Source organism: Kogia breviceps, chromosome 2 (assembly GCF_026419965.1).
Source record: "Kogia breviceps isolate mKogBre1 chromosome 2, mKogBre1 haplotype 1, whole genome shotgun sequence".
NCBI classification, from domain to species: domain Eukaryota; kingdom Metazoa; phylum Chordata; class Mammalia; order Artiodactyla; family Physeteridae; genus Kogia; species Kogia breviceps.
This window is the reverse complement of record NC_081311.1, coordinates 90489803-90607293: the sequence shown is the minus strand read 5'-3', so window position 1 is coordinate 90607293 and position 117491 is coordinate 90489803. Positions and strand designations below refer to the sequence as shown.

The 117491-nt window shown below is 38.2% G+C and overlaps 1 protein-coding gene across 1 annotated transcript; it reads right to left on the bottom strand.

Annotated features, from left to right (window-relative positions):
• Positions 1-14462: 14462 nt before the first annotated feature.
• On the bottom strand, positions 14463-108156 carry MAP3K2 (mitogen-activated protein kinase kinase kinase 2). The gene is made up of 17 exons (XM_059052616.2): positions 107687-108156; positions 51852-51920; positions 47211-47329; positions 46498-46538; positions 44920-45019; positions 39739-39852; positions 39480-39567; positions 35758-35888; positions 34821-34900; positions 33466-33533; positions 33197-33289; positions 32274-32480; positions 30700-30848; positions 30180-30311; positions 25705-25834; positions 21194-21371; positions 14463-17911 (listed from the first exon to the last, which is right to left on the bottom strand). Exons 2-17 carry the CDS (start codon positions 51856-51858, stop codon positions 17686-17688), a joined length of 1863 nt encoding a protein of 620 aa, XP_058908599.1. The 5' UTR covers positions 51859-51920; positions 107687-108156; the 3' UTR covers positions 14463-17685.
• Positions 108157-117491: the final 9335 nt, after the last annotated feature.

The following is a 117491-nucleotide window of genomic DNA, read 5'->3' as shown; positions in this document are numbered from 1 at the left end:
TATTTGAGAAAAAGGTCATGAAAGTGAGAGAATGTCCTGTGTAAATACCAGGAAGGAGCAGTGTGGGTCTAGGGGCCGGCCGACACAGGTTTGGCGTTTAAGGGGAGCTGAGAGGGGGAGCAGTATGGCTGTAAGAGGTTGGAGACGGTACAGAACGTAGAGAGCAGTGATTCTCAAAATGGGGTCCCCTGGCTGCATCGACATCATATGGAAACTAGTTAAAACTGATCAGAAAAGCACAAACGCAAAATATCTAAGTCATAAAATTTTGCAGGCAGGTGCAACCATCCTGCCCTCCAGAAGACTGTGATGCTCAACTTTGAGAACAACTAATGTATAGCTGTGTAGGTCATTGAAAAAACTTTGGATTTTATCATGAAATGAGAAGCTACTGGAGAGGTTTGAGCAGAGAAATGACAACCTGATTTTGTATTAAAGGATCACTCTGCACTAGCTGCTGTGTTGAAGATGGACTTTACAAGGTCAAGGGCAGCTATTGCAGCACTCCAGTTGAGAAATAACTGGCTTTATTAGGGTGGTGGGGTAAAGGTGATGAACAGTGGTTCCATTCTGAATATATTTTGAAGATAGCACAGGATTTGCTGACTGACTAGATATGGAAGGTGAGAGGAATAAAGGAAAACCAGCGTTTTTTATCTGAGCAATTGCAAAAATGATGTACCTCAGGGAAGGTACAGGTTTTTGTTTTTGTTTTTGTTTTTAATAAGGGGGACTGAGCAGCACCCAGCCTGCTGCTGGTGAGAGCCAGGACCCCCACTCAAAGTCTCTGTTAAGGGGTGCTACTGTGAGGTTGGGTAGTGGTCCTCACTCGGGGTTCGTCATCCTGCACGATTTCACCGTTGGCCAAGATCCATACCGTCCTTCCAGGAAGTATGGGTCCCTGCTGCACTGCACCTTTCCCCAGACCTCGAAACACTCGAAAGAAACAATCTGTGTGGGCGGCTCCTGGAACTCAGCAGCGTCCTCTCCTCGGAAAGTACAGATTTGAACACTGGTTTTGGATGTATTGAATACGAGTGGCTATATTAGCCTGCTCGTGTGCCATAACAAAACACCACAGACTATGTGACTTGAACAATAAAACTTATTTTCTCACAATTCTGGAGGCTGGAAGTCCACGTTGAAGGTCCTGCTCTCTTCCTGGCTCACAGACGGCCACCTTCTTGCTATGTCCTCACATGGGGACTGAGGGAAGGGCAAGCTCTCTGGTGTCTTTTCTTCACATAAGGGCACCAGCTTTGTCAAACTAGGGCCCCACCCTTATGACCTCATTTAACTTTTATCACCCCCTCACAAGCTCTGTCTTCAAATACAGTCACATTGGGGGTTAAGACTTCAATGTATGAATTTGGGGAAGGATGCAATTCATAGAAGTAGCCTATTACACGATCAAAGGAAGTGTCAAGCAGGCAGTTGGATGGAAGTTTGAAGTTCAGGGACCTAGAAATATAAGCTTGGGGATTGCCATTATATCTATGGTATTGAATCTATAGAACTGATTGAGGTTACCTAGGGAATGAATGTAGGTAGAGAGAACGTCTGGGAACATTTCACAGTGAAGAGGCTGGAAGATGGAGAATTGGGCAACACCAGTTGAAGAACAGTCAGTGAGATAGGAAAATCAGGAATCCTGGAAGTCCTTTCATTCATTTCATTTCAAGGTGGAGGAAGTGATCTACTGTGTTAGATGCTGCTGATCAGCTGAACAAATTGAAGACCAAGACTCAGCCACAAAATTTGCAATGTAGAGATCAGTTCTCAGCTAAATGGCCTTCAGTAAATTGAAGCTTTGTTCCCTGCTCTAAATGAATTTCACTTCCTCAAGTAATGGAGGAACCACACCGTTAAAACTGACTTTTGCATTTTTATATTTTCCCTCTGATTAAAGTAATGCATGCTGTGTGAAAATCTCGGAAAACAGAGAAAAGCATGGTGAAGCTTATTTAAATCATACATAACACTACCCCTAGCTATCTATATTTTGGTTTATTTTCTTCCAGGCTTTTTTCCTGTGAGAAGGTATTTTTAATACCAAGAAGATGTTAACTGGACATATAATTTTATATCCTCCTAACATAAGCTTTGTTCACCTCTCACTAAAATGAATGTTTAAGGACTACTTAATTTTCTGTTGTATGGTAATATCATTATTTACTCAAACCCTAATTTGGGGGCATTGGAATAGTTCCAGGTTATCCCATTGTAAATAGCTCTGCAATGAGTATCATTGGCAATTAATCTCTAACTGCATCTTGAATTTTTTTAAGGCAAATTCTGAGAAATAAAAATAATGGCCTTGGGAATTCCCTGGCTTTCTGGTGGTTAGGAATCTATGCTTCCACGGAGCACGGGGTTGATCCCTGGTTGGGAATTAAGTTTCTGCAAGCCACATGGCACAGCCAAAAAAAAAGGAGAGAGAGAAAAGAAATAATGGCCTTAAACATATGGCTTTTGATTAAGCGCTAACTGCCAAACCTGGTTAATTTTACTGAAGGATGTGATGAGGAAGAATGACTAATCTGACCTTTTCATAATTAAGAAGATATTTTGTGAACTGATACTTGACAAGAATACTCAATGGGGAAAGGTTAGTCTCGTTAATAAATTTTGTTGGGAAAACTGGATAACCACATGCTGAAAAATGAAATTGAACCCCTATCTTATACCACTCCAAAAAATTAACTCAAAATGGATTAAAGACTTAAATAAAAGACATGAAACCATATAACTCTTAGAAGAAAAACAAGGAAAAGCTCCTTGACATGGTCTTGGCAACATTTTGGATGACACCAAAAGCACAAGAAACAAAGGCAAAAATAAATAGGTGGGACTATAACATAGTAAAAATCTGTGCAGAAAAAGGACAACAAAATGAAATGGCAACCTACAGAATGGGAGAAATATTTGTAAACCATATATCTGATAAGGGGTTAATATCCAAAATATCTAAAGAACTCATACAACCCAATACAAAAAAAAATTTCAATTTAAAAATGGGCAGAGGAACTGTAAAGGCCTTTTTTTCAAAGAAGACCTAAAAATGGCCAACAGATACATGAAAAGATGTTCAACATCATCACTAATCATCAAGGAAATGCAAATCAAAAACCTCAGTGAGATATCACCTCACACAGGTCAGAATGGCTTATCAAGAAGACAAAGTGTAAAAAATGCTGGCAAAGATGTGGAGGAAAGGGATTCCTTGTGTCCCTCAATAACAAAAAAAACAAACAACCCGATCATAAAATGGGCAGAAGACCTAAGTAGACACATTTCTAAAGAAGACATACAGATGGCCAATAGGCACATGAATAATGCTCAACATCGCTAACTATTAGAGAAATACAAATCAAAACTACAATGAGGTACCACCTCACACCACGCAGAATGGCCATCACTAAAAAGTCTACAAATAACATACCTGGTTGATCATGCCAGTAGCACATGCTTGTCTCAAAGATTAAACCATGCCTGTCTAAGTATGCATGGCTGGTACAGTGAAACTGTGAATGGCTCGTTAAATCAGTTACGCTTCCTTTGGTCACTCGCTCCTCTCCAACAGTAATTTACTGGCACAAAACCAGAAATATAGATCAATGGAACAAGTTTATACAGAGATAAACCCATGCACCTATGGTCACCCAATGTATGACAAAGGAGGCAAGAAAATACAATGGAGAAAAGACAGTCTCTTCAATAAGTGGTGCTGGGAAAACTGGACAGCTACATATAGAGGAATGAAATTAGAACAATACCTAACAACATACACAAAAATAAACTCAAAATGGATTAAAGATCTAAATGTAAGACCGGATACTATAAAACTCTTAGAGGAAAACATAGGCAGAACACTTTCTGACATAAATTGCAGCAAGATCTTTTTGGATCCACCTCCTAGAGTAATGAAAATAGAAAACAAAAATAAACAAATGGGACCTAATTAAACTTAAAAGCCTTTGCACAGCAAAGGAAACCATAAGCAAAATGAAAAGACAACCCATAGAATGGGAGAAAATATTTGCAAATGAAATAAGCCAACAAGGGATTAATCTCCAAAATATACAAACAGCTCTTGCAGCTCAATATCAAAAAAACCCAAATAACCCAATCAAAAAATGGGCAAAAGATCTAAATAGACATTTCTTCAAAGAAGATCTACAGATGGCTGAGAGGCACATGAAAATATGCTCAACACCGCTAATTACTAGAGAAATGCAAATTAAAACTACAATGGGGTATCACCTCACACCAGTCAGAATGGCCATCATCAAAAAATCTACAAACAATAAATGCTGGAGAGGGTGTGGAGAAAATGGAACCCTCTTACACTGTTGGTGGGAATGTATATTTGTACAACCACTATGGAGAATAGTATGGAGGTTCCTTAAAAACTGAAAACAGAGCTACCATATCATCCAGCAATCCCACTCCTGAGCACATATTCGGAGAAAACCATAATTCAAAAAGATACATGCACCCCAACATTCATTGCAGCACTATTTACCATAACCAAGACATGAAAGCAACCTAAATGTCCATCAAGAGAGGAATGGATAAAGAAGATGTGGTACATATATACAATGGAATATTACTCAGCCATAAAAAGAAACAAAATAATGCTATTTGCAACAACATGGATGGACCCAGAGATTGTCATACTGAGTGAAATGTCAGACAGAGAAAAACAAATGTCATATGATATTGCTTATATTTGGAATCTAAAAAAGGGTACAAATGAACTTATTTACAAAAAAGATATAGAGTTGCAAATGTAAAAAAACAAACTTATGGTTACCGGGGGGAAAGGGGCGGGGGGGAGGGATAAATGGGAGATTGGGATTGACACATACACACTACTATATGTAAAACAGATAACTAACAAGGACCTACTGTCTAGCACAGGGAACTCTACTCAGTACTCTGTAATGACCTATATGGGAAAAGAATCTAAAAAAGTGGGTATATGTATAACTGATTCACTTTGTTGTACAGCAGAAACAAACACAACGTCATAAAGCAACTACACTTCAATAAATTTTTTTTAGAAGTCTACAAATAACAAATGCTGGAGAGGGTGTGGAGAAAAGGGAACCCTCCTACACTGCTGGTGGGAATGTAAATTGATACAGTCACTATGGAGAACAGTATGGAGGTTCCTCAAAAAATTAAAAGTAGAACAACCATATGATCCAGCAATCCCACTTCTGGGTATATATCCAAAGGAAATAAAAACAGGGTCTCAAGGAGACGTCTGCACTCCCATGTTTATTGAAGCATTATTCACTATAGCCCAGGTATGGAAACAACCTCAGTGTCTGTCAATGGATGAATGGATAAAGAATATTTGGTTTGAATATACAATGGAATATTATGCGGCAATGAGAAAGAAGGAAATTCTGCCATTTGTGACAAATACTGTATGATATTACTCATATGCAGAATCTAAAAAACTCTGAACTCATAGAAACAGAGAGTAGAGTAGTGGTTACCAGGGGTTGGGGGTGGGAAGAAATGGGGAGATGTTGATCAAAGAGTAAAACTTCCAGTTAGAAGATGAGTAAGTTCTGGGGATCTAGTGTACAGGATGGTGATTACAGTTAATAACACTGTATTAAATACTTGAAAGACAGGGACTTCCCTGATGGTCCAGAGGTTAAGACTTCACCTTCCAATGCAGGGGGTGAGATGGGTTGGATCCCTGGTCAGGGAGCTAAGATCCCACATGCCTCAGGGCCAAAAAACCAAAAACATATAACAGAAGCAATATTGTAACAAATTCAATAAAGACTTTAAAAATGGTCCACATTAAAAAAAACAACAACCTGTAATAAATAAATACTTGAAAGTTGCTAAGAGACTAGATCTTAATCTTCTCATCACAAAAAGAGGAAATGGTAATTATGTGGTGGATAATGCTAAGGTGGTTATCGTATTGCAATATGTAAGTGTATCAAGTCAACACTTTGTACATCTGAAATTTACATGCAATGTTTTATGTCGATTATATCTCAATAAAGCCGGGAGGGTGGAAAGTATTTTGTACAAAACAAAAACACCCACATTTATCATAAAAGTTTTAAAATTACAGATAAGTAAAAGTAATAACCATCACAAGTGACATATATATTCTCTCGATATTTTTTTCTAGCTATTTTTAAACAAAAAGTGGGATCAAACTATACATCTTGTGTAACTTGCTTTCTTTCAGTCGATAATACATGATGAAGAGTTCCACTGTACAGATATACTACAATTTATTTGCTCAATTCCTGCTATGGTTCATTTTATGTGTCAATTGTCTAGGGTATGGTATCCAGTTGTTTGGCCAAACACAGTCTAGATGTTGCTATTAAGGTCTTTTTTTTTTTTTTTAGATGTAGTGAACATTTGCAATTAGGAGACTTAACTAAAGCAGAATTCCCTCAATAATGTGGGCAGGTCCCATCCAACCAGTTGAAGGCCTTAAGAGCAAAGAGAAGTTTCTGAAGGAAAAAGGAATTGTGCCTCCAGACTGTGACCCGGAGGTTCTGCCTCTCTGAGAACCTAGGCTAGTACAGATTTTGGTAAAGGGAAGTGCTGTAATAAATACCCCAAAATGTGGACGTGTCTTTGAAATCAAGTAATGGGTAGAGGCTAGAATTTTGCAATGTATCATAGAGGAAGCCTATAGTGCCTTGAAGAGATGGGTGGTAGAAACATGGACATTAAAGGTGATTGTGCTGACTGCTCAGATGGAAATGAGCATTATGTTATTGGAAACTAGAGGAAAGATGATTCTTGTTATAACGTGGCAGAGAATTTGGCTGAAGTGCTTCTGTTGGGTGGAAAGGAGAACTTGTAAGTGATGAACTTGGATAAGATTTGGATAAGCTGAGAAGATTTGTAAGCAAAGGTTGAAGGTGTGGCCTGGTTTCTCCTTGCTGCTAAGTTTAAATGTGAGACGAAAGTGATAAATTGAAGAAGGAATTGTTAAGCAAAAAGGAGCCAGAATTTGAAGATTTGGAAAGTTCTCAGCCTATCCATTTGGCAAATAACTAGAAGGGATGCTCTGAAGAAAACACCAAGGGTGTGGCTGGACAACCATTTGCTGAAGAGATTAAGCTTGTGACTTGTGGATCCAATCAACTATCAGCAGAAACCCTGACCACTTGGAAGGGGACAGAGATGGGACAAAATGAAGAAAGGCTGGTAGACATCGGGTATTCTACAGGCAGAAAAAGGACAGATAAAGCTTTTCGGCTGCAAATGTGTTATCCTTAAATAAAAGGGAAGAACGATTTGAGGGCAGTTCAGATGCCAGCGGGGCTGCTGTTGCCACCACAGGCCCAGAAGAGACAGGCCAGGGTGCAGGTCCGCTGACTCTGGGCCACCTTCTTGGTTCTGAGGGGGCAGTGCAACTACCCCAGTAGGTTCCTTAAGACAGGGCATGGAGCCAGTGAGGATTCTTCTCAAGTCTTAAAATCTAATGAAATGTGCCCTGCTAGGTTTCAGACCTGCTTGGGACTTGTGTCCCTTTTTTCCTTCTGACAATCTCCCTTCTGGAATGAAAGTTTCTATCCTCTCTCTGCCTGCCCCACCACTGTGCTTTGGAAGCAGATAACCAGTCTGGTTTCACAGGTTCACAGATGGAAAGGAATTTTGCTCCAGCATGAATCATACCTCTTACCCATAACTGATTTGGATAATTTAGATGATGATATCTGAGTTGATGTGGTTTAGATGAGATACTGGACTTAGAGTTGATGCTGGAACGATTAAGACTTTGGGGGAAGTTGGGCTGGGGTGGAAGTATTCGGTACCTGGGAAAAATATGAATTTTCAGAGGCCACAGGGCAGACTGTAATGGGTTTGTGTTACCCACAAAAAGGTATTTTGAAGTCCTAATCTCCAGTAGCTCAGAATGTGGCCTTATTGGGAAATATAGTCTTTACAGAGGTAATCAAGTTACAATAAGGTCAGTAGGGTGGGCCCTCATCCAATATGACGGGTGTCTTTATTTAAAAAAAGGGAAACACACAGAGGGAGACCACCACATGAACACAGGAGGTAGAGATGGGAGTTACAGCCACATGCAAGGAATGCCTGGGGCTACCAGAAGCTAGGAAGAGGCAAGGAAGGACTCCCCTACAGGTTTCAGAGGGAGCACGGCCCTGCTGGCACCTTAATTTTGGTCTTACAGCTTCTAGAGCTGAGGCAATAAATTTCTGTTACAAGCCACCCAGTTGTAGTACTTTGTTGGACATGTAGACCTCAATTTTGGGCTTTTATGGATATATATTTTAGCACATCTGCAATCATATTCCTACATACAAAACTGCTGTGTCAGAGGATATACAAGATTGAGACTGTTGACTTGCATTGCTAAGTTGCCCTCTGCAGCGTTCCCCAACCTTTTTGGCACCAGGGACAATTTTTCCACGGACAGGGGAGTGGGGCGGGGGGGCATGGTTCAGGTGGTAATGCGAGCGATGGGGAGCGACGGGGAGCTATGCAGAGCCACCCACCGATGAAGCTTCGCTCGCTCACCCGCTGCTCACCTCCTGCCGTGCGGCCCAGTTTCTAACAGGCCGCGAACTGGTACCGGTCTGCAGCCCAGGGGTTGGGGACCCCTGCTCTATATGCGGCATTAACTTAAATGATCTCCAAAACTCCAAAACTGTGGGAGCATCCATTCCTTACCCTCTGACAATAGACTTTCTGTTTTTAATCACCGTTGATCTCTGATGTGGGTAATCAAAATGTCCAGAGAAATACGCCAGAGTATGTTGGGTAGAACATTATAAACTTGTATCCTGGCAAGATTTAGTTGCAGCGTTTCTATGTTGGTCTGTTACTGGTCTCCTAGAAAGTGATCAGCTCAGGCAAAGGAAAGACAACCGTGAGCGCAATGTGTCCAAGAACAGATCTGGACAAAGCAGTCACAGTGGAAATAAATATCAGCTTTATTAACACTCAAAGTGCCATTCATTTATATTCATTCCATAGTCCAGAAGGTTACTTAGAGTAAGCCTTTGCACCACAATCTTTCAAAAAAATGAACATGTAAGAAAAAGAAATTTTCATTGTGCTAATTATTGCAGGCCTTCATGCACGATAAATCTAAACAAAGATGGGTGCCAACAATATACAAATTTCCATATAAACAAAGTCATTGATCACTAACAAAATATAAACGTGGTTTCTTTCACATTAGATTTTTTAAAAAAGGCTATTTACCAGCAAGAAAAAACAAGTACATAAAATCTGTAAAACTCAGAAATTTTATACATTTTTACAAGCACAATTTTGAATGAACACAAAGTCAAAATGTGCATGAAATGTGGCACACACCACACTGTATCTGGCTTCTGGTAGGTTTTTCTAATCGTATCGGCTCCTTGTAACATAATCAGCTTAGTGACGTTCAACTTCAACAGTGGACTTTATTCCTAACGTAAGTAAAGTTTTACAAGGTACCGCATATTAAAAACAAGGTTTTCCTTAAGCACAACAACATTGTCAGATTGGAACTGTAATTCCCAATTCTTTTTCTGCCAGTTACTTAAAATACACAGTACGGTATAAAGACACAATGTATGTTTGGACATTTCTAAACCAATTTATAGTCAATTACAGAGAATCAGAATTTGTCAATATATTGTTTTATGAATGAGGTCTGACCTTGCCCAGTAAGAAAAAAACTGAAAGTTGAAATCTTTGGGGTAGAATAAAGGAAATATTCAAAAACAACAGTAGGACAGGCCAACAGCAACTGGAGATATAAAAACCTTGACATCTCTTCAAAATAATTTAGTTTCTCACATTTTTTCATAGTGCTGAGAATTCAAAGACTTTTAGTGGACAGTGTTTTTGCTACTGCTTAAAACCTATTTTTTTCTCTTAATTTGCATTTCATAGAATTCTCAGAGAGAATTCAATGTTGTTCTTTGCAAGAGTATTTTAATTGATAGATATCTAAGTAAATCTGCATCCAGTTGTGGAAATACAAATACATTTTGAATGGTTAAAAACAAAATTAAAAAAATATTTTTGATCAGCCAGCTGAAAATATATTCATATAGTAAATAATCTCTCAGAAAGCTTTATATATATTTAATTATTCTAACTGAACAGTACCCTTATAAAACAAGTTCATAAAAATGTAGAAATGAAAATAAGAAATTACTGGGATATATACATGTACCTACAGACAGAAAAAGACATCTCCACACACACATCCCCTGATACACAGAGTTACAAGCATACTTTCCACTTAGTCATGGATTTTAGAATACATATAAAATCAGAAAGTGATGTTGAACTCCTGAGTTCTTCAACAAAGATAGAACCATAGATAAGTATACTTTGTAAAAGCAAGAAAGTCCATTTAAGTCAGTAATAGCAGTGCAGTTACTGACGGCTACATCTTGAAAGAAGTTTAAACGTAGAGACACAGACAGTAGTTCAATGCACGCATTCATGATGCTCATACACCCATCAACAATTATTGGTCAGAGTAGTAAATCAGTGTACAAATTAAACATTTCCAAAAATGTGCAAAAAAGTCAACCTTGATAGGAAAAGAACACCTTTGTACATAATTATAAACTGCCCAGCATTCAACTGAGATTAAAAACGTTTACAGAGAGAAACTAATGGATTAAATATAGAGAATTTAATGGCTACATTTAAAAATGTACATCAGGTCAAAGGGTAAATTTACAATGATAATCATAGTTTGCAACAATTAAAAGTTTATTCTCAAATTTATCCAAGTTTACTTTTATTTACAATGATATTTGAATAAAAAGAACCATGTGAAATGTAAGAGATGTCAGACATTAAAAGTATTTTTGGTATTAACTCTTTTATGTTTCAGAATGCAGGGTAGCAAATTTTAAAACCAACAGCAATAGAAAAAATGTAAACCTTTTACTTACTAATTAAGATTGTATTAAAAACAATTGTTTGTTTTTAAAGAAGTATTCTTATCCTTAGACACTGTACTTTCACTTGAACAGGGTATATTGCAAGGGTTTGGCCCACTTTTTTTTTTTTGCCCATAAACCTTTCCAGCTCAAATGTTTCCACTAGTTCTCTCTTCTTATTCCAGGTGGAAAAAAGTCTTTGGAAAAAATGAGAACATGACAAATCCATTTTGGAGCCTAAGTATCTAATAGAGTTAGGATGTAATTTTGTTACTTATCTCTCCCCTCCAAGTAATGCTAATGCTAAAGTCACCAATTGTTAGTTACATAAGTAAGTGAACACAAAAGTGCTTTTTAGTATAGTCACAAACTTTACTGTTCTCAACTGGCATTAAGGGACTCAGAAATCCTACCTGGGGACAAATTCTGCATGTATGCTGGAGAGCAGACTCGTCCTTACATTCCGAAGTGTCTATGGCACAAAAAGTCCATAACCTACTTTTCTTCACAGCTTTCCTGAAATGCCCCTCAAGTCAAACACAAGTTCATAAGTGTTAAGACATTAGGAAGAAAGTACGCCACCAACCTGAGGCATCATATGTCAATGTATGGTCAAGTGATATTAACAAGATTGGCACGTGTACAAACTCAAGCTCATAATGTCTATATAGTTCCATAATAGTTGAAGTAAATTCCTGCATGTCTAAATGCAAACACTGAGCACCTGTCTTTAACTTGAAGGATAGACTGAGATCCAAATTCTACTAGTATCTGTTTTATCATTTTTATACTACTAGCTTACAGGTGGGCAGAAGTAACAGTGCTAATCATTTTGGCTGTGTGTGCAGAGAATATAAAAGCTTTGGTTTAAAGTGATTCTGATAATACAGATTGTAATACAAACAAGAAGTCATCAGGCATAGGGAATAATAGTACTCACTGATTTAATGCCTTTGCTGTTATTAACAAAAATATCATTACTGTCAATTAAACTGCACAATTATGAAAAATATGAATTACATAAGAGACTGTATACAGGCAACAGGTAAAATTTATTCTTTTCTTTACGATAGCTACGACTCCTCCCTCAACCTCCTGAAACGAAACCATGTCTGCTCTCACTATAACCTAGAGAAGGTTCTCTAGACACCCCTGAGAGCTCACTACCATCTACAGCTCTGAAAGGTGAGTACAGAGAGATGGCTGGCCCTGATACTTTCACACCTATTATGGCATCCTGTCCAGACTGTGGCAGAAGTTAAAGCAAAGCTAAAGACGACTATGAAGTAGGAACAGTGGCTTCACAGCACACCTTCCCTAGCCAACCAAAAAAAGAGGTAAAATTTCCTTTTGAACACTTGGTAAGCTAAGGAAGCTTGTTTTGGGCAGAATTTCTATTCCAAAGAGCTCATGAAGAACTATGCAAAACCAATTACTTTCTACTTAAGAATTATATGTAAGCTATTATACACACATACAAATTCAATTTTAATCTACTTTTAGCAACCAAGAGCTTGGCAATTTACAATAAATACCTTTATTAAACAACCGTTTGTACTAGCTACTTGTGGAAAATGTGCTGGCATTCCATCATCAGTAGGTCACACACATTTGAGCTGTTCTTCCAAGAACAGAGACTAATCTAACTGGACATTTACACCTTTCCTTCCTTCCCACCCCTGCACCAACTCCAAACACACACACACACACACACACACACACACACACACACACGCGTGCGCACACACACACACACTTCACAGAAAAGTAAGGTGGAGTTTTAGTCTAAATGTTAGTTAGAAAATAAGGATTAGAATTTGCTATCCCTGGATTTCTTGCTCATTACCCTAGGTCTCATTGCCTTTACATCTGTAAACCACTTAAATGACCTGTTTAGGACAAAAACCACCTTTCTAGTTCTGCTTTGAAAATCATAACTGAACCACGACACACAAAGAATTTGGACAGTGCCAGTGTGATTGAAAATCAAGTAATCAACCTGGAAAACAATTCACTATGTCTCTTTAGCATTAGAATTCCTCTTTCTATCCTTATTTTAGGAATTTGTGTCTAGTAAAACTGCAATGTGTCTATCACAGAACAATGCTAATGTTTCTCTTCTAACATATATTTTTTTTTAAAGAGGTAGAAAAGGGTAGGAGGAAGAAGCAGGCGTTAAGAAACGTTTAAGGGCCAATACACAGTCTAAGGCCAAATCAACTCTTGAAGCCTACTGATTTTGGAAAAACCTTCATTTCGGTGGGTAACTTGAATTATTATTGATATAAAACAAAATTAAGGCATACAGAGAAAAAGGCACTACGAAAAATTAACAAATTGCTTTCCATTGACATTTTAACCAATGTTAAAATTCAAATAAATATGAACAGTGCATTTGTAACTAAGGCCAAACTTCATATACAACAATAAGATCTCAAGAAATTTTCCTGATCTTAGTATAAATAACACTGTTGACAGAATTCAATTTCTATCAAATGTTTTGGGTATTTTAACAATTTATACCAAAAGAAAATATTTTTTTCTTTAAAGGAAAAAGTACTATGTAATGGAATAAATGCCCCCATCACTGGAACTGTTTGAGCAGAGGCTGGGTTTTGTAAGAGGGAGTCCTGAGAGAAAGGCTGCTTGACCTACACGGATCCCTCCAATTTGGGGAAACTTTTAATTGCTGTTGTTAATGACATTTTAGTTTATAATAGCCAGTGGTTACCCAAAATTGCTTTCCCTCACTTCATAAGAAATAACATTTTAAAACATCATTGCTGAACTTTCAGATTCAGGATATGCCATAAAAATAAGTAACTGCCCATTTTTCCTCCTAGACTGTGACCTCCTTAAGGACAAGTTAATTTAGTACCCGACATAATAAGCCACAATACTGAATAAGCAAATGAAAAGGATTCACCATATTTAAAACAAAATCAATAGATTCCTATACTTGGTTGACACCAGGTGATTTTATATCATGCTATTGGTCCCAAATGAAATCAGTGACAAAGAATTCTGCTGTGGGCCAATGAGTTTGCACCTGGCGAACATCTTGGCTTTTGCACCCAAGCTTAGTTATCCTATAAACTATTCAGATTTGATTTTCTCAATGATTTCATGTACCTCATAACAACTCCATCTCAGAAATACGACACACCAGACCTGACATATATAAGAGCTGAAGTAGCAAAGAAAGCTACTCTAAAGAGATAGTTTCCTCTTTTTAATGTAGCTTCAACTGGGAATAAGATAAAGACTCCTTCAAGTGAAAGCCAATTCAATTTACTATGAAATAAAATTTTTCTTTTATAGTTCAGCCTGAGCATTAACATTTCAATCTCTTATATAAATTATGTGAGGTTGACTGTGCCTTTGAAAACTTTCTAAGGCAGTAGACTTTAACCATTTTTCAGGTTAGAAACATGTTTTGTAAATGAGGAAAATTAAAGATAGTCATACTGAAAATTTCAAAGTCTGTATATTTTTAAATACATTGTAAAGAATTATCATCAAAACTTCCATTAGTCATTATGATATTTTTCAACCCTTTTATTCAATACACTATGTTTGCAATGTAAAAGATCTTATATTTGGTCCAAGCCAAAATCATGCCATTTTGAATCTCTCAAGGCCCAAGTAGAAAGATATTTCCTGAAAAGCACATATAAGACTGCTAGTGAATCTTCTCCAGCACCAAGAAGTCTGCCACTATCAAAGCAGAATGCATTTTAAAGGCACAAAGTTAGCAGTATGGTCATTTTCCAGCCTCAGCAAAGAAACATTACAGTATAGAAGAATCAGTTGTGCATTTAAAAAACAAAATACATTTAGAGTCATCTTAAAAAGTTCAAATTTCATTTGTTGACCCATACCATTATTAGAAAAAATTGGAGTGTTATTTTAACTGCCCCTGATAGAGGTGGTTCCTTTGAAAATTTTCTTTTTTAAATTTAATTTTGGTCTTTCATACCTCACCCCACTTTAAGCTTTTTTGTTCTAGTAGTTTTTATATATATTAACTTTTACTGTGGTTTTTGGTACCTTTACAACTTGTCTGAAATAAATTCACATCACATTTTTATATAACTCTGTAAACTATTAGTCTATTCTTAAGTCTTTACATAAAGAACAATACTTTTCCATAGCTAGTAATATTTTTCTTATAAAACAAAGGTCTTGTGCAGCAGTGTTAAAGTAGTAGTTTCTTTTCAGGTAATTTTATTTTCTATAGCATTTCAAAAAGAAAAAGAGACTGAAAGAAAAGCAAACAATTTTGCTTTGGGTTTCACAGTCTCCCAAGATTTCTCTTTAAAGAGCATCTGTCTCATATTTTGCACTGCTGATTACCCTGACAGACCAAAAATGAGCCAAAAGGAAATCACAACCACACAATACAAAGAAACAAAGGAAAAGCCCACTGGTCCAGATACCATGATCTTGCTCAAGTAGAAGAGATGGCTTCACTCATAAAAGATAAAGAAATTATAATAGATCCACATCCTTGGGGACTATGTTTATAGCACAAGATTTGGCAGTTGATTTCCCAGGGGGAGTAGGCCAGTAATTCCCGTTCTTCCTTGCAAGCTGCTTCCTTTCATTATAAGGTATGCGAGAAGCTTTAACAACTGTATTTGTGCTTTGACTTCTTCTCAGACTAGCTAATGGAATTTCAAATATTCCTACAGGGAAGGCCAGATAGGACCTCGTTACAGTAAAGCAGGATCTACTTAACTTCAGAAACAAAGTATTTTAAAAGAGTTCCTAAATGAGCATACCTTTCAGCAGAAAACAAAATACCTGAGAGTCCCTTATGAATCCCATGAAAGGCATCACAGTTAGGGCCTCCAAGAAGAATACTATTTTCTAGAGCTTTAAAAATAAAGTACTTAGCATTTGCTTTAATACGTTGAAAAAAATTGCAAGTGGCCAAATTACCGATATCATTCATGTTTTTCAGTAGCACAAGTCCATTAGAGATAGTGGGAGTTTCCCAGCTGTCTCTTTCCGCTTAATGTCGTTGCTCTTATACTAGAAATACCTGGCAGTTTTTAACCTTCCTATAAAGTAGCTAATACTTTGTTTTAATATGCCTTTCTTTTCCCACAATTATGAACTGACTTTTGAGGAAAGAATACACACAGATGACTGAGTGTATTCAATAGGCTCCGTGTTTAAGTTCATTTTGTGTCTAGAATGGAAGTTACTGATTTGGGTGCAAGATGCAGCTGGAAGGGAAAGGATTGTTACTGGCTGTTTGTTGAGACCTTTCACCCTCGACTTGAAGTAGTGGTATCTTCTCTTGTAAAACCCTCATTATGCATTACATCACTCTCTGAAACTTACTTTTTGCAAGGAACCTGCTTTGTAAATGGCCATTTTCATTTATAACTGGGGCTGGTATGTATATCAGGGTTTCTCAACTTCTGCACTTTTAACATTTGGGGCAGGATAATTCTTTGTTGGGGGGCTGGACGTGCTGTTCTTGTATACTTTAGTTTGTCTAGCAGCATCCCTGGCCTCTAACCACTAGATGCCTCTAGCATTCTCCTGGTTGTGACAACCAAAAATGTTTCCAGGCATTGCCAAATGCCAAGCAAAACTATCCTCACCCCAGCTATGAAAACCACTGTTTTACATGCTGTTTTTTGAGGTGCTTTAGTAGTCTGTGATCCAAAGAACAAGAACAAGGGTTTCATGTCATGACACTAGCTTTTAACACATGGATACTGCAGGTTAAACTCTTACTTCCTAAACAATGTTATCTACGGGGAATCAGGAGCTAGAAACAGGGAAGATATAGTATACAAGATTTTGATTATTTCTCCTTCCCTTGATTTTTGGGACTTTCCCCCTCAGTTAAAGAACATAGTTTAAAATACACTAAACAACACTTAGCTCTTCTTTTCATTATTTCTGCTGACCAGCAAATGTGGTCTCTTCTACTGCTTACACATTTAATTAGAGCAATCTCCTTTTGTCTTTTAATTTGGATTTGCTTACTGACTTCCCATATCTGTTTTAAAATAAAACAATATCTTTTCTTTTTTTAAGCAGAAAGCTATCCCTCAAGGTTTATAGATTCCAGTAACATGGATCTATTATAGTGTATTTGCTTATTATACTGGTTAGGATTAACAAACAAACATACCTCCTAGAGATTCATATTTTCTATCAAGAGTCCTACTGAGCGAAAAGCTTGGTAGACAGAGGTTAGGATCTAAAGAATACAGATACAAGAAGGAACCTATATTCTTTAAGCTGAGTACCTATCCTAAACTCAAGTTTAGGGCTTAACCCCACAAACAAGAATCTATTTTAAATACTATCACTAAAAACTACAAATTATACATTATTTTCTTCTCCTTGTTTTCCATGTCTCCCCATCACTGCCAATCTGTCAGTGACACAGGGAAAGACTCTACAATCTTTAGGTATTCCAAATGATCTTTTTGTACTAAAAAGAGTGACTATGTACTAAAGTGCTTTATGTCTCTGAACCACATCAGTACATTATAAAAATTTTAAAAAAAAGTTTCAAGTTCTTGTAAGGGAAAAAAAGATTAAATATAAAAACTTTAGGATACTATTATTATTAATCAAATTTAACCAAGAATCAAGAGAAACACTTTCCCTCTTGTCTTTTTTTTCTCCCCCATCTCTCTTTTTTATAAAAAAGAAAAGTGCAGTCAGAGAGAAGGTGAACGAATAGATGGGAGCTGGGTAGAGGCACAGGAGAGGTTACTGGCTGCTAGTGATAGTGCACAAACATGTGCCTTAAAAGTTCATCAGCAGAAGGTCTCAGTTTGGCCTCTACAAAGATCCGTTTGAGGAAATCTCGAGTATGGTCTGAGACATGGGGTGGCAGCTTAGGGTTCGTTGGCTGAGTGGCGATTTTAAAGATGGCAGCCATTGCTTCAAATTCTGCCCAAGGAGGCTTTTCCGTTAGCATTTCCACCACAGTACAGCCCACGCTCCTAAGAAAAAATAAAAGAAAGAACTTACACAAACAACATCATCATGAAGTCAGTTAACTAACTGCAAAACGACAAACAGGCGTGAAGTCCATATACATTTAAATACGACTTGGTTTCAAATGTAAAGTTTCATTAAAAGGCTGTAAAAATTGAGGTCGGCGCTCGGCCTCCCGCACGGAGCCTCTGGGGTCGGGGTCGGAGTCGGGGTCGGGGCCGGGCAGGCGGTTCCACACGCCTCGGCAGCGGCTTCCTCTCCTCACTTCCGAGTTGCCGAGGCGCCGCCGCCGCCGCCGCAACCCGGGCAGCCCCGCGGGGTCCCAGGGCCGCCGCAAAGCGCCAAAAAGACGCAGGGGTGCGCGTAGCTTCAGCGGGCCCGGACTGCAGCGTGGCCAGCACCCGACAGCGGGGACACCTGCCCCAGGCCCCGCGCCTCCTCCCGGTACTGGACGAGAATCCCTCCGCTCCTATAGACTGGCGGACACTGAGGGCGCAAATGAAGACAACCTGAGAGAAGGGTTTGGGGCAGGAATGACGCGATTAAGATCGACTGACACAGGACTTCCCTGGTGGCGCAGTGGTTAAGAAACTGCCTGCCAATGCAGGGAACACGGGTTGGAGCCCTGGTCTGGGAAGATCCCACATATGCCAGGGAGCAACTAAGCCCATGCGCCACAACTACTGAGGCTGTGCTCTAGAGCCCACGAGCCACAACTATTGAAGCCCGCGCACCGCAAATAAGAGTAGCCCCGGCTTGCCGCAACTAGAGAAAGCCTGTGCGCAGCAACGAAGACCCAAGGCAGCCAAAATTAAATGAAATAATTTTTTTTAAAAAAAGATCAACTGACACGGAGACCTGACAGAAAGGGCTGAAGAAACAGGGTTTTCTGAATTTGAGGAGACATCTCTAAGTGAATTTATGTATTCTTAAGGAAAAATACATCCATACTTGATGTGGTATCATTCCCAAACCTGAAAAATGAGGAAAGTCTGTTTTAGCAAGTGCCCTCACTGGAGGCATTTGGTTTTTTTTTTTTTTGCGGTACGCGGGCCTCTCACTGCTGTGGCCTCTCCCGTTGCGGAGCACAGGCTCCGGACGCGCAGGCTCAGCGGCCATGGCTCACGGGCCCAGCAGCTACGCGTCATGTGGGATCTTCCCGGACTGAGGCACGAACCCCTGATCCCTGCATCGGCAGGCGGACTCTCAACCACTGTGCCACCAGGGAAGCCCAGGAAAGTCTGTTTTAAAGATAAATATGCCTGCAGACACTACTGGACGTCCCAACAGGGATTTGTCAAGGGCAGAGGGCAGTTAGAGGGGAAGCATTTTCTGTATGCAGTCTTGAAGAAAAATTTATGTTTGGATTCTAGACTTCAGTGAATTCTGACAGTTGTAGAAACAGATGGGAAACACTCAAATATTCCTCTTGTTGCACCAAAAAGTTAATTTGTGGTACATGAAATGAATATTGTTTTATAATAACTGTTATTAGTGAAATACTTTCTAGTGCATTTTATTGACTCTTCTTAGTTTAACAAACAGTTTAAACACCTATGCAAACTTAAAATGTGCTTTTCTTTCTGAAAGCTGGTATTGTTTTGAAAGAGCTTTCTAAATGTAAAGTAGTGAGAATTCCAATTTGGGTAAAATGTTTGCATAACTTCCAATATTTGATGTTTGTTAAACTCAACTCTGGGCAATCAAAAATGAATAAAAAATAATGAGGAAATGAATAGATGCTTCCCTCCTTTTCCCAGGATAAGGGGAAAGAAACTTATCATATTTCTTTTTTTTAAACTTCTTCTTTTGAATTGCTTTGAAGGCATGGTTTTTATTGCTTATTACTTTAGGCTTGTAGTTCTCAATCCTGACAATACTTCAAAAATCTTTGCCTGAGCCCCTCTTGAGAGATTCTCATATAACTGTTCTGATATGGGCTTTGGGTATAGCTAGTTTTTAAGCACCAATCCTCCTCCTTCCCTCCATTCCTCAAATGTGTGGATAGGTTTGAGAACCACTAGAGTAACGGTGGTTTTTCCTGTTGAAAGGAGATAAACAATTTGAGCTTGCTTTTTATATTGCTCTGTTGATGGCTTTGTTACAACTAAATTACTGTTATTACTATTTCATTGTTAAATAAAGTAAGCAGGGCTTCCCTCATGGTGCAGTGGTTAAGAATCCACCTGCCCATGCAGGGTACACGGGTTCAAGCCCTGGTCCAGGAAGATCCCACGTGCTACGGAGCAACTAAGCCCATGTGCCACAACTTCTGAGCCCACACACCACAACTACTGAAGCCCATGCATGGAGAGCCCATGCTCCACAACAAGAGAAGCCACCACAATGAGAAGCCTGCACACCACAACAAAGAGTTGCCCCAGCTCACTGCAACTAGAGAGAGCCCGCACACAGTAATGAAGACCCAACACAGCCAAAAATAAATAAATTTAAAAAAATAATAAAGTAAGCAGCCTGTGTTTGAGCTTAAAAAAAGAAAACCTGTAGTTTAAACATAAAAATCAATGAAAATAAACTAAAATTTAAGCTCTCAAATTTGTTAGGCAAAGAATATTATTCATTTTATAATTTTTGCTTTATATAATTCTCTAACCTGACATTGAATATAATTGTTTTTTTGTCTTTATCTTACAAAGAATACAAATGCTAGAAATTCTTTGTCTTTAGGTGCCTAAAATGCATATCTATCAAAATAATTTCTCTGGGCTTCCCTGGTGGCGCAGTGGTTGGCAATCTGCCTGCCATGCATGGGACATGGGTTCGAGCCCTGGTCTGGGAAGATCCCACATGCCATGGAGCAACTGGGCCTGTGTGCCAGAGCTGCTGAGCCCGTATGCCACAACTACTGAAGTGCAGGTGCCTAGAGCCCATGTTCCACAACGAGAGAAGCCACCGCAATGAGAAGCCCGTGCACTGCAACAAAGAGCAGCCCCCACTCGCCACAGCTAGAGAAAGCCCACGCACAGCAACGAAGATCCAACACAACCAAAAATAAATAAATTAATTAAATAAATAAATAAAAATAAAAATAAGTTGTCCTCTGTTTAAAAAAAAAGAGATCCCTCCTAAAGAATGGAAGATGGTTCAAAATCTCTATTTAGTCACTTAAGCCTCAAACACACATAATTAAAATGATATTAATCCTTGTAACCCTGACATCCTATTTCAAAAGTACAAAAAATAAATTTACCTCAGTAAATTCCATCCTGAGTGGAAATATGTTAAGAAGGCATGTGCTTTCGGTCCAATCCCCCATCAAAACCTACCAGATATCTGCTTTTCTGCCATAGCCTTCTCCACTAATCACTTCAGGGCTCATCCAGTATGGTGTGCCTGTGACAGACTTCATTCCTGTCCCCGAAAGACAGATGGTTTGAAGCCGTTTGCTGGCCCCAAAATCTCCTAGTTTGACGTTGCCTGTTGAATCTCGCAGAATATTTGCGCCTAAAATAAGAAATATCCTCATTTCATTATTTTTATTGGCAATTTGGAATACAAAATAAAAGAACGGCAAAAAATTACTTAGCAGACTCCTCAATCTGTCTCCAAAATCAGGCTGCTCTTCACCTTCCAAGCAGTACCTGGCATAATGCCAGTAATACAGTCAGTGTGCATTAAAAATTTATTACATGAACACTGAATATTTAGAGTCACCTGTGTGATTCAAGACCTAAGAAGGTTCTCCCACTGAAAAAGACTGGTGCAAGTGGGAGGTGAGGATGAAAAAGAAGTGAAAGGGGGAAAGGACTAAGAATGTAAAGTTCAGAGAAGGATGAAGAAAGCAGTAGCAGGCTCTTGGCCCCAATTTCTCTGTCATAAAGTAAGAAGTTCATGTCTATAGATTATTTCCCTGAGGACCTAGCATCTCCTCAGGAACCTCTTAAGGGACCTTTATAATCAAAATTTTTTCATCCTTCATTCTCAATTTCTGTACAGTATATTTTAAATCTAATCTAAGCAAGCTTTGAGGTTTCTGTTTTAAAATTTCATTTACTTCTATAATAAACTTAATTGTATTTATTATAAACTGACCTTGATAGCCTGGCTGAGGTGGTGTTTGCAGAGTCCTCCCCTGTAAAGTTACTCTTTCCCCTTTTCCATACTTAGCTCTTTGGAAGAAGTTCACTATGTGTAAAGGAGTGAGAAGTTATGCTCCAGGCTTAGTAGTTCCATATACTGGGAATAATTCTGCATGGGAGATTTGTCTCTTCTCTCCCATTTATTTATTCAACCATCCATTTCTATCAGTCTGAACACATGGATATTTATTTTATACTTTGGGTTATAATCCAATGACTTTTTGCTCAAGTTGTTCCAGCTTTGGCCATTGGGAGCTCTCTCTATTGGCTCCTGTGTCCTTCTGCTATACCTCAATCATTGTGTTCTTGCTTGATCTGGTTTCTGGACTGTTTGTTTGTTTCTTAGTATGTTACGTTCTGGTACTAGAAGATGCTCCAGGCTCACCTTGTGTATCTCCTATACCACTTCTAGAATCAGCCATTTCTCCAAGGAGCACTAGTCCCTTTTACTGAAGAATGGTATCAGAAACCAAGATCTAGGAGCTAGGTTCATTTATTTTTATTCTCTATTTTCCCCCCTTTATCATTCTTTAAACTCAATCTTTTTTCTGGGATTGTAAGTCTAGCTTCTTCATACATAAATTATTTCTATTCTTATTTTTAGCTTTTTCTATAAACTACCTGTTTTTAAATGAGTGACTTATTTTATTAGCTTATCTAATCTTAGCTTCTAAATTTTACCTCAATTATTTTTAAGTCTTCCTAACCTTAATCATATTTTATATTAAAAAAAAGATTCCCTATTTGTCTTTTTGTTTGTTTGTTTTAATGGACTCTAAGAAGGAGAGTGAATAGTGGAGAAAATCTGTATTATTGACTGGAGAGACTGCAGACTGTCCATCCCCACCGTGAACTTCTGTACCTGTGTTTCTGTTCTCCCAGCAAATTTCCCAGTCTAGTCAATTAAGGCTTTCCAAAGCCTCTCTCCGGGGAGGGTTAAGGATACATTCTCTGCATGCCATAAGCCTAAGTATGCCATGGTACCAGTGATTCTCTAAGACAGCACTGCCTTTTTAACATCTCCCGCTGTCCAATTCTTAAAGAAGGACTCTGTCAAAAAAAGCCACTGTGTCTAAAATATTTAACCTGGGGAAGGACAGGAAACAAGCCAGTTTTTACTGGTTACCAGCTGGGAAGGAACAGTCCCAGGCAGGTCACAGACAGATAGAGCTATCTCCGGGGAGTAATCACCAATATTGAACCAACGGCCATCCATACAAAGGGCTGAGGAGAAAATGCATAGCCAGGTTCCCAATACAGTTATCTAATTTTTTAAAAATACACTCAGTGTTTTCTTCAGTTTTTCTTTAAAAAAAGAAATTAGAATCCACATAAGGTCCTTACATTGAGAATCACTAATACATCTTTTAAGTCTTTCCTAAAGTTCCCTCCAACCTTTTTTTTTCCTTTGCAGTTTATGAAGAGTCTAAGCTGTCTGCCTATAGCTTTCTTACTGTCTAGATTTTGCTGAGTCCATCCCAAGGAGTCATTTAACATGTTCACCTGTTCTATATATATATTCTATAGTTCTCCAATTTGGTAGCTGAATCTAGAGGCTTGATCAGATTCAGGTTCAAAAAAAATTTTTTTTGGCAAAACTACTTTGTAGATAATGATATAGTCTATAAATAGGAAGTATGTAATGACAGACTGTCTGTGTGAAGTGATGTTAACAGCTATTAATGTTTAGTGCTTATGTCTACTAATCTGTTAGTCATTGTAAAATGGTACTATTCTATCATTCCTGCTTTTTGTTAGCCAAAATATTTTTATAAAGGTAAGTTTCCTTTCATCCACTATTTAGACCTCAGTACAGTTCATAAAAGAAAGGTCCAAAAAAGAAACCCTATTATGAAATAATGAGTTGGTTCCCTAGCAACAATGATCAATTAATTTTTACCCTAGGTTTCATTATGAACTCATGAGTCTAAACTTAAAAGTAATCAACTAGCTTTCCTTTGCCCTCGCCGTTTAAAAACTGCTCATTATAAAAATTTAGGAAATACATAAAAAGTAAAAAGTATGAAGGAGAAAAACAACTATCACTCATTCTGCCACTTAGAAATAACCACTGTTAATCATGTAGAGATTGTTCGTCTAGGTCATACTTTAATTTTACAAACTTGAGATCATACTGCTTTATCCAATTTTATACCTTACATTTTTCTTATCAATATATTTCCCCTATAATGTTTTTAAATCAGCTTGTTTCCAACCTCCTCATTTTACTGGCAAGGATAGAGGAGGATCCGCTTGGGGGGTAGCTCCCCTCGGTTCCTTTACCTTATCTTATTATCAGGGGTAAAGAGAAACTGGCTTGAATAGAGATTATTCCTAAGAGAATAATTCATAATCAAATCATTTTCCTATGTGTGTTTTTTTTTTGATGGAAGTATACTTGACCTACAACACTATGTTAGTTGCAGGGTGTACAACATTGTGATTCAATATTTCCATACATTATAAAATGGTCACGACTTTATGCGGTTCTTTAAGCTTTCGGGTTTTGAACTTGATAGCTGAGGTCTGCCTAAGCTGAATAGACCCTGAGGTGAAAGACAGGCTCCTGTTTCTTTCAGATCATGAGCCATGCTGTCATCCTCTAAGACTCACTAGTAAGGTCCATTCTTTACATGTGATCTGGCTCAGGCATTCTGCAGCAGATCCTACTCTATGACCAGACACTGGTTAGGAATGTTCTCTTTAGCCTGAATATGGCTGTATTCAGGGTGTGACATACCACAGAAAGGAAGCTCATAAGAGCCCCTAGGGGCTCATAAGAGCCCCTAGAAAGACCAATGAAAAAACAAATTTCAATTTATTATTCATAAATGTGTGTTGTGTATTTGTTCATTATTCTCGTCAAATGATTGAATAAAGTGATCTTTATATTCGGGTCACAACCTGGTTTTTACAGAATGAAGCCTCTCAGTGTGCTTTGCAGTACAGAGTTTTATGACTCTCAAACTTACATACCTCCACCACTACTGTGTCTCATTTCATGCAGTTACCTTATGTAAGTGATCCATGAAAACAGTTGAGTTTTTGAGTTTTAAAAAGTGAGCTTAACTGAGTTGCAGTTTATCAAAGCTCAGTCTTGGTCTCTCTTCTCATTCTCTCCCTTAGGTAATGATCCGTAATCATTATGTCCATTATGTCCAATGGAATGGTAATGTCCATTACCTCAGCTTTAAATATGATCTCAGCATAAAGTACATCATCACCATAACTAACTTTTGAGTGCTTTCTAGGTACCAAGAACGGTTTTAAGCATGTTATATGCATTAACTCATTTAATCCTTCTAAGAATCCTGTGAGCTGTTCACTATTATCACCCTCCTTAAAAATGAGGAACTGAGGCATAGAGAGATTGTCTCATCTAAGGTCACACAACTGGTGATGGATAAAGCCTGAATCTGAATCAGGTCAAATTCAGAGCCCCTATTCTTAACCGCTATGTTCGAATGCCTGTGCACTATGTGTGAAAACATGTCTCACTTTCATGCTCATTTGAACTTTACTGATTCTGTGAGCCCCAACAGGGGAGCTTCCCTCTTGTGGCGACCTGAACAACACAACTAGCTGGAACTGTCTTCCCATGGTATTTTAAAGGTACATGCATTAAATGTTGAATTTCTTAACCACAGCACATGTTTCGTTAAAAGAACTGTGTACTTAAAAAATATCTCATTACTTACCTTTTATATCTCTATGAACAATCATATTACTGTGCAAATAATGGACTCCCTCCAGAATCTGACGGGTGTATTTCCTAGTCACATTCTCAGTAAGAGCTCCATATGCTTTTAGTTGGTCCTTAATTGAACCCTAGGATAAAAGAAAACAAAAGAAAACTATAGTATGGTTTGAAATGAAAACTACTAGTAAATCTTTATTTTTAAAGATGTGTACATGTATATTTATCTATTATTCTTATCAACTGAATAAAGCGATCTTTATTTTATTTTTAACATCTTTATTGGAGTATAACTGCTTTACAATATTTTATTTATTTTTAATTGAGGTTTAGTTGACATACAATGTCATGTTAGTCTCAGGTGTATAACATAGTGATTCAACATTTAAATGCATTACAAAATGATCACCACGATGAGTCTGGTAACCATCTATCTCTGTACAAAGTTATTACAGTATTATTGACTATATTCCTTATGCTGTATATTACATTCCCATGATTTATTTATCTTAAAACTAGACATTTTAATTTGCAGAATCCTAGTTCATGATTGGGAGGCTTTAATTGGAGATCACGGGAATTCTCAGGAAGGACATTATATGCCATTAACTTAATATAAAACTCTACTATATTCCCTGATTAGAATTGTGGAAGGAAGCCTTTAAAACTATTCTTTGACTGATACCCTTGTTTCTATGACTATGCTGGTTCTATCTCCTGTTCCTTGCAACTGTATTTTTTAAAATTCTCCAGTACTTTTATCTTGCATTGTTTTTGCCCTGAGTACATTTTTGATTTTCCTACTTGCTCTTCTATATACGTCCTACTTTAATTTTATTTATTTTGTTCTTACTCTGTTTTTAAAACACAGTTTTATTGATACCTGCAAATTTACTTCTCAGGAGAAAGAATGGGTATAATTAGAAGATCAGAACACATGTGAGATTTTAAAGTTTTTCTTTTATATACTCACCATTTTAGTTCAAAACATCAGAAAAATATATTATAAAGGAATTTCTAATTTTCTTACATGTTTTAGGCAGGATGAGGTGGCATCTCTGAGAATAGGGAATCAAACTGAAGTGAGACATAGGCACTTGAATTTTGAAAAAGCTTCCCTGCTGATTCCAATGTGCAAATTTGATAAATAATCACAACTTTAAAAGATGGAAATAAAATGCTTCCTGAGGGACAAAATCTTTTAGAGAGAACATATCCAAATGTTCCTGTCTTTCCTTGAATTTTGGTAAACTGTGTACTTTGTCATATAAAAATAGATCCTTGGATCTTACAGGTTTAGCCATTTGCTGTTTCCACTATTCATGAGCAATCCCTGAAGGGACAGCAAGATGCAATTCTGCTGACCCCAACTTGCAAACACGTGTGGAAAGCCTTAGGCAGTGAGTGAACCCAGACAACCAGTCATACCTATAACTCTATGCGGCTTGTTCTTCAGTCAACTTATTATGTCTCTACTTGTAGTAATGAACAAAATAATACAGCTAGAACTGAGCTTTCCAAACCATAAGCCCCCAGATACTTGTAGGCTACCAATGAGTGTCAGACTTACAGATCCTCTAGGCCCTCAGGCAGCTGGGACAGTGGCCCATGGTGCTAATAGCTCCATCAGTGAGTCTGTTTACTGCTGTGTAACATGAAAATATTATCTTCTTCAGTGTGAACAACTGGAATGGGCTGGAAAGCACTGTGTCAGATAAAAACAGTGTGTGTGTGTGTGTGTGTGTGTGTGTGTGTGTAAGAGTAACAGACAGAAGTCAACTGCTAGGCCAGGTATTGGAAATAAAAGCAAGTTATGGTTCCGGTGTGAAAGTAGTTCTAGATAGACTAAGGAATGGAATGTTATGTTGGGAAAAACTGAAGAATGGAATGACAATTTTGGCAAAGCTTGAATCTAGGGCATAAAGGGGTCCATTATACCAAATTTAATGGAAGAAATTATATAGCATCATTTACAGACTTGGAGATTCAGGAAAGTCTAGGAACACCTATGTCCATCCCATATATGAAATGGGCTTGCCATACACATAATTCATTTAGGTTGTCAGTGAACTATCATTAATTTAGTAACATGCTTTTCAAATTAAAGGAGTGATAACCTAGACTTTAAAAAGACAGGTGCCTTTACAAAATCTAATGAGGAACATGATCTAATGCCTCTTCCTGAATAGTCCTAGTTTGGTCTTAAAATTGCTAAATATAAAAAGATTACCCATATCTCTATTTGTGATGTAAACTGGTTTTAACCAATGAGCCATTTTAATTAATTTTATCTTCAACAATCTGGGTCTCTATTCACATTTATTCATAGTTATTTCCTTATTTTTAATTTAAATATTTGTTGCACAAACAGTAATGGGAATCTGAATAAAAGTCAATCATCACAATCCCAACGTAATACATTTTCATTTTTCTAATGTTTTGTCCAAATACAGATACTTTTAAAATATCATTACCAATATTAAAAAAGCATTTTATATTCTTTTTCTCTAAGTACTTCCTCCAACTTTGCTACATGGGCTTCACAATTTTAATTTTTAATATATACTCTCTTGGACAATGCCATCATAACTTACTTCCACTAGGGGAATTGATATTTCCACTTTTTCCATCACAGATAGTACTAAAATAAACGTTCACAGCTTTCTCCTTCTTTTGGATTACTTCTGTAGACTAAATTTTAAAAAACAATTTACACTGCCAACATAATCTTTGAAAATAAAAAAGTAGCAATGACGAATAATAACAGTGGTGTCCCTATAAACAATTATTCATGAAGATAAAAATCAAAGTAAAATTTACTGTTGCTGTTGTAAGACCGAGGATGGTTTAAGACCATTACAATCGGCCTGTATTCGCAGGCCTCACATCTGGGGATTCAACCAACTGCTGATTGAAAATATTTGGAAAAAAAAATTCCAGAAAGTTCCAAAAAGCAAAACTTGAATTTGCTGCACTGGCAACTATTTACATATCATTTACATTGTAGTTGTAACTATTTACATAGCATTTACAGTGTATTAGTTATTCTAAGTAATTAAGAGATGACAAAGTATGTGGGAGGATATGCATAGCTTATATGCAAATACTATACCATTATATAAAGGACTTGAGCATCTTTGGATTTTGATAGCTGTGGGAGGTCCTGGAACCAATTCCCTGGGGATACCGAGGGACAACTGTACTATGAAATATTGATCCACAGTTTTATTGATCCACAAGATTAAACTGCAACCTGTACACTCTACATATAATTCTAGTGAGCTATTTCCTTAAAGACCCATAAATCAAGCCTTTTTCTAATATATACTACTTATTATGAGAATGAATGTATTTTTAAGTGAGTAAATATACCACCATCTTGAAAATCATTAGTATTAGAATGTACTCTACAAACACTAAAAAAAAATGAAGAAGGAATGACAGAGTTTTTTGCAAATCACATTTTTCACCTCCCAATGAAATTACTGACTCAGGCAATGACTATCAATCTGTGTTAAAAACATTAGGTGGATGGTTGAAAAGGAACTGGATATTCCTATGTGCCACTGCTGTAAGCCCAGATTACTTTCTGGTCTTCAGGAAAAAACAAAACTTTACAATGGAAGAATCAGGATGTCAATCACCCTAGTCAAGCAGTCAATCTTAGCATCACTACCAGTAGAACAACCAGAAATTGTACGTCTCCTAATGGAATGCACAGCATCATTTAGGATGCGTGCGAATAAACGCTGAATTTGAATATAATTTAGATTTTAGATCTAACTTGGGAGTTTACAGGAAACACGGGGATAAACAAACAAACTAAACACCAACACGAGGATGCAAGGGGAGAAATCTATGAGATGAGACTGTCAACAGAACAACTAGTTTGGTCTCTTTCTTTTTTTTTTCTTAACGTCTTTATTGGAGTATAATTGCTTTACAATGGTGTGCTAGTTTCTGCTTTATAACAAAGTGAATCAGCTACACCTATATGTATATCTCCATATCTCCTCCCTCTTGCGTCTTCCTCCCACCCTCTCTATCCCACCCCTCTAGGTGGTCACAAAGCACCAATAGCTTGGTCTCTTTGTTGAGTCTGTCACCTAAAACTGTTCTAAATTAAAAGAGGAATAAGAGACATAGTAGCCAAATGTAATGTGTGGTCCTGGACTGAGTCTTGTTTTGGATAAACCAGTTATTGCAGGTTATTTTTAGGGCATTTAGGGATATCTGAGTATAGACTGCTATGATGTCTGCAACCTATTTTAGTATGCTTCAGTATTTTTAAAAATGAGTTAAAAAATATATAGATAGATGAAGAAGACAGAAAATAAAATTGTATTACCCAGTTCTCATTTAAAACTCTTCCAAAATGTCCTTAACATTTTATAATCAAAGTTTTGTTGTTTTTCTTTATTCTCAACTAAGACTTTAAATAGAATATCTCTATTTTCAAAGGATGTACTAACTTACCCCTGGCATATATTCCATAAATATGGAAAGTGTTTTTTCTTGGGGATCCCTCAAACAGCCATAATACTGAACAATTCGCTCATGCAGCAAGTTTTTCAACAACTGAATTTCACATTCAAGTGCATTTACTTCCTGAAAGACAGAACTCACTGTTAAGTCTTTACAGCATTGCTAGTAAGAACAAAAAAATTCTAACTTCATGGACCATCAACCATCAAGGTGATTTCACTCTGAAATTTTCACTTCCCAAGGAATAAACATTTTAAAGTCTCTAAACAATAATAACTTTTGTAACAATCCTTGATGGTATGCTAAAGCAACACTAAATCACATTAGGAATATAACTGAGTACTAAAAGAGAAAAATCCATAGTACAAAGTAAACAAACGTATCTAGTTATCTATTTTTTTTGCAAATAATTTGTATTGAGGAAAAACAAAAAATTCTATTATGTGTTATATTTATTTTAGTAAAAATGCTTCTTATAATGTGACAAAGTAGCTTATGCAGTGATTCTTACCTTGCTGGTCTCAGGGCTATCTGGGTCAAACTGAACTTGCTTAACAGCCAATTCTCTTCCTGTATCAACATCATAACAGAGGTAGACCCTGCCAAAAGCTCCCTGGCCAAGTAGTTTGCCCAATCTCCAGTTGGTTGGAGCGCGAGGTGCTAAAAAAGAACATTTTCTTAAAATGGAATAGCCCAATGGCACACAATGGTTAAGGACTACTGCATTAGTGATATCCTTAATTGAATATGCTTGGATATTAAGGGAAAATCATGTTCATCCAAATTCATAATGATCATCATCTTTGAAAACTATAAGAATTCTAAACCCAAACAAGGTTCAGATCCCTATGACTAATTTTTTCCAATGAGATTTTTTTTCACCTGATTATAAACGTAATAGCATCATTCACTCAATTTAAGATGCCACTGATTACGTAAGATGCACTACTTCTAATCTTTATTGCAGTAATACCTGTAATTAGTTTTTCAGCTGCCTACAATGTAGAAAGCTGGAAAGACCATCCCTCTCATTCTAACAAGAGGAAATCTTGAAAGCAGCCAGCGGGGGAAAAAGCACACTATATACAGAGGAACAAAGATAAGAAATATAGCAGACTTCTCCTCAGAAAGTATACAAACCAGAAGACAATGGAGAAATAACTCTAAAGTGCTGAAAGAAAAAAAACTGCCCAGAACTCTATACCTAGAAAAATATATCTTTCAAAAATAAATGAGAAATATGAGTTTTTCAAACAAACAAAAGCTGAAAGAATTTATTACCAGTAGACTCGTACTACAAGAAAAGGTTTAAAACAATTCTTTGGGCAAAAGGAATTTGATACCTGACAGACTCTTGGATCTACATAAAGATCTACAGAAACAAACTGGAGGTATATTTAAAAGACATTCTTCTCCAATTTTTCATCACTTTAAAATACAGTTGTCTAAGGCAAAAATAGCAGCAACGTAGTGAGAGTCACAGATGTGAAAGTAAAATATGACAACACTAGCACAAAATGGAGGAATTCAGTGTATAAAAATATTGCTGCAATAAATACCTTTGAGCATGAATCTTTTATACGTTGCTTACATGATACAGTTCAAAAACTTCACAATCCGGCCTTAGTTACCGTTCTAATTCTACTTCCACTGTTTCAAGTAAGATACCCTCTACTTCAGCCAAAAATGAACTATTCCCCATTTTCAGAATATATGATGGCCTCTTGCACATGCCACCTCCTTAACTGGTGAATTCCTATGCACATCATTCTCCCCATTAGATTACATCTTAGAGGCCAAATTTGAAATCTCAGAGCTAAGCACTCAATAAGGATATGTGGAATGAATGAATGAATGACTAATTGGTAACAATTTTCCTAATAAAAGCAAATGACAGAATCATTTAAAGTAATAGCAGTAAAACCATGCTTATACCTGACATTACAACCACCTTTAGAAATACCATTTTTACCTGAGATTCTGGTCTCACCATGAAGAATGGCTTGGTATTTACTCTTTTTTAATACTATAAAATTTTGCAAAGGCTGTGCTACACATTTCACTATGCCAATTTCTATTACTCACAGCGGCTGGGTGGGCTGATGTCCATTACAGTCAAAGTAGGATTGTCTATGTCACTTCCCCTTCTTCTTATTCGACTCTCATCATACTCTGGGGTAAAGATACTGCTTCCACTACTAGTGCTTAAGGAGTGGTCTGTAGGACTGAAACTCACAGGAGACCGGAAGCTGGTCCCCTGGGTCCTTCTAGCTCTTGGAAAAGTTTTACGACCTACAAAGTGAAAACAGAATTACCTTGCAACTTTTATTAATATATTATAATTAAAAGTATTTAAAATTTGTAACATAAGGAACAGAAATTTGTTCTGTGACTAGGCTAAGAAACTAAAACAGCAATTATTTGATTATATGTTTTAAACTTAAGAATAGTATTTTTTAAGAGTGCAAAGAAATATCTTTGTTAACACTGAAGCATGAAGTAAAAAATAAAAATACAAAGAAGAGAAAAGTGAAAGCAGAAATGAAAAGTGGGGAAAACAGAAACAGAATCTGAATATAAATTCAAATAACCTCTTATGTTAACACACACACATTCATAAAAGCATAGAACTCCCTCAGTTTTGTATAAAAAGGAGAAAAAATATATTTTATTCTCATTTCCAATAATGGTTTAAAATACAAAATAAAAATTGGAAAGTTTATAGGCAGCAATTTTTTTTTCCTTAAAAGGACAATGCAAATATGCATTTCAACATCAAGGAATAATTTTCTAATTAATACCATTTTTAACTACTACATTTTTTTTCTAAGGGAAAGATAAGTATTATGAGGTAAGTTGGCATAAAGCTAAGATGTTATTGTAGTTTTAATTATGATCCAATATCTTTTAAAAAAGTTTTAAGCAGAAAACTAAGTGATATAGGAACAAGTTTATTTTTATTGTTTCTGAGATTTTTAACAAACTGTTCTTTGATCTAATAAACTTACCATCATTATAGTCTTGATGATGATATGAAACATGATACCTTCTTGGATATGTTCCTCCTTTTCCAAATTTCTCAAAGATAGGGTTATCATAGTCTATTAAGACACACAAGAAAGTTGTATACAAGTTATACAAAAGTCAAATATTTCCAATGATAAAAAACACATTTACTCATTTTTATTTGATGTTTTAAAAAAGTTCCCTCACCCTCCCAGCCAAAAGATTATTCAATGACATAACATTTAAACATTTAGAATGTGAACAGTCTAACCTGAAAATTCCTGATGATTATCTGGGTAGCTCTGGGCCCTAGGCATTCGTGATTTTGGATAGTTCTCTCTAAAAGTAGAAAAAGTCTTGTTATTTTAAGACAAAATATTTAAGACATTTAAAAAAATCTTTATGCAATACCAATATCTATCTGTATGTATGTGTATATATACACACACATATATAAAATAACATATTTCATATATACATACATATATATACACACACACATATATATACACATATATATGCTCTCTCTGAAACATTAACTGAGAAAGGGGGAACTTCTTTTCAAACACTTATTTAGTACATGCACTGCAAAAAGCCTGGCTTTTAAAATTAACCCACAGAGTACAGTGGTAAGAATGATACATTTTGGAATTACAGATGCATGGAAACACCTGTGTTTCAATCCTACCTCTGCCACTTAAACTAGCTATTGCAACCTTAGCAAATCACCTTTCTGAGACTATTTCCGCATTTATAACAAGGAGATAATATCGTCTAACTCATCAATTTTATACTTATCTACCTTAGACAGTGTCTTTCAAATATTAAGTACTCAATATATAGCTTTCACAAAACAATTTCCCTGAATTTCTTAAATGTTTTAAATATCTATCTTGAGATAGACATGGGCACAGACAAAGGTTTCATGTATGTGGGTAACAAAAAACTAAATGTAAAGTTCCATACAATATTAGTTATATTTTCCAAATTTGCTTTCATAAACCAATTCCAGAGGAGATTAAATAGGTCATGACCTTAATAAAGATACTGACTTTGCATGCTACAGGTGAACACTGTCCGACTGAGACCGAGAGAGAGGGAGCACTTGTAACCAAAAATTCACAGATGCAACTTGCCCCGGCTTATATTCCTGAACAGTTGTCTCACAAAAGTATTTAAACTTTAATTGACCAAAATACTGAGACATAATTACCAAGAATATATGCTATTTATAATTTGGTGCCAGAATGAACATAATCCTGAACAGGTGCAACAACTCAAGAATCTCCAAAACAAAACCTATTATGAAAAATTTGACAGCAGTTTCACCAACACAGGTTTAAAAGTAAACGTACATAAATTCTAAGTTTGCCTTTAGTTTCAAACACAATTTAGCAAGCAGGAAACTCAAAATATTATAATCAGATATCATTTTAACTACAAAAGATACTGAGCCCATGAAGTTAAGAAATTTGTCCAAACTGAAAAAATCAATTTGCCGTAAGTATAGATGAGTATCAACTACATTCCTCTGAATGCAGCACAAAAGAGTTGATATTCTGACATGTTATATATATGCATATTTACCCACACATATTAAAAAACAAAAACTACAATCAACATTACCCATCCAGAGGGCTATCAAGTGATGGACAACTTCCTGAGCCAGAATTTTCAGGGCTGCTTAAAGATAATGGGTCCAGCATCTAGAAAAATAAATGGGTCCACCTTGAGTCTGCATGATATAACCAGAAGTTACTGTTTTTTGAAACAGCTTTATTGAGATATAATTCATGTATCAAAAATTTCACCCATTTAAAGCATACAGTGCAGTTCAGTGGTCAGTCATCCCCAGAGTTATTCATTTTTAAATGTTTTAAAAGTAGTTGTCCTTGTAGGTAGGCTACAACTTCAAAATTTCCTAACAGAAAAATAGGAATTTTCTATTTCTTTCTCTCTGGATTATTATATAAATAATTAAAAGCTAAAACACTTCACATAATTTTGTTTACTGAAAACTGAACAAAGGCACCACCCAAATTGAAACAAATGACACCATGACTGCTACATTATTAGAAAATGTAAACTCCTGTAATAAAATAAGCAGCCAATGTAATGTTAAGAAAACAACAGTAAATCCATGAAAATACTTCAATACCACAAAACTTTAAAAAACATTTAAAAATGTTTTAGAAAGTAGACAAACCTCAGCTTCACAAAGTTAAATATTTATAGTTTTACTGTGTCTTTCAAATGTTAATTAAAAAAAAAATCCAAATGTTAATCCCAGGATTATAAACAAATGCATTCATTCACTTATGGACGAGCAACTTAAGAAAATCAGCCTTATTCCACCTTTCTTTATACATGAATGCACACAGACACACGTAAATTAGTGGGGTTTTTCCTATATTTCTGCTATTTTGTTCGCTTATAAAGAAAGATATGGGATTGGAGAAGAGGTAAAACAAATACCCCCTTCTCCATATACCTGCCAGACCACACTATTCCCTGACAAAATCCCTTTAAATGAAATTAAAAACCACATCCAAATTTTGCTTACTTGGTCCATGCTCTCTGGAATGAACTCTCCTTCACTGTTGATACTGGTAAATGACCCATTCCTGGCAACCTGGTGTAATTCATCTGGAATGTATCCAGGGGGAGGGGAGCTTCTATCTCTACTAGTGGGACCTCAAAGGAGAAAAATTATATGATTTTATAAATTCCAGCAGGGAACCAATTCTCATTTTAATTAAATATACACTCAAAATTTCTGGACTATAATACGAATGCTTTTAGCAACTGAAATCTAGTTTTTATTAAAGCTTATCAGAGCACTCATGTCTGTAAAACTTCAAATGTTTTTATTCCTTTCTAAACTCCCACCTACTATAATTATTAACCTTATTGTAATATTCACTTACATTTATTAGGTGGTATGTTCTTCTGACTGCTGACAACTGCATTATGAGTATTGTATCGATAATACAATAAAGATTTTTAGATAAATGCCACTGCTTCTGCACTTCCAAAGGTCACTTGTACCCTGGTATATGTTACCCTTTAATGTAATTTATGGAAGGTATCATGATGTAGTGGAAAGAATATGGGCTTTACAGCCCAACCTCAATTTAAATCTCAGTTCCAGTTATTTACCAGCTCTGCTGGTAAATAACTTTCTTTGGGAAAGTTATCCAATCGCCATGAACCTGTTTCCTCATCTGTAAACATGGGACTAAAGCTCTCCTTTGCAAGGGTGTCTTGATGGCAAAATTATTCATAATGAACATATGCTGTGCACATCTGTCTACATGATGTTCTTTCCATTGCCGCTCTTTAATCTTTAGAAACCTAAAGTGAGGTTACTTCTTAGTCATTTAGTCAACATTAGAATGTTTCCAATTTGGAATCCTGGAATTTATTCTTGGGTACTTAAAATTAGGCTTTTGGTTGCAAGACATATTCCTGGAATTTAAATTTCTTCATAGTTTAGAAAATTAGAGAATCTAATATAGTTCACCTTATTATGCTATGTTTATTAACACAGTTTCTCAGCTTTCCTCCTTATTTTTTGAAATTAAACTATAAAAAAGATATGATGAAATCATGTGAGCATTTGAGTTCTGGTCAGATTTAAAGCAAAAAAGGCTTTGGCCTCATGTAAAGGGGTCACTGTAAATACGTGTCGGCATTTGTTAGTGAAGAGATAGGGAGAAAGAGAACAAAATGATTATCAAGAGATACGCATGAAAAAGATAATTTTTCTACACGGGACTCCAAAATTATTAGGAACTACTGAGCCAGTGGTTGATTTGGGATTTGTAACAACTATGATCACAATGTCCCTAATATTTTTATTTCTTCCATATGCCCCTATTTATAAACGAAGATAAATATACTCATTATTCAAAGCAGAGAGGGAAGGAAAAAAGCTTAGAAAATGTCTTCTTCTTACATAATAACCCATTGTTTTGAACCTTTGTTATTAATAGGTATGCCAATGCACTGCTGGTCAAAACCTCCACACCAGCATATACTCCCATCCCAAAGGAAGTTCCTCCTCTATCTTTTGTAAAAATAATTGAAGGAGATAATGATCAATAAATAAGGAAAAAAGGTAATGGTCATATCTATCAAAGCCATTTCAAGTTTAAAGAGGTGCCCAGAAAAGACTAGTAAATTTTATACTTTACAATTTCCAGTTTCTTCTTATGCTGGCACTGAAGTCAAACAAGAATATTTATTAGTAGAATAAGAGTGAGACATTCAGTATAGTTTTAAATCAAAATGAATTTAAAATGTTAATTTAATTAATGTATTTAGCTTGTTCTGTCTAATGCAACTAAGATGAATTAGCAAGTTTTTACTTTAAAATGATAGGTACTATAATGATAAGAAAAAGGATAAAGAAAGAAATATATGATTAATAATAGTCATGCTTTCTAGTTTGAAAAGCAAAATGTAGCTTAAAAGTGGTCTCTCAGGGACATCCCTGGTGGTGCAGTGGTTAAGAATCCGTCTGCCAATGCAGGGGACACAGGTTCGAGCCTGGGTCTGGGAAGATCCCACATGCCACAGAGCAACTAAGCCTGGGTGCCACAACTACTGGGCCTGCACTCTAGAGCCCATGCACCACAACTACTGAGCCCTTTCGCCACAACTACTGAAGCCCGTGCACCTAGAGCCCGTGCTCTGCAACAAGAGAAGCCACCACGATGAGAAGCCCAGGCACTGCAAGGAAGAGAAGCCCCGCTCACCACAAGTAGAGAAAAGCCCGTGCACAGCAACGAAGACCCAATGCAGCCAAATAAAAATAAATTAATAAATAAATTTATTTAAAAGAAAAAAAAGTGTTCTCTCAGTTGACTGCTACAACAATCCCATGATTTAAAGATGAGGACAATGTTATTGGTCTCAGGTTAATTATAGAGATGGAATTTGAAATTCAGGTAACCCTAATGTTCTTTCATCAAAAACTTAAATTATAGGGCTTCCCTGGTGGCGCAGTGGTTGGGAGTCCGCCTGCCGCTGCAGGGGGCGCGGGGGCGCGGGGGCGCGGGTTCGTGCCCCGGTCTGGGAGGATCCCACATGCCGCGGAGCGGCTGGGCCCGTGAGCCATGGCCGCTGAGCCTGCGCGTCCGGAGCTTGTGCTCCGCAGCGGGAGAGGCCACAGCAGTGAGAGGCCCGCATACCGCAAAAAAAAACCCCAAAAAACTTAAATTATATCAAAATACATCCAAATGAAGACAAGGAATTTTTATTTTACTTGTATATTATCTCTGCTGCTCATACTTCCAATACTTCTGAAACCCAAAGTAAGACAAAAGACAGACACTTAGAAGGAAGTAGTCATAAAAAAGCTTTTGGGTACCAAAACAGAAGATGAATAACAAGATTTTTTGGTTGGTTCACATGCTAATTTAATCTTTTCTTTCATTACTAACAATCCTCTTCTATCACCAGTCTTACATTCCCTTCCTGCTTCCTCCCTATTCATCTGTTTTATGTCTCCTACTTCCCCCTTTAAATCCATCCCTCACATATGTTTTCATGCTATCTTTAATACCCATATTCACTGCCCTGTTAAAAAGATTTATAACAGTGTTTTTCAAGCAATGAAATGTTTTCATCATATAAAAATGTAGATTATCAATGTTTTATACAAATTGAAGAAGATACACAGAACTGGGGAGTTCAGAGCACCTCTGCCCAGCTTATGCCTCTCTAATAGGCCTCCTTTAAAAAAAAAAAAAAAAAAAAAGGCACACAGGATCCGTTTTTCTTTTTACCATAAACTTAAATATAAGTGTATTTTAATGACTAATAAAGTAATTATAAAACATAATTAATCTGGAAATTCTTAGCAATCTTTATTTTGGTAGCTTCCTTGGCAATAACTAAAACTTAAGAGAAAGGTTTATGAACTTAGTCCATCCATTAATTTTAATACGTTAGAATTACTTCTTTTAATTTTTTTCCCTTCAGCTTATTTGTACAATTTAAATGCTTTTGAGGTTTTCTTTTAACTTGTTAAACATCAAAATACCCTGGGTATATAAAGAAAGGAAATATTTAAACTGGAGACTGCTAATCGTGTAATACTTGACATTAACTTTTCAAGGGACATCAGATACCAGAACATAGTTTACTGAACTAAATTACCAAGCGTACAGAGATAGGCTGCTATTTATCAGGATTATGTTTAGGTGCTGCCCTACCTTAAAGGATGGAGATGAAACCAAAAAATTACCCATTTCATGATTTCGACACTAGCTTTCTTACCTACTATAGAAAGTCTTTTTTTCCTCTCTGCTCCAAATACTGTGTTATCCAAATCTTCTAGTGATGGCAATGGCTCTAAATTGGTAGCCTACGAAGAAAAAAAGAAGATTCATGCTATTCTTCCCCTTTAGGGCTTTAATCAGAATCCTTTCCCCTACCAAATATAACCCAGGCATTCTATGTAACTATGTTTCATATATTGACTTTTACAAGCATAAATCCTATAATCCTCACTGAAAAAAAAAATCGCAATTCATACCTGTGTACTTCCGTTTATTACAAGTAATATTTTGAGGCTCTTCATATGAATACTACGATCCAGCAGTTCCACAGCTTTGTCCAAGTCATCTTGGGTGGTTAATGGAATCACCAACTAAACAAAAAGGAACATAGGAACATAGCCATCTCACCAGGTCAAGTCCTCCCAGGAGCATCTCCATTACTATGGAATTATAAATCTCAAAATGCCTTGCTCTTTGATTTGTCAGTATAATGAAATTCTGAGTGAATACATGTATCTAGATTGTTTTGCTCTTCCCATCCTACCATTGCTAAAATAATAAAATGAATATGGATTAATAAAATTTTTTGCCTTACTGAACTTTAAATTCTTCTAGAAAACACATTTAAAGATTAAATATCAATTTTCTAGGATATTTCCATAATATTATTAAACTTAAGTAATAATATCTTCACCTCAAAACAGCATTAAGGAACATACACAAAAACTATGTAAAATAAAAGTACTATCTACATTGATGAAAGTTTTACTTTTTTATAGCAACCACAGATTCTCGTCCTCACCCGGTATGCTTACCAACATACAAAATACGATGAGCATCAGTGAGGGATGCCATGGAGGGGTGCCACCAGTAATGTACCTGCAATCTACAGCCTACCTGGCGCTCTTATCTCTGACTTGACCACTACAGTCTAAAACAAGTAAGCTAAATGGGTGAGCCATCCTACAGTAACCCCTGAATGTTGAAATCTGCTTTCATTAGTCCTCTCATGGATCAGATGTTATAAGGGATAAAAGCACCTGAACAGCCTGTGAGGAAAAAGCATGATTCATACTACTTAAAAAATACTTCTTTTTTAAAAAATGTAAACTTAGTAGCTTAAGATGACTTTGTCAATAATCGTCAAAGTACATTCCACTTCATTGAAAGGACAGAATAAAAACAAGTGAACATATTCCACACTTCTGAGCCGGCACTAACTAACACAGTATATAAGCCAATCAAACGTAAAGGCCTAGTTAGTTATAAGGGTCCTCTACAGTACAAATACCTTGTGGGTAAGGACTCCCCCCTAAGCCAGTAATGAACACAGAGCACATCAAAAACCAAATACTTGGTAAATATTGTTTAATAAATATCATAGGGTAAAAGCTTCATCTGCACCCAAACCCACTGGCTGACATGGTGTGCATTCATTCTCTGTAGATTTCTTTTTGAAAACTATTCCTTGTTTTAAGAAAGGCTGCCAGACACAAATACAAAGCAGAACTAATGTGAATTACATCATACAATCTGCTTACATTTACTTACTCTGTACTTGAAATTATATTCCCAATTTCTGTTCATATAGCTAGTTTTATACTGTCACAATTTAGCTACTATCAGGCCTTTTTTTCCTCTGTGAGAATTTTTTTCTAATAAAAAGAATATTAACTGTTTAGTATCACAGAACAAGTCTGATCTACTTAATTAAATTCCTTTCATTTTCCTATCAATCATGAACCATATTGGTACACCTTGTTCCCATCTTTAATAGTTTTTAAATTATATTTTAAGCACTAGAAAACATTTTAAAGCAATGAAGAGGATTGTTTTGCCAACTTTTCATTTAGGGGGATTTACTTTAACTACACATTATTTATAATTGGATTGTTTACTTCTCCAAGATACTGCTGCTTTGAAAGGAAAAGTCACTAATTTAAATCACAGTAACAAAGTATGAACATAAATGATTCCGCTCTTCTTTAGCTTACAAAAGTGAAATCTGGACATTCTGGAGTACCTGGAGTGGCAGCCTGTCTATATCGCTGATGTAATCCCTCATATGTGCTGAGATCACTTATTACAAATTTTAAAAAAAGGACTAAGAGTCATGAACAAGTCCCACCCTACCTAAATTATACTAAATAAGTCACCCAATATTTCCCTGCTTGGTGAATTCATTTTGGCCTCATTCATAAAATCTATTTGCCTCTGGCTTATTACTGATAAATCCAGTTGTATGTTAATAAAAATCATTTCTGGAAAGGAAACTAAAAATTAAGTCCAAAACCCCATTAAATAGAACCTAAATTTGAAATAAGTTAATTATCTTCCTAACTTGACATAGTGAAACATGAAAACTGTCCATAAAAAGGCTTGTCCTCCTCTACCCATCTAAAATGGGAAAGGTCTTAGAAAACCCACTTACTTTTGCCTGCACACCCCCATTCATCTCCTGTGACAATACACACACACCCAACACTTTATTAGATAAAGAGTAGCCTAACTCACAGATCCAACCAATCCCAGCTTAAATGTGCTTGTTTCAGTTCTGGCAAACCAGAAGTTTATAGTCTTTTAGAACAGAGGATTTTCTATTACATGAGAAAAAAATATTTATAGAACTGGAAAAACAAGAAGTCTAAATGAGTTTTTAGTTCATCTACATACAAGTTCACGAAACTAATACCCCTTGTTAAGTCTTTCCCTAGTGCCCCCAATGTCCAAGGACATGCCCTGGGCTTGTCATGATGTGAATCAAAACATGGTTAACTCACAGAATCACAGATTCTCACAGAAACTCAGAGTTGTAAGACAATTTTAAACAATATAATGTTACCCCAATGCCTCCTCCACCACATTTCTGCCAAGAGGCCACCCAGCGTAATGGCAAAACCACTCTCAGAAATCCTTTAGAAAGCATGAGAAAAAGAAACTGAAGTGGAGACATTTTCCAATTTTTAGACAATGGGAGAGGGTTCCTAAAACTACAGATCAGTTAGCTTGATGTCAATCCTCAAGAAAACCTTAGAAAAAATTATATGCAGGCACCCCTTGTTTTAGTGTGCTTCACTTTACTGCACTTCACAGATACCATGTTTTTTTATACAAATTGAAGGTCTGTGGCACCCCTGCCACAAGCCTACTGGCACCATTTCTCCAACAGCATTTACTCCCCTTATGTCTCTGTGTCACATTTTGGTAATTCTTCCAAATATTTCAAACTTTTTCATTATTATTATAATTGTTATGGTGATCTATGATCAGTGATCTTTGATGTTACTATTACAAAAAGATTACAGTTTGCTGAAGGCTAAGATGATGGTTAGACTTTTTTAGCAATTAAAAGTATTTTTAAGTAAGAATTTTTTTTTAGACATAATGCTATTGCACATTTAAGAGACTATATTATAATGTAAGCATAACTTTTATATGCACTGGGAAACCAAGCAATTCATGTGACTAGTTGTATTGCATAGTCACTTTATTGTAGTGGTCTGGAACTGAACCTGCAGTATCTCCAAGGTATACCTATAAACAAATTGGGAGAACTCAGAAAGAAACAGCAATTTTAGGAGCTCAGACAGGTACAATATGAACAAATCATGTCAAACTAACTTCATTTTTCTTGATAGAACTACTAAGCTCACAGATCAAGACAATATTGTAGTCAATGTATCTTGGCATTTAAAAGTTTTCCATGATACAATTTTAGACCAAACAAAACCAAAACAAGATATAACTGGGTTCCTTAGAATCATACCATGAGATAAAGATTCGAGTATGTTTATAAAAGATACTAGGAAACAGTGATAGGGGAATGGGGAAGACAGGGAAGAGAAGGAGCCCCATGAAGGGTATACTATCCAGCTAGTTACCACCGTGCATAAGTGGGGCCCATCCATCCCCACCTCCCACCACATCCTTGAGCCTCATATCGCCAATCCCAATTCCCCACTGCCATATGTACTTCAGCTTACAACCTACAGCCATACCTCTGAAAAGCCCTCAGAGTCTCAGGGGCTGGCAGATGGAAATCAGGCCAGCACAAACAGAAATAAGTATCAAGATAGGGCCAGGCAACAAGAGGTGTTCATGGCTAACTGAAAACCCAAAAAAGTATTTGAAAAATAACATTTTAAGTATTACTACAGTATAATACTCATCACTTTGTTCAGAAATATTATTTGGATGTGGATTTTTACTTTATCAAAATATTTTCCACTTTCAGCTATAAGTGGTTTCTTTAGACAAGCTACATTAGCATGTTCTTTTGCTTTAAAATAATAATAATTCATTTGAAAATCTAATATTTCAAATATTTTTATTAGCACAATGCTTTAACATTTGCAAAGTACTTTCACATTTTCTCAAATTAATTTTTACTGAACTTTCCACTGTCACTCCATTCCCACTGACACTTTTTCTATTCCTGACACACAAGTCTTTTCCATCTTAGGATCTCTGTATGCACTGCTCTCAAGCTGTTCTCTCTGTCAGGAATGTTGTTCCCCTCAAACTCTTTGCAGGGTTGGCTTTTCATACTTCAAATCTCAACAATTAAATATTACCACCTCATTCAGCTCTTCCTTAGTACTACCTAAATAGGACACCTACTGCCCTTGCCTTTATCCTTTATCATAACATTTTATGCATTTCCTTCAAAGAACTTCACATATCTAAACAATTCAATTATTAACTGTCTGCTTCTACCACAAGTCTATAAACTCCATGAGGGGCTGTAATTCATAAATCATAGCCATCATGCCTGGCAAATTCAACAGTATTTTTTGACAGGGAAAAAAACCAAATTAACCAATTAACTGAATTGTCCCTAAAATTTTTTAAATCTCAAGATCTTGATCTGAGATCATAGGACTTGAAAGAAACCTCAGAGATTTGCAATCCAAATTTTACAGAAGGTTCAAAAGGGACTCCCCAGAACACAGAGCTCCTGAATGTCATAGTGAGCCCTTGAGATTACACATACTGACTCCCAAACATAAACATGATGATCTAATCACGTCCTTACAAACATGAAAGTAATCCTTTTAAGCTTTAACTAAACTGTCCAACTACCAAAGCTCTGTTGACTCTGTAGACAAGTATACTGTATGAAAAGAAGAGAGATTTCATCAATAAAGAACAAAGAGTAAAAATAAAACACAAATATGCAGCAAACCTCTAACTAATACATATATTTCCTCCTTTAATAGATTCTCAATTATTTGCACAGTAGCACCTTTCAATATCTTCTACAATGAAAAAACACATTTTAATAAGTTAAAATTTACTTCTGTTATCTTATTCCTCTCTAAAATACCATATCCTTATCAAGCCCCAAATAAAAGCACAACCATCCTAAAACAATCTCTTAAATAAACACACAGTTTTCCAAAATAAGAACTATTGAAAGTTAAACTTTACATGTTTACCTCATTATTGGTATAATGTAGGTCCATAGACTGTCCAAAGGCAATTTTAGCTTTAGACCTCAGATCTTCCAGTTTAACTGGTCTGGGAAACTGAAGGATTCTATATAGACAGAATTTTTATATATTTTATTTTCTTAGGCATAAACAACTTACTTGCAACAGTTATTGCTTGGATAGAGAAATATAAAATTAAGTTAAAATGTAAACATTCACTTAAACACTACAATGGCACATTTTTGATCAAGTGTACCATATTTCAACACAAAGTTCAAGAACTCTGAAGTTTGTTCTATCTTAATAAAAATTATAAAAAGGAAATTCTCTAAATGTTCTGCACTTTATAATTTGTGCTGCAAGTGTTATATGAACATAAAAGAGCAATGTAAAATGTTCATTGAGGAAAGTGAGTAAACTTAACTATGTGACATCCATACGAAGAAATGCACTGAAACTGTTAGAAAGAATAAAGCTGTTCTCCAGGGATCCAAATTTTGATTCCTGTACCTTTATCAACTCAACATTTCTGAGCACATATATATATCGTGTAAGCATATCTCCCCCAGATAAATATCTTTAAAGAGTTAAAATTTTTAAATTCTAGAATTTTCTTCATATTTCACAAAGGATTGACTTGTATTGCCCCTGGGGACCATGCACCTAAACTTGGAGACTACTCTACTAGACTGTAGGTTTTGTAACAGGAGGGATCATGTCTATTTCACTTACTTTATTCCCTTCATAGCCTAGCATATAGTAAGTACTCAATAAATAGTGCTCAATGAATTTTTTTTTAAAAAATTGAGAAAATATCCATAAAGAATTGTATATAGGAAAAAAGTAGATTGGACAATACATGCATGATATATCTGGTATGTCCCCCCCCACTTTTTTTTAAACATCTCCGTGTAAAACATTTTTACATCTTCAGGTTGTATGATTTATGAGCCTTTTAAAATTCTTAAAATGGATAGATCTTTCATTAAATTAATTTAATGAGACACTAATAATAGAAATAAAATCCCATCTTCTCTAACTCCTATTAGGTCTTGTTTAGCAATTCTGTTGTCAACCACCACTACTACGACTTCCACCATTCCACTGAGATAAAGATACCCAGTTGAAGGCTAGGCTTCCACCTCCGCTAAGTAATTTGTAGTCACCATTCCAAATCACTTTCCTCAATGTTATTAATTAAATACAGGTCATATGATTAAAGTCCACACACCTAAATTCTATATAGTATCTGAAGGGATGATACAATTATAATAAGAAGAAATATATTTAATTTCCAGAGTAAAAATTTTAAAAAATGGTAATATTTAAAACTGCATTATGCAATGACCTTATTTATTTCCTAGTACTGCAAAGTAAAAATATTAATCATTTCTGACATTTAGCCTGAATTTTGACAGGTTCTATCTTAAGTCCAAGTACACATTACAGTTACCAAGGACTATTCCATTCTCAATTTGTAAGCTATGAACCTTCATTAAAATCTAAAAACAACCTCTAAAGGTCTTAACTAGGACATGCATTTGATTATATAAATAAACCGACATATAATGTTTCCTTCCTTACCTTTTTTCTCCTCTGTGTTCAAATTTGACTCGGACATCATTCTGTAATGAAATAATAAATCATTTCAGAGATCAGATAAAATTTCCAGAATTTCTAAATCATTTTTTTCTTAGTCACTCATTTAAAATAGAGCAGAGGGGGAAGGAGGTTTCATTTTCAGTGTCAACTCCAATCAATTGATAATGTCTACCAAAGAGCTGAGCTGAGAATTAGGTTGCTGAATCTGGGCTCAGCAGGGAAGAGCACCAAGATCTATAAGTGATGGCATCATGGGTCTGCGACATTTGCTAATTCTGTTACAGTGCAATATAGAATACTATATTTACACTTTTTATATTAGACATCCCAAACAAATTTTATCTTATACTCCAATAAAAATTAATTTAAAAAAGAATCAAAGTGATATTCAACTGTAAATATACAGAATAAGAGACTATTTTAAATAAAAACCATTTGCTTGTGTTACGTGCCTTAAGAATTGGATGAAATATCAACTCTAGAGAGAAGTTACCACATTAAATGAAACTACCATTTAAAAAAACAAAACAAAACAGACACCCTATGGAAAAATGTATGACAAACAACAAAATACCTGATTCGAAAGTGTAAAAGTTAATCACTTTAAACAAACCCTATATACGATTGGGATATTCAAAGAAAGTAATTCACAGAATAACAATATATATTCATTAAAATATTATTGAGACAAATACCTGCTTTTTTGGTGATAAGGATTTTCCTTTTCTGGTTTCCTGTAAGGATAATGCTGGTCGACTGGCCTTATGAAGAACAGCCAAATCTTGCATGATTGAGTTCAAAGCTTGCTGATCATCTACATATTTTTATAATAACATATTGTAATTTCAATATATATTTATCATAGACACCAACACAAAATTTATAGTAAAATTAATGCAAACTACATTAATTTAATGCAAAAAATGCATCTAGAACATTTTTAATGCCTACATTCCTGCTATTTTGGTAAAATTAAAATTTAGTTATTTAAAAACTGAAGACAAGTAACATTAAAACTGCACTAGAGGGCTTCCCTGGTGGCGCAGTGGTTGAGAATCCGCCTGCCGATGCAGGAGACACGGGTTCGTGCCCTGGTCCGGGAAGATCCCACATGCCGCGGAGCAACTAAGCCCGTGAGCCATGGCCGTTAGGCCTGCGTGTCTGGAGCCTGTGCTCCGCAACGGGAGAGGCCACAACAGTGAGAGGCCCGCATACCGCAAAAAAAAAAAAAAAAACTGCACTAGACTCAAGCACCTGCATCATACTTGCATAGGTGTTCACACAAGACATTCATAAGTCAAGTAAAGTCATTCTGATGCTTCTAATGATGTAACATCCTAGCATATGGGTCAAAACAGCCCTGTTATGACAAATTCTTTTCTTTGACTCCTAAACAAAACATCAACAAGACATCTAAAATCAGAAACAAAGAAACGCTTTATCGGTGGATGAAGACCTATAGATACTTGGAAGTGTTTTTTTTTTAACTTCTTTAACTTCTTCACCATTACGTTCAACAAGACTACATTTAACAGACAAACTATTTAATGGTCTCAGCCACTAACAACTTAAAAAGTATCAATGCTAGAAAAAAGTAATGAATCCATAAAACTGAATGAAAGGATCATGAACCATGAACTTTTAATCTCTTCCAAACACATCAAAGATTTCTTTCTAAGACTATAAGCATGAGCCTCCTAGTAATGTCAATTATATGATCTCTGGAAAACTTCAGAGACAATTTAATTGATTTTCACTAGTAAATCAACTCTACTAATGATAATCAACAACTGGTAAATAAAGGAACTGAGGGACTTTACAGCTTACATTTTAAAATGTAACCATTTTGGTGAAGAATAATTTATGTTCCAGAGCAGTAGTAATTAAAACATGCTTTATCTTGTAAAGGGAGATGATTAAAAAGAATGTGGCAAGTCAATGGCTTCATCAGTCTTTCAAACACACAAATAGCTGACTTCTCTAACGTGTTAATTTTTTATAACACTCAGTATATTCTGTTCTACAGTGAAAAAACTTGCATATTAAAATTAAAATAATGGCTCCAGAGGTTTTGTTAATAAATTCCAGGTCTGGAGAAAATTTTAATCCTTCACAAAGTATTCTTTGTAAAATAAAATTTCTACATAATATTAGCTTAGCCAAACAGTAACTGAGCCAAATGGGTATAATGTAATCACAACATGTGTACTGTATATGGGTCCAAGCCAGATTATGTCATTTATTGATAAAAATAAATCCTCCCTTAGGAAAGAATAAGCTGAAAATGATCTGAACTGGAATAAAATTATCTAATGTAACCTTCTTAAGAAAAGTAAGACCCTTAATCCTATACCGGGGAAAGGAAAACTCTTAAACACACCTATGTTTTAATTATTTTCTTCATTAAACACTTGAATTTAGGCATTTTCACAATATTTAATGTTTAACATTACATGTTTAATATTATAACACCAAAATAAATAAATGCCTGGGAAGGCTTTGGCTTCAATCTCTTACCACATTTACATATACTAACTTCCTTGTTTAAAAAAATGAATACCGTTTTCTATAGTATATGTAAAAAAGTAAAGAGAGCCATTTGAATAAAAGTAACTTCTTAAGGAGATGACATACAACTGAAGGGTTACTTAATTGAATTCCTTCTTTTTCTGGAATGAAGGAGAATCAGATGGTAAATAAGTACCCAGTAGGTGACTTACTTTTGATAAGATGTAAGCTAACAAATCCCCAAAGGATCAAGCAAAGTGGTGAACATACACTACAAGCACTGTTCTAACTATTCCTAGACTGTTTTACTCTATTAAGAATCTCTATGGTGGTTACAGGTACTAGGAAAATTAGACAGGTTATAAACGTCATAGGATCATGAGTTAATCCAAATGGCAGAGAGGATGCTTGAAGGATCCCAGAGCCTGACCAACAGTCACACAGGAGAAGCAGTGTAATTCCGACACACGGTGAAAGGACAGTGAGTTGAGCAGAAAACCAGAAAATACTTGGGAAATAATTTCAAATAAAAAATTTATCAGAAATGTTTAATTTGATATCTTATATTCTTATTTTACTTTAAAAGTAGAGGAGAAAATCTTCAATCAAAAATTCAAATATCTGTGACACACTTTAAATATTCATAGTTTCTTGTGACTAGCTTTGTACATGTTTTTAAGCAATGACTGTTCTTTGCATACAGTTAAGTATCATTTGAGAAGTATGGTGTAAATCAATTTAATATAAAGTTCAGACTGCAAGTGAGAGCAACAAAAACGAAAAGTTGGTATGAATTCAGTAAAAGGATATCCAATTTGGAATTGGAGGTGAAGGGGACAAAAGTGGAGAATTTGGACCACATGATGGCACTGCACTCATGGTTAAAAAAGAAGAAAGTAGGGCTTCCCTGGTGGCGCAGTGGTTGAGAATCCGCCTGCCGATGCAGGGGACACGGGTTCGTGCCCCGGTCTAGGAAGATCCCACATGCCGCGGAGCGGCTGGGCCCGTGAGCCATGGCCGCTGAGCCTGAGCGTCCGGAGCCTGTGCTCCATAACGGGAGAGGCCACAACAGTGAGGCCCGCATACCACAAAAAAAAAAAAAAAAAAAAAAAGAAGAAAGTAGGGTTCCCCTGCTGGCACAGTGGTTAAGAATCCGCCTGCCAATGCAGGGGACACAGGTTCAAGCCCTGGTCCGGAAAGATCCCACATGCCACAGAGCAACTAAGCCCATGTGCCACAACTACTGAACCTGCGCTCTAGAGCTGGCGAGTCACAACTACTGAGCCCATGCGCCTAGAGCCCATGCTCCACAATGAGAGAAGCTACCACAATGAGAAGCCTGCACACCACAACAGAGAGTAGCCCCCACTCGCCGCAACTAGAGAAAGCCTGCGTGCAGCAATGAAGACCCAATGCAGCCAAAAATAAAAAAATTTAAATAAATAATTAAAAGAGACAGTAGAAGAGAAATTTAGAAAGTAGGAAGGTGGAGGTTTTACACACTTGCTACGAGTAGACACACTGAAAGTGTGCTAGCCCTTCCACTAAAGAACACGGACAAATTAAAGCTCCTTGGCCTAAATGCCATGTATATACATATACAAGTGACTAATATATTTTTTTAAATTTACTTATTTATTTTTGGCTGCATTGGGTCTTCGTTGCTGCACACAGGCTTTCTCTAGTTGCAGTGAGCAGGGGCTACTCTTCGTTGTGGTGCACAGACTTCTCATTGTGGTGGCTTCTCTTGTTACAGAGCATGGGCTCTAGGCACATGGGCTCCAGTAGTTGTGGCTTGTGGGCTCTAGAAGGCAGGCTCAGTAGCTGTGGCGCACGGGCTTAGTTGCTCTGCAGCACGTGGGATCTTCCCGGCCCAGGGCTTGAACCTGTGTCCCCTGCATTGGCAGGTGGATTCTTAACCACTGAGCCACCAGGGAAGCCCCAGCAGACAGATTCTTAACCACTGCACCAACCAGGGAAATCCAAGTGACTAATATTGATACATTTGTTAAGCAAGTGGTAGGAAAAGTGTGACAAAGACAAACATTGGCAAATACATGTCAGCACTAAGATATCATTATAAGATACTGGTCTACGTTTAAAACCTTAGCTTCCAACTACCCAGTCCATTTTTCCCCATTTAAGATAGGACAGGCCAGTTGCTCCATTTCTTTCTAGTATTTCACTGTCCAATCCCTGCCTCACATTGGAACGCCAAGGAGAAAAGAGAAGAAAAGAAAGAAAAGAGAGTAAAGAAGAAAACAAAATGATATATAAACTGAACACCCACAATCCATTCCCATACTTTAGCCTCTCTTTCCATTAACATTATGACACCATAGGAAATTCACAAGAGTTGTAAAACATATCCTCTTTGAGCACCAATGATTTACTGCTCTATTCTTTTATAAAATTTTATGATTTATTATTTTTATGCAGCTATTTTCTTTAGCCTATCTATATTATTACACTATTGAGTAATTAAAGCAATTCATTCTTCAGCATTTTTTCAATCTTTAAAAGTCAGGTTTCTTTACCAAGTATTCTCTCTGGCCATCAGGTTCTAAGAAAATCACAATCCATCTTAACAGTTTATTTTGAATGTCCGTACTACGTCCTGCATAAACTGGTTATCCCAAAACTGTAAAAGTCAACACAAAAAGTGCTTTAATTGAAAATCTATTAAATAAATAAATGTAAAATATTACATAAATCTACTTAATCATAAAATTTCTTCATAAAAAGCTTATCATACACACAGAGAAAAAGTTTTCCCTCCCATTTTATCCTTTAATTATAGATGAGAAATGCTTTTAGTTGGAACTCACCCATCATGGCAACCAGCTTGACTATTTGAAAATTAGGGAAATGGTTCTCTCATCAGCATTCTCTATTGCCTAAGAACATAAAAAGATGAACACGTTAATAAGACGAAGAAAGAGAAGAGGTAACCACAAAAACAAAAAAGTCAGTATAAATAACACTAATGTGAATGTACAATATTAATACTTTACACATTTTGCTGAGGAGATGTGCTTTCTTTTTTCCAGATATTCAATTATTGAGAAGGAACTGAAAATAATTATTATTTTAAATTAAATTTACCTCAGTATTTTTCAGGTTCCTATCTATCTAAGCTAAAGCAAAACAAAACAAAACAATTTTTGAGAGTCAAAAAACTTAAGAGATAATGTAATAAACTCAAGTTCCGGGACTTCCCTGTTGATCCAGTGGATAAGAATCCGCCTTCCAATGCAGGGAACACGGGTTTGGTCCCTGGTAGGGGAACTAGGATCCCACATGCAGCAGGGCAACTAAGCTGGCATGCCACAACTACTGAGCCCACGTGCTCTGGAGCCCACGCATCACAACTAGAGAGAAGCTCGCACACCGTAACTAAGACCCAACACAGCCAAAAATAAATAAATAAATATCAAAAAAAAAAACAAACACAGAAATAAATATGAAGTTCCCACAGGGCAATGGCAGATATAAAGATTGAGTGGCAAATGTCATATTTAGAGACATCAAAAAAATAGTAAAGGCCTACAAATCTCCATAAAAGAAAATATTAACACAATCAACAAAAAGGAATTAAACAAAAGTTTGCAGCAATCCAGGCAGCATTTAAGAGTCACAGTAAAAAGAGAGAACCTTGTGGCATTCTGACCTTCCCTATTCCTATCTTCCTGCCCCTTACTCCCAGCTCCAAAGTGGCAATCTAAACCAACAGTCCACACTCACCATGAAAATGAGCAGCCTGGCAGCAACTGGAAAGGGAAGAATGGAACTGGAATGCCTTCAAAGTCTGATTCCAAAAAACTGTCATTATTTGACCTATCTAATGGTTGGCTGATAAACCCCATTTGAAAGGCTGCCTTTATTTAACCTGACTCAAAGCTTTTCCATTGCAAAGAACTTGGAGTGTTTGCTGAAATCAATCAGGGACAACATATCTCAACTGTCTGAGGAAGGGGAAACTAGTTGGGCAAACAACAGGTTAAGAAAAAATTTTTTAAAAAGCTGAGGAATGAGATGTCAACAGGGAACTCTGAAAAGCTCCAACAGACTCCTGGGACTCTAGAAGGTATACAAGTGCCCAAGGCTGTTGCTTACTCAAGAAAGGCCTAAGAAGGCCCTCGGCTTTCACCTCTGGCTAACTCTGAGGAAAGGCCTAAGAAGGCCCTCAGCTTTCACCTCTGGCTAACTCTGAGGCTCTGTGTAGCAGTGAGTAAAGGATAAGGTGGAGTTGTAAATGCCTGGGAGAATGTTAAAGGCCAGCCCCAACACACACAAAAAACCACTCAAAAAAGTTCCAAGTATCTAAGGAAATCTCTGTCTAATCATTAGCTGACAGCTAAACTAAGAGCAATCTTCAGTGACCATATATGACAAAGAATACCGACTTTAAAAAGTGAGATCTGAAATGTCACTAAACAAACAAATAAGAACAATAAATAAAAAACACTGGGAAGGGGACTTCCCTGGTGGTCCCCTGGTTAAGACTCCATGTTCCCAATGCAGGGGCATAGGTTTAATCCCTGCTCAGGGAACTAAGATCTGGCATGCTGCATGGCACAGCCAAAAAACAAACAAACAAACAAAAAACCACCAGGGAGGGAGAAGAATCTGATTTCCAGATGTGGCATATTATAATATTTTAAATGTCCAGTTTTCAAGAAAAAAAATGAGACATACAAAGATATTATTAGTCCATACACAGAGAAAAAGCAATCAACAGAAACTGACCCTGAGGAAGCCTAAATGTCAGAATAACTAGACACATACCAAAATTCCAGATTCCCAGATGAAAAGCAAGTGTTAAGCATAAACTATATTGTTTGTATAAGCAGCTTAGGCAAATTAAGCCATTCTTAATAGTTAGGCAGGTGGGAACTCTCCTGAAATCCAAGTTCTCAGATGCCAGTCAATGATAAGCAGTTCATTCCAAGGATAAGCAGTGAGGCTATGTTAACTCTTTTCTATACAAACAGCAGAAGGAAATTAATAGACAAGTTTAAAGAAACTGCATAAAGAAATAATTATAAGCGTGTTGTTGGGTGTACAATATATAGATATAATTTGTACAACAATATACACAAATCCTTTTGTATAGTACAAAGAAAGAGGCGGGATACAGTTAAAAATAAAGTTTTGTATGCCACTCTAATTAAGTGGCATTAACTCAAACTACATTTTGAGATGTTAATTTTAATCCCCAGGTGAATGAATGAAGAATACATTGTTTTAAATGGCAAAAGAAATGAGAGAATTAAAATAGAACACAACAAAATATCTATTTAACACAAAGAAGGCAGTAATGGAGGAATGAGGAACAACAAAAACAAAAAAGATACAAAACACATAGAACACAAACATAAAATGGCAGATGCAATCTTACCTTATGTGTAATTATATTAACTATAATAGGGATGAACAAAGCAGTTAAAAGGCAGAGATTAGCAGACTAGGTTAAAAAACATGATCTAACTATATGCTGTCTACATCAGACACATTATAGATCCAGGCACAAAACAGGTTGAAAGTAAAAGACTGTAAAAAGATATGCCCTGCAAACAGTAGCCAAAGGAGACCTAGCTATACTAATAGACAAAATAGAATATATTATACACAAGCACTGAATATGAAACTGTGATTAAAAATCTTCCAACAAACAAAAACCCAGGACCAGATGCCCTTCACAGGCGAATTCTACCAAACATTTAGAGAAAAGCTAACACCTATCTTTCTCAAACTCTTCCAAAATTTGACAGAGGGAGGAACACTCCCAACCTCATTCTACAGGGCCACCATCACTCTGACACCAAAACCAGACAAAGATGTCACAAAGAAAGAAAACAGCATATTAAAAGGATCATACACCCTGATTAAGTAGGGTTTATCCCAGGAATGCAAAGTTTCTTCAATATACGCAAATCAATCAATATGATACACCATGTTAACAAATTGAAGGAGAAAAACCATATGATCATCAAAATAGACGCAGAAAAAGCTTCAGACAAAATTCAACACCCATTTATGATAAAAACCCTGCAGAAAGTAGGCACAGAGAGAACTTACCTCAACATAATAAAGGCCATATATGACAAACCCACAGCCAATATCATTCTCAATGGTGAAAAACTGAAACCATTTCCACTAAGATCAGGAACAAGACAAGGTTGCCCACTCTCACCACTCTTATTCAACACAGTCTTGGAAGTTTTAGCCACAGCAATCAGAGAAGAAAAAGAAATAAAAGGAATATAAATTGGGAAAGAAGTAAAACTGTCACTGTTTGCAGATGACATGATACTATACATAGAGAATCCTAAAGATGCTACCAGAAAACTACTAGAGCTAATCAATGAATTTGGTAAAGTAGCAGGATACAAAATTAATGCACAGAAATCTCTTGCACTTCTACACACTAATGATGAAAAATCTGAAAGAGAAATTAAGGAAACACTCCCACTTACCATTGCAACAAAAAGAATAAAATACCTAGGAATAAACCTACCTATGGAGACAAAAGACCCGTAGGCAGAAAACTATAAGTCAATGATGAAAGAAATTAAAGATGATACAAACAGGAGAAGAGATATACCATGTTCTTGGATTGGAAGGATCAACATTGTGAAAATGACTATACCTCTCAAAACAATCTATACATTCAGTGCAATCCCTATCAAACTACCACTGGCATTTTTCACAGAACTAGAAAAAAAATTGTACAATTTGTAGGGAAACAAAGAGACCCTGAATAGCAAAAGCAACCTTGAGAAAGAAAAATGGAGCTGGAGGAATCAGGCTCCCTGACTTCAGACTATACCACAAAGCTACAGTAATCAAGACAGTATGGTACTGGCATAAAAACAGAAATATAGATCAATGGAACAGGAAAGAAAGCCCAGAGATAAACCCAGGCACATATGGTCACCTTATCTTTGATAAAGGAGGCAAGAATATACAATGGAGAAAGGACAATCTCTTCAATAACTGGTGCTGGGAAAACTGGACAGCTACATTTAAAAGAATGAAATTAGAACACTCCCTAACACCATACACAAAAATAAACTCAAAATGGATTAAAGACCTAAATGTAAGGCCAGACAGCATAAAACTCTTAGAGGAAAACATAGGCAGAACACTCTATGACATCAATCACAGCAAGATTCTGTTTGACCCACCTCCTAGAGAAAGGGAAATAAAAACAAAAATAAACAAATGGGACCTGATGAAACTTGAAAGCCTTTGCACAGCAAAGGAAATCATAAACAAAACGAAAAGACAACCTTCAGAATGGGAGAAAATATTTGCAAATGAAGCAACTGACAAAGGATTAATCTCCAAAATATACAAGCAGCTCATGCAGCTCAATAACAAAAAAACAAACAACCCAATCCAAAAATGGGCAGAAGACCTAAACAGACATTTCTCCAAAGAAGATATACAGATTGCCAACAAACACATGAAAGAATGCTCAACATCACTAATCATTAGAGAAATGAAAATCAAAACTACAATGAGGTTTCACCTAACACCAGTCAGAATGGCTATCATCAAAAAGTCTACAAACAATAAATGTTGGAGAGGGTGTGGAGAAAAGGGAACCCTCTTGCACTGTTGGTTGGAATGTAAATTGATACAGCCACTATGGAGAACAGTATGGAGGTTCCTTAAAAAACTACAAATAGAACTACGATTAGACCCAGTAATCCCACTACTGGGCATATACCCTGAGAAAACCAGAATTTTAAAAGAGTCATGTACCAGAGTATTCACTGCAGCACTATTTACAACAGCCAGGACATGGAAGCAACCTAAGTGTCCATCAACAGATGAATGGATAAAGAAGATGTGGCACATATATACAATGGAATATTACTCAACCATAAAAAGAAATGAAACTGAGTTATTTGTAATGAGGTGGATAGACCTGGAGTCTGTCATACAGAGTGAAGTAAGTCAGAAGGATAAAAACAAATACCATATGCTAACACATATATATGGAATCTAAAAAAAAAAAAATGTCATGAAGAGATTAGTGGTAGGATGGGAATAAAACACAGACCTACTAGAGCACGGACTTGAGGATATGGGGAGGGGGAAGGGTAAGCTGTGACGATGTGAGAGAGTGGCAGGGACATATACACACTACCAAATGTAAATTAGGTAGCTAGTGGGAAGCTGCAGCATAGCACAGGGAGTTCACCTCTGTGCTTTGTGACCACCTAGAGGGGTGGGATAGGGAGGGTGGGAGGGAGGGTGACACAAGAGGGAAGAGATATGGGAACATATGTATATGTATAACTGATTCACTTTGTTGTAAAGGAGAAACTAACACACTATTGTAAAACAGTTATACTCAATTAAAGATGTTAAAAAAAAAATCAGACATTTTACATCATTCCTTTTACTCCTTGAAATTATATTTCCATTTCACTTCCCCCACAGAATTTTATCCTGATGTAATATATTGATTTTTTTTTTTTTTTTTTTTTTTTTTTTTTTTTTTTTTTTTTTTTTTGCGGTACATGGGCCTCTCACTGTCATGGCCTCTCCTGTTGTGGAGCACAGGCTCTGGACACGCAGGCCCAGCGGCCATGGCTCATGGGCCCAGCCGCTCCACAGCATGTGGGATTTTCCTGGACCAGGGCACGAACCCATGTCCCCTGCATCGGCAGGCGGACTCTCAACTACCGTGCCACCAGGGAAGCCCTACATTGATATTTTTATGCTTGACAGTTTTTTATTGATCAGTCTCTCATATATCACAGCAACAAAACATGTATGCAAATGTGTTTAAAATTTGTTTCCTATAAATGTAAATAATAAATAATTATTAAATATTTTTAAAAAGAATATATTACAGGGCTTCCCTGGTGGCACGGGGAATTAAGTAGAAGGAAAGAAACAATAAGGATTAGAAGTGGAAACAAACCAAAAAAATAAAAACACAATAGAAATTTTTTGAATCAATGAAACAATGGTTCTTTGAAAAGATCAATGAAATTGACAAAATTTTAGCTAGATTAACCAAGGAAAAAAAGAGGGAAGATACAAATATCTAAACTCAGGAATTAAAGGAGAATTACTACCAACCTTCCAGAAATAAAAAGGATAAGGGAATACTATGAAGAACTGTATATCAATGGATTAGATCACCTGGATGAAATAAAGAGATTGAATTAGAAATTTAAAAACTTTTCACAAATAAGAAGTCCTAACCCAGATAGACGGCTTCACATTTAATAAAGAATTACCACCAATTATTTTTTTAAAAAATACTGAACCTAGTATTACTCTGATAACCAAACCAGACAAACATGTTACAAGAGAAAACTACAGATTGATAACTTTGTGAATATAGAAAAATCCTCAACAAAATACTAGCAAACCTAATCCTGAACATTAAAAAAGAGGACTCTACACCATGAGCATGTAGGATATATCCCACAAAAGCAAGGTAGTTTCAGCATACAAAAATCAATGTAACAGACCATACTGATAGAATAATAGACAGACAGATACATGATCATCTCAACAAAGAAAATGCAAGTGCCAAAAATCCAACTGCCTACTCAAAAGACTAGGAAGAAAAGGAAATTTCCTCCAGCTGATAAAGGGGATCCATGAAAAACCCACAGTTAATATCATACTTAATGATGAAAAACTGCATATGTGCCCCCTAAGATCAGGGACAAGCAAGGATGCCCAGTCTTGCCGCTCATACTTAATACTGTACTGGAGGTCCTAGTCAGAATATGAGGCAAGAAAATGAAATCAAAGGAATCCAGACTGGATAAGAAGCAAAACTATCCCTATACAGAAAATCTAAGAAGTTCACAAAAACAATATTAGAGCTAATGAATGAGTTCAGCACAGTTGCAGGATAACAAGATCAACAGTGAAAAACCAGTTGTACTTCTATACACCAGCACTGAACAATACAGAAATAAAATTCAGAAACAAATTCCATTTATAACAGCATCCAAAGAATAAGAAAAAGTCTTGTACACTGGAAACTATAAAACATTGAAAGAAACTGAAACAGATCTAAATATACGAAAAGACATCCCATGTTCATGGATTGGAACAAAATATTTTTAAGGTGACAAAACTCTCAAAGTGATCTACAGATTCATTATAAAGCAGAAACTAACACACCACTGTAAAGCAATTATACTCTAAAAAAAAGTGATCTACAGATTCAATGCAATCTCTATCAAAATACTCTATCAAAATTCCAATGGCCTTTCTTTGCAGAAATGGAAAAGCTGATCTTTAAATTCATATGGAGCTACAAGAGACCCTGAAGAGCCAAAACAATATTGAAAAAGAAAAATAAAGTTGGAAGACTCACACTTCCTGGTTTAAAAAATTACTACAAAATTATAGCAATCAAAACAGTGGGGGTACTGACATAAGGAGAGACACTGGTGGAATAGAACTGAGAGTCCAGAAATAAACCCAAACATCTACAAATGATTTTTGACAAGGGTGCCAAGACAATGGGGGAAAGAACAGTCTTCAATAACAGGCGCTGGACAACTGGATATCCACATGTCAAAGCATGAAGTTGGACCCCTACCTCAACTGATATGTAAAAATTAATTCAAAATGGATCAAAGGCGAAATGGAAAAGCTAAATCTATAAAACTCTTAGAAGGGAACAGAGGTATAAACATCATTTTCTACCTACCACCCTTAGTTTTTGAATGCAGAACTTACCTAAAGTGAACAAATTTTAAATATACATTTTACATATGCATTTACCCACATAACCACCAAGCAGATAAAAATATAAACATTTCCAGGACCCATAAAGGCCCCTTTGTACCCATTCCCAGTCACCCTTTCCCCACAAGAGTGACCATCATCTTGACATTTATTGCCATAGATTAGTTTTGCCTTTTAAAATTTCATGTTAGTTGAATCATACAAGAGAAACTCTTTGTATTTTTTTTTTTTTTTTTGGCCACACTGTGCAGCTTGCAGGATCTTAGTTCCCCGACCAGCGACTGAACCCACGACCTTGGCAGTGAAAGCATGGAGTACAATGGACCACCAGGGAATTCCCTGTATTTATTTTCACTTGATATCTTATGTCTCTGAAATCCTTCCACATTATTTGTATGAGTATTTTGTTCACTTTCACTGCTGTGTAATATTTCATTATAAGCCTATACCTCAACTAATTTACCCATTCTACTACTGATGGACATGAAGGTTGTTTCCAGTTACTGTCTATTACAAGTAAAACTTCTATGAACCTCTCTGAACATGCCTTTTGGTAAACATAAACACATATTTCTGTTGGATATATACCCACGGAGGGAACTGCTAGATCTCTAAGACATACATATAGTTAGCTTTAGCAGTTATGGCCAAACATTTCTTCAAAGTGATAGTGTTAAATATATATACTCTCACCAGCAATGTAAGAGAGTTCCACTTCTTCCACATCCTCAGCAACACTATTAGTCATTCTGGTAGTTGTGTAATATCTCACTATAGTTTTAATTTACATTTATCTGATGATTAATGATGTTGAGTACCATTTTCATTGGTTTACTGGACACTTTGATATCCTCTTTTGTAAGATGACTGCTTACATATTTTGCACATTTTAAAATTTTAGATACAAGAATTTTGTTGGATATGTTTATTATGGTCTGTGTCTTCTCCTTACACTCTGCTTATGATATCTTCACTCTAACAAATTTAATGGAGTCAGTAAGTATATAGTGGAGAATCTGGGCAAGTCCTTGATGAGGTGATCAAAATTAACATCACATATAAAAGACGGATGAACATCCTGTGTCTCTAGATGTGATACTCTGAGAAGGACACAACACAAACTGAGCAGTTTTCTGAGAATGTATAACCTAAATACAATTCATGAAGAAACTTTAGACAAATAAAAAAGAAACATTGTATTTAAACAAAAAGGGAGATTGCATTCCTCACCAATGCCAGTGAGACAGAAGTCAAAGAAGGGCTATGGAAATGCTGCAGATTCAAGGAGAGTAAAGAGACATGGCAACTTAATCCATCCTGACCCTAGACTGGATCCTGTACTAGAGGGAAACAATGCTATAAAGACATTAGGTCAACTGACAAAACTGGAATATGCACAGTTACTATTTATTCAGAAAGGCTACATTCCAGTTACTACTGTCTCTGCTATCCTTTCTCCTTTTATTCCCAACATCAGAGCCTTTATTATTTGCATAATGATAAAATTGTGCATGTGTGTTCTGGTGGTCATTAACTGGCATGAAAGATATTAGAAATGAGTTTTCATTCATGAAACTGGTGGGGTTCAAACAAGTAGACCGGCTAAAATACCAAAGAAACACTCCTCTACTCTTGCATGAACAACGTATAAGAGCCCATATTCTTTACTCTCTTTTTAAAATTTTTAGAATGTTTTTATTGAATTATAGTTGATTTACAATGCTAGTTTCTGGTGTACAGCAAAGGGATTCAGTTACACATATATATACATATTCTTTTTCATATTCTTTTGGTTTATTACAGGATACTGAATATAGTTTATTATGGTTCCCTGTGCTATACAGAACCTTTTAAAAAATCTATTTTATATAGCTTAGCTTGAATCTGCTAGTCCCAAACTCCTAATTTATCCCTCCCCACCCCCTTTCCCCTTTAGTAACCACAAGTTTGTTTTGTATGTCTGTGAACCTGTTTCTGTTTCGTAAGTACATTCGTTTGTGTCATATTTTAGATCCCACATATAAGTATTATCACGTTATTTGGCTTTCTCTGCCTAACTTATTTCCCTTAATATGATAATCTCTAGGTCCATCCATGTTGCTGCAAATGGCATTATTTCACTCTTTTTTATGGCTGAGTAGTATTCCAGTGTGTATATATACCACATCTTCTTTATCCATTCATCTGTCAGTGGACATTTAGGTTGTTTCCATGTCTTGGCTATTGTAAATAATGCTTCTATGAACACTGAGGTGCATGCATCTTTTTGTCCCAATATATGTCCAGGAATGGGATTGCTGGATCATATGGCAATTCTATTTTTAGTTTTCAAGGAACTCCATACTGTTTTCCATAGTGGCTGCACCAATTTACATTCCCACCAACAGTGTAGGAGGGTTCCCTTTTCCCCACACTCTCTCTAGCATTTGTTATTTGTAGACTTTTTAACGATGGCCCTTCTAACCGGTGTGAGGTGGTACCTCATTGTAGTTTTGATTTGCATTTCTCTAATAATTAGCAATTTGAGCAACTTTTTATGTGCCTGTTGGCCATCTGTTTGTCTTCTTTGGAGAAATGTCTATTTAGGTCTTCTGCCCACTTTCTGATTGGGTTGTTTCTTCTTTTGTTATTGAGTTGTATGAGTTGTTTGTATATGTTGGAAATTAAGCACTGGTAGGTTGCATCATTTGCAAATATTTTCTCCCAGTCCATAGGTTGTCTTTTCATTCTGTTTATGGTTTCCTTTGCTGTGCAAAAGCTTATAAGTTTGAGTAGGTCACATTTGTTTATTTTTGCTTTTATTTCTATTGCCTTGGGAGACTGACCTGAACATTGGTATGATTTATGTCAGACAATGTTTTGCCTGTGTTCTCTTATAGGAGTTTCATGGTGTTATATCTTATATTTAAGTCTTTAAGCCATCTTGAGTTTATCTTTGTGTGTGGTGGGAGGGTGTGTTCTAACTTCATTGATTTACATATGTTGTCCAGTTTTCCAACACCACTTGCTGAACAGATTATCTTTTTCCCACCGTATATTCTTGCCTCCTTTGTCGAAGATTAACTGACGGTAGGTGTGTTGGTTTATTTCTGTAAAAGCCTATATTCTTAAAGATAGTGCCAAGGTCAGTCATTCATTTTGAGGATTCTTGTTATTTGATGCCACCAATAAGATTAACCAACTCCTGCCTCTACAATTTTGTTGCATCTATATATCTAGTGAATCTTTCATGCAAGGTATGGCTCAAGTACCTTAAGGATAGAAAGTTGGGAAGTTAACATGTTTACAAAGCAAATGGCACTTACTATTTTTGAACTTGCCTGCTAATAAATGTTGGAGAAATAAAAGTCTATTATATTTGGCAGAATTCAGTCTAAGGTTTACTTTCATTATAAGCCAATAGATTACAAGGAAGCAGCTGATCTTCACTTAACTTCATTGATTGGTAGCTACTTTTATTTACCCAGAAGAGCACAATAATTGTGCATAACCAATTTGACTTTGTTCAGTTCACAACACCCAACGTAGGGCCTCTGCACTTGCTTTTTCTACATGTTAAGAGTCTTTCCCCAAGTCCTTAAATGGCTGCTCGTGTCTACTGACCATCCAAAATAAAACATTTCTCCCACTCACTCAATTATTTTTCTTACATCATCCTATTTTTGCTTCTTAATAGAACTTATAATGATACAAAAATACTTTTAATTTAGTTAATTTACTTATTTATTGTATCTCTACCCCCAATGGCATACAAGAGCCTTAAGAACAGAGACTTTATTGATATGGTTGATTACTGCATCTCCTATGCACAGGACAGTGCCTGGCTTATAGAAGGTGCTTAGTATTTTAGAATGAAAAGACAGAAAGCAAAAAAGTGGGAGGTGGGGGATAATAGAAGAGAGAAGTTAGCTTGCAAAGATAAAAAACTAAATCTAAAAGAACAGGGAAAAAATAATAATAAAAGAACAGGGGAAAAAAGGTCTACACAAATACTCACACTATAAGAAAATGAGCAGGACATTATTAGTAAGACAGTTTTGCACTCCACACTCAAAAAGCCCATGGACCAATAAAGAAAAGAGGAAAAGACACTGCTGTAGTGTCATGCATGTTAACAGAGATATGTCACTAAAATATAGATAAGAAATACCCAACTGTGTGACAGTATTTTGCCATACTGTACTATGACTAATTATTTAAAGTGCATATCATTATAATTAATCACACTCCCATCCACAAGCAGATCATGAATTCACTGAGATCAAACCAAATGTTATGCAACTCTTTATCCTCACCAACAAACGACAGTCAAAACTGGTAGTCAATCTAAATTTGTTAAACTCTTCTAACAAGATTTTAATGACTTTCACGTTTATAGGAAACTAAAAATGATTAGAAGACTCTGTCCTGATATGAATAAATTACAAGTTAAATGAGATCTATGACAGTGGTGTATGAGAAGCTGACAGTAAATTGAGAGCATCTCATGACATTTCAGCCTATAAAGATTCAGTCTAAGCAAAGATGACCTATATTCTATGTATCATGTAAAAAAGTTTTTTAAAATTTTGATTGTATGTGGCTTTAGTTTCCAAAATATATCCTTTGTCCTGGAATCATTCTCATTCCAGGATCTAATCAAAATACACTTAAAACAAAGTAACCTATTTCTGAAACTCAATAATTCAAACAACTTTCTAAAACACTAAACCCACAAAAATATATGCTAAAAATGAAAACTATAATTTATATTGAAATATCATTAACACTCTATAATCTTCTGAACCTTTCCAAACAAAATAATTTACACTGACCACACATTTCATGTGACTCACAACCTATCTAAGGTCTTTATCTAAAATCATTTACGCTTAGACTAGGGAAAAGTCTTTATATCACAGCATTCCTCACTGTCCAAAACCTCAATTATAAGCATTCACCTCAACAAGGTGGCATACTGAAAACTTATATTCATGTTCTTGTGTAATGTCCTCCTGTTAAGCACAACTGGACCTAGTGACTCTCTTTTTAACAAAATGAACAGGAAAAAAACGATGAGATGTCGTCTCTGAAATTAGGTTACAAGAAGACTGACTTCTATCTTGCTCCCTCTCTCTCAGTAGCACCCTCTGAAGACAGCCAGACAACATTCTGTAAGCTGCCCTATGGAAAGGCTCACATGGCAAAGAAACAATATCTCGCCCAACATCCAACAGGGACTTAAGCCTGCCAATAGCCAACTGAATGAGGAAGCAGGTCACACCCCAAGTGAGCCTTAAAATGACTACAGCATGGCCAAAAAACTCACTGCAGCCTTGTAAGGAATCCAGAGCCAAAAGCACCCAGATAAGCTGTGCTCTGATTCCTGCTCCAAATCAACTGTGAGATAACAAATGCTTGTTGTTTTAAACCCCTGAGTTTTGAGGAAACTTCTTATGCAGAATAGATAATTAACACAGAGGCAGAAATTAACTTTTTATATCTATGTAAATGTTGATTGATATTTCCAGACAAAAATAAAATACTAACTAAACAGAGATGTATGAACTATAAAGTGATGCCATTCTAACAATACAAATGCCATTCTGCCTACACATACTTACATACTTTAAATCTTTAAAGTATATTTAAAATATTTACACTTCTATTTAATATATTACTTAAGATTCATAAAATGGAGAGGACATTTTTGATGCATAGAGTGTCTTTCTGTCAAAACTGAATGGATTCACTGCAGCATTATTTATAGGAGTAAAAAGTGGAACCAACCCAAATGTCCATCACCTGAGGAACCGATAAGAAAAATGTGGTATATCTATACAGTAGATTATTATTAGGCAATATAAAGAAATAAGATACTCAGGAGTGACATCAGCAACATGATGGACTATGAAGCTCCAAGCCCTTATTCCCCCACAGAACATTTAAAATCAGCTGAAAGCAGGTGAAACAGGACCTCTGGAAAACAGTTAAACTAGGAGCTCTGGAAAACAGTTAAATGACTACAACAACCAAGTAAATATCTAATCAAGTAAAAGCTACATTCAAAATAGAAACAAATTTTGTGGCATTTTTATTTGAACTTGCTCCACCCCCTCCCTACACAGTCTTGATCTGGAGCAAACAGCCTGGTTCCCAAATCCCTCCCCCAAACTAGAGGGAACAAAGCAAATTTCTTTGCAGTGTTCTAAGCTGCTGGGAGCTGCCTGAAGGACTGACAGCTCTCTGTTGTACCTAACTCAGAACTCAGATGGAAAATATGCCAGTACTATGTGGGTAAACTGCAGGGGGCCTACAGACCTGCAGATGCCTGGAACAAGAGATTATGATACATACAACAGATCATCTAGGGCCCTGAGGAGAAGATTCAAGGGGAAGATTCTTTGGAAATTTAAGACCTTTAAAAGCAGTTGTGGGGACTTCCTTGGCAGTCCAGGGGTTAAGAGTCTGCACTTCCACTGCAGGGGGTGCAGGTTCAATCCCTGGTCAGGGAACTAAGACCGCACATGTGGTGTGGCCAAAATAAATATATATTTTTTAAAAACAGAGTGTCAGATATAGCAGAAAGGTCAGAGTTCGGGGTACAAGATGCGGAACAGTGGGACCCCATTAACCTCCGTTGGAGGTTAATGGTAGAGAGACTGGGATCAGCATTTAAAATAAAAAAAAAAGAAAAAAAGCAGTTGTGGATATGGGGGAACTGAAGAAGTCACATGGAGATTTAGCAAAAGGTATGCCCAGAAAAGGCCTGAGAAGACAAAAAGCCTTCAAACCGGGCTGATCCTAAGCCCCAAAGCACACTCGGCTTATTAGTGAAAGACTGGTCTGATAGACACAGAACAAGCCTGCAAAGGCAGGGAGAAGTTATCGTTGTTTCAAATGATTAATTTTCAACAAAAAATGACAAAGCATACAAAAAACAGGAGAACATGGCCCATTCAAAGGAAGTAAAATAAAGTGGCAAAACCAGCCCTAGAGAAGCATAGGTGATGAACTTACTGGATAAAGACTTTAAAACAACTGTCCTGAATATGTTTAAAAAGCTAAAAGAAAACACAAAGAAAAAAACAAACAAGGAAAACAATATATACACAAAATTACATTATCAACAAAAATTAAAAAAGGGAACCAAACAGAAATTCCAGAGCTGAAAAATAAAATAAAGGGGTTCAACAGTAGACTTGAGTAAAAAGACAAATCAGCAAACTTAAATATAGAACATTTGAAATTATCAAGGCTGAGGAATAGAAAAATATAAAGAAAAGTGAACAGAGCCTAAGAAACTTATAGGCCACCATCAAGCAGACCAATATATCAATATAAACATTATAGGAGTCTGAGAAGAAGAGAGAGTGAAAGGGGCAGAGAGATTACCTGAAGAAGTAATGGCCCAAAACTTGCCAAATGTGACAGAAGACACGAATTTACAAATCCAAGGAGTTCAATAAATTCCAAGTAGGACAAACCCAGGCAGATCTACACCAAGACACAATATAATCAAACTCTTGAAAGACAGAGAGAATCTTGAAAGCAGCTAGAGAAAAATCACTCATCATGTAGATCCTCAAAAAGATTATCAGTAGAAACTGTGGAGGCCACAAGGCAGTGGGATAATACATTAAAATGCTAAAAGAAAAAAAAATGCCAACGAAGAATTCTGTATCTACCAAGAGCTAAGGAAGTTCATTACTATTAGTACTGCCCTACAGGAAATGCTATGGAATTTCTTCATGTTCAAATGAAAAAAACACTAGACAGTAACTCTAAGATATAGGAAGATAAAGACCTCCCGTAAAGGTAAATACATGGGCAAATACAAAAACTGGTATTAGTGCAATATTGGTCTGTAACTTCACTTTTTATTTTTTACCGGATATAAAAGACAAATGCACAAAAATAATTTTAAGTCTACATTAATGGGAACACAATGCATAAAAATGTAATTTGTGACACTAACAATAAACAGGGAGAAACAGAGCTATATAGAAGTGGAGTTTTCATATGTGATTGAAGTTAAGTTGATTTCAATTCAAAACAAACTATTAGGGCTTTCCTGGTGGTGCAGTGGTTGAGAGTCCACCTGCCGATGCAGGGGACACAGGTTCGTGCCCCGGTCTGGGAGGATCCCACATGCCGCAGAGCACCTGGGCCCATGATGGGGCCATGGCCGCTGGGCCTGCACGTCCGGAGCCTGTGCTCCGCAACAGGAGAGGCCACAGCAGTGAGAGGCCCACGTACCACAAAAAAGAAAAAATAAATTAAGAAAACAAACTGTTATAACTTTAGGATGTTATATGCAACCTCATGTTAAACACACACACACACACACACACACACACACACACACAAACCCAACAGAACATAGATTTTTTTTAAAAGGTGAGAGAAATCAAACTGTGTCACTACAGAAAAATCAACTAAACACAAAGATAGGCAGAGATGGAGGAAATGAGGGACAAAAAAAATACAAAAAAACAATAAAATGCCTTCTCTATCAGTAATTACTTTATCTGTAAAGTAATGAAGCATTACAATCAACAGGCACAGATTGGCAGAACGAATTTAAAAAGCACGATGCTCCTGTATGCTGTCTACAAGAGACTCACTTTAGATCTAATGACACAATAGGTTTAATGTGAAAGGACAGAAAAAGATATTCCATGCAAATAGAAACAGAAGAAAACCAGAGTGGCTATAGTAATATCAAACAGAATAGACCATAAGTCAAAAATTGTTACAAGAGACAAAGAAGAACATTAAACACTAACAAAAGGGTCAATTCATGAAAAAGATATAACAATGAGAAACATCAGAGCTCCAAAATATATGAAGCAAACTGATAGAATTGAAGAAAAAAAATAGACATACTTAAACAATAACAACAGTTCACTCAATACTCCACTTTCAATAATGGATAGAGCAACCACACAGATCAATAAGCAAACAGAAGACTTAAACAACACTACGAACAATTAGACCTAACCAACATATCAAGAACACTCCACCCCAAAACAGAATATATATTCTTCTAAACTCCACATGGAATATTCTCTAGGATAGATATGTTAGGACACAAAAAAAGTCTTAAAAATTTAGTAAGATTGAACTCAAAATATTTTTTCCAAGCACAATGAATGAAACTAGAAACCAATAGCAGAAGGAAAACTGAAAAGTCACAAATATGTAGAAATTAAACAGCAAACTCTTATTCAGCCGAAGAAGTCAAAGGAGAAATCATAAGGGAAATTAGAAAATATCCAGAAACAAGTGAAAATAAAAACACGACATACCCACACTTTTGGGAAGCAGTAAAAGCACTGCTAAGGGAGAAATTTATAGCTTTAAATGCACACATTAAAAAAAATGATTTCAAGGGACTTCCCTGGTGGCGCAGTGGTTAAGAATCCGTCAAGGGCTTCCCTGGTGGCACAGTGGTTAAGAGTCCGCCTGCCAATGCAGGGGACATGGGTTCGTGCTCTGGTCCGGGAAGATCCCACATGCCGCGGAGTGGCTAGGCCCGTGAGCCACAACTACTGAGCCTGCGTGCTGCAACTACTGAAGTCCATGCACCTAGAGCCCGTGCTCTGCAACAAGAGAAGCCACCACAGTGAGAAGCCCGCGGACCGCAACGAAGAGTAGCCCCCGCTCACCGAGCAACAAAGAAAGACCCAACACAGCCAAAAATTAAATAAATAAATAAAATTTTTTTAAAATAAAAAAGATTTCAAATCAACAACCTAACTCAACATCCTGAGGAACTAGAAAAAGAACAAACTAAACCCAAAGCTAGCAAAAGGAAAGAAATAATAAAGATCAGAGCAGAGAGAAGCAAAATAGAGAAGAGATCAATAACAGAAAAGCAATAAAACCAAGAGTTGATTCTTCGAAAAGATCAACAAAATGGACAAATCTTTAGCTAGACAAAGAAAAAAGAAAAGATTCGAATAACTAGAATCAAAAATGAAAGAGGGAACATTACAGAAATAAAAAGGATCAGGGAATTCCCTGGCAGTCCAGTGGTTAAGACTCCATGCTTACACTGCAGGAGGTGCAAGGGTTTGATCCCTGGTTGGGGAACTAAGATCCCATATGCCATGTGGCATTGCCAACAAAAAAAACCAAACCCTCCAAAGAAGAGAAGCCCAGGGACTTCCCTGGTGGCACACTGGTTAAGAATCTGCCTGCCAATGCAGGGGACATGGGTTTGAGCCCTGGTCCAGGAAGATCCCACATGCCGCGGAGTAACTAAGTCCGTGCACCACAACTACTGAGCCTGAGCTCTAGAGCCTGCGAGCCACAACTACTCAGCCCATGTGCTGCAACTACTGAAGCCTGCATGCTGAGAGCCTGTGCTCTGCAACAAGAGAAGCCACTGCAATGAGAAGCCCATGCACTGCAATGAAGAGTAGCCCCCACTCGCACAACTAGGGAAAGCCTGCACACAGCAATGAAGACACAACGCAGCCAAAAATAAAATAAATAGATAAATTTATTTAAAAAAAGAAAAGCCCAGATCCAGATGGAAGGAACACTTCCTAACTCACTGGATGAGGTCAATATTACCGATACCAAAACCAGACAAAGCTATTACAGGAAAACTATAGACCAATTATCTCTTATGATACTGATGCAAGTATCCTTAACAAAGTACTAGGAAACCAAACTAAGCAACATATTAAAAGGAGTATTCATCACAACCAAGTGGGATGGATTATTAAAAGGCAGGATGGTTCAACACATGAAAAGTCAATGTAATATATCACATCAGTGAAAGGAAGGGGAAAAAACAAACAATCATCTCAACGGATGCAGAAAAAGCATTTAACAAAATTCAATACTCTTTCATGATAAAAACACTCAACTAGCAACAGAAGGAAACTTCCTAAACATAATAAAGATCATATAAGAAAAGCCTATACCCAACATCATACTCAATTGTGAAAGACTGAAAGCATCTCCCCTTAGCTTTTCCTGGTTCAGATTAGGAACAAGACACAGATGCCCACTTTCCCACTTTTATTCAACAAAGCATTGGAAGTTGTAGTAAGAGCTATTAGGCATAAAAAGAAATAGGCTTCCAAATCGGAATGAAATACGTAAAATGATCCCTGTTTGAAGGTGATATGATCTTATATGTAGAAATACCTAAAGACTGTACACACACATACACACACACACACACACACACACACACATGCACACACACAAACACACACAGAGTACTGGAGCTAATAAACAAATTCAACAACACTGCAGGATACAAGATCAACAAACAAAAATCAGTTACATTTCTATACACTATGAACAATCTGAAAATGAAATTCAGAAAATTCCATTTACAATAGCATCAAAAAGAATAAAATACTTAGAAATTAACTTAACCAAGGCAGTGAAAGACATACAATGAAAGCTACTGAATGCTGCTGAAATAAATTAAAAAGACATAAATAAATGGACACACATCCCATGTTCATGGATGAGAAAACTTAATACTAAGATGTCAATACTACCCAAAGTGATCTACACACTCAGTGCAACCCTTATCAAAATCCCAATGATTTTTCTTTTTGCGGAAATAGAAAAACCCATCCAAAAGTTCATAAGGAATCTCAAAGGATGCCAAATAGCCAAAACAATCCTGAAAAAGAACAAAATAGGAGGACTCACACTTCCTGATTTCAAAATGCACTACAAAGTTACAGTAATCAAAACAACACGTGGTGCTGGCATAAAGACCAATGGAATAGAGTCCAGAATTAAATCCTTGTATATTTGGTCAAATAACTTTTGACAAGGGTGCCAAGACTATGTAACAGGGAAAGAACAGTTTTTTAAACATTCGGTGATGGGAAAACTAGACATTAACATGCAAAAAAAAAAAAAAAAGTAGCCTTACTTTACACCAAATACAAAAATTCCCTTAAAATGGATCATAAACCTAAATGTAAGAGATAAAACTATAAAACTCTTAAAAGAAAATATAAAGGGAAAGTTTTATTTTTGCAACGTCTTGGATGTGACACCAAAAGCACACTCAACAAAAGAAAAAATAAATAAACTGAAGTTCATCAAAATTTAAAATATCTCATGGATGAACCTGGAGGACACTATGTTAAGTGAAACAATCCAGTCACAGAAAGACAAAGAACACATGATTCCACTTATATGAGGTACCTAAAATAGTCAAATTCATAGAAGCAGAGAATAAAATAGTTGTGGGGTTGGGGGTCCAGCAGGTGGTAAAAATGGGGCATTGTTATTCAATGTATATAAAGTTTCAGTTATGCTGATGGTTAAGTTCTAGAGATCTGCTGTACAACACCTGAAGTTATTAATATGGCATTGTGCACTTAAAATTTTGTTAAAAAGGTAAATATGTTAAGTGCTCTTACCACCACCATAAAAATGGGGGAGGGGGACACAAGGAATTTGGGGGAGGTGTTGGATATGTCTATTACTCTGATAGTGGTGATGGTATCATGGGTGTTCATATATGTCCAAACTCATAAAATTGTATACATTAAATATGTGCAGTTATATTTTTTTATCAATTACATCTCAATATAACTGTTTAAAAAATTTTAAACTTCTGTGCCTCAAAGGACACAATCAGCAGGGTCAAAAGGTAATACATGGAATGCGAGAAAATATTTGCAAACCATTTATCTGATAAGAGGTTAATGTCCAAATATATAAAGAACTCTTACAATTCAACAACAAAAAAACAAATAACATGATTAAAAAGTGGGCAAAGGACTTGAATAGACATCTCTCCAAAGAAGATATACAAATGGCCAATAAGAATATGAAAAGATGCTCAATATCACTAATCATTAGGGAAACTAATGCAAATCAAAACCACAATGAAATACCATCTCACATCCATTACAATGGCTACTATCAAGAAAAAAGAAAATAAATGTTGGCAAAGATGTGGAGAAATTGGAACTCTTGTGTGCTGTTGGTGGGAATGTAAAATGGTGCGGTCACTATGGAAAACAGTATGGTGGTTCCTCAAAAAATTAAAAACTAAGTTATCATACGATCCAGCAATTCCACTTCTGGGCATATACCCAAAAGAATTGAAAGCAGGTGGATTCAAACAGGTTTTTGTACTTCCATTTTCATAGGAGCATTATTTACAATAGCCAAAATGTTAAAGCAACCCAAGCGCTCACTGACAGATGAATGGATAAACAAAACATGGTGTATATGTATACAATGAAGTATTATTCAGCCTCAAAAAGGAAGTAGATTTTGACATATGCTACAACACGGATAAACTTAAGGACATTTTACTAAGTGAAATAAGCCAGCCAACAAAAATACAAATAATGTATGATTCGACTTATTTGACATACCTAGAGTAATCAAATTCATACAGACATAAAGTAGAAAGGTGGTTGTCAGGGGCTGGGGTCAGAAGAAAAGGAGGAGTTTTTGTTTAATGGGTCTAGAGTTTAAGTTTTGCAAGATGAAAAGAGTTCTAGAAAAGGACAGTGGTGATGGTTGTACAACAATGCTAATATATTTAATGCCACTGCACTGTACACTTAAAAAAAGAGTGAAGACAGTAAATTTTAAGTTATTTTTATTTTACTACAATTTTTAAAATACCAAAGAAACACCCCAAAACACCTACTTCTTGAAAAATCCCAAACAGACTCAAATCTAAACTTAATGATCCTACACTGTGCTTTCCTTCAAATGCAACCTTTTTTTTTTGGCTGCACTGGATCTTTGTTGCTGCATGCGGGCTTTCTCCAGTCGTGGCAAGCGAGGGCTACTCTTCATTGCAGTGAGTGGGCTTCTCATTGTGGTGGCTTCTCTTGTTGCGGAGCATGGGCTCTAGGCGTGTGGGCTTCAGTAGTTGTGGCACAAGGGCTCAGTAGTTGTGGCGCATGGGCTTAGCTGCTCCGTGGCATGTGGGATCTTCCTGGACCAAAGCTCGAACCTGTGTCCCCTGCATTGGCAGCCAGATTCTTAACCACTGCACCACCAGGGAAGTCCCACAACCATTTACTTTTAAAATGTAGGGTTTTATTTTGTATTTTAAATGATCTACTAACATTGTAAATACCTCCATTTCGTATGCTTTGAGGACTACCATTCACTAATGTCTTAAAAAAAATTATTAAGCGTCCACTCACTATGTGCCACATATACTGTAGTAAACAAAGTCCCTGTACTCTTGGGGCTTACACTTTAATGAGGAAGACATACAAGTGAATACAAAGTGCCAATGAAGAAAAGAAACTCAGTGAATGAGTAAATAGGTAAGCTCTCTAAAAACTAAGAAGGTATCAGTCTGAAGAAGAGTCAGTGGGAAAATTCTCAAGGCTAAAGAATAGCACACACAAATGCCCAAAAAGCTTAGCATGCTCCAGGAACTGTAGGAAGGACTGTGTGGTCAGTACTTTACAAAGCAAAGGGGGAGTGGCAAGAAAGAAACTGAAAATAAACTGAAAATGTAAGCTACAGCCACTACCAAGAAAGTTCATAAAGGAGTTTGACTATCATATATAATACAGTAGAAAGCCAATAAGTGGTTTTAAGCAAAGATAAGATATGATTTGATTTGGGGTTTTTTGTTTGTTTGGTTGCATTTGTTTTTGTTTTGATTTGTTTTTAAATATCACATTGCAGGACTTCCCTGGTGGTCCAGTGGTTAAGACTCCACGCTCCCAATGCAGGGGGCCCGGGTTCAATCCCTGGTCAGGGAACTAGATCCCACATGCCACAACTAAAGATCCTGCATGCCGCAACGAAGATCCCGCATGTAGCAACAAAATATCCCACATGCCACAACTAAAGGCCCTGTGCAGCCAAATAAATATAAATAAATATTAAAAATAAATAAATATCACATTGGCTGCTGAATAAATGTAACAGTCAAAATGTGTGTCACTCATAGAATGGATACACTATAAATTCAGGCACTGCATGTTATTTAGTTGGTTCATTTGCATTACTACAGATACATGTAACAAAACATGGATATTTATTCATATTGAGCAAACAATGCTTGAAGTTAAAAACATGTGGAGCAAAAAAGCAAACAAAAAAGAATGCTTACAGTGTGTTTTCATTTGTAAAAGAGGGGAGGAATGACTTTACAGTGCAGATATATAACAAGTACTACCTCAGCCAGGGGACCAAGGTCAACATTATAGTGATAAATCAAGTTTATACTCAACCTTTAATATGCTGTTATCAAATATGATGAAAATGGCACTTTACCTTTGTGGTCTTCCTCCAAGAACTCATAAACTAAGTAATATGAGAAAACATCAGTCAAAATGAAATTTGAGAGACAGTCTATGAAATACCTGATCAATATTCTTCAAATCTGTCAAGGTCATTAAAAACAAGGAATGTTTGAGAAACTACCACAATCCAGAGGAATTAAGGCATTATAAAAACCAAATGTAATCTGGCATCCTAGATGGGATCCTGGAATGGAGAAAGGACAACAAAATCTGAATAAAATATGAGATTAATAATGATGTATCAATATTGATTCCTTACTTGTGACAAATATATCATAATAACATAAGATGTTAACAATATGGAAACTGGGTGCAGAATACAAGAACCCTTTGAACTATCTAAAAGTTCCCTGTAAATCTAAAACATTCCCAAACTCAAAAAATTATTTAAGGAATGAACTGTAAGAGAAACAGAAGCAGCAAAAAGAGTTATAAGGTTACTTAAGGTCCAGAGGAGACGATGGTATATTAAAGTCTTTGGAATAATATGGCAGCAGGGAAGATGGAGGAAAAAAAAGGATTCATGGTATATTTTGAAGACAAAATAAAAAGAGCTTGGACTTCCAGTTAATGTGGAATAAAAAGGTCAGCAAATCCTCTTCTCCAAAAATAAGAATAAAACTGGACAAATTGACAAAAATAACTATATCAGGGATCTGGAAATTGCCAAAAGATAAACAACAAATTGAGAAGTATTTATTCAGGGAAAACTACCAGAACTTCAGGTAAATCAGTGGGAGGCAGCAGATTCCCACTTATGTAGCCCAGTTTGGTCTACATAAGAACTTTCAACAGGGCAGAGCTGGCCCTGAAATTCAGCAACTCTTGCTAAAGGGCTTGACTTGATTTGGTGTGAAAGATGAAAAGTCACGCTGAGTGACACTGTCAATAAAAGGAAAAAACAGGGTAAAAATGAACAGGGAAAACCAGTAGCTCCTGCTAGGAGGAGGAGGAAAGGGTCTCAGCTGGGGGCAAAGGCAGACCAGTCAAAAGTTTAATGGGAAGATCTTGAAAATAAGAGAGCCACAGAAGTGCTGGATGAACTCTACAAATCCCTGGCTGACTAGGAAACTATGGGCATATGTAGACAGAGGAAACCCAAGAGGGTCAGGTACAAAGTAAAAAGTAAGGTCCACTTGGCTATTGCCTTAAATTTGCACTCTCCAATTCACACATCCACCAGAAGATGGCTGAAGCCTTACAGGCTTGAGGTATTTGAGTGTAACCTCTGCTCAATCACTGACCACTAAGTTATGCAGTCACAGGGCAACCCTTAGGAAGCCTGGCTTTAAAAATACAAACAGAAAAACAAAAAACAAAAAAAACTAAGCAAATACAATAACAGCCAAACAAGCATGGGCAACAATGTATTCCACAGATTAAGTAGAAGCAAGTTGGTTTAAAAAAAAAAAAATCCCAATCCAGAGATCCTACAATGTATTATCTAATATGTATAGTTCTCAAAAAAAAAAAAAAAAAAAAAAAAGTGAAGCAAGCAAAGAAAGAGAAAAGTGGGACCCATACTTAAGATTTTTTTTTTTAAAAGCTATCAGTAAAAATGGACTCTGGGTAGGCTAAAATGTTGGAATTAGCAAAGACTTCAAGGCAGCTATTATAAATATATTTAAAAGAATTAAAGGAAAATCTGGTGAAAATTATTCCATAAATAGGAAACATCAATAAATAGAAACTATAAAAAAAAAGAACTAAAATGGAAATTCTAGAGGTGAAACATACCACATCCAAACGTAAAGTGTATCAGACAGACTCAACGGTAAATCTGAGATGGCAGAAGAAAGAATTAAACTCCACAAAGAGATCAATAGTAGTCATCTAATCTGAAGAACAGAGAGAAAAAAGACTGAAGGAAAATTAACGAAGTCTCAGAGACCTGTGAAACATTAAGCAGACAAACACATTTTAATGCGTGTCCCACAAGGAAAGAAGAAACAAGTGGACAGAAAAAAATATCTGAAGAAGCAATGGCTGAAAAGTTCCCAAATTTCTTGAAAAACAGGAATCTACAGATCCAAGAAGCTCAATAAACTCTAAGCACAATAAATATCAAGAGATCAACACCTAAAAATTTTTTAAAGTCATTTGAAAAATCTTAAAAAAAAAGAGATTCATACCTAGACACACATTGTAATTAAACTACAGAAAGCCAAACATAAAGAACATCTTAAAAGCTGAAAGAGAAAATAACTCATTTTGCTAGAGAGGAAAAATACAACTACTAACTTCTACCATAAATAACTGAGTAAGGAAAAGGTGGAATGGCATGTGTAACGACAAAAATAAAACAAGAACACAAATATCAAGCAAGAATCATATATTCAGCAAGACTATGCTTCAAAATGGAAGGTGAAATAAAGACATTCCTAGACAAACAAAAACAGAATTCACTGCAAGAAGAACTGCTTTATAAGAATAGAGGGGGACTTCCCTGGTGGTCCAGTGGTAAAGAATCCACCTTCCAATGCAGAGGACACAGGTTTCATCTCTGGTTGGGGAACTAAGATCCCACATGCTGCAGGGCAACTAAGCCCACGCGCCACAACTACTGAGCTCGCACACCTCAACAAGAGAGTCCGCGTGCCACAAACTACAGAGCCCATGCACTCTAGAGCTCAAGCACCACAACTAGAGAGAGAAAATCTGCCCACCACAACTAGAGAGAAGCCCATACGCCACAACGAAAAATCCACACACCTCAATGAAGACCCCATATACCGTAACTAAGACCCGATGCAGCAAAAAAAAAAAAAAAACAACCAGGCAATAAATTTTAAAGAAAGAAATACTAAGGTGAGTTCTTCAGACTGAGAAGTGACATCGGATGAGGTAACTCAAATCCAACAGACAAAATGAAGCACACTAGAAAGAAATATGAGAGTAATTTTGAGGATTATTAAAATGTTTTCCTTTTTTCTTCTCTTAAGCTCCTTAAAAAACATAAGATTGTATTAAGCTAATTCACACATACACACAGACCATTCCACCCATTAATGGCAGATTACACATTCTTTTCAAGCACCCATGGAACATTCATCAAGGTAGACCTGGGCCATATCCTGGGCCACAAAATAAATTTCAACACACTTAAAAGAATTAAAATCATATAAACTATGTTCTCTGACCCCAGTGGAAGCAATCCAGGAAGTAATAACAGAAAGACAACAAGAAAATCTTCAAACATTTGGAAGTGAAACAACATACTTAAAGAATAATCTGCAGCTAAAAGAGAAAGTCTCAACAAATTTTTAAGTATATAGAACTAAACGGAAATACAACATGTAAAACACAAGCAAAGAAGTGGTGAGAGGAAAAATTATAGCACCATGCTGGGCTGCTATTACACCTGCCTCTGCCCACCCAACAACTGCTCCATGTAATGTCTATGGGGATCTTGCAAATATGGAAAGGGGTAAGGCAAGAATGAACCCTGTGGTGTGGAATTGGGATTGAAGGTATCATCATAAGTCACAGTTTTGAAATATGTAAAAAAACAGATATAGATGTACACAAACACACACATTTATACCTATATGTTTTTGTTTTTTTTTTTGTGGTACGCGGGCCTCTCACTGTTGTGGCCTCTCCCGTTGCGGAGCACAGGCTCCGGACACGCAGGCTCAGCGGCCATGGCTCACGGGCCCAGCCACTCCGCGGCATGTGGGATCTTCCCAGACCGGGGCATGAACCCGCGTCCCCTGCATCGGCAGGCGGACTCTCAACCACTGCGCCACCAGGGAAGCCCTACCTATATGTTTTAAAGCTTTGTCTATGGAGACCTGGAAGCAGTGACATCCTACTCACAATGAGTACACCTGCTAGATGTTGGTTTCTAAATACCAATCTCCACTAAGAGGAATGAAGGCTCCTTGAAAATACGGGTTATTTTCATGTATGAATCAGGTAAGTGCAAAGGAAGCCTAGAACATCTTACTGTGCCAGGAAGAAAGTTTGCAAAGAATCATGGGACATGTCAAAAGGACACAGGAACAACCTTGAAGGGGCTCCCACTAGCCAAATATGGGACAATTTGGGTTTCAAAATAAATAATGATTGATTACAACCCACTGAACAAAAAAGGAATCCATGAGTCCACAGACACATCATTAAAAAATGAACCAGGGGCTTCCCTGGTGGCACAGTGGTTGAGAATCCGCCTGCTGATGCAGGGAACATGGGTTTGTGCCCCAGCCCGGGAAGATCCCACATGCCGCAGGGCGGGTGGGCCCATGAGCCATGGCTGCTGGGCCTGCGCATCCAGAACCTGTGCTCCGCAAAGGAAGAGGCCACGACAGTGAGAGGCCCATGTACCGCAAAAAAAAAAAAAAAAAAAAAGAATAAATGGGAGAAGAGGAAGAAGACTTTCCTTTTTTCTGACATTCAAAGCATGGGTTATTGAATGTAGACTTATAAATTAATGAAATTACAAGATCATTATTTGGCAGTCAGTAGTAATACTTCAGCCAAGAAAAATCAATAAATGCTAAAACTAGTGGATGAAGTGATGAGGAATGAGATACTTAAGTCTCAAAATATCTTTCCCCCCAATGTTTATTAATTATTAAAGAAAAAAGTACCTTTTTTAGTAGAAATCTGGCAGAAAGCTTAGTTAAGTAATCAATTAACATCACCAGTAATGGGCAAATTAAAATCATTTACACCTGATGGGATGCATTGAGAAGACTATCACATCACCTCTGTGATGTTCCTGCAAAAAATATACAACCTAAATTGAATCATAGCAGAAGCATCAGACAAACCTCAATTGAGGAATATTTTAAGAGTCAGCTACTCTATAAATTTCAAAACTATCAAGATCATGAAAGTCAAGGAAACATGGAAGAATTGTTCCAGACAGAAAAACACTAAATATAAAATATGATCTTAGATTGAATTGTGTTGCTAAAAAGGACATGACTGAGACCACTGGCAAAACCTGAATGGGTTCTGTGGATTAGATGATACTATTCTATCAATTATAACTTCATGATTTTGATGGCTATATTCCAGATATGTAAGAAAATGCCCTTGCTGATAGCAATTACAAACTAAAGTGTTCTGGAGTGATGGAGCCTCATGCTGGCAACTTAGTCTCAAATGATCAGAAAAGAAACTTTCTAAAGAAAATTATTTTAAACGAACAAGGTTGGGAAAATATAAACATTACTGTTCCTCCCCAGTCTTCACTATCTCATCAAAAAAGCATCTCTATCTTTCCAGCTGTTCAAGACAAAAATTTTGGGATAGCCCTGATTCCTTTCATTTTTTCATTCTACATTCCAACCCATCAGCAAATCCTGTTAGTTTTTCCTTAAATATGTATCTCCACCACTACCATTCCATTCCAAGGCATGATCATCTCTTGTGTGGGTTACTGCAATACCTTCCCATCTAACCAGCCTGTTTTCACTCCAAACCCTCATACAGTAATGAGAGTGATCTTTTTTTTTAAAGTCAGTGGATAAATAAACTGTGACACATTCAAGCAATAGAATATTCAGTGCTAAAAGAAATGAGCTCTCAAGCCATGAAAAAGACATGGAAGGGGCTTCCCTGGTGGTGCAGTGGTTGAGAGTCCACCTGCTGATGCAGGGAACACGGATTCGTGCCCTGTCCAGGAAGATCCCACATGGCGCAGAGTGGCTGGGCCTGTGAGCCATGGCTGCTGAGCCTGTGCATCTGGAGCCTGTGCTCCGCAACGGGAGAGGCCACACAGTGAGAGGTCCGCATAACGCACACACACACACACAAAAAAGACATGAAGGAACCTTAAATGCATATTATAACTGAAAAAAGCCAATCTGAAAAGGCTATATACTGTATGACTCCAACCATATGACATTCTGGATAAGGCAAAACTATGGAGACAGTAAAAAGATCTGTGGCTGCTAGTGGCAGCCAGGGAGGGAAGGAGGAAGGGATGAATAGGCGGACCACAGAAGATTTTTAGACTACAGAAGATTCTGTAGGGTATTGTAATAATAGGAGATATATGTCATTATAAATTTGTCAGGACTCATTCAATAAATAACACAGAGTGAACCCCAATGTAAACCATGGACTTCAATGAACAAGAATGTATCGGGACTTCCCTGGTGGTCCAATGGTTAAGACGCTACAATGCAGGGGGCCTGGGTTCGATCCCTGGTCAGGGAACTAGAACCCGCACGCCACAACTAAAGATCCCACATACAGCAACGAAAGATCCCGCACATGCTGCAACTAAGACCCGGTGCAGCCAAATACAAACAAACAAACAAATAAATAAATAAATAAATAAATATTTTTAAAAAGAATGTATCAATACAGGCTCATCAAATGTAACAAATGTATCAATATCACACTAATGCAAAATGTTAATGGGAAAACTGGGAGGGGTGAGGAGGTAAATGGGAACTCTGTACTTTATGATCAATTTTTCTGTAAACCTAAAACTCAAAAAAAAAAGTAAAATTCCTTCCTTTTCACAGTTGGAAAGGACGGTGGGGGGGTAAATACAATGAGATTCCAAAAGAATGGCCATATGAAGTGTTGGCAAGGATGTTGTGCAACAAAAACATCCACATTGTCGGTAAGAATGTCAAACGGTACGACCACCTTATGAAACAGTTTGGCAAAATCTTACAACCAATCCATTTCACTCTTACGTACTTACTCAAGAAAAATGAAAGCGTATGTCCACACAAATACTTGTACACAAATGCTCATAGCAGCGTTATGTGTAATAGCCCCAAACTGGAAACTCAAATGTCCATCACCAGGTGCATAATTAATTTATGGTGACAAAAAGCAGATCATTGGTTGCCTAAGGACAATGGAAAGAGACAAGACAGTGATGGGACTACAAAAGGGCATAAAGAAGCTTCTGGGGGTGGTGGATATGTTCACTATCTTGATGGCGTGATGGTTTTACAGGTGTGTATGTCCAATTCTACCAAATCACATACTTTAAATGTGTAGTCTGTCAATTATCTCAATCCAGCTACAAATTTTATTCTATAATGCTACTAACACTGCAACTCTGACCACTGACTTTAAGCCAATTTATAAGTTACACAAGTCTCACTACCTTACAGACATCCTTTGCCTTTGATTTTTAAAAAATTACAGACTGGTGGCCCCTTTATTTGCCAGACTACAAATGAATTCTGACTCTAAAAAAATAAAATCTGCCATCATTTGTCAGACACATCCCAATTTCAGGTATTCAAAAATTCGGAAGGGCTTCCCTGGTGGCGCAGTGGTTGAGAGTCCGCCTGCCGATGCAGGGGACGCAGGTTCGTGCCCCGGTCCGGGAGGATCCCACATGCCGCGGAGCGGCTGGGCCCGTGAGCCGTGGCCGCTGAGCCTGCGCGTCCAGAGCCTGTGCTCCGCAATGAGAGAGGCCACAACAGTGAGAGGCCCGCGTACGGCAAAAAAAAAAAAAAAAAAAAAAAAAAAAATCGGAAGACAATTTCAAAGGAGTACTTTCCCAGTAATACTGGTCACTTCCACTTAGGAAGAACTGGGTAGCTGGGGGGTGAGATTTGCACTGTGTATCTTTTCATAGTTTCTGAACTTTGTACCATATTATCTACTCAAAACCATATAAAGATCAAATTTAAAGAGAACTTTAAAAGTGTTCCCAAAACATCTTAAGTACTGATATAATAACAACAATACATAGCCTCCTAGAATGATTAAAGAAAATACTTACCTAGATGCAATAAATTTGATTAATTCTTAATAACTTAATAGCGCTAGCTCTAATGTAATTTCAAACTGGTTGAATGATCACCCTCACGTGCAGGCAATCATTTGTAAACAGGCCTGCACATCCTCAGAAAGGCAGAGAAAAATTTAACGTCCATCTAGTGGTCCCTGTTGTCATGATAATCATCATATTTAGGATGTTTTTGCTTCCTTTCTGTTATCAAGTTCTAAAAGACTTTTTAGTTAATAAAATGTTTTATTATTTCTTGAACTGACAATTCAAAAGAACATGTAGTTTATCTGGCAAATCAAATTTGAGTTTTCACATTTCCTTGGGAAGCAGAGTATTGTAGTAGAATGTTTTAGAGTCACACAGGGACTTGCATTCATAACTCTGGCCATTCTGAATACAATCAGAGTATTCTTGATCTTGTTTATAAAATGAAGATATCAGAGGTCATATTCCAGGTTTGCTTTAAGCACTGAATAAAATGATATGTATAGCACCTAACACAAATACCTAATCTAGAGATTCTAACTTAATAGATGTCGGTTGCCTTCTCTTCCACCAAACAACTCAGAGCTAAAGGCAGGTTAAATTCTAAAAAGCAAATTCTAATTTTCCTCCTTTTTTAAGTATAACACAGTAACAATATATTTGTGATTTGTAACATTGTCATACTCACCTGCATTTTAACATTCAACAGGTCATGCTCCCTATAAAAATAAAAATAGCAAGCATAGTGGTTAGGAGCTCAGACTGTGGAGCCAAACTGCCTGAGTTTGAAATCTGCATCTGCCACTCACTAGCTGTGTAATCTTAGGCAAATGACTCAATCTCTCTTTGCATTAATTTTCTTATCTGTAACAGGAAGATCATCAGATTGCCATGGAAATTAAACAAGTTAATGTTTGTAAAGTGCTTAGAATGGGCCTAGCATACAGTAATAATTATGTAAATGTTTGTTAAAATTAAATTGATATATTAAGGTTTTTTTTTCTCTTAGTTCTTAAATCATACTAAGAATGTTGGGGAATTTATTTTAAATGTCTACAAACCTTAATTCTTTTCTACATTTTATTAAATAGATCTCAAAGGAAAATGGGGTAGCTCTTCAGTCAATACTCTAAGAAATTTGGGCCTTTTAAAAACTTTTGGGACTTCCCTGGTGGCGCAGTGGTTAAGAATCTGCCTGCAATGCAGGGGACACCGGTTTGAGCCCTGGTCCAGGAAGATCCCACATGCCGCGGAGCAACTAAGCCCGGGCGCCACAACTACTGAGCCTGCTCTCTAGAGCCTGTGGGCCACAACTACTGAAGCCCGTGCACCTAGAACCTGTGTTCCGCAACGAGAAGCCACCTCAATGAGAAGCCCACTCATTGCAACAAAGAGCAGTCCCTGCTCGCGGCAACCAGAGAAAGCCCGCAGGCAGCAACGAAGACCCAACACAGCCAAAAAATAAACCACCTCTCAAATCACTATAGGCTGATGTAGATGTATTTGTACCCTGACTGGCATTCCGATATTTCTATCATGCACTAGAGAAGAAAAAACTCAACATTAGTTTACCAAAAATGTCACAAAATTCCCTGACAATAATGATAATGATGGCTCTCAAAGCCCATTTCCTCATCTATAAAATGGGGACAGTAACTGTACCTACCTTCATGTGATTATTATAAGGCTTAAATGAAATATCTGTAAAGCACTTAGAATAATACCAAAGCATAGCGAACACTCAAAAAAATAGGAAGTTTATTTATTAAGTTCAGCTTTGGAACGCACATCTTATTCAGAATCCACTCTTACATGCTACATTATATTGCCTCTCATTTGTCCACCAACACTTAGCCCCTGCCTACTGTGTACCAATATGCTCCCCTCGCTAATCTCCTGGATTTTAAAAATGACAAAACACTGAATTCTAAAATACTGATGTCTTTTTAAAATTCTAAAATCTATCCAAAGCTTTAAAAATAAGCAAATACGTATACCTTATACTGGTATAATAATAAAATCACGGCCAGGGTTATATTCAAAATAGAATTATGTTGAGCACACTCATTTTGCTGGTAGCAGTCGGACACTTTCTATTGCTTATATAAAACAAAACTGCCAAATAATGAAACATAGTACTTCTCAGTCAGAACTCTGAATTCAATATATATTTCCCGAACCTCAAACTCCAACATAAAACTCCAAGGCTAGCCAATTTTCATCAAATCAACTCCCATAATCCCTTTCATTTCATGCTTTGTAAAAAAGTTATGTGTACCGGGCTGTGTCTTCATGATACAGTAAGTTCCTGGAGGGCAATAAACATTACTTACAAATATTTATATCTCCTGAAGCACCGAAAAGCACTTTGTAAATAGCTAGGCCATTAACAAATACCTTAAACCTCAAATTTGAATCTCTTTACTACCACAACATAACACAGCACACACCTGTTTCAGTCAATCCAATCTACCTGCCTTCCCCAAAGGACTTGATAGATCCTACTTACTGGGCCTTGGCTTCTGTTCATCCCCTGAACGCCCATTTCCCCCTCCTCTTTAGGAATTCTTACTCCTAACATTCATCTCAAAACAACTTATTCATGAAACCTTTTCCAATTAATTTAATTGCCACTCTGAGCACTTTGCCCCCTATTTCCCCGATTTCTGGGCATGATCTCCTACATATCCAATTTGAAAATTCTAAAATTTTTGTCCACTGTGGCTTTTGCCATGTTTTCATTATGCTAAGCTAACATTTAGGTATCCTTCATTCCTGTAAGATCAAAAGTATTATGGCTATCATTATTTAATTAAATACAGCTTCAATACTTCAATATATTACTACCTATACTTTTGTGATTTTACTTTTATATTTTATAATATATTATCTGTGATATTTCCATGGTACTTTGTATTTGCACATATGTACAGTAAACCATTAAGTCCCAGGTTGCTAAGGAAAGTCCCAGTTTATTTTTTACCATCTTTATTGGAGTACAACTGCTTTACAATAGTGTGTTAGTTTCTGCTTTATAACAAAGTGAATCAGATATACATATACATATATCCCCAAATCTCCTCCCTCGAGTCACCCTCCCACCCCCCCATCCCACCCCTCTAGGTGGTCACAAAGCACCAAGCTGATCTCCCTGTGCTATGTGGCTGCTTCCCACTAGCTATCTATTTTACATTTGGTAGTGTATATATGTCCATGCCACTCTTTTCATCCCAGCTTACCCTTCCCCCTCCCCGTGTCCTCAAGTCCATTCTCTATGTCTGCGTCTTTATTCCTGTTCTTCCCCTAGCTCTTCAGTAGCTTTTTTAAAAAATTCTCTATATATATATATATATATGTTAGCATACGGTATTTGTTTTTCTTTCTGACTTCACTCTGTATGGCAGACTCTAGGTCCATTCACTTCACTACAAGTATCTATTTTGTTTCTTTTTATGGCTAAGTAATATTCCACAGTATATATGTGCCACATCTTTTTTTTTAAACATCTTTATTGGAGTATAATTGCTTTACAATCATGTGTTAGTTTCTGCTTTATAACAAAGTGAATCAGTTATACATATACATATGTTCCTATATCTCTTACCTCTTGCGTCTCCCTCCCTATCCCACCACTCTAGGTGGTCACAAAGCACCAAGCTGATCTCCCTGTGCTATACATACGGCTGCTTCCCACTAGCTATCTATTTTACATTTGGCAGTGTATGTCCATGCCACTCTCTCACTTTGTCCCAGCTTACCCTTCCCCCTCCCCATATCCTCAGTCCATACTCTAGTAGGTCTGTGTCTTTATTCCCGTCTTACCCCTAGGTTGTTCATGACATTATTTTTTCTTAGATTCCCTATATATGTGTTAGCATACGGTATTTGTCTTTCTCTTTCTGACTTACTTCACTCTGTATGACAGACTCTAGGTCCATCCACCTCACTACAAATAACTCAATTTCGTTTCTTTTTATGGCTGAGTAATATTCCATTGTATATATGTGCCACATCTTCTATATCCATTCACCTGTTGATGGACAATTAGGTTGCTTCCATCTCCTGGCTATTGTAAACAGAGCTGCAATGAACATTGTGGTACATGACTTTTCTTTTTTTAACATCTTTATTGGAGTATAACTGTTTTACAATGGTGTGTTAGTTTCTGCTTTACAACAAACTGAATCAGTTATACATATACATATGTTCGCATATCTCTTCCCTCTTGCGTCTCCCTCCCTCGCACCCTCCCTATCCCACCCTTCTAGGTGGTCACAAAGCACCGAGCTGATCTCCCTGTGCTATGCGGCTGCTTCCCACTAGCTATCTATTTTACATTTGGCAGTGTATATATGTCCATGCCACTCTCTCACTTTGTCACAGCTTACCCTTCCGCCTCTACATATCCTCAAGTCCATGCTCTAGTAGGTCTGTGTTTTATTCCTGTCCTACCCCTAGTCTCTTCATGACATTTTTTTTCTTAGATTACATATATATGTGTTAGCACACAGTATTTGTTTTTCTCCTTCTGACTTACTTCACTCTGTATGACAGGCTCCAGGTCTATCCACCCATTACAAATAACTGTTTCATTTCTTTTTATGGCTGAGTAATATTCCATTGTATATATGTGCCACATCTTCTTTATCCATTCATCTGTTGATGGACACTTCGGTTGCTTCCATGTCCTGGCTATTGTAAGTAGAGCTGCAGTGAACATCGTGGTACATGACTCTTTTTGACTTACGGTTTTCTTAGGGTATATGCCCAGTAGTGGGATTGCTGGGTCATATGGTAGTTCTATTTGTAGTTTTTTAAGGAACCTCCATACTGTTCTCCATAGTTGTCTGTATCAATTTACATTCCCACCAGCAGTGCAAGAGTGTTCCCTTTTCTCCACACCCTCTCCAGCATTTATTGTTTCTAGAGATTGTCTTTTGTTTGGTTGGTTGGTTGGGTTTTTTTTTGCGGTATGTGGGCCTCTCACTGTTGTGGCCTCTCCCATTGCGGAGCACAGGATCCGGACGCGCAGGCTCAGCGGCCATGGCTCACAGGCCCAGCCGCTCCGCGGCACGTGGGATCCTCCCGAATCGGGGCACAACCTGTGTCCCCTGCATCAGACTCCCAACCACTGCGCCACCAGGGAAGCCCCTGTTTCTAGAGTTTTTGATGATGGCCAACCTGACCAGTGTGAGATGATATCTCATCGTAGTTTTGATTTGCATTTCTCAAATGATTAATGATGTTGAGCATTCTTTCATGTGTTTGTTGGCAATCTGTATATCTTCTTTGGAGAAATGTCTATTTAGTTCTTCTGCCCATTTTTGGATTGGGTTGTTTGTTTTTTTGTTATTGAGCTGCATGAGTTGCTTATAAATTTTGGATATTAATCCTTTGTCAGTTGCTTCATTTGCAAATATTTTCTCCCATTCTGAGGGTTGGTCTTGTTTATGGTATCCTTTGCTATGCAAAAGCTTTTAAGTTTCATTAGGTCTCATTTATTTTTGTTTTTATTTCCCTTTCTCTAGGAGATGGGTCACAAAGGATCTTGCTGTGATTTATGTCATAGAGTGTTCTGCCTATATTTTCCTCTAAGACTTTGATAGTGTCTGGCCTTACATTTAGGTCTTTAACCAATTTTGAGTTTATTTTTGTGTGTGGTGTTAGGGAGTGTTCTAATTTCATACTTTTACATGTAGCTGTCCAGTTTTCCCAGCACCACTTATTGAAGAGGCTGTCTTTTCTCCACTGTATATCCTTCCCTCCTTTATCAAAGATAAGGTGACCATATGTGTGTGGGTTTATCTCTGGACTTTCTATCCTGTTCCATTGATCGATATTTCTGTTTTTGTGCCAGTACCATACTGTCTTGATTACTGTGGCCTTGTAGTATAGTCTGAAGTCAGGGAGCCTGATTCCTCCACCTCCATTTTTTGTGCTCAAGATTGCTTTGGCTATTCGGGGTCTTTTGTGTTTCCATACAAACTGTGAAATTTTTTGTTCTAGTTCTGTAAAAAATGCCAGTGGTAATTTGATAGGGATTGCATTGAATCTGTAGGTTGCTTTGGGTAGTAGAGTCATTTTCACAATGTTGATTCTTCCAATCCAAGAACATGGTATATTGCTCCACCTATCTGTATCATCTTTAATTTCTTTCATCAGTGTCTTACAGTTCTCTGCATACAAGTCTTTTGTCTCCTTAGGTAGGTTTATTCCTAGATATTTTATTCTTTTTGTTGCAATGGTAAATGGGAGTGTTTTCTTAATTTCACTCTCAGATTTTTCATCATTAGTGTATAAGAATGCCAGAGATTTCTGTGCATTTTGTATCCTGCTACTTTACCAAATTCATTGATTAGCTCTAGTAGTTTTCTGGTAGCATCCTTAGGATTCTCTATGTATAGAATCATGTCATCTGCAAACAGTGCCACCTTTACTTCTTCTTTTCCTATTTGGATTCCTTTTATTTCTTATTTTTCTCTGATTGCTGTGGCTAGAACTTCCAAAACTATGTTGAATAAGAGTGGTGAGAGTGGGCAACCTTGCCTTGTTCCTGATCTTAGTGGAAATGGTTTCAGTTTTTCACCATTGAGAACAATGCTGGCTGTGGGTTTGTCATACATGGCCTTTATTATGTTGAGGAAAGTTCCCTCTATGCCTACTTTCTGCAGGGTTTTTATCATAAATGGGTGTTGAATTTTGTCAAAAGCTTTCTCAGCATCTATTGAGATGATCATATGGTTTTTCTCCCTCAGTTTGTTGATCTGGTGTATCATGTTGATTGATTTGCATATATTGAAGAATCCTTGCATTCCTGGAATAAACCCCACTTGATCATGGTGTATGCTCCTTTTAATGTACTGTTGGATTCTGTTTGCTATTATTTTGTTGACGATTTTTGCATCTATGTTCATCAGTGATATTGGCCTGTAGTTTTCTTTCTTTGTGATGTCATCTGACTTTGGTATCAGGGTGATGGTGGCCTCATAGAATGAGTTTGGGAGTGTTCCTCCCTCTGCTATCTTTTGGAAGAGTTTGAGAAGGATAGGTGGTAGCTCTTCTCTAAATGTTTGATAGAATTCTCCTGTAAAGCCATCTGGTCCTGGGCTTTTGTTTGTTGGAAGATTTTTTTTTTTTTTTTTTTGCGGTACGCGGGCCTCTCCCGTTGCGAGGCGCAGGCTCCGTACACGCAGCCTCAGCGGCCATGGCTCACAGGCCCAGCCGCTCCGCGGCACGTGGGATCTTCCTAGACCGGGGCACGAACCCGTGTCCCCTGCATTGGCAGGTGGATTCTCAACCACTGAGCCACCAGGGAAGCCCTGTTGGAAGATTTTTAATCACAGTTTCAATATCAGTGCTTGTGATTGGTCTGTTCATATTTTCTATTTCTTCCTGGTTCAGTCTCGGCATTTTGTGCATTTCTAAGAATTTGTCCATTTCTTCCAGGTTGTCCATTTTATTGGCATACAGTTGCCTGTAGTAATCTCCAATAACCTTTTGTATTTCTGCAGTGTCAGTTGTTACATCTCCTTTTTCATTTCTAATTCTATTGATTTGCGTCTTCTCCCTTTTATTCTTGATGAGTCTAATGGTTTATCAATTTTATTTATCTTCTCAAAGAACCAGCTTTTAGTTTTATTGATCTTTGCTATTGTTTCCTTCATTTCTTTTTTTGTTTGTTTGTTTCCTTCATTTCTTTTTCATTTATTTCTGATCTGATCTTTATGATTTCTTTCCTTCTGCTAAATTTGGGGGTTTTTTGTTCTTCTTTCTCTAATTGCTTTAGGTGCAAAGTTAGGTTTATTCGAGATGTTTCCTGTTTCTTAAGGTATGATTATATTGCTATAAACTTCCCTCTTAGAACTGCTTTTGCTGGATCCCATAGGTTTTGGGTCGTCGTGTCTCCATTGTCATTTGTTTCTAAGTATTTTTTTATTTCCTCTTTGATTTCTTCAGTGATCACTTCGTTATTAAGTAGTGTATTGTTTAGCCTCTATGTGTCCTCCATGAGAACAATTAGGTTGCTTCCATCTCCTGGTTATTGTAAATAGAGCTGCAATGAACATTGTGGTACATGACTTTTTTAGAATTATGATTTTCTCAGCATACCTGCCAAGTAGTGGGATTGCTGGATCTTATGGTAGTTCTATTTTTAGTTTTTTAAGGAACCTCCATACTGTTCTCCATAGTGGCTGTATCAATTTACATTCCCACCAACAGTGCAAGAGGGTTCCCTTTTCTCCACACCCTCTCCATCATTTGTAGATTTCTGGACAACAGCCATTCTGACTGGTGTTAGGTGAAACCTCATTGTAGTTATGATTTGCGTATCTCTAATGATTAGTGATGTTGAGCATCCTTTCATGTGTTTGTTGGCAATCTGTATATCTTTTTGAGAGAAATGTCTATTTAGGTCTTCTGCTCATTTTTGGATTGGGTTTTTTTTTTTTTTTTTGATATTGACTGCATGACCTGATTGTAAATTGTGGAGATTAATGCTTTGTCAGTTGCTTCATTTGCAAATATTTTCTCCCATTCTGAGGACTGTCTTTTTGTCTTGCTTATGTTTTCCTTTGCTGTGCAAAAGCTTTTAAGTTTCATTAGGTCCCACTTGTTTATTTTTGGTTTTATTTCTATTTCTCTCCAAGGTGGGTCAAAAAGGATCTTACTGTGATTTATGTCATAGAGTGTTGTGCCCATGTTTTCCTCTAAGAGTTTTATAGTGTCGGGCCTTACATTTAGGTCTTTAATCCATTTTGAGTTTATTTTTTTATATGGTGTTAGGCAGTGTTCTAACTTCATTCTTTTACATGTAGCTGTCCAGTTATCCCAGCACCACTTATTGAACAGACTGTCTTTTCTCCAATGTATATTCTTGCCTCCTTTATCAAAGATAAGGTGACCATATGTGCGTAGGTTTATCTCTGGGCTTTTCATCCTGTTCCATTGATCTATATTTCTGTTTCTGTGCCAGTACCATACTGTCTTGATTACTGTAGCTTTGTAGTATAGTCTGAAGTCAAGGAGCCTGATTCCTCCAGCTCCATTTTTCTTTCTCAAGATTGCTTTGGCTATTCAGGGTCTTTTGTGTTTCCATACAAACTGTGCAATTTTTTGTCCTAGTTCTGTGAAAAATGCCAGTGGTAGTCTGCTAGGGATTTCACTGAATGTGTAGACTGTTTTGAGAGGTATAGTCATTATCACAATGTTGATTCTTCCAATCCAAAAACATGGTGTATCTCTCCATCTGTTTGGATCATCTTTCGTTCATCAGTGTCTTATAGTTTTCTACATACAGGTCTTTTGTCTCCTTAGGTAGGTTTATTCCTAGGTATTTTATTCTTTTTGTTGCAATGGTAAGTGGGAGTGTTTCCTTAATTTCTCTTTCAGATTTTTCATCATTAGCGTATAGGAATGCAAGAGATTTCTGTGCATTAATTTTGTATCTTGCTACTTTACCAAATTGATTAATTAGCTCTAGTAGCATTCTGGTACCATCTTTACGATTCTCTATATATTGTATCAAGTCATCTGCAAACAGTGACAGCTTTACTTCTTCTTTTCCAATTTGGATTCCTTTTCTTTTTCTTCTCTGATCGCCGTGGGTAAAATTTCTAAAACTATGTTGAATGATAATGGTGAGAGTGGACAACCTTGTCTTGTTACTGACCTTAGAGACAATGGTTTCAGTTTTTCACCACTGAGAACAACATTGTCTGTGGATTTGTCATATATGGCCTTTATGATGTTGAGGTAAGTTCCCTCTAAGCCTACTTTCTGGAGGGTTTTATCATAAATGGGTGTTGAATTTTGTCAAAAGCTTTCTCTGCATCTATTGAAATTATCATATGGTTTTTCTCCTTCAATTTGTTAATATGCTGTATCACACTGATTGCTTTGCATACATTGAAGAATCCTTGCATTCCTGGAATAAACCCCACTTGACCATGGTGTATGATCCTTTTAATGAGCTGTTGGATTCTGTTTGCTAGTATTTTCTTGAGGATTTTTTGCATCTATGTTCATCAGTCATATTGGCTTGTAGTTTTCTTTCTTTGTGACATCTTTGTCTGGTTTTGCTTTCAGGGTGATGGTGGCCTTGTCAAATGAGTTTGCAAGTGTTCCTCTCTCTGCTATATTTTGGAAGAGTTTGAGGACAGGTTTTAGCTCTTCTCTAAATGTTTGACAGAATTCGCCTGTGAAACCATCTGGTCCTGGGCTTTTGTTTGTTGGAAGATTTCTAATCACAGTTTCAATTTCAGTCCTTGTGATTGGTCTGTTTATATTTTCTATTTCTTCCTGTTCAGTCTCGGAAGGTTGTGCTTCTCTAAGAATTTGTCCATTTCTTCCAGGTTGTCCATTTTATTGGCATATAGTCGCTTGCAGTAATCTCTCATGATCCTTTGTATTTCTGCAGTGTCAGCTGTTACTTCTCCTTTTTCATTTCTAATTCTATTGATTTCAGTCTTCTCCCTTTTTTTCTTGATGAGTCTGGCTAATGGTTTATCAATTTTGTTTATCTTCTCAAAGAACCAGCTTTTAGTTTTACTGATGTTTGCTATTGTTTCCTTCATTTTTTTTTCCATTTATTTCTGATCTGACCTTATGATTTCTTTCCTTCTACTAACTGGGGGTTTTTTTGGTCTTCTTTCTCTAATTGCTTTAGGTGTAAGTTTAGGTTGTCTGAGATGTTTCTTGTTTCTTGAGGTACGACTGTATTGCTATAAACTTCCCTCTTGGAACTGCCTTTGCTCCATCCCATAGGTTTTGGGTCATCGTGTTTTGTCATTTGTTTCTTGGTATTTTTTTATTTCCTCTTTGATTTCTTCAGTGATCTCTTGGTTATTTAGTAGTGTACTGTTTAGCCTCTATGTGTTTGTATTTTTTACATTTTCCTGTAATTGATATCTAGTCTCATAGTGTTGTGGTCAGAAAATATACTTGCTATGAGTTCAATTTTCTTAAATTTACACAAAGGCTTGATTTGTGTCTCCAGATATAATCTATCCTGGAGAATGTTCCATGAGCACTTGAGAAGAAAGTGTATTCTGTGGTTTTTGAATGAAATGTCCTATAAATATCAATTAAGTCCATCTTGTTTAATGTATCATTTAAAGCTTGTGTTTCCTTATTTATTTTCATTATGGATGAACTCTCCATTGGTTAAAGTGGGGTGTTAAAGTCCCCTACTATGATTGTGTTACTGTCGATTTCCCCTTTTATGGCTGTTAGTATTTGCCTTATGTATTGAGGTGCTCCTATGTTGGGTGCATAAATATTTACAATTGTTATATCTTCTTCATAGATTGATCCCTTGATCATTATGTAGTGTCCTTCTTTGTCTCTTGTAATAGTCTTTACCTTAAAGTTTATTTTATCTGATATGAGAATTGCTACTCCAGCTTTCTTTTGATTTCCATTTGCAGTGAATATCTTTTCCCACCCCCTCACTTTCAGTCTATATGTGTCCCTTGGTCTGAAGTGGGTCTCTTTTAGACAGCATATATATCGGTCTTTTTTTTTGTATCCATTCAGCCACTCTGTGTCTTTTGGTTGGAGCATTTAATCCACTTACATTTAAGGTAGTTACTGATATGTATTACCATTTTTTTAATTGTTTTGGCTTTGTTATTATAGGTCTTTTCCTTCTCTTGTGCTTCCTGCCTAGAGAAGTTCCTTTAGCTTTTGTTGTAAAGCTGGTTTAGTGGTACTGAATTCTCACAGCTTTTGCTTGTCTGTAAAGGTTTTAATTTCTCCATTGAATCTGAATGAGATCCTTGCTGGGTAGAGTAATCTTGGTTGTAGGTTTTTCCCTTTCATCACTTTAAATATGTCTTGCCACTCCCTTCTGTCTTGCAGAGTTTCTGCTGAAAGATCAGCTGCTAACCTCATGGGGATTCCCTTCTATGTTATTTTTTGTTTCTCCCTTGCTGCTTTTAATATTTGTTCTTTGTATTTAATTTTTGATAACTGATTAATATGTGTCTTGGCATATTTCTCCTTGGATTTATCCTGTATAGGACTCTCTGCACTTCCTGGACTTGAATGAGTGTTTCCTTTCCCATATTAGGGAAGTTTTCAACTATAATCTCTTCAAATATTTTCACAGTCCCTTTCTTTCCCTCTTCTTCTACTGGGCCCCCTATAATTTGAATGTTGGTGCATTTAATGTTGTCCCAGAAGTCTCTGAGACTGTCTTCAATTCTTTTCATTCTTTTTTCTTTATTCTGCTCTGCGGTAGTTATTTCCACTATTTTATCTTCCAGGTCACTTATCCGATCTTCTGCCGCAGTTATTCTGCTACTGATTCCGTCTAGAGAATTTTTAATTTCATTTCTTGTGTTGTTCATCATTGTTTGTTTGCCCTTTAGTTCTTCTAAGTCCTTGTTAATTTGTTTCTTGTATTTTCTCCATTCTATTTCCAAGATTTTGGGTCATCTTTACTATCATTACTCTGAATTCTTTTTCAGGTAGAGTGCCTATTTCCTCTTCATCTGTTTGGTGTGGTGGGTTTTTACCTGCTCCTTCATCTGCTGTGTGTTTCTCTATCTCCTCATTTGGCTTAACTTACTGTTTGGGGTCTCCTTTTCACAGGCTGCAGGTTTGTAGTTCCCGTTGTTTTTGGTGTCTGCCCCCAGCGGCTAAGGTTGGTTCAGTGGGTTGTGTAGGCTTCCTGGTGGAGGAGACTGGTGCCTGTGTTCTGGTGGGTGAGGCTGGATCTAGTCTTTATGGTGGGCAGGACCGCATCCAGTGGTGTGTTTTGGGGTGTCTGTGACTTTATTATGATTTTAGGCAGCCTCTGCTAATGGGTGGGGTTGTGTTCCTGCCTTGCTAGTTCTTTGGCATAGGGTGTCCAACACTGTAGTTGCTGGTCATTGAGTGGACCTGGGTCTTAGCATTGAGATGGAGATCTCTGAAAGAGCTTTCGCTGTTTGATATTATGTGGAGCCAGGCAGTCTCTGGTGGACCAATGTCCTAAACTTGGCTCTCCCACCTCAGAGGCACAGGCCTGACACCCAGCCAGAGCACCAAGACTCTGTCAGCCACATGGCTCAGAGGAAAAGGGGGGGGGGAGAGAACAAAAAAAGAAAGAGGAGAGGAAAGACAGAAAGAGAGAAAGAAAAGAAGGAAGGAAGGAAGGGAGAGAGAGAGAAAGAAAAAAAGGAGCAGGAAGGAAGGAAGGAAGGAGAGAAAGGAAAAAAGAAAGGAAGAAAGTAAGAAAAGGAGGAAAGAAAGAAAGAAAGAAAGAAAGAAAGAAAGAAAGAAAGAAAGAAAGAAAGAAAGAAAGAAAGAAAGAAAGAAGAGAAAGGAAAATAGAAAGGGAAAGAAAGAGAGAAAGAGAAAGAAGGAAGAGAAAGAAAAAAGGAAGGAAAAAGAGCGAAAGAAAAAAGGAAGGAAAGAAGAGAAAGAATGAAAGAGAAAGAAAAAAGGAAGGAAGGAAAGAAAGAAAGAAAGGAAAAAGGAAAAGAGAAAGAAAAGCAATTAAAATTTAAAAATTATAAAGATAAACAAAGTAAAAGTAATAAGAAAAAAAGAAAAAGAAAAGAAAGTAGAGAGCAACCAAACCAAAAAAGAAATCCACCAATGATAACAATCACTAAAAAACTATACTTAAAAAGAAAAAAAAAAAAAAAAAAACACGGACAGACAGAACCCTAGGACAAATGGTAAAAGCAAAGCGACACAGATAAAATCACACAAAGTCCACCAACTCAATTTTCGGATGATCTGTTGTCTATTCAGGTATTCCAGAGATGCAGAATTCATCAAGTTGATTGTGGAGATTTAATCCACTGCTCCTGAGGCTCCTGGAAGAGATTTCCCTTTCTCTTCTTTGTTCACACAACTCCTGGGGTTCAGCTTTGGATATGGCCCCGCCTGCGCATGTAAGTCATCTGAGGGCATCTGTTCTTTGCTCAGACAGGACGGGGTTAAAGTGTGGCAGAGGCCGACATGATGGTGCAACAGTCTGAGGCACGCTGTGTGTTCTCCCAGGGAAGTTGTCCCTGGATCATGGGACCCTGGTAGTGGTGGGCTGCACAGGCTCCCGGGAGGGGAGGTGTGGATAGTGACCTGTGCTTGCACACAGGCTTCTTAGTGGCTGCAACAGCAGCCTTAGCATTTCATGCCCGCCTCTGGTGTCTGCACTGATAGCCATGGCTCACAACCGTCTCTGGAGCTCGTTTAGGTGGTGCTCTGAATCCCTTCCCCTCATGCACCCCAAAGCAATTGCCTCTTCTTGCCTCTTAGGCAGGTCCAGACTTTTTCCCGGACTCCCTCCCAGCTAGCTGTGGCACACTAGCCCCCTTCAGGCTGTGTTCACACAGCCAACCCCAGTCCTCTCCCTGGGATCTGACCTCCGAAGGCAAAGCCTCAGCTCCCAGCCCCCACCCGCCCCGGCAGGTGAGCAGACAAGCCTCTTACGCTGGTGAGTGCTGGTTGGCACCGATCCTCTATGCAGGAATCTCTCCACTTTGCCCTCTGCACCTCTGTTGTTGTGCTCTCTTCCATGGCTCCAAAGCTTCCCCCCGTCACCACCCACCTCCACCAGTGAAGGGGCTTCCTAGTGTGTCGAAACTTTTCCTCCTTCACAGCTCCCTCCCAGAGGTGCGGGTCCCATCCCTATTCTTTGGTCTCTGTTTTTTCTCTTGCCCTACTCAGGTACATAGGGAGTTTCTTGCCTTTTGGGAAGTCTGAGGTCTTCTGCCAGCGTTCAGTAGGTGTTCCGTAAGAATTGTTCCACATGTAGATGTATTTGTGGGGAGGAATGTGATCTCCACATCTTACTCCTCTGCCATCTTGCAGGTCTTACCAGGTTTATTTTTGCTGCTCCAAGATCATTATTAAAATAGCATCCTTTCACACTCAAAAGTAGCCCAATTTGGATAACTAGTTATGAGGTCACCCTAATATGTCTGTCTCTCCCCAACCAGAATGGAGTCTATGACTACAGGAACAATGATCAATTTATTTATCTTGAGTGCTAACACAGAAGGCAGTCAAACATTTTAGTAATAACTGCGCACATGAACAACTAAAATTAGATAACAAACTTATTAAAAGCTTATTTTATTGACTCCTAAGACATTACTAAGATTTTTCAATAAACACTCAGTGAATTTAAAAATTAAAATAGAAAGAAAAAAAACAATGTGAATGCTTCTGTTAAAAAATCACTTATATACTCCAACAACACAATGAAAAAATTATCATTAATAAAACATCTGTACAGCCTTTTAGGTCTGATTATACAAGAGAAAACAGACTGGAATAGTATCTTCAAAATGCTGAGGGAAAAATAACTGCCAATCTAGACTTTCACTCACAACTAAACTGTCATTCAAGAACAAGAGCTGGGCTTCCCTGGTGGCGCAGTGATGGAGATGAAGGGGACACGGGTTCGTGCCCCGGTCCAGGAAGATCCCACATGCCACGGAACGGCTGGGCCCATGAGCCATGGTCGCTGAGCCTGCGCATCCGGAGCCTGTGCTCCGCAACGGGAGAGGCCACAACAGTGAGAGGCCCACATACCATGAAGAAAAAAAAGAACAAGAGCTAAAAATTTCCAACAAACAGAAATCGTAATTTATCACTAACAGATCCTTCTTAGTTGAGGAACTTCTAAAGGATATACTTCGTGAAGAAGGAAAGTGATTCCAAGAGAACAAAAGCTGGCAAAAAATTGGCTAATGTGATTAACTTATACAAATATTAATTGTATTAAAAGAATAAAATGCTTAATTCGAGGAACTGAAAAATATCAAGGTAGAGTTATTGTACCAAATGACTATAACGAAAGGAGGGACTCATCCACAGTGGCCTTCTTCTGGAAGCTTGTCCCTTCTACCACCACCACCTCCAACCACCCAGTTGATTACTAAGTGTCACCAAATTAGCTCAGTGTGGTCCCACACCATAACTGATGGTCCAAAGGTGGGCAATTGGCCCAAGCAGGAGCAAACACGGACAATCTTTAGAAACTACAAACAGATTACCAAAAGCAAAGAGTGGAGTCAACAGGTCCCAAATTGTGTTAATGAAGTGCTACATGCTTTGTCCATGTCTCCTCCTATTTCTGCTGTCTGAAATGCTTCCTCCCTTTTTCTACTTGTCTAAAGAAGGACCCAGCTTAAGCCTCCCCTACCCCCTCATCTGGGCATCTTTCCTTAAGAAGTGGAAAATAATTAACCTCTGTGGACTGCCAGTGTACTAGGAACTTCACATACATTACAGCTTAACCTTAAGTGCCCTGGAATGACAGCACTTGCTGTCTCTCTGCTCATCACAGCAGTCATTCTTCTTAAAGGATACTACCTATTTAACAGCTTCCCAACCATGCTTTATGTTTACATGTGTTCTCTGCAGCTTGACTATAACATTCTCAAATACAGGAACCATATCTTCTACTTCATTCTTATCTCCACTCATCTGCTCTACTTCTCCCCTCCCTTTCGAAATACACCCTTCCAATTTCTCAATCCCTTCTCATTACTACCGCAACTACTACTAATAACAAAAGCTACTATTTACAATATTTTACATTGTTCTGACACTCCGCTAAATGCTTTACAAACATTTCATTTAATCCTCACAATAATCCTGTAAAGTAGGTATTATCTCCCCATTTCACAGAGGAAGAAAAAGGCCTGGAGATTTTAAAGAACTTGCTCTCTCACAGGAGAATGAACCTAGATCTATAAAATATCACTGTGGACTCCCGCAACTACCACATCCCCTACTGTGGTTTCCCACCCCCCACTCTCACCTGCAGTGACAGTTTGTACCATGTCAACTTTTAAGTTCAAACTACATTTCCCAGAATCCTCTTCCCACATGGTTCCAGGTTAGAGCTGGCCAAAGATGGAAACTACTCTCAGAAGATTATGGTTAGGTGCAGAGTTGCCAGAAGATTGCACCATGTCTCTGCTCTCCCCTGTACTGCATGCGGCTCTTCTTCCTGATTGCCAACCCTGCTGACCAAACAGCAACCTCAGTCCCACCACCAAAAGCCTGACAGAAGACCACAGAAGAGGTAGCTATGCAGAGGCAACAGCTTTCCATACTTTCCACCAGCTCTACTGTGCAGTCCCACTCCAGCAGCTGGGCATACCTAGCTTCTCGGATTCACCTGCAAACTCTGACTTGCCCACTGCACCACTGCTTCAGGAAGGCTGATTAGTGACTTCTCTGATCTGCCGGTTCCCCCTTACAGACTCTGGTTTCCAAGTTTCTCCCACAACTCCGTAAGGTCTTCCTCCTTTCATAAATCCCGTAATTCCATAATACCATAGCAGTTCTTCTTCTGTGACTGAATCCTAACTCATGCAACGACTCAAGCTTCCCCCCATCTACTGACCAAGATCTCTGCAACTTTCCCTTTTGAGATCTTCCTGCATAACCAAATCTAGGCCACTCAGTCCTTTCATAATCTCCAATCAAGCCTTCTTTTATACGTTCTGAGCTGCCCATCTTTGAAAACAGGCTGAAGTGTCCCTCATTCTAAAGAAACCTATCTCCCTTACTTGATCCTCCCATTTGCAAAAGAACAAGATTTACATGAGAGAAAACACTAGAGTGGGTATCAGATTAACAAAAGCCAATAACTAAGGACAAAATAGGCTAAGCACTCTTAAAGTACTTCTCTGCTTTGGTTAGAGATGTGAAAATGAAGAAAGAATAAGGACACAGATTCTGAGGGAAAAAAAAATTGCTGATGTATAATTTGTCCCAAATGTTTTTTCCACTGGGAAGTAGAAAGCTTCATTCTTTTATGTAATCGTTTTGGGCTTATCCAACTACATTCATAAATTATTTAAAAATTTCTAGTGGGCATAAAAGACTGCATGTACAAGTTTTCCAATACTTTTTTTTTTCCTTTTCCAGAAAGCTCTTCCCTCCCTTTGGGCTAAAGTATTTCCAAAAATGTATTTTACTAGTCTTGGCTCCCCATTCATGAGAATAATGTAATTCTTCTGTGTTATTTTCTAGGGTTCAATGCTTACTATCCTGATTTTATCACTAAACTGATCTACGAGTGATTCAGATTTTTATCATATCAGTACTTAAGTTATTCATTCACTCTTTCAACAAGCATTTACTGAGAGCCTACTATAGGTTATCACAGTTCAGCACAAGGTACTTGGCTATAAACCACCTTTAAGTAAAAAATCTCATTCTGACAAATTAATCACATTTAAAGAGAGCTATTTATCTTCCAAATGCTGCCCTATAACTAACCTTCCCTGGACTGTTGTCATCTTAACAACCTCCCAACCAAGAAAACTTAAATCTCTTTTGACTCTTTACTATTTTCTATTATGTTGTGGATCTCACAGAATCAGAGACTAGACAGGTCCTTAAGAAATCAATTAGGGCAACTTTTTCAAATTCAGAAATGTTGAAGTGGGCTTCTCTGGTGGCGCAGTGGTTAAGAATCCACCTGCCAATGCAGGGGACAGGGGATCGAGCCCTGGCCGGAAGATCCCACATGCCGCGGAACAACTAAGCCCATGTGCCACAACTACTGAGCCTGCACTCTAGAGCCCATGAGCCACAACTACTGAGCCTGTGCACCACAACTACTGAAACCCACGTGCCTAGAGCCCGTGCTCCACAACAAGAAGCCACCGCAGTGAGAAGCCAGCGCATCGCAATGAAGAGTAGCTCCCACTCACCACAACTAGAGAAAGCCCGCACGCAGCAACGAAGACCCAATGCAGCCCAAAATAAACAAAAATTTAAAATAAAAGGTTTTGTTTAAAAGAAATGTTGAAGTCACTTTATCACAGTCTATTTCTAATTAAAGGCAGATTTAAGACTGAACTCAGGCTTCCTACCTACCATCAGTGTTTAACAAACAGCATAAAATACAGTTTGTAGTTTGTGGTACTCACTTCAGGAACACTAGGCAAGATACATCCCTGAGTAAACCTTCTAACCCCAAGGCATGCTGATTAATATATATTACATGAATAAACCTTCTGAGTTTACCTTCTAACCCTAAGGTAGTATGCAACAGTCCATGACTATGGGATGTAACTTTGAGATGCTGATTAATATATATTACTTGATCTAAGAACAGATAACTCATCTATCCTTTCTCATATCATGGGGCAAGATTTATATATGCAGGCACATGATGGTTTGGGGGTGAAGTTAATAGAATGCAGCCAGGTACTGCTCACAGATCAGATGGTTAATGCTGCACCATCTCTCAAAGTAGATCTTCATTAACACTAAAGCTGAGCTAACTTCTACTTCTTTCATTTCCTTTTAATGTCTAAGCAAATCAGAACGTTTGTAAATATAGTTTGACATTATTTCATACCATACAATATTACTAATTTTACAAAGCAGTCAACAGGCTACTTAAAAATGCCTAAACTGATTTAAAAATACATTAAAGTCATCATATAAATCATATTAATTCTCCTTAAATTTAGGCAGAGGACATTGGTCTCATTTCTTTCATATTAAAAGAACAAAATATTTTGGGTTAATTTAAAACTCCACAAATACGATTAAAATGTAGCCAAGTCAGTCAAACTTAAGAGTAATCACAGGGCTTCCCTGGTGGCGCAGTGGTTGAGAGTCCGCCTGCCGATGCAGGAGACACGGGTTCGTGCCCTGGTCCGGGAAGATCCCACGTGCCGCGGAGCAGCTGAGCCCGTGAGCCATGGCCGCTGGGCCTGCGCGTCCGGAGCCTGTGCTCCGCGACGGGAGAGGCCACAACAGTGAGAGGCCCGCATACCACAAAAAAAAAAAAAAAAAAAAAAAAAAAAAAAAAAAAAAAGAGTAATCACAAACTTATCAAATAATGATAATGAAGCATCTTCAAGTCACAAATCTAAAATACGAGTTAGAAGTATTTAACTATTATTTAACAATAGCACAGAAACAAAAACTGGCTTCACCTTAGACTGCAGATCTGTTCTCAAAGACTTACAAAAATAATAAATATTATCTCATATTCTCCCACTAGCTCCTATTAATAATTTTCAAAAACTTTTCGAAGGACTTCCCTGGTGGTGCAAGACTCTGTGCTCCCAATGCAGGGGGCCTGGGTTCAATCCCTGGTCAAGGAACTAGATCCCACATGCATGCCGCAACTAAGAGTTCACATACCACAACTAAGGAGCCTGCGTGCCACAACTAAGGATCCCACCTGCCACAACTAAGAGCTGGTGCAACCAAATAAATAAATAAATATTTTTTTAAAAAAACAACAACTTTTCCACAGCCTTGCCTCTGTGGTAGAGCTGTTCACAAATACTTAATTTTCTCCTGGGCATACGGAAGTATTTTATTGTACTTCCCCACCCTGTTCAACTCAGGCAGGCACCACCTTTTAAGACTCCTATAACAGTGCAAAAGGAGGTCTCTTCTGTCCACTCCCTATTCATTTAACAAACATTTGGCAACAGGCATTGTGCTCGGTGTTGGGGCACCAAAATCAACGAAACACTGCCTCTGTCCTTGAAGAGCCAATTTCCCAGTGGAAGGCACAGAGATGTGCACAGTGCAATCCGCACAGTGCAATGTGGTCAGTGGGTGATCGAGGCAGATGCAGAGTGCTCAGGGAGCATTCTGCCTGAAGTAGTAGCGCTGAGGGGACCCAATCTGGGAATTATCAAAAGAATACTGATAAAATCATATCTTAAACTATTCTTTTAATTGGTCACTATTAATAATTAAAGTCCACACTAAATGACTAACTGCATAACTGAGGGAAAAACTTCTGAAGTTTATAAACCCCAGTGTTTTTTAAATTTATGGTACTATGAATCTCCAGCTAACACTCTTGAACACTTATAAGAAAGGTGGTGAGCTAGTTACCAGAGGAACTCCAAAGAAGATTCTACCCCTATCCTCCTGACAAAGTATGCATAACAAAAAAAGTAAGCAACAAGAGTTAAGTAACAATAAAGGCAACAACACAAGAGATGTTACAAAGTAAATATGTGATTAACCAGAATGAGAAACAGTCAGCCAATGTTCCTAATAAATCCCAGGGATATCCTAGATAAAAGATGAAATTATACAGACACGCTTCTTATAAATGTGTGTGTATAAGGAGGTATACCTCTCACAATGCTTGAGAATAAGGGAAAAGTTTTTAAATTTCCATATATACAGTTCATCCTGTTTATAAAAGAGATGTGTGGAAAACCTTCATGTAAACTTGCTTCATGAATTAAATCATATTTTTAATGAGAAAATGTGTTACTTAAGTAAATTCTATTATGAACCCTTTATTAAAACAATCACCTACTAAATGTCAGTTAATTCGCTGGGAAATAAATTCAATTTTATATTACACATAGTTGATTTATTTCTATGTGGCTTAATTAAAGTGAGGTTTGCCTCTAAATGTAACCAACATGTCTCATTATCAGAAATTCAAAAATGTTTACAAACAATTATTATGACGGTAAGAATACAGGGTGAAATTTAAAAACTTATAATCCTTGCACTTCACAGAATGGTAGAATTAGGCCTAGAGTTTAGATCTTCTGAGTCTTAATCCAGTGCTCCTTTGTATTACACCAGAAAATAGACAGTTTTGTCAAAACGTTTTTTAGTAAAGCCACTCTCCCTTTATTGTATTTCTGGCTATTCCTGTGCAATAAATATTGGCTAAGAAAAACTGAAAAGAAACACACTCCTTGAGGGAATTCCCTGGTGGTCCAGTGGTTAGGATTCCACGCTTTTACTGCCAAGGGCCTGGGTTCAATCCCTTGTCGAGGAACTAAGATCTCACAAGCCATACAAGCTACGTGGCACAGCCAAAAAAACAAAACAAAAACAAAAACAAAACATACACACTCACACACACTCACACTCCTTGAGACAGATGAAAGAGTACAGGAAAAGAAAAGACATTGAATATTTCCCATTTTTCTCGTGTCAGGTTCCTTTTTATTCATAAGAGGAGATACCTTGAATTCATGATTAAAAATCTTTAAAATCCTAGAAATCAGAACCTGATTAATATAGCTGAATAGATTTTTACAATTCTTGTGATGTTGTTACTATCTATAGACCAACAAAAGATTGTTAACATTGAAATTCAAAATTTACCTTGACAAGGATCAGCAATAGATGCAGCAATAGATAAACTGTTAGGTGAAAGATTACTGGAGAACAGGCCAGCACTAGAGTGCTAATTTATCATGCCAGACTACTTGCCAACTGCAATGGGAAAAAATACCTCACCTTAACCCCCATAACCAAGTGATCAAACTCAGCATCACAAATAACAGGACTTGACAATATACATCCCCTGATGGGAAGCAATATAAAGTACGCAGCAACACTCAGTAGTTATTCTTGCCCAAAATATTTAATTTGAAACTAATCAATCCTTTAGACCTAGCTTACAGTTAGTGTAGGGGGAATAGAGGAACATGCTAAATGACGAGGGAAAAAAATCAGACAAATCCAGAATGTGACTCATTTTATAAGGTAACTGGCTTGATCTCTGAAACAAAACAAACAAAAACACCATTTTAAAAGGGAGAGGTAATGGACTTCCCTGGCATTCCAGTGGTTAAGACTCTGCACTTCCAATGCAGGGGGCACGGGTTCTATCCCTGGCCAGGGACCACATACCATGTGGCACAGCCAAAAGACAGATAGACAGATGAATAAAAAATAAATAAAAGGGGGAGGTGAGGCTGTTCTAGATTCAAAGAGATCAAAGAGACTTAACCAAATGCAGTGAATAAACCTTGATGGGATCTTCGTTTGGTGGGATCGAGTATAAAAAGCCGTAAAAGACCGTGCAGCACAAATGGGGAGATTTAAATATGGATGGATACTAGATTACATTAAAAAATGATCAATAAGAAACTATTAATTATCAATAAAAAGTATTAACTAAGAAAGTTAACAATAATGGTATTTTGGCTATGTAAGAAAATGTCCTTATCTTTGGAGATGCAAGCTGACATACTTACGGGTAAAGTGTCATAATGTCTACAGCTTAGCTTTCAAATGGTATGGCCAAAAATAATATACGCGTATTTATACACAAAACAAATACGGCAAGACGTCAACAAATGAAACTAGAGAGTTATCATAGGGATGTTCAATATTACCAACTTCTTGTGTACTTGAAATTGTTTTATAATAAAAAGTTGGGGCTAGATTTGGGGGTGGTGGTGGGAGGGAGCCTAGAGAGCTCCAATTCTACAGGGGAAAAAAAAAAATCAACCTGAAACCAAAGCTGTGGGCAGTGCCTAGAACCAAACATGATTTCATTTTAATATAGCACCTATTAAATACAGTTTACCCTTTTGGTAGCAATAAGGTAAACTAGGAATGAAAATTCCAACTAAAACACTGCTTAAAAGATTGAATCTATAATGTAATCCAATTATTTAAGATAAATCTTTAATAGTTAGTTCTTTCAAGAGAGACATATGGAGAGCATGACTGGATAAGCATTCTACAATGATATTATATTCAACAAGACTCACCATACATTTATATTTTAACCAAACAACAAATCAATCTGTGAACCATCCACTTCTTAACTATATAATTCGACCTTTTCTCTACAGACATTACAAAGACATTCAACTACAAATTTTCTTAAACCTGATAATACACTAAAGGAAATTATAAAGTACTACAATTTTGGGCATCAATAGATTTCTTAAACATCTACAACTATGCATGAAGCTTGAATTACTCAAAGGGATTTATCAACACTTTCTTCTGTAAAGAGAAATGTAAAGGAACTTTAGTTTTTCCCTAACCATAACCAAAGAAACAGTACAGACCAATGTTAAAATGAGAATTTCAGTTAGTTTATAAACACTTATTAGTTGCTACATACAAAGGAAAGAAAAAAATCACACCATTAAAAGATAACTTTTTACAGTATTCTACACATTAAATTTTGACACTCTACTCAGAAATATTGCACAAATTAACACACAAATTACTAAGTGTGTTGCCATTGTCACATAATCCAGCAACAAATTTTGCAATAAGGAAATCTCAAGGAAATAACCCAACTGCGAGTTCCCTGTACGCATCAAGAATTACACAAGTAAAATTGTAACTTTTCAAGAAACATGGAGTTTTACCAAATCTATTTCTCCTTTTTGATAAGAGAGGAAATATTTTCTGCTCATTCAGTCCCACTGCAAAAAAAAAGGTAAAGGTGCATGGAGTCACCTTTTAAAAGTAATTTTTTAAAAAAAGAGCCAAGAAAATCATCTGGCTAGGCTGCAGCAAAACACATCGAACAGCCTACATTACGGGAAAATGAACTCTACCTATGTATTTAGAATTTACTCCCAAGAAGAAACTTTCCAGCTATTCTCATTTTCCTCACAAATTTTCGCAAGACCCAGAAATACGGTTCTACAGAAAAGACATCATATTCGAATCAAGACTTTCCCAGATTACCAAGCTGCCCGACCTTGGGCAAATTTCTGAATCTGGGCCTCGATTTTTTCAACTGTAAAATGGGGAGACACGTACCCACCTCACTGGGCTTCGAAGGTGAAGTGAGACAACGCACGACAAATAACCGGGCGCGCATTAAGTGGTAAACGGTCTGTAAACAGAAAGGTGCCTCGACCCTAACCACTAGTGAACCACGCGGTAACTGCGCAAAGACAAGCACTTTCTCGCTCACTGCTTATAACATTTCTGATTCTGCCAAGGACCTGGGACAATCTTCCATACCAAAGCCCTGCAGAGTACGCCTCTGACAGCTCCACCGCCCAGCAGTCTAGTTCGCTCAGACCTGGACTTCAGGACAGGATGCAGGGGTCCCGAAGCCCGCCCACCCGGAGCGAGGCAACCACCTAGCGAAACCTCCGCCCCAGGTGCAGCGCACAGCCCGGCGGCGGCCCCCTCCCCACGTCCGGCCCGCACCCCCGCCCCCACCCCCACCCCCACACACATGCGCGCGCCCAAGCACACGTACCGGCCGCTCCGCGGGGACATAGGGAACCGCAGGCCCACCCCTCCGCCCCCGCGCGGCCTGTCACCGCGCCCCCCGGTCAGGGGAGGCTGCGGGCCCCCGGGAGCCGGAGGGGCGCACGAGGAGTCGGGCGCGGGTCGGGGGCCAGGCCCGTCCCTCCTTCACATGGAGCCCGGGCCGGACGCGTGGACCGTGGCGGCTGGCCGGAGCCTCTCGGAGCCCCTCGGTGCTTCTCGCCGCCGCGGCCCGGAGGCCCGCGGGAAGCTGGGTAGGAAAGGAGGAAGCCGCGGCCGGGCGCCGCCGAGGCCGGAGAAGGGGCGGGAGCGGCGACTCCGCGACTAGGAGCGCCGGACCTCCCGGTCGTAGTCGCCGCCGCCGCGGGCCGCAGGACCCCCGAACGCCGCACCCAGCGGCCGCACCGCCCTCGTCAGGAGCCGCTGCTGAGAGCAGCCCGGCCGCCACTACACACGGACCCGTGACGTCAGGCGTAGCGCGGCACACGTCACGGCCGGCTCTCTCGTGCGCGCGCAGCCCTCCGCCTGTCGGGAGCGGCCGCCGTGGGCGCGCGCCCGCCCGGAGCGCCGCGCGCAGGCCGAGGGGAGCGTATCCGCGCCTGCGCAGTGCCGGCTGCTTCCACGCATGTCCCGGTGTCCACGCCCGCTCCGCCGTGCGGGGACTCCCGGCCCGGGCCCGGCTGCCGCGCCTCTTTGTACTTAACGTCATAGCTACCGGTTTCCGGCCGGTGAGCCGCGCGCACGCATTTCGGTCCCCTAGCATCTGCGGGAGTCCTCGGCGCCGAGGTTCCAAATCAAACCTCAAAAAGGGTCTCCCGCGTGGCTTCGGGCAGAGCAGGGGCAGCAGAGCAAGAAGAGGCTGCGACCCACTTCGAGTCCATGGCAAGTCGTTTGCAGGCGAAAAGCCATCAGCCTCTTCATTTTTGGATATGGTTTCAGAATTTTTTCCTAAAGGACTTACGAAATTCTTGTCGGCTTGTCACCTGACCGTAAACCACCCCCCTGGAAATCAGCCTTCTAAGTTTTATAGTTGTCTTCTGTTTAGTTATTACATGTATGTATTCGGGGTCGGCCCAGCAAGTATTACTTTTTCAGTTTAACAGATGTGGAAATCTCGGCCCAGAGAGATGAGTTGACACCCCACCCCCAGAACTCGTGACAGGGTCTAAAACCCAATCTCTTTCACCGAACCCATTTTCACTCCCTCTCGCCCCGCGGGATAAAATACGAATTCATCGTACTAGCGTTGGAGGCCTCTGTGATTTGACTAACGTACATTCCGTTTGTTTTTAGCCCACACTACTCTGATCCGGAAAGTATCTGTCCCGCCCCATCTCTTCTTTCCTCAAATACCCCCTTACAACTTCCTGTGCCATTTCTCCTCTCTCTCAGCATCTGCTTGGTTTCTCGGTACGTTGTGGGTCCCACCCGCTTCCTGACTTTTCCAGACCGAGAGTTGGGGGCGGCACCCACCCAGAGGTAAGCAACTGCCCCAACTCAGGGCCCTAGAGGGCAGGGGAGCTGGCATCCGTGGGGCAGGGACTGAGGAGGAGGATGTTATGTAATAAAATATCTGGATCCCCTTCGTGGAATTTTTATTACGACCCATTAGCGGTGTTGTCAAAGAAGCAGGAACAGAGATGTTCATTGGAAGGTTTTTGTAACAGTGAAAGCCTGGAAACCTAAATGACTGTAAGACTGAGCTGACAGTGGTTCATCAGCTCTGCGGAGGATTAGGCAGCCAACACAAAGAAGGGCTAATGCTGAAGGACTTCAAAAATACACAGCTAAATAGAAAAGCACATTGCTCCCACTAATTTAAGAAGAGGAGGAATTTTAAGCTTACATACACATAAAATCAGTCTTCAAGATTGCTTTTGGCTCTAACATCTAAGCCTGATAGACCACAGAAAAAAAGGATCTCAGTATGCTTGGGTAGGATTTAAATCTTAAACTTCTACATTGTTTTCAGCAACTCCTGGCCTGACCACATAGCAGGCGCTCAATAAATACTTGTTTACTAAATAATCTAGAGATGGAGATGGATTTTTCTTCACACCTCTGCTCACTCCTTCCCTCCCTACCCGGGGACTTCATCCACCCCTGGTTCCTTAGAAACACCCCACGTGTACATTAATAATAGTCTCTTTTTTCTTTTTCTCCAGTCTCTTTTTACATTGGTGAGACTCTCACTTAGACGTTAAATTTCTGGCATCCTGGGTTACTTTAGTATATATGATTACAAATTAGTGATCTCAGGCTTTCTTTTCCTGGATGAAACCTTCATCACACAAATATTTTTTGCTTTTGCCTCCCTGCTCTGTGCCTGGGATTACAGTGATAAAATGGTAGTCCCCATCCTCTCCCAGGAACTCAGAATCTTGTGAGGAGAGCAGACTGGTAAACGAATCATTATAATACCGAGTGCAGGATGTTTATGAGGTGCCACAGGAGTGGAGAGGAAGATGGCACAGGGGTACCCAAGGAGTGAAGGAAAAGTTGCGAGAGGAGGCATGATGTGTTTGTTTTCTGTTGCTGCATAACGAACGACCAGAGACTTAGTGGCTTCAAACAACACCTGTTTATTAGCTCACAGCTCTGTAGGTCAGAAGTTTGCACAGCATCCTGGCTGGGTTCTCTGGTCAGTGTCACAGGCTGAAAGCAAGATCTCAACTGGGCTGAGTGCTCATCTGAAGTCCCTGGGAAAGATCTGCTTCCAACCTCATTCTTGTTGGCAGAATTTGGTTCCTGGTGGTTGTAGGGTCGAGGTCCCCATTTCCCTGCAGGCAGTCAGCCAGAGCTTGCTGTGGGCTCCTAGAGCCCATTGGCATTCCTTGCCGTGTGACCCCCTCCATCCTCAAAGCCAGCAGCAGAGGATTTCTTGCACACCAGATCCTCCTATACATGTTGAATATCTGACTTCCTCTTTTGCTACCAACCAGAGGAAACTATCTGCCTTTAAGGAGTTCATATGATTAGATCAGGCCCACCTAGACCCACCCAGGCCCACTGTCCTACAACATAACTTAACCATAGGAGTACAGCTCATTGTATTCACAGTAGCCAGGGTTTTGTAGGCCATGTCCACCAATGGGCAGGAATTTTCAGGGACACAGGAGAATCCTGCGCACCACACACGGTGAGCTAAAACTTGGTTCAGGGTAGTTATTTGCTGGGAGAAATTAAGGATGGAGGAGTGGGCATTCCCAAGCAGAGGGAATCAAGTATGCACAAGCTTGGAAGTGTAAAAGAACATGCCCTGTCCAGGGGATGGCAAGAGTTGCTGGCCTTGGGGTGTTGGAAGAGATGCAGGCAAGGGATAAGGCAGAGAAGGAAGAGAACAAGAGCAAGGGTGTTGGAGCGGGCTAAATAAGTAAGGAGGTGAAGGTGTAAACCACAGCAGTGGCTTTGAAATTGATCTGAAGAATGTCGGTTGTGATACATTCAGCTGCAAGGAACAAAAGACCTGGACCAAAAACAGCTTAAACAGTGAAGTTTATGTTCCCGCATAACAGAAATCCAATAGACAGGTCCAAAGTTGGTTAGGGCTGTGAATTGTTATCTCTGCAGTCAGAAAATGGCTGCCTCAGCTTCAAACATTATGACCTCCCACTCAGGAAAGAGGGGAAAGTGTCTTTCTTCTCTCTCTCTCTCTCTCTCTCTCTCTTCATTTTTTGTTTTTGTTTTGTTTTGGCCATGCTGTGCAGCTTGTGGGATCTTAGTTCCCTGACCAGGGATTGAACCCGGGGCCATGGCAGTGAAAGCGCCAAGTCCTAACCACTGGACTGCCAGGGAAGTCCCTCTCTCTCTTTTTAATAAACGTTTAATTTTAGAATAGTTTTAGATTTACAGAAAAATTGAGATGATAGTACAGAGAATTCCCACATACCCCACACCCAGTTTCCTCTATCATTCATATTTACATTAAAATGGTACATTTGTCACAATTAGGGAACCAATATTGATACATTATCATTAACTAAAGTCCTTACTTTATTCAGATTTCCTTAGTTTTTTACTTAATGTCCCTTTTCTGTTTCAGAATCCCATCCGGGACACCACGTTACTCAGTCATCATGCCTCCTTAGGCTCCTCTTGGCCATGACTTCCCTTGTTTTGGATGACCTTGACAGTTCTGCAGAGTACTAGTCAGGTGTTTTATAGAATATCCCTTCACTGTGGTACGTCTGCTGTTTTTCTGGTGATTAGACCAGGGTTATGGGTTTGGGGGATGCAGAGCACAGAGGTAACGTGCCATTCTCACCACAGCCTGTCAAGGATACATCCTATCCACATGATTTATGACTGTTGAGCTTGACCTTTATTGCCTGTTTGAAGTCTGATTTGTCAGGTTTCTACAGTCTTTTTGCCCCCCTTTCCATACTGTACTCTCTGCAGAGGAGTCACCATGCTCGCACCTGAGGATTGGGGAGATATGCCCCACTTCCTGGAGTGCAGAGTATCGACATGAGTTCCATAGAATTCTTCTGCGCGGGAGATGTGTCCCTTCTACCTCACTTACTTATACAGTCATTTATTTACATTACTATGAACTCACGGGTATTTATGTTTTACTCTGGTTTATAACCCAGTACTACATTATTTTGTTCAAGTAGCTCCAGGTTTGGGCATTAGGAGATCTTTCCATCGACTCCTGTGACTCTTTGACATACCCCCATCACTGTGCGGGTTTTGTTTCGTTTCTGTTTTTGTTTTACTTTTTTGAGCACTCCCTTACTTTCTTGCCTTCACAGATGTGCCAGATTCATCTTGACTATTTCCTGCCCCAGTCCTAGATTCAGCCATTTCTCCAAGGAGCCCTGTTTCCTTTTATTGGGGGATGACATTAGAAACAAAGATCTGAGGCTGGGTATGCTTGGGACTCTCTTTTCATTAAAGATGATCTCACATCAGCCCCCCTTCCCCCCCAAGAAGACTGCCTCTTTTGTTTTTGCAGCAAGTTCAGCTAATAGTGACCCCGAATTCATCCTTTTCTTTCCCAAGTCATCAGATTTTAGCTGAGTACATAGGCCCCCCATAATAAAGAGTTCATTTCCCAGTCTCCCTTGCAGCTAAATGTGGCTGTGTGACTAAGTAAGTACTGGCTAAAGGGAAATCAGTGGAAGTGTCTAGTCCAAGTACTTGCCTTGAGAGACCCTTCCTCAGCAGACCACTGCTTTTGCCCCTCCATCTTCATCCTCTCCTCCATTCTGGAAGACCTCCTGGCCATCTTGGAGAGTGATGACAAGGGGCCACACACAGGAATGGTGGAGCTAGAAGCAAAGCCCCCTTCCCAGTCTGCACTTTCTCATGAGAGAGGAGTAAATACCTGTCAGCAGTAGCAGAACCTACTCCTAATAGCATCTCATTGGCAGGAGCTGGGCCACATGCCTGTGCCTGCAAAGGACTCGGCTTTGCTATGACAGGTTCAGCCCACATGAGGCCCACACTGGGGCTGGGCACACTGCCAGGTCACATCTGGACAGAAAGCCATGTTAGGTTACAGGGGAGCCGAGGGATGGATGGCTGTTGCATAGCGGCCAACAGTGTCTGCCTGAGGAGCACGTGGAGAGTCAGGACTTGGATAGCCAGGGCAGGACCCCTAAGCGTATCTTGTACTGTGTAAATGATCTGTGGCGTGTCTATTATTCTTATCATCCTCAGGGCCCTCGCGGTGGAAACTCACTTTGCTGTTTCAAAAAGCAAAACATTAGTAAGGTAAATCTCCTGATCGAAGTGCACAGTGCTTCCACAACCAAAGAAAAGTCATTTCTGGGATTTCTGCTGCTTGGAACTGCCCGAGAAGTTTTCTGAGTTTGGTAAAAGGCCACATGAAGGATTTCTAATGGGATTATCTTGAATTTTCTGTGATCTTGATCATCTCCAATTCTTTTGTTTATCTGTTGCTAATACATACATTTCTTTAAAATTATATTTGTTACATATTTTCTGCTACACATAGTAATAGAAAATGTGGAAAACACAAGAGAAAAAACCCTCTAATTCCTTCTGTAGCTGTATTTCCATCCAATCTTCTCTCTTTGCGCAGATCTTTGCTGAGGGGGTGTTTTTTATTTTTAGATAGATTTTTAGCTAGTTTTCAGGTAGTTGTGTGTGATTTTATATCCTGCTTTTTTCACTTAACACAGCGTTAAGTAGTTTGACTTTATTTTCCTTATACTTGGAAACAGAAATTTGAATTGCTGGTATATATACTTAGAACTTTGCCTTTATTCTGATCTTTTTAATGTAAAATGTTCATAAAATGGATATATGTGGAGCCAATGACAGCTTCTTGGCTGCTGTGGAACACATTAGAGAGAGATTTCTTTTTGCCCTTAGTGTTTGAGGCAAAGAGAGAGCGACCACAGGAGATCCCAATGCCAACCTAAGTCTGAGAAGTGAACCTCATACTACAGGGAATGACTGTCCCTTTCGCATCCCCTTAGCCCTTGTCCCAGCGTGAGCTAATTTTACTTACAGTGCCAACGGAATATTATGGATTACCATTGGGGGAGAACTTCCTAGTTTGGAAAAGAACACATAGGTATTTAAATCATATGGTTTATCCACATTAGTGCATTCTAAGACTTTATAGTAAAAGATATGCTTTTGGGCTTCCCTGTTGGCGCAGTGGTTGAGAGTCCGCCTGCCAATGCAGGGGACGCGGGTTCGTGCCCCGGTCCGGGAGGATCCCACATATCGCAGAGCAGCTGGGCCCATGAGCCATGGCCGCTGGGCCTGTGCATCCGGAGCCTGTGCTCTGCAACGGGAGAGGCCACAGCAATGAGAGGCCCGCGGTTAAAAAAAAAAAAAAGATATGCTTTTAAGACATCAAACTGTGAACAATGATAACCAGTTTTTTTAGCAGGTGGCTGTTTGCTTGGGGCCTCCTGGTGGCCCCGCCACCCCCAGCCGCACACACCACAGGCTACTTGCTTCTGACTTCTGTCAGCACGAGGACTGGCTGCTCCATCCCTTCCTCCTGTTTATGCCACGTCTTCTTATTCTCTTCCTGTTCCTCTTTCTGCCTCTTCCCCACTCTCGTTAATTCACCAAGTATTATTAGGTATTTTTCACAAACATCCTGAGTAGCTCAGCAGAATTATTCTCATTTGCCTATGAGGAAAAAGTGGCAGAGAAAGGTTGGGGTTACCGTCACCAGGCCCCTGGGACACCTCATGAAGCAGCCCTGAACTGGAGTCCACCTGTCCGGCCCTCCCTCGTGCCTGATGTCTCACGTGGCTCCCTGATGCCAGGTCCCCCCCTGATTGCCTGACGCCCCGGGGGTTCCTCCCAGCACCAGGGCTCTGCTCTCCAGGTTCAGCTTCGTCATTCCTGAAACCATTGGTCCTTCACTCCAAGCCTTCCCAGCCCCTCTCAGAGCTGCTCTGCGGGACTCAAAGCCCCCGCGGTGCACCATCAAGGGGGCTGGCACCAGCAGAGGTGAGTTAAGGGTCGGTCATCGTCATCCTTACGGCTCATCACACCCCTCAACCCAGTGTGACATAGCTCCTTCGGCAAATGGTTTCTACAAGTCAAATCACAAGGGTTGGGGTCCTTTCTTCCACTGGTTCTTCATCAGAGGCCAGCCTAAATGAAGCTGAGCGGGGCAGGGTTCAGTGTCCCAAGAGGCAGCAGTGCCACTGAACCTTCAGGCCCTCCAGACTGCTCAGACCAGCCTCAGAGAGCGGGGCTCCCTATGTCCTCAAACAGTGGCCACCCTGCCACAGCCAGGCCTTGTAGCTCTGGCCAGGCTGAGCCACACAGAACCCTGGAGTTAGCGGATAGCAGTGCCCTGTCTTCTCAGCATCCTCGTCTGAAAACAGAAGAAGGCATCCGGCCCCAGGACTGTGGTCGACACTGTGGGGTAAGGCATGTGGAAACCACTGGAAATGGACAGCACTTGTCCGCACCTGCGGCCCACAGAAAGCCCAGCACTGCCCCCTCCCCACTAGACTAAGAGCCAGCAAGCCCTTCAGAATGGAGGGCTTCCAGCACGACCGGCAGGCACGGTCATTTTCAGGGAGACCAACTCTGAGATTGTGTCCCCACGAGATGAGTCACCACCTCTCATTCCTGGAGTCACGTGGATAATCAGGCTCTCGTGAGCCAGTTGGCAGTCAGCATTAAGCACAGCACAGGGTATGTGCCAGGAGAAATCTGGGCAGCTTTCTGTCGCCATGGGAGACACAACCTACCACCTGGAGCCCCTGAGACAACCCTTCTCCCGCTGGGCCTGCCCCCGCTCTCCCTGACCCTCTACCACCATCCTTGAGAACCAGCCTCTCAGGTCCTCTGCCCTGGAAGTAATTCATGCCAAAGCAAGAAGAGCTGAAAGATGTTATCCCTGGAGGCTTATAAAATTATGATGCTGTAGAGAGATCGCTGAGCAGACAAACTGCACAGTGATTGGTCTGGCTTGGATTCCCGCACCCGGTGAACCTGGCTCTTACTACAGATTCTCTTACAGGCCGATGCCTGACTTCGCTGAGCCCTCACTTGCAAGTCCAGTCTCTGGTCCATACCTTTCACCTAACCCTGCTGCCTTAAGATCCCGTAGCTTGAGGGGGCGTAGAAGTCAGACATCCCAGTGATGATGAGTATGTCTAATGCCCTGGTCTTGGTTTCTGTTTGCCATTCTCCACTAAGGGGACCAGGGCTGGTGCAGAAGTGTGAGAGCCTGGACCATCGTACACCAGAGAGTAAGGAAGCGCTCAGAAAACCATGAGGGTGTTAAAAGGACTCAGGAGTCAGCTTAAAGGGACTGCTTCTGGCCAAATGTGGGACATGGTGAACATTAAAACAGTGATAGCAATGAACTCTATCCCATATCATAAAATAACGCATGAGGCATACTGACACTTGAACGAGAAGTAGAAGAATGTCAGCCAACAACTGTAAAAGGAATGGTGGGGTTAGGAAATTCACATTGGATATTCAGACTGGTGGGTGAAAGCTTGATGAGGAACAGGATACTTATTTCAAAGTCTCTCCTCTCAAGCTATTAATTACAAAGGGGAAATAGTCACTTTACAGTGGAGAAACCCAGCAAACACCACCTTTACCAAACAAACACCCTGCAGCCCTGCTGTTTAAGCTTCCATAAGTCACCTGCTGAAGTGCCCTCCAGGAGTGACCTTTGTCCCTGTGCATATGGTGTGCTCAGCAACTTGTGCTCAGGGTCAGGCTGTGAACTTGAATGCAGCTGAATTCAGCCCACATACACGTCACTACAGTGATTACTGACCAAAGAGGTACTTTCTACTCAAAAAATACCTGTCTTCTATGGGTGGCTACTTGGCATACAGGTCAGACTTGACTTTGAATTTCTGCCAAACTGTGGGAGCTCAGGCAAGCTGCTTAATCTCTCTGAGCTTCACTCTTCCATCTATATAATGGACATAATAATAAAAATACCTATTGAATGAATCAGCAATTCCACTCCTAGGATTTCCTCAAGAGAAATGAAATCGTATATCCACACAAAGGCTTGTACATGCATGTTCATAGCTGCTTTTTTCATGAGAGCCCCAAACCAGAAACAATCCAACTATTCATCAACTGGTTAGCAAAGAAGGGAACAAACCAGTGCTCATATGAATGAATTTCAAAAGCGTTATGCTAAGTGAAAGAAGCCAGACAGAAGACTTCAGAGTACAGGATTCCATTTATATGAAAGTCTAGAGGTAAAGCTATAGTGGTCAGTGGTTGCCAGGGGCCAAGAGGGGAGGATTGTCTACAGAGGGGTGATGAGAATGTTCTGTGTCATGAACATTGTGGTGGCGGTGATT

Coding starts and splice junctions, on each gene's coding strand:
- MAP3K2 (XM_059052616.2), bottom strand. Junction 45,020..46,497: donor GAACACAGAGGAGAAAAAAG/GTAAGGAAGGAA, acceptor CTGTCTATATAG/AATCCTTCAGTTTCCCAGAC. Junction 39,568..39,738: donor TAATAAACGGAAGTACACAG/GTATGAATTGCG, acceptor TTTTCTTCGTAG/GCTACCAATTTAGAGCCATT.